This window comes from Plecotus auritus, assembly GCF_963455305.1.
Source record: "Plecotus auritus genome assembly, chromosome: 9".
In the NCBI taxonomy this organism is placed as follows: Eukaryota; Metazoa; Chordata; class Mammalia; order Chiroptera; family Vespertilionidae; genus Plecotus; species Plecotus auritus.
The window spans coordinates 108,963,501-109,071,585 of record NC_137783.1 but is presented as its reverse complement, the minus strand read 5'-3'; the positions used below and the strand labels follow the sequence as shown (position 1 = coordinate 109,071,585).

The 108,085-nt window shown below is 46.9% G+C and overlaps 2 protein-coding genes across 2 annotated transcripts; one reads left to right on the top strand and one right to left on the bottom strand.

The window, feature by feature from the left end:
* Positions 1-1,574: 1,574 nt before the first annotated feature.
* SERPINH1 (serpin family H member 1) lies at positions 1,575-11,129 on the top strand. Its single transcript, XM_080641254.1, has 5 exons — positions 1,575-1,731; positions 5,468-6,132; positions 7,296-7,394; positions 7,503-7,735; positions 10,122-11,129. Exons 2-5 carry the CDS (start codon positions 5,511-5,513, stop codon positions 10,422-10,424), a joined length of 1,257 nt encoding a protein of 418 aa, XP_080497380.1. The 5' UTR covers positions 1,575-1,731; positions 5,468-5,510; the 3' UTR covers positions 10,425-11,129.
* A 6,377-nt stretch (positions 11,130-17,506) lies between these two features.
* Positions 17,507-102,138, bottom strand: MAP6 (microtubule associated protein 6). The gene is made up of 4 exons (XM_080641115.1): positions 100,489-102,138; positions 39,561-39,774; positions 36,790-36,992; positions 17,507-18,786 (listed from the first exon to the last, which is right to left on the bottom strand). Exons 1-4 carry the CDS (start codon positions 101,403-101,405, stop codon positions 17,643-17,645), a joined length of 2,478 nt encoding a protein of 825 aa, XP_080497241.1. The 5' UTR covers positions 101,406-102,138; the 3' UTR covers positions 17,507-17,642.
* Between the last annotated feature and the right edge of the window lie 5,947 nt (positions 102,139-108,085).

Sequence of the window (108,085 nt, the reverse complement as noted above, 5' to 3'; positions counted from 1 at the left end):
AAGGGCCCTCCCCACCACTGCTGCCAGGGGCCCGGAAGATTTATCACCCCATTGCTGGGGCTCATTTGCTCCCTAAGATCCAGGAATACACCTGGAAGAAAGATGTTCAGCACAGTTTGTTGACTGACTGAATGAGTGAGTGAATGAAGTGTTCCTTCAGCTCCATACTGTGCCCATCTGTTACCTATCATTTCACTATTGAAGAAGATTGGGGCCTGGCTGGCATGGCTCAGAGGCTGAGTGTTGACCTATGAACCAGGAGGCCACAGTTCCATTCACAGTCAGAGCATATGCCTGGGTCTCGGGCTCAATCCCCAGTGTGAGGTGTGCGGGAGGCAACCAATCAATGATTCTCTCTCATCATTGAAGTTTCTATCTCTCTCTCCCTCTCCCTTCCTATTTGAAATCAATAAAAATATATTAAAAAAAAAAGATTGGGGAGGAGTAAGAGTTTCCTAAATAATCTTCTGTCTTCCTCAGTTCCCTACTAGCATTCACAACCCCGACTCAGGATGTACTTCCTCAAGGGCAGGGACTTTGTCCTGTCTTCAGCACCTAGAACAAAACTGAGTCCCCCAGCTCAGCTCAGATATCAAGGGGTTATCAGCTGTGGGAGGGTGAGGTGGGAGTAGTTGATAGTGAGACCTGGGCCAGTGGGAGGGGACCAGACAGGAGGGGGGGCAGGGGTGACCAAGGAGAGAGAAAAATAGGGACAATACTTTCAACAATAAAGATCAATTAAAAAAAACAACAACAAAACAAAAAAACCCAGACAGGGAAGAAAGCCTAGACTGGTCTGTGCCCATAATGACAGCACCACATTTCACAGCCAAAGGAACTAAGGCTCAGCAAAGGAGAGTAACTTGGGGGTCACACAGCACATTACTTAGTGTGCACCCCTCCAGGCCCCACAGGACCACCTGATGTTCCCGCGTATCTGTGCCTCTATCACTTTCAACACTTTCCGGGTGAGTGAGGGTCAGGTACTGGGTCTGGTTCGGGTCCCTCTCCTCCTCAGGTGGGTAACGGAAGTTAAACTGAGTTGGGGAGAAACTGCGGATGGAGAAGGGAGCTGCCTCCCAACCTCTGACCACCTCCCTGAGACAAAGGAGAGGGGCCCTGACGCGGAGAGGGCGTGTAGGGGAACCAAACGTTTCAACTCCACAACAGGGTGGGGTCTGGGGAGTGGATCCCCTCCCGGAAAAGCCCATGCAGGGAAAGGGGTGCTGGAAGGAATGTGAGATCGGGGAGGTGGGGGGTGCGGAGAGCCTGGGGATGGGCAGGGGGCTGGACCCAGGAGCCCCGTGTCCCCTCCAGCTCAGCCGTCCGAACTCCACCCACCCCAAACTCCGGGACCACAAGGATCGGAGTCTCCCGAGTCGGAGGACTCCTGCCTCTGCAGGTCGCGTAGGTCCAGGCGCCGACCCCGCGGCGGGGTCTCCCCCGCGCCCCACCCGACGACGGAGGCAGTAGGACCCAGGGGCTGGGAGAGCGCCCGCAGAGAGAGGGGCGGGAGCAGGGCGGTTTGGGGGAGGTCTTTGGCTTTTTTTGGCGGAGCCCGGGTGCCCTCCGGAAGCTTTTCTAACTTTCCAGAAGTTTCTCGGGACGGGGCGGGAGGAGGGGACACCATATATAGATCCGGGGATAGGTGGAGCATCGGAGAGTGGTCTGTCCGTCCGCCCGTGGCTCCAGTGCCTGAGCTCTGTCCCCGCGCCAGCCCGGCCGGCCCAGGTGAGGGGCGGGAGCTGCCCGGGCTTGGGGGTGGGGGTGGGGGGTTGCTCAAGGGAGTGAGAGGGGCGGTCGGCTCCCGGGAGGGGTTGGAGGCCAGCCCAGAGCCTGCAAACCGGAGTCCCTGCACTTTGGGGGCAGCTGGAGGGTTCGAATTGAGAACCCGGGGCTAGGTGGCCCTGGCGGGACAGCCTGAGGGCAGAGACCAGAGCCGGTTGGGGATCCAGAAAAAGTGCAGGCTTCCCCAAAAGTGTGGTGCAGGGGTGTGATGACCGAGAGGACACAGTGGGGCTGGGGCCGGGGATGCTGAGACTGGACCCTCTGTAGGGACCAGGAATGAGATGGGTCCTGGGGCTCCTTCCAGGGACAGGGTGACCCGGCCAGCCCTGCAAGTCGGGAGCTGAGGGGAAGCTGACTAGAAGGCGTTGAGTCACCCTGGCCGCTGCCACCTGGTTCCCGGAGTAACTGCAGGGTTAAGGCTACTTCAGAGGCCGGCTTCCCTGCCCCCAACTTAGGGCATTCCTGAGGCTGCTGGAGTGGGGGAAGAAGAATGAAACCGCTTCCAGCCCGGCCCTAGGGCCTGGCCCCTCCTCTTCCCTGGCTTCCGCCTGGTCCCTTCGGGCTGCTGGGCCCGGATGGAGGCCAGGGGAAATTAGGGGGCTTTGGTTCCCTGGAAGTCTGGATGGGACCACACCCTTCGGCCCATCCCCCCTTCCTGAGGCCTCCTGGTCTCGTCCTTTTGTCTCTGTTCACAAGGATTCCCAGCAGGTTTTTTTTACTGGCTGTGTAATGGGACACCACATCCAGTCCTCTGAAGGGGCTCTGTGGGTGCTTCTGGGGTTCGCGGGGAGCCCTGTGCTAGAGGCCTGACCCCTCAGTTTCTCCCATGGTACAGTGAGGTGGGTGATCTCCAGGTCCCCATAGATCTGGGACTGGTTAGGCCTTCTTCCCTGCTACAGGCAGGGCAGGGCAGGGCAGGGCAGGGTAGGCTGAAGATGGGGTCCTTTTTTGGGGGCTGGGCCTTCCAGGCCCTTCCTTACCACCACCCCAGCTCTACCCTATCCCATCCTCCTCACTCCTCTGTTTTCTTTCAGAATGAAAAAGGCAGGCATTGACCTCCCCCAGAGGCAGTTTCAAGGTACTTTAGACCCCCTCAAGTGTTTGAGACCCTCTCTGGTGGCCCTGCTGGCAGCTGCTCCCCTTCCCTCTTTCGTACAAAAACACGGAATACAGTCTCAACTCAGTCCTGCTTGCTGTGGCGTCTGATGGTGTATTTTTCTTTGTGGGCCTAACTGGCCTAAGGGCTGGAATTTCTCTGTGGAAACATGGGCTGGGCTGTGGGAGGTCGGCTTGCTTGCAGTAACTTGCCTTCCTCCGTTCCTGCTCCTGGGTTAACAGGCAGTCCTTCTCCACTGCCACGCATCTCCCTGCAGAGGCCCATGTGTGCCCTGGAAGCAAGGCAAAGAGGCTCCATGGCTCCCCATGGGACCTGAACATGGGCCTGCTTCCCAGCTTGGAAGCCCCCCTCTAGTGGTTGGAGATAATTCCGTTTCCAGACTGCCACGTCACTGCCCACTGCCGCAGCAGGAGGAGAAGCAGGAGCGCAGCTGTGTGGCTGCTTGAGGAATCCCAAACTAGTGATTTGGTGCTTTCTTGAAAAGCCCCACCCAGCCCTTTGAGGTTCCCTTGGCTGGGAGTGGGGGCTGTCAAGATGGTGACTGCTGCCACGTGGCAGGGCTGTGTGCTGGTCTTCTTGACTGTCTCCCAAGAAGATGCTGGTGGCTTCTAGGGGTCTGAGCTCTGTCATCAGCTGTCTGGACTAGAGGGGGCCTTTGAAGAGGGTGACCATGTGCCTGTTGTCTTGGCATAATAATTGGTAGTGCCTCATTCTACTCTTTTGAGTGGCTTTGTTTGTACGATAATTATATGGTCACTGCCTTTGAGGCTCCAGGCCTGGTGAGGGAAGGAGGTAGGGCTGGGAAGAAGGTGGCCAGGCCCTGAGATATGTCCTCCCCAAGCTGTACTTTAGGATGAGTCCCTCTCTTACCTCCAAAATCTGTACTCTAGGGCAGTGGTCGGCAAACTGCGGCTCGCAAGCCACATGCGGCTCTTTGGCCCCTTGAGTTTTTAGCAAAGGCCAGCTTAGGAGTACCCTAATTAAGTTAATAACAATGTACCTACCCATATAGTATAAGTTTAAAAAATTTGACTCTCAAAAGAAATTTCAATCGTTGTACTGTTGATATTTGGCTCTGTTGACTAATGAGTTTGCCGACCACTGCTCTAGGGTATAGATCTCTCTTGTACCTTCCCCCAGGCATTGTGGATCTCCAGGCCTTCCCCTCTCTCCCCATGGACCCTTTCCTTCTCCTCTGCCCTGCACCTTTAAGGAAGGAGCAGCCCAGTGTTGGGGGTGGGCTGCTTGGGTTCACTGGGTGGCTGAAGCATTAGAGTCTTCCCACAAACCCAGTGCTCCCACAAGCAAGCCCAAGTCCTGAGGGTCTTCCACCAGGACTCTGACTTTTTGCTCCTCCTTGAGGAGGACCATGAGATGGCATCGGTCAGAGCAGTGGGATCCAGGGTCCCTTCCGACCCTTTCCTTTGCCCTGTCACTCTTCTGTCCTGCTGCATGAAAATAGAGGCAGAAATTACCTGAAGGAGGGGGACTGTAGAAATGTTCTATGTAGAGAAACTGTTCTGATTGGAGACCCCAGAGAGTGGAGTGAAGTTTATCTTAGGGGACCTAAGGGCATCCCTGAACCCACAAAGCAGATGGCTGTCCTCAGCTTCCTGGGAGGCTGAACACACATCTGGCCAGTCTGTGGGGGAAGGCGGAAGAGGGGGTGTCACTGCCCCATTGAACTGTAACTTACCCCCTCCCCCAGTATCCTTCCTCTCAGGAAACCTATTCTCCCACCCAACCTAGCTCTTGTCCTGGGGATTTCCCATCACTCCAGAGGCCGTGGACAAATGGGCAGGCCTTGGGCATGAAGACGGAGATCCTTACAACTTGGAAAGTAGAGACTGAGGCTCAGAGAGGGGTGGCACACACCTGTGTGTACACATACACACTCTGAAAGTCACCCTGGGGCTGAGCGGAGCATCTGGGCTTTCCCATTTAATAAGTGAGCCAGCCAATGACTCATTAACATCCAGGACGGAATGAAAGGCCTGGGGAGAGGAACGGGCCTACGATTCGGTCCTTTATGGCTTCCTTTGCCAAGCTACCTAGGCTTCATGCAGACCCTTAGCCCATCTTCCACTTTTTTCCACTGGAAAAGGACCTCATGTTTGTATAAGATGAGAACTAACCTTTATACAAACTGGCCAAGTGGCCCTGTTTCTGTTCTTTCAGCAACAACTGAGGCCTTTTGTGTGCTAGGCACTGGGGATCTTGAGGGAAGCCAGACTGGCTAGGGTTCCTATCCTCCTGGAGGTCACAGACTAGTTAGGGATGGAAATAATACCTAATAATCACATCAGCCTAAGTGTTGTAAGTTCAGTGCAAGAAATCACTAGGGTGGATGTGATGACTTCCCAGCAACCCTGCTTTGGATGAGAAGCCAAACCAGGCCTCTGTGAGATGGGCAGACTAAGGCCCCCCAATCTGGGAAATCCTGAGTTAGGTCTGAACTCTATTTTCTTAATCCTATCTCCAGGGAGCTTGGTGGCAGCCAGAGGCAAGGGACGGTTGTTGGGGAGGGCTGCCTAGGGCTTCAGGGCCACATTCTCTCTGCAGCCCTCACAGGTCCTCCGTGGCGCACACAACCCACCTCCCAGCCATGCGCTCCCTCCTGCTCACCAGCACCTTCTGCCTCCTGGCCATGGCCCTGGCTGCCGAGGTGAAGAAACCCGTGGCCGCAGCAGCCCCTGGCACTGCTGAGAAACTGAGTCCCAAGGCAACCACACTCGCAGAGCGCAGCGCCGGCCTGGCCTTCAGCCTCTACCAGGCCATGGCCAAGGACCAGGCGGTGGAGAACATCCTGTTGTCGCCCGTGGTGGTGGCCTCCTCGCTGGGGCTTGTGTCCCTGGGCGGCAAGGCAGCCACTGCGTCGCAGGCCAAGGCGGTGCTGAGCGCGGAGCAGCTCCGAGACGAGGAGGTGCACGCGGGCCTGGGTGAGCTGCTGCGCTCGCTCAGCAACAGCACCGCGCGCAATGTGACCTGGAAGCTGGGCAGCCGCCTGTACGGGCCCAGCTCGGTGAGCTTCGCCGAGGACTTCGTGCGCAGCAGCAAGCTGCACTACAACTGCGAGCACTCCAAGATCAACTTCCGCGACAAGCGCAGCGCCCTGCAGTCCATCAACGAGTGGGCCTCACAGACCACCGATGGCAAGCTGCCCGAAGTCACGAAGGAGGTGGAGCGCACAGATGGCGCGCTGCTGGTCAACGCCATGTTCTTCAAGCGTGAGTCCGGCGGGGCGGGGCGGGGCGGGGCCTCCTGTCCCCAGAGCCCCTAGCAAGTTGATCCATATTCCTGTGCCCAGTACCGCCCTGCTTGTCATTAAATCCTCATAACAACCACAGAGGCAGGCACTGTTATTAAACCTTTCACACACAAGACATTAGGTCCAGAGAGGTGTAGTGCTGTGTCTAAAGGAATGGGACAGATGCAAGCCCAGCGGAGGGACTCCAGAGGAGGCACTCCCACTGTGTTTCAGTCACTACAAAGTGCTATGCTTGTCTTGGAATCAAAACAGTTCAATAATCACTTGTGTCTCAGTAGCGAACTGGAGAAAGGCCCCACACCTGTGATCATGCCTGATCCTCAAAACAACTCTGGGGGCAGGCGGTGTTCCCTCCATTGCACAGGTGAGGAAACTGAGGCTCAGCTAGGACTTAGGCCCAGGTATATCTGTGTTGAGGTGAAAATTTGATTTGGGGTTAATGCTTATTTTTGAGTACCTATGTGGACACCATTGTTCCTCTCATGGTGTGCTGTGAGGATGAGGTACCCTTCTTTTTACAAATAAGGGGCCCTAGGTAGGAGGGGTGAAAGGCCTCATAGCCAGTCAGCGGCTGTGTCTGGATTTGAACACAGGTCAGGTTATGAGGTAGGGCAGGCTCAGGCCACTGTCACACATGCATGGTTTTCTGGGTCATGTTTCTGGCCACATAGATAGACTTGCAGACAAGACTTAAGGGTAGTCTTGGGACACTCCCTGCCCAGGGCACACCCCCCTCAGTTACTAGGTGGGGTGAGAAGTCCAGCTCAGCACATGTTGCCCAAATGTCTGACAGGGGCACCAAGGCAGAGGCCACACATGGCAGTGGCTGAGTGTCCTTCCGAAGGAAGTCCCTGCCCTATGGAAACAGCCAGGCCCTGACTGTAGAGAGCCAAAGCAGGAAACCTGTCCTGGGGCCAGGACCCCTGCCCCCCAAAGCAGGACACATGTGCTCTGTGGGCCCGGTGCTTGAGGGTGGGGAGGGGAAGGTGGGCTGCAGCTGAGACTCGGAGATTGGAACAAAGGCCTGTGGTAGAGATAAATCCAGGGTGTGTGGTTGGAGAGGGCTGTGTCCTGAGGGAGGTGACATCTATTTCTGACCTTGTATCCCACTCCCTACTGCAGCACACTGGGATGAGAGATTCCACCACAAGATGGTGGATAACCGAGGCTTCATGGTGACCCGTTCCTATACTGTGGGTGTCACGATGATGCACCGGACAGGTAGGTGCCTTGCAGAGCAGGGGGCCAAGGTGGGGATCCCAGGGTACTTGGGGCCTGGCCCACCACTGCCCCACAGTGTGCTCAGTGCCCCCTCTGCTCTTTTCCCAGGTCTCTACAACTACTATGACGATGAGAAGGAGAAGCTGCAAATTGTGGAGATGCCCCTGGCCCACAAGCTCTCCAGCCTCATCATCCTTATGCCCCACCATGTGGAGCCCCTGGAGCGCCTTGAAAAGATGCTGACCAAAGAGCAGCTGAAGACCTGGATGGGGAAGATGCAGAAGAAGGCTGTTGCCATCTCCCTGCCCAAGGGTGTAGTGGAAGTGACCCACGACCTTCAGGTAAGGGGTGGCCCAACTCAGGGCCCCTGGGCTTATAGGAGGCGGGTACTTGGGGCATCCATCACCAGCTCAGCAAGTCTGTCCTGAGCCTCTCTGGGTGTCTAGGCAGTATAGAGCTCTGTTTTCAGGGTAACTGGTGGAGGAGGCATAGGCCCTGCTCTTGGGAAGATGATGATAACATCAGTACCTAAATATAATTGAGCACTTGCTGTGTGCCAGGCACTCGTCTAAGCACTTTACATGTATTAAACTCTTGATCCTCAGAACAACTTTATTAGGTAGGACTATCAACCTTATTTTACAGATGAGGAAACTAAGGCTCAGAAAGATTGGATAATTTAAAGTCACACAACCAATATCTCAGACATTTGGCACTAAGCCATGCCCTTAATCTTGTGATGCCTCTGAAGGTCTGAATGCCCCAGTTGTAGACTGTTCAAGCTAGAGGATCGTCCACTATGCAGTAATAAGACTAATCATGGCTTTCAGCTACGGGTCGTTTGGGATGACTGGAAACATAACTCATCTGCTCAACATGATTACCCCCTCATGACCAGTGGCTTGAGAGACTAAGGTCATCCTGGCTAATAAGTGGTGGAGCTGCAATTAGTCCTGCAGGTGAAAGCTTAGCGTGGCCTTTTTTAAAAATATATTTTATTGATTTTTTTTACAGAGAGGAAGGGAGAGGGATAGAGAGTTAGAACATTGAAGAGAGAGAAACATCAATCAGCTGCCTCCTGCACGCCCCCTACTGGGGATGTGCCCACAACCAAGGTACATGCCCTTGACAGGAATCGAACCTGGGACCCCTCAGTCCGCAGGCCGACGCTCTATCCACTGAGCCAAACCGGTTAGGGCTAGAGTGGCCTTTTTGTCAATAAGGAGAGAGGTGTGTTTTTTACCTACTCCAAAGGGAAAACTTTCAGCTCATTCTTGCCTTGGATGCCAAACATGGTTTCTTGACAGGCCTCTTACCCAGAGAACTGATTCAGTCTTGCTGCTAAGAGAGCATGGTGAGAGAAAGCTTGAGGTGAAATGGGAGTGAAGTTCCAAACCAGAGACTAGTGGAGCTCAGGTGGTCTGTCCAGTAGATAGCACTCAGGGTTCTGGTGAGGAGCTATCACCCCTCTGCAGTGGCTGTTACCTGACACCATTCTCCCTTTCTCTCTGCTGTGTCTTCCTGGAACCCATCAGTCCATGGGGTAGATTCAGTTGGGAAATTCGAAGTGAGTGACTTGCTAAGGTCATCAGGACTGAAATAGCTGGGCCTAGAATGCCTGTCCCAGGACCAATTTGTCCATGCTGGGGAGGGAGACGATCCTGCCGAAGCCTGGGCCCTGGAGGCTGCTGTTCACTCAGCCCACAGTCCTTTACTGCTCCTCTTCTGCTCTGAGAACCAGGGAGAGCCTTGGACATGGGCCCTGCCTTGGGGGAGGTCTGAGCCAGGAAGGAGACAGAGGGAGGGCAGGGGGACTGAGGCCAGGAAGGCATGGCTCCAGTCCTGTGGGAGAGGGAAGTTTCCCAGATGATGTGGTATCTAAAGAGCCCTACAGGGAGAGAGGGTGGCCATCGAGATGCCTTCGAGGATGCTGGTTGCTCAGTGGGGCTGTGGAATGGAGAACAGGGTGGGGTGTGCTTAATGGCTGAGGCTGTGGTGTAAGAGCTTGTACTTGGCTTCCCAGGGCTGTGCAGAGCCATGGACAGGGTGTATGTGTGTATGTGCTTGAACTTTTTACTATGGAAATGTATAGAGATATTTTTAAAGTAGATTTATGTAATGAACCTTCATGTATCTATCACCTAGCTTCAACCGTCATCCACTCATGACCAATAAGGATTCATCTATACATACCCATTCCTCCCCATCACATTATTTTGAAGCAAATCCCAGACATCATTTCACTCTGAAAAGGTCTTAAACCCCAGTGTGACTTGGTCATAGCTGTCCTTAGATCAGCCTTTCCTGAACTTGAGTGTGCCGAGAATTACCTGAAGAGTTTGTTTAGAAAGGTTCTGGCTCTGCCCCCAGAGACGCTGATTCCAGGGTCCTGGGCTGGGGTCAGGGAGTGTGCATTTCATATGAGCTCTCCAGTGGTGCTGATGCTGGCTCTTAACCACCCGCACTTGGAGAAGCACTGCTCAAGATTGCTCGGCAGGGCCAGGGATGCATCCTGCCTTTCCCCCACGAGACTTAGTTTCCTCATCTGTGAAGTGGAGATTACAAGCTCTTACAGGCTTGTCATGAGAGCTGAAGTGCCCATGCCATGCCTGGCACACAAGGTGGCCATGGAAGGTGAGAGAAGGTGGGTGGTATGGGTGGAGGGTGAAGGTCTGGAAGCCTTGTCCACGGTGGCTTCACCTGGTACCCACCCACCTGGTTCCACAGAAACACCTGGCTGGCCTGGGTCTGACTGAGGCCATCGACAAGAACAAGGCAGATCTGTCACGCATGTCGGGCAAGAAGGACCTGTACCTGGCCAGTGTGTTCCATGCCACCGCCTTCGAGTGGGACACAGAGGGCAACCCCTTTGACCAGGACATCTATGGGCGTGAGGAGCTGCGCAGCCCCAAGCTCTTCTACGCCGACCACCCCTTCATCTTCCTGGTTCGAGATTCCCAGACCGGCTCCCTATTGTTCATTGGGCGCCTGGTTCGGCCCAAGGGTGACAAGATGCGAGATGAGTTGTAAGGCCCTAGGGCGTGGGCATGGGATGGCAGGAGGCAACTGAAGGCTCCTGAGACACATGGGTGCTATGGGGTGGGGAGAGCTGAGGTACTGACCTTGGATATTCCATGGGGTGGGAGGGTGGGGGAGGGGGGGAACAGCAGGCTTCCTGTGCGTCAGAGCAGACCTTCCAGCCACCATTCACTCTGCTCGGACATAGGCTCCCAGATAATCATGATGCTGAGCCCAGCCCCACATCCTGTGGGACCTGAGCAGTAGTCATGCCCCGCCCTCAGAGTCCTCAATCAGTGTTCATATTTATAGCCAGCGCTTTCTCATCTGAGAGGCGGAGCTAGGGCTTCGGCTGAGCTCTCCTGGAATGGGGACCCTCCTCTCCTAATACCACCACCACCATCTCAGCTCCATCCCCAATCTCCTCCCATCTCCCCTCAACAATAAAAACTAGGTGCTGCAGCCCCTGGGATAGGCATCCCCACAGTAGCCCTGGCCCCAGTGAGGGGATCAGGAAATAGCTCCTGTGGGGGCTCCTGGGTAGACTCTGGTCAGGTATTATGGGGGTGAACTTTTTTTCCCTTTAATAGATTTTCAAAGATGGGGAGGGAAGGGAGAAAATGCGCCTTTGTTGCTATCAAACCAAGAACTTATTTGTACAATTTTTTTTCAATAAAACTTTTCCAATAAAATTTTGTTGGAGCATGAAGATGGTTGGATCAAAGATGCCCATGTCATTCTTCCTCGGGGACAAGAGCTCCTTCTGTTCAGCCAGGTTTGCTACTAACAGCCCATGCCAGGCTGTGAAATGCTGGCAGCTAACCACAGATGACACGGTGTGGGAGGCCGATGACACTGCGGCAGGCCTGCTACATGCTGACTCGGGAGATTGCTTCTCAGCTCGGGGGTGGGGGGGGGGGGAGTGGGGGGGTGGGGGGAGGGCGGCCCTGGAGAGGTGGCTGCAGGGCCAGAGTGATGGCACTGCATCTGGAGCCCAGGACATCCCAGTCCTGTTGTAGGGGCCCCAGGCTTTGGCCCCTAACCTCTCACTTCAAGCTTACCTCCTTCACAAGCATCCGGGGCCAGTGGATACAGGCTCAGGCTGCCTGACTGGGCAGGAAGGAGCTTGTGGGATCCTTGCTCTGTGTTTGCGTTTGTAGCAGAAGAGGGACCTGCCATTGTCCTCACTTTGGTTCCTTCTCATGGTCCTCAGGACTCCTGACACCACGGCTCAGGGAGGGAGAGGGGGAGTGGGATATACAGGATAGAAAACCCATGGCAGAGGAGGCAGGGAGCAGAGGAAACTGGATTTGAGCCCCACCCCTGCGTCTTGCTGGCTATGTGACCTTGGACAAGTTACTCCCTTTGGGCACATCTCTGTCTTCTCTCTCTCAACAACTCTGCCCTGGGGGTTGTTGGTCTAGGGAGGATCCTGCCTACTGGGAAGTCCTGTTGGAGTCCTCTAAGATCTGAATGTGGTGCAGAAAGGCCAGCTGACTTACTCCCATTACTACTACAATGTAATTTAACACAGCTGTTCAGAGCTCCAGATCTGTCCTATGCTGTGGACCCAATAAATTAGATCTCTGCCCTCAAGGGGCTTCACCTAGAGGTAGATACTTAAACAATAACAAGTGTGCTTGGTACTCACTGTGTTCCAGTCCCTGGATCAGTCTGCTTCCAGACATGCCACATGTATTCCCCTGCCTCAGGGCCTTCCCACTAGCTGTTCTGCATGGCAAGTGGTTCTTCTATGTCTTTGCAGGGCTGCTTTTATTGATTTCAGAGAGGAAGGGAGAGGAAGAGAGAGATAGAAACATCAGTGATCAGAGAGAATCATTAATTGGCTGCCTCCTGCATGCTCCCTACTGGGGATTGAGTCTGAAACGTGGGCATGTGCCCTAACTGGGAATCGAACCATGACCTCCTGGTTCATAGGTCGGCGCTCAACTACTGAGCCACACTGGCCAGGCTTAGGGCTGCTTTTTCCAGAACTCAGCTTGAATGTCATCTGCTCAATGAGTCCTTCCCTGACCACACAATATAAACAGCTCCTCCCCCACCTTAGTTTTTCTACTGTTTTCTCATTTTACTGACTCCTTAGTGCTATGAAGTTATCCACCTATTTACACATTCACTGTCTCCACTACTATGAGAATAGGGTTCATCTCTTGTTCGTCACTGTATGTCCTACACCTAGAGTCAGCATACACTACACATAAGGCACTCAACACATATTTGCTGAGTAAATGAAAAGGCTGTGGTAGAAGGTCACCAGGGCTGTGGGAATCCAGAGGTGGAAGTCATGACTGCCATGGGGAGAATACGGAGGTTCCCAGGGGAAGTGACATGTGGGCTGTCCTGAAGGATGAGTAGGTATTTCTTGATCAGAATAATGATTTTAATAATAGCAGCTGGTACTACTTTTCTGTTTTGCTTCTATGTGCCAAACACCTTGTCGGTTAATATGTTTATTACCCAAGCCTCCTAACAGCTTGGCTACATAGAGATTATCCCCATTTTACAGTAAGATAACTGAGGCTGAGAAGGTTAAATGACCTGCCTGAGGGCCTGCGAATTGCTCTTAGTTGGATAATTGTTCTTCCACACAACACAGGAAGGGCAGGAGAGGAACTGGCCAGGTACTAATAATAAAGGTGCATAACCTGCTTACACTCTGTATTTGTCGTCCCACTTTCTCCCCACAATAGCTCAGGTAAGTGGGAAGACATCCTACCCATACAGGTGCAGCTCAGAGATGGGCCCCAAAGTTCAGCCTGCAACAACTCCCCCACCAGGTGTAAGTGGGCCTTGAGAAGCCAGGCCTGGATGTGGGGGCTGCCCATATGACACAAAGGGGGACCGAGACCACCTGGGGCACAGGAAAGGTGGTGAGAGGTCTGTGCTCCCACCGCGCAGGGATGAGTGGAGTTGTTGGTGTGGAGGGTGGCACAGGGCAGGGGTGGAAGTGGATGAGTCAAGGTCCGGCTGTTGGTCGGCCAGCGGCAACTCTGGGTAGCTGTTAAGGGAGAGAATCTGAGAATAGGAGTAAAGTTGTGCCCTTTCCCAGGACCAGCCATCAGGGGCTCCCGCGAGGCCTCAGCCCAGCCCCTGCGGGCGCGGGAGAGGGGGTCTCCAAGGCCGGCCTCCAGAGCGGGTGGGTAGAAGGCAGCGACCAGGTCCAAGTCCGCTGGCCGCAAGGCTTCGGTCGCTCACCCCAGCACATCCATCCCACAGCCCAATCCCTGCCCCCGGGCCCCGCGGGGCCAGGCTGCACCAGAAGAGAACCCCAGAGCCCAGGCCCGCAGTTGGGGATCCGGCAGGGGGTGAGCCTGCGGGCGTGGCCGTGTGCGAGTGCGCGGACCGCCGCGGGCTGGGCTGTGGGCGGCAGGGACTAGCCTGGCCGTAGGAGTCCGAGCCCAGAACCAGGCTCGGAGGCTCTTGTGCTCTTGTGTGGGCATCTTCAGGATCCGAGTCTCAGATCGGGGCTCAGACGCTGAACCACTCGGATTAGGCCCTGGACCAGGAGCAGGACCTCCCCTTGCAGAGATTCCCTCTCCCCCCCCCCCCCCGCCCCCTCTCAGCCTCCTTTCCCCTCCCCCAGGCGGGTGACGTAGGTGTAGGCTGAGTCGCTGTCGGCCTGTATCTGGGTTCCCCAAACCTCCCAGGGGAGGGACGGGAAGAAGGAGGGCTGGAGATGATGGATGCTAGAAGGGGCTGGGAAATGGCTGCAGGGAAGAACCAGGCCTGAATGAAGTCTGCATCTGGGCAGGGTGAGGAGAATCTAGTTCATTTCCGCCTTTCCCTGCCCCAGTCCAGGACCGAAGCTTGGCCATTGCCTCCCTCACTGGGCCTTCTTCCTAGGCAGTAGGAAGCTGGCTGAGATGCTGACGTGGCGGCTGCCTGCACGAGGTAGGGCCTCCTCTAATCGTCAGCACCAGGACCCTTTGACAAATGAAGTCATTGAGGTGACTTGCTGGGCTGGAACCCAGGTCAGCCCTCTCCCAAGTGGAAGCTGCCATGTTTGACAGCCACCGGGTCCTCATCTGCACGCTCAGCTTGTGTCATAGAGCATCACTCTCCTTATGGAATCCCTGCTGGCCCCACAGGCCCCTGGTTTCTCCTTATAGTTTAGGGCCAGCCCTTCTCAGTTCCTTTGTGCACTTCTTTTCCTACCTCTTACAAGTCTCCAGAGCTTTGAGCTGGGCCCACTTGTCTTTCCATTCAGATACTGTCCCTGGGGGAGCTCAATGTGTGCCCTCCCCAACATGGGGCTTCAGTGAAGAACCCCCCCCTCCCCTCCCGCGCCCCCCTCCCCCCATAAACACAAAGGCAGCTCTCTTCAGAGCTGGAAACCTAGCAGGCGATGGCCTGGATATCTGCCCCAGGATGTTACACATTTCAGAGATGGCACCATCATCTGCCTGGCCCGTGGGAATGTGCATGTAATGGGACCAGGTGTGTGGGTCAGAGGGAGAACTGAAAGGAGGGAGGTGTCCATACACAAGACTTCTTTAGCCTCAGTGTGGCCCTTTCTTGTCTGCAGGGCCCTATTGCAACTCACAGGGCAGCAAGCTCTGTGTTGGGCCAGGAAGAATCCTGTGTGTGTGTGTGTGTGTGTGTGTGTGTGTGTGTGTGTGCGCGCGCGCGCGCGCGCGCGCGTGTTTTATAGAGGTCGCTTCTGGGGCAGAAATCCCTGGTTCTGTTGGGAGAGGGGTGAGGAGACAGACCTGGGGTCAGTTGCTCAGAAAAATTTGGACATCATCAATGCTTCCTGTAGTGATTCTCTATAAGAATCAAGATGAGCTCCTTTAAAAGGAGCCCTTTAACAAAGACCTTTAAAAGGGGTTAGTATCCATAAGGGTCATAAAAATCTTCAAGAGGGATTAGTGTTCCTTGGGAGCCAGCTTTGGTGAGGGCAAAAGGTGGAGCTCCCCTACACCCTCAGGTCCCTGAGTGTTTGGGGTTTTAAAAGGGAAGCTATTATGGCCCAGACACTGGAATCCTCACAGGATCCATCTCTAATCAAGGCAGAACTTCAGCCCCTAGGCAGCCCCTAGTCTTCTTCCCTGGCCCACCAGCAACACACTCATAGCTCACAAGACTGACCTCCTCACTCCCTTCCTGAGGTCCTAGGATTCAGAAAACTGGTCACCTGTGCCTGGTCCAAGTTTTCTGCCCAGAGAGCTGCTACATCCCTTGGTCAAACCCCCATGCAAATCAGGTTCCTTTCATTCAAGGACCTCTAGAGGGGCTTACTCTGGTTCTCTAGCCACACATGTGATGCCCCTTTCCATCCCCTACTCGGGCTGTCTGAACTCCATGGCCACTTTCTCTGAGAAACTTTCCTGGCTTCCCATCCTGGTATCTTCTCAAACCAAGCCTTTAGTTGTCCCATGCCATCACACAACCTTTACCTGTCATAATACTGGGACTTCTTTACCACAGTGACTTCAATGGTCAGCACTGAGCAAGACAAAGTGGTTGCTAAGGAAAAGTCTGCTGTGTGAATGAATGGGGACTTGCGGTACTGTTTTAGAAGCTCCGGCTGAGCTGTCCTGGATACTGAGAATCAGCAGATGTCCTGGGACCCTTCTGATCAGAGGCCAGGTTTTCTCAAGAAGCATGACATTTGGATGAGCTTTAGGACTGAGCCTTTGGCAAACAACTGTTACCCAGAATGACATTGAGCCAGCGGGGTCCCTGCTTCTGTTTTCTCTACAGGCTTCAGCTCTGACCCACCCAAGGGCTCAGCCTGCTCTGATTTGGTACTGGTTTCTAGGCTTTCATGGGACCTGACCTGGAAAATAATAGAAAATATACATTATGTATTGGTCTTTGTTCCCGGTTCCCGGCATAGAACTCCTAAAACACTTAAAATTTCTTGGGTGATGCTTTTGTTTTAATGAGGTGATGCTTGGTGGGCTCCTGAATAGCTTCAGGATGGGTGCTGGTCAGCAGAAAGATGAAGCCACAAGTAGAAGCTCGGAACTTTCAGCTTCACCCCATCTTCTGAGAAGAGGGTGAGTTAATGATTGATCATGCCTACATGATGAAACCTTCACAAAATCCCAAAAGTATGGGGGTTGGAGAGTTTCTGGGTTGCTGGAGCTATTGAGAGGGTGACTGGCCTGGAGAGGGCACGGAAGCACTATGCCCCTTCCTCCGTATCTGGGTATTCATCTGTAGCCTCTATTCTTTTATGGTAAACCAGTAATGTGTTTCCAACTTCTGTGAGCACAGAAGCTCCACACCCCTTCCTTCCATCTGGATGTTCATCTGCATCCTTTATCCTTTTGTGACAACTCAGTAATGTGTTTCCGACTTCTGTGAGTCATTCTAGCAAATGATTGAGACTAAGTTGGGGTTGTGAGAACCCCAATCATACCCAGTCAGAAGTACAAGTGACAAACAACCTGGGACTCGAAGTTTGCATCTGAATTGTGTATGTGTTGTGCGGGGGTGGGGAGCAGTATTATGAGATGCCCTTACCCTGTGGGAGGTGACTGTCTCCAGGTAAATAGTTGAGTTAACTTGTGAGGCATCCAGCTCCCACACATCAGGTGTCAGAAGTGAAGAGCAGGAGTGTGAGAGAAAAGTGTCCTATCCTCCATCTCCCTCCCACTCCCATCTCATGCTGACAACTCAAAGGAACTGGGAATTGCTCAGATTCCTCTTGCCTGGATGGGTAATGCAGAGTCCCGCATGCCCACTTTCAAATGACAGCCATGGCTGGTGTGATCAGTGGTTAGAACGCTGGCCTGTGCAGTGTAGGGGCACGAGTTGATTCTTGGTCAAGAGCATGTATCCAGGTTGTAGGTTTGATACCTGGTCTTGGTCAGGACAGGTGCGGGAGGCAACCAATCAATGTGTCCCTCATATCGATATTTCTCTCTCTCTTTCTCTGTCTTCCACTCTCTAAAAATCAATGGGGAAAATTATCTTGGGTGAAGATTAACAACAACAACAAAATGTGCATGATGCGCGTGTGCACGCGCGCGCGCACACACACATACACACACACACACACACACACACACGCACGCACGCACACACACACACACTCAAATGGAATCAGAGAAAGACACGGCTAAGCCAGAGGGATTTGTTTTATTAGATTCCAGCAAGACTATACAATACTGTTTCATGCAGATTAAATGTGAGACTTTGCTACCCTGGGGAGGGAGCACTTTCACTGCCACCTCCTTCCTTGGTGTCAAGGGGTGAGTGTCAAGGGGAACTCTCAATATATTCTGCATGGGGGACAGTTGGGATCGTGACTGGGGGTGGAGGTGAGACAGTGGACAGCTGCGGGCCCCTTGGACCTTGAGTCTTCACAGGTTCAGGGACCACAGGACCTTGGTTCTTGGCTGGTGGTGGCACTAGAGGATCTTGGTCTTTCAGAGGCACCGAGATGATAGGAACTGGATTCTTCACAGGCTCAAGGACCACAGGACCTTGATTCTTTGGAGGCTCGGGGATCACAGTGCCGCGATCCTTGACTCGTTCTGGGACCATAGAACCTTGATTCTTTACAACTGCAGAATCATGACCCTTCAGAAGCTCTGGGACCACGCCACCCTGCCCCTTGACTGGCTCTGGAACCACTAAACCTTGGTTCTTTGCAGGCTCAGAGAGCATAGGACCTTCTTTCTTTACAGGTGCTATGAGCATGGCACTTCGATCCTTTAGATGCTCTGGGACCATAGGACCCTGATCCTTGACAGTTGCTGGAACCACAGGACCTGGATCCTTTGGAGTCTCTAGTACCATGGAACCTTGATCCTTAACTCTTGCTGGAACCGTTTGATTATTTAGAGGCACTGGGAACAAGGAACCTTGGTCCTTGACTGGTGCTGAGATCCCAGAACCTGCATTCTTTAAAGGCCCAGGGACCGTGTGATCTTGATCCTTAACTGCTGTGGGGACCATGGAACCTTTATCCTTCAGAGGCCCTGGGACCATAGGAGCTTGATCCTTCAGAGGCTTTGGGATGGCAGGAGCTTGATCCTTCAGAGGCCCTGGGACCATAGGAGCTTGATCCTTCAGAGGCTTTGGGATGGCAGGAGCTTGATCCTTCAGCGGCCCTGGGACCCCAGGAGCTTGATCCTTCAGCGGCCCTGGGACCCCAGGAGCTTGATCCTTCAGAGGCCTTGGGACCGCAGGAACTTGATCCTTCAGCGGCCCTGGGACCCCAGGAGCTTGATCCTTCAGAGACTTTGGAACAGCAGGGCCTTGATCCTTCCGAGGCTCTTGGATCATAGGGCCTTGATCTTTCACAGGCCCCAGGCCCACGGGACCTTGATCCTTGTCTGGCTCTGTGGCTACAGGACCTCGATTCTTATGTGAGTCACTGGTGGGATGGGCCTGGCTCCTGCAGAGAAGAGAGAGGTGGTCACTGTGAGGGCCAGAGCTCAGGCCAGGGATGGGTCAGAGCACAGATGGCCTGTGAGGCCTGGGCAGGGCAGCTCTTGCTGGAGAGCCAGGAGGAGAATCTGGTTTCCATGTTCTTAGTATAGAATGTGGGGGTCAGGTGAGGGGCAGGTTCAGGAACCAGTCATTCAGTGTTTGCCAATTGATTATAACCTGCACGTGGCACAGAGGATGGCACCCAGTGAAAACGGCAGTGCTCTAATGGGACTCAGGGTCCTCCAGTGGGCAGCCCAGCAGCCCGTCCACCTCACACTCTTCCTTCCTCCAGGATAGCTGGGCCCATCCTGGGAGCCCCTCTTAGCTGTCTACTCAGACAACCCTATAGGCCAGAGTGCTCTTTCCTTGTCCTCATGGCCTTCTTCTTCCTGAGCCCCTTGTTAAGGGCTAACTGTGGGGAGGGGCAAGGGGCCTATGGCATGCCAGAAAGAGATGCCAGAAAGAGGGCAGTGGGAATGTCCCTCTTCCTCCATCCCTTGCAAACAGAAAAGTATTTTTATCACTGACATTTTTTAGAACAGCCAGCACATGGTGATGATAATAAGCAGACCAGCTTTTCATTGGGTTTATTACTGCTTTTAAATTCTCTATGGACAATGTACCCCATTGTTGCCTGTGCCACTGCTATTGCTGCACCTTTGCTAGATGACGGGCTGGGACTCCCCATTCAGGCAGTGAAGAGGACCCACTCCCCTCGCTGCATCTCACTTCCAGCTCCTTCTACTCTCCCTGGGCCCTTGTCCACTTTTACTCCAAGGCTCTAGGACTGACTTCCCTGTAGCCAAGAATCCAAGCCTCACCAGAATCCTCACAGGCTGTTTCATCTACCTCACTGCAGATGAAGCTCTCCCATCCCTTGACCCACCCACCTGGTGGAGAGCAGGTGATATCACTGACACCAAGGGCAAACATTGCCCCACTCAGACATGCCAGTCTGGTTTAGAATGCACACTCCTTCCTTGCAGGCCAGGCTGAAAGTCACCACTCAGGAGCAGCCACTACCCAGTGTCACAAGCCCTTGCTCATTCCACCTACAGTTCATTCCACTTTCTAAATCACTGCTCTCCATAGCGCATTGCAGCAACCCAGCAACCCTGTGAAGTGTGCAGGGGGGGAGGTTTATCACCCTTACCTGTCAGAGGGAGAAACTGAGGTCCAGAGAGGGCAAGTGATACGGAAAGTTCTAGGATCTGCATGACCCCTAGTCTGCCTTCTGGAACCTATAGTGCCTGGCACTTAGTAGGTGCTCGTTATATTTTGTGGCCACTGAAGTCTTTAAGGTTAAAACCACTTCAGCATTTTAATAGTTCCTATTGGCTTTTAGGACTATGTCTTACTTGCTTATTAAAGCTGGTCCAATAAGACCTCTACTTGGTAACACTTTCTTAGCTCACTACGGTTTCATCTCTCTGGACCTTAAGTGTGTCATCTATTTCATTGGACATAATGACATTTATGTAGAAATTTATAATGATTAGAGATCATGTACCATGACATTACTATATAATATTACAATTACTCTTCTATTTACTTAGAAGTAAAATTACACATGGTTGGATGTTTAAAATTCGGACATGTTATCCTGACTCAGAAGCTTTTTACTGGTTAGAATCTTGAGCTTCCAGGAGACTGACATCTCTCAGCAGCAGAGTAACCCGGTAGCACAGGCAGCCTATCCATCTAGTCCCTCTTGATGTCTCTAAGCATCAAAGTGGATAGAGAGAAGCCAGGGTGGCTCCCTGGCTCAGCACGACGCTGAGCACAGCTGCTCTGGCCAGATGGACACAGCTGGCCACCATCAGTGAGACCTTAGTGTTTGTGGAGAGAGCCAGCAAGGCCACCAGAGGCATACAGAATCCAAGAGTGGTATTGCAATACTTCTAGTGCTTGGTGGATGGCCAGAGAGGAAAAGTAAAAACCTAATTCAGAATCGAATCAAGCAGGAAATTGATTAGATGGACCCTATCAGGTAATGAATGACCTGGGTGGGATCATCCTGAAGAGTGATCAAGCTGAGACAGGAGACAAAAAAGGTGACCAGGGCTTGACTTGAACTCAGGGGCTTGGGTTGCAAAACCTATTCCATTGGCAGGGCATGGACTCAGCATCCCCTGAAGCCATGGAGATGAAAACGAGGGCCAGCTCCACAGTGGAGTCACCAAATACATGTCCCTGAGTGCAGCAGTGGCTCTCATGTCACACCCAGATTGTATTTAGTGAGTACTCTGAGCTAGTTGTAAACTAACTCAAAATTTTCTGGGATATATAACCTTACATTGCTTTGCTTAGTAAACTTGTTTCTTCAGCGAGTGTTTCTGGTCATGGGAAGGTTTAGAATTAATATTAGAAATGATAAATTAAATGAAATCTATAGTTTTACCTTTTTTTTGGTACTATGTTTAGTAAGAATCAGTGTAGAGTTAGTTTGAAAGTATTTGTAATATTTAAAATAATTTGGCATATTAGAATATGTAACAGATTAACGTTGTGGTTCCAATATACTAGTAAAATGTGCAATGGAATAATTTAGACTTGTGATTTTAAATGGAAAGATATAAGGTAATCCTATAAATTCTGTAAACAATGATGAAACTTTTATGACAATCCAATAGTTTTCATATTTTAAGCTTAGTTTATTTTAAATTACTTATAATTTAATTTAAATTATTCAGGGCAATTAAGTTACAAAATCCCCCTTTAAATGTTTGGATTAAAATTTACTAGATTTTTAAATGTTACTTTGATCTATTAAGCATTCAGTTTTATTTTTATTATTACTATTTTGTAATTGATTTCAGAGAGGAAGGGAGAGAGGGATAGAAACATCAATGATGAGAGAGAATCATTAATTGGCTGCCTCCTGCACGCCCCCTACTGGGGGTTGAGCCTGCAACCTGGGTGTGTGCCATGACCAGGAATCAAACCGTGATCGCCTGGTTCATGGGTCGATGCTCAACCACTGAGCCACACCGACTGGGCAAGCATTCATTTTTAAAACCACAGCAGCCTCAGTTGGTTTTCCTATGAACAAAACCGCCCTCAAGGACAACATAAAACTCTCATTGACGCTGACTGGCCACTACTTGGTTCCACACGGCCTGTCAGTCTCCCAGCTGTTAAATGCCCCACCTCTCCCGGTAAGGCTGGCAGAAGCAGCACTCACAGTGCCCTCTGTGTGAAGGAGACAAGGCTACGCCCCGGGGGGAGGGAAGGACTGGGCACATGGATAGTCAGTGGAGATGGGCTGGATTCAGGCCCACGCAGCCCATAGGCCATTTGTCCTTGGGCATGGCCCACCCTGCACAACCAAATCTGGCATCCTGAGCCACATGCAAGTCTTCTCAAGGCAGCATATGACACAGGCCCCTTTTCCTCCCAGCCTGTGTACCCTCTCAGAGACTAAAATGACCTGCTGGGTTTGTCTCAGCTTCTGTGCTGCTTATTGCCTGAGAGGTCTTGGGCAATTACGCCATCACAATAGACCTCAGTTTCCCCGTCTGTAGAATGGGGATAACAGTACAAATGTCAAGGACTATTATCTGAAATCATAATTCTTGATTATTTGTAAAGTGCTTTGGGGCACCGCATGAATAAGTCCAGTACTATAATAACTAGTAACAGTTCACTAAATGCTCACACACTGGACCCTCATGGCAGCCCTGGAGGAAGACAGGGCAGGTGGTGGCCAGCCTTGCAGCCTTACCCTCCTTGCACTGTCCTCTGACCCCTGGGAGTGTATAAAACACTGCCTCCCAGTGTTTTCATTTCTTTGTGTCTGCTACCTGGATTGCTCTCTTTCATCAACTTTTCCCTGTCTGTCCTTGGTGGCTTGGCTCAGATTCCACTTCTTCACCAGCCCTCCTGGATGCATCTCTCCACACTGGTTTTGTCCATATCTCCCTTACAGCAGCACCGTTTTACAGTCTCTCCCCACATTCAGAGGGTCCCCCATTACATGTCAGGGCTCCCCCATTAGATCATGAGCTCCCTGAAGGCAGGGGCCATTCCCATGGCCTGCAGCCCCAAAGCCCAGCACAGTACCTAGAACAAAGGTCAAATGAAAAAAGTCACAAATTATTGTTGCTGAAACCTGGTTCATCAGCTACCCCATGGCCCCAGCCAGAAACCCAGAGTCACCCTGAAGACCTTCCTCCCCTCAAAACCTCCACCCAACTATCAAGAACCATCTGTTCCAGCTCCTAACATGGTATCTCTTGAACGGTCCCATTTCTTTCCCTCCCTCCCTTCCCCTCACCAACTGTGCCATTATTTCTGTGGACTTCCTAACTAGTATCCCCTGCTCCTCATCCAATTTATTTTTCATACAGAAATCAGAGTGATCTTGCAAAAAAGCATATCCCTTCCCTGCTTACAACCCTCCAGTGGCTTCTCCTTGCTCTCAGAATAAAGAGTAAAACCTGCTACATACCCGACCTGGCTGACCAGCCTGCTCCCCCTCCTTCCCAGCGCCTGGGCCCCAGCCTCGCAGGTCTTTGTTCTGTTGCTCAGTCTGCCCTGCTCCTTTCCATTTACGGCTTAGCACATGTTGTCTCCTCCTGGAACATTCTCTTGTTCCTTCATCAATTGGTTAACGCCTACTTATCCTCCATCTCTCAGCTCCCTAGAGCACTTTCCCAGGGAAGCCTTTCCTGACCCACAGATGTGACCAGGTCCCCTGCTACAGGCTCTCTAAGTCCCTTTCTTTCATACCCTTTATCACAGTGAATTACTTCATTCTTTTGCATTAATAAGTTTCCCCTGCCAGACTGAAACATTCAGAGGGCAGGACCATGTCACATATCTGCATATCACTGCTTTCTCTCCCTAAAACAGTACCTGGCTCCGGGAAGGCGCTGACTAAATAAATACCTGTTGAATGAATGAGTAAATGAGATTCTATTCTGTACCAGGCTCTGTTCTATTTGCAAAATGCAGTATTTCCAGGTTACACGAGACACCCTGAGTCGTAGAAACTTGATTTTCTGCCCTTCGTCTCGTTTCCATGGAGACATGGAATGGCTCCTGGGTACCCGCACACTGACTTTGAATCTGTGCTTTATCAGAGTCTGGAAGCTGGATCATCAAGCCCTGCCCAGATTATCTGCAGAAAGGGCTTCCTTTCCGCCCACTGATTCCTGCCCTTGCACACAATTCTAATCCCATAATCCACCATGTGGGGGTTCTTCTCCCCTGACGGATTCCTGATGGAGCATCAAAGCAGCCCAGAGCTGGGGCCGTGCTCCTGCCGTAGGGCCAGGTTCAGAAATCCGGGACCTGTGGACCCTGTCCTTGAATCCCTGCCTCCAGAGCCTGGAAGAAACTCACACTTCCTGAGCAATAACCACATGCCAGGTGCATCACTAGGTGTTTTCACATGGATCATGTCTTATCATGCAAAGGGCAGCCTGCTGGAGGAGCGAGCACACTGACTAGACTTCAGGCCAGAAGAGCTGGGTTTGAATTCTGACCCAGCTCCCTCATAGCCATGGGATGTTGTCATGGGCGTGCCAGACTCCAGGCCTCCGTTTCCTTAATCTATAAACTGGAGATCACAGTGCCCACCTTCTGGGGAGGATTTGATTGTATGAACGCTCATGGCATAACCCATGGAATACGGGTGATGTTTGGTAAATGTTAGTTCCTAAGAGGGTCTTAGTGGTCTGTGTTACTCTATAGATGGGAAACTGGGCCCAGAGGGCCAGCGACTCTCCCAAGGGCTGAGCCAGGACCCAGGCCACTTAGGACTGGGGGGACAGTAGACAGGGCAATTTCATGCTTTCTCTCTCCTCCCGTCTGCCACCCTGGGCCCTGTTCAGGCATCCACATTTCTCAGACACAGCCAAAGCTCCAAACGCAGTTATGGAAACCACAGAGACCCAAGGGGGAGTGCCTAGGAAACCATCTTCGAAAGGCTCGCTATTCTTATAAAGAATCTGCAGGAGACAAGGCATTCTCAAAGCAAGAGCTCTCGCTCCCGCCTGGCTCTCCCACAGGACTCTGCGGTGGCCTCTGTTGCAGCAATTATCATGGTGCTTGGCAACTACCTGCCCATCCCCCAGATCGTAGGCTAGCTTTTGTTCATCTTTGCATCACCATTATCTGGTACCTGGCAGACCTATGTGGGAGTACCGATGGCTGATGTGTAGCTTTTTCTCTGTATTCTATTTTATTTTTTTCTCTTTTATCCATTCACTAGACAAAGTCTGTGTTAGGTTGGGAGTGACTGAGACTGGGGCCCTCACCCAAGGGTCACCCTGTGTAGAGCAGGGAGACAGGCCTGTAAGCATACACCATGGGCACTATAAAGTGACCAGAGCGCCCGCACCACCGTCAGCCCAGCCTGTGTCTCTTCAACTAGAGGCCCACGGTCCCTCCAGGGTCTCGTCAAGGGCAAGGACGGCCCTGCTGGAGAAGCCCTCTCCGTGCTATGGAAGCACACTCCACAGAGCCAAGTCAGACACCATGGCCGGAAGGACAGACCGGAGGGTCCTCGGGTTTCCTGAACTTCTGCTGCTGTCTCCCTGCCTGCTGGCCCCAGTCACCACCACACTGCCCCAGGGCAGGGCACACACCCAGTGAGGCAGCCGCCTCCTGGTGGTCCAGTGGTTAGACCCTGAGCAGAAACTTGTATTTCCGTCAGCTCACGCCCCCTCCCATACCTGTGCTCTGGGTCCACCCTTCCCGAGAATGCCATGCTGCCTGCCCAGGACAGAATTTCAGATAGCTAGGTTAGAAGGGGGCAGCAATTGTGTCCTTATTCCTGGCTTCTCTGGGCACACACGCGCACAACAGCTCAGACATTTGGTCCAGAGCCCTTGCTGTCCCAACTGCTTCCCTCACAACACATCTCAGCTCCCAGTCCCTTGGAACTCAAAACGATAGTGCAGGCATGGTCTCTAAGCGGGACACACAGCCACTGCCCTGGGGTCTCTTTAGTTTGTTCTCAATGCAGTTGTCCAACCCACCCCTCCTCACTGACTGGAGTTTATTCCAGTGTCACTTCCTCAGTGAAATCACCCTACCCTCCACCCCTAGGGTTGGGTCCTCCTTGTCCTGTGTTCCCTCAGCGCATCCCCCATCCCCTCACCCCCTCACCCCCTCACAGCAGCCCTATCAGAGGAGTGGCCACTGTTTAGTAGCTGCCTCTCCAGATGGGGGCTCTTTGAGGGCAGAAACCACATCTGCTTTATCCTTCCCTGCATCCCTCACTTTTCTTCCCTCCCCCTTTTTCTTCCCTCTTCCCTTCCACAAACATTTAGGAAGTGCCTGCTTTGTGCCAGGCCATTGGATAGGAGTGGAGCGGTAGAGAGCGCTGGCCCGGGGCTGGCAAACCCTGAGGTTTCCATCCTAAAGGAGAAGCTGAAGAAAGAACTTGTGTGAGATCACATTCTAACCACCACATTTACGTGACACAAAAGATTTCCTAGTTTTAACTGCCTCGGTGCCCTTTTGTCCTCCCAAACTAAGTTCTTTGTGGTTTTCTGACAGGACTTCATATGCAATGTGCACCCTGGATTCTCACAGCAACCCTGCCAGCCAGGCAGACAGGGGTCGCCCGCACCCCCATTTATGGGTGGAAATGAGGCTCAGGAAGGGCAAGTAAGTTGCCTAAGGTCACATGCTGAGATTGTGGTCATGTCAAGTCCCTAAACGAGGATGACAGACTTCCAGTCAAGCTCTTTCCTCTCTGTAACAATATCCCTCATGGGTGTGACTTCAGCTACAGAGATTCCAAATTTGTCTGCAGATGTCTGAACTGGGTCTGACCTGAGAGCACCCTGGCTGGCTTTGCTTGGTGCAGGAGGTTGGCGCCACTGACCTCTGCAGGTCCCCAGCTCTGAGATCACAACTGCATCTCCTGAGAGAGTTGCCTCTCTGGGGGCCAGGCCCCCAACAACCAGTCCTCCTTTGCCTCTGCGCTTCCTGTATCCACTACCCAAGGATCCCCGTCCCCCCCGACCCCTGCCCTGTCCCAAGGGTTACCTCCTAGCGTTCAGCAGACCCTGGCAAAGAAGCTAGTCCCAGAAAGGAGCAGCATCTTGGGTTGAGAGTGCCATCTACACTCACACCTGTGAGCCCTACCTGTACGGCTGCCAACCCGCCTACCAGCCCAGGGCCTCACAGCACAGGAAGAGCAACTAGGACCACAGCTAGGAAAAATGCTGCCACCACAAGGCTTAATTTTGGACAGGGGGTTGGTGGATTGGGGTGAGGTAACTGTGCTGATCCAACTCAGCATCTATGACCTTCCTCTGACTCATTTTTCTTTTTTTATGCTTTTTAAAAATTCTTTATTGATTAAGGATTACATATGTCTCCTTTTCTGACTCATTTTTCATAGACAAGAGTAGTTAGAGTCATCAAAAGTTTTGGAGCAAAGGGACAGGATGAAGAGACTGCTACTCCAGGAGGATGCCCATCTTCTTTATAACAGGGATCCCATGGATGGCCCCAAGTACTGGACCACGAATGGGTTTTAGTCACACAAACTTGGCTTCAAAGCCTGGCTCACCACTTACAAGTTGTGTGACTTTGTCATTTACTCCCTGAGTCCTTGATTTCTTTATCTATAAATGGGGATGATACCTACAGATTCTCTAGCCGTAAGGTGAGGATTAAATGAGAACAAGTGTGTAAAGGCCAAATAAATGTTTGTTCTCTCCCCCATAAGCTCTGCCAACCTGCCTTTTAAAAAAGTGGAACCAGAGACCTGGTCAGATTCCTGGTTTAGATTTTCCTCCCCCAGCCCAGGCTCCCTGCAGGCAGGCGGGCGTTCTGCCCAAGCACAGAGAAATGGCCTCACCAAGTGGCTCGATGTCTATGTTTTCTGCTCTCTGCTGCTGTTGCTTTAGTCCTTTTTGCTGTTAAATAACTTTTCTAGATATAACCTCCTAAGAAGAACTGAATAAATTCCCACTTGTATAATAAATATTTTAGGAAGCATCTTTGGTTGTTTTAACACCAAGAAGGCAAAGTCAAGGGCATAGTTGACTGTCTCAATGAGCTGCCAAGAATCTGATAATCCTGCTAATGACCCTTTTTTAAATGCAAAGTGCTGGACTAAGGCAACCAGACAGTAATGGCTCAGTTCATGTCTAGCTCTGTGCTCCTGGGAACTTGCAAATCAATTTCTGTCCTTTCCTCCCACCTCACCTAAAGCAAAGGATGGGATCTTGAGCAATTAATCAAAATTGGCTTCATGTGTCCAGAGGGGATCAATGAAAATGAACGTGTAATTGCAGAAATGGAATCTGTACCGGGTGATTTATAGGCTGTGCTCAGAGACGAGGGGCCAGGGGAAGGGCTGGGGAGGAGACAGGGCAGCAAGAGCCACATTAGATGGGTTTTCTCTCAGGCTGCTGTGTGGCAGAAGGAGTGGATTCATCAGATGTCACTCCAGCTACCACACCATTGGGCCCAAGGATGTTAAGTAACTGGGAAGTGGTGGTCAGCAAAACGACCCTTACGTGAACTATTGCCACTTTCCAGTCTACAGAGGACTTTCACAGGCATTCTCACTGGGCCATCTTACCAGTCCTGTGAATCAGAAACAGGTATCCACTTGTCCTCCCAAACTCAGGAACCAAACAGGTTCAGATACTGCTGCATCCCTTGCTGACCAAATGCATACTTTTTGAATTGGAGAAACAAATAGATTTAGATAGTGATGAATACTTGTATTACTATTATCTCTTTGAGGCTCAAAGACATGAAGCCAAGGTCACACAGCTAGTAAATAGTAGAGCTTAGATTTAGAACCAGGCCTGTTGGTTCTAACTCCCAGCCCTTCTTCCTAAGACATGCCCCTGAGGGACGCCTCTCTGGAGTTAGGAGCTCTGCACTGGGCAGGGGGTGGGATTAGTCACCCTTTTAAGATTACCGCATAACCAAGAGTCCATGGTTTTTTGAAGTCAGGACTGTTTAGAAAAAGTGGCTCCATAAAGTACAGAAGCAGGCTGGGCATTATAAAACCAGCTGTTGACTGCTCTGTGCTTTGCTATTGCTGTGACCTCTCTTGAAACCACCTCTTTGATATGAGCAGGGCTAGTTTTTAGGCAAAATAAAGCCTTATGGAGGCACTGTAGTGAATATGGAGGCAGATGGTGAATGTCATCATTCATTCCCTCACTCATTATTCATTCAACGAACACTTTAGAAGACATTCTCTGTGGTAGGCATTGGGCCAGAGCCTACGGCTACAAAGGTGAACTGAAGGATCTGGTCCTTGCCTGGGGGGAGCACAGTCAGTGGGACACACACACACACACACACACACACACGAGCAGATGACACAGTTCATGTGGTAAGTTCCATGATGAAGACACACAGGGAGCATCTTACCCAGCCTGGGAGGTGCAGGAAAGGCCTCCTGGAGCTGTCCCCTGAGCGGAGTCTTGAAGGATGAGTTAGCCGGGTGGAGAAGCAGAAGGGCAATCTGAGCAGGTGGGGCGGCGTGGGGAAGGCATGGAGGTGAGAAGCAGCATGGTGCACTGAGGGACAGGAAGCTCCGCAGGCCGTCGGGAGCCCCCGGATGGTGGAAAGCAGGGTGTGATATGGTCAGATTTGCATGTTCTAAAGACCCCTCTGGCAGCTTACACCAGTGGCAGTGGCAGTCATTTACTTCTCTCAGCATCTGAAGTTCCCTTGGCCCCAGAAAAGATGTCTGGGTTGAGATAGTTAAAATACAATGCCAAGTTCACAAGTGATGGAGGGCCACTTATATGAGGACAAGGGCCAGAGTGTTAAACTCAGTTCCACTGTTTGAAATAAAATGCACAAAATGGTGCTGTCTGATCCAATGCCTCAAGTAATGGACACCAGTTTCATCTCAGTATCTCCAGTACCAAAGATATTTCTTATGAATGAAATTCATTCAATCATTCTGTATTCAATAACCATGCATGTTAGTCACCCAGTCAATTTAGTACTTGAAGGAGAAAACCGGTATATTTGGCTGAGACAAGTGGTCAGTTCAGTCAGGATGTCTGAGCCAGTTGTGTGTGAACCCCTGGTCAAATTCTATTTTCCCTGGTTTACATCTGGGTCCCAAGATTGAAAGAAGGTCTAGGTAAGATGTCTGGAGGGCCTGTACACCTTGACCAGACTATGCCAGCATGAGTCCAACTAGTCTGCAACCTGATTCACTGCAGACTGAGCTTCCCTTTGCTGTCTGCTACCTGGCAAACACTTGCTCCACAACGTCAGGAAGGGTCCATAGAATGGCACAGGAGGACATAGTTTGTAAGCAATCAATGAATCTAAATTGTCAGGATCTTAGTGTTTAGGTCTGTGGACTCAAGATGATTCAACAGCTAGAATTCCTAATCTGATTGTTTGCCCAACTGCATGTTTTGTCAGAGAGTACTCATAGTTAATAGTGAACACAGACCTGGCGAGTATTGTAAAGGGAAGGGGAGGGGTCTGAAACGACCTATATTTAATGTCCACTCTGGGTTCCCTATAGCCATTGTGCCATTTCATCCTCATTCCTCTGCTCTGAGGTGGGTATTAGTGTCCCCGTATTGAGGATGTAGGCTCAAAGAGGCTAAGGAGGCAAGGTTGAAGACTTGGCACTGATTTCCAGCCTTGAAACTTATAATTAAGTGCATTGCCAATGTTAACCAGCAGTCACATGATAAATAATAAAATCCAGGCAGGTGTGCCTTGGAGATAATGCTTTTACGCCAGACCACCACAATAAAGTGAGCATTGTAATAAAGTGAGTCTCAATCTTTTTGCTGGTGGAAGGTCTTGCTTTCAATTCATCAAAAAATGCAGTATTTGTGAAGTGCGATGAAGTGAAGCGCAATAAAATGGGGCATGTCCGTATATAATGATGTTAACTCTGGTATTACAGGTATTCTGGGATGGAGGGATCTCCACATCAAGTGGCAGTGGGATGGAGGAGGACTGGACTAGGTGCCTGGTTCTGCAAGAGTGGAGCCTAGGAGGGGTTGGCCCCATTCAGTTGCAACAGCTGCCCAAGCCCGGCTGGTCTCAGGCTGGTCTAGGGTAGGGCCTTGCCTTAACTGTAGACGGTCCACAGTCTACATCCTGAAAGAAATGTTTTTATATCTGTGGTCTTAAAAATGTACTGCTTTAAGATATTTTAGCAGTGCCCTAACCGGTTTGGCTCAGTGGATAGAGCGTCGGCCTGCGGACTGAAGGGTCCCAGGTTCGATTCCAGTCAAGGGCATGTACCTTGGTTGCGGGCACATCCCCAGTAGGGGGTATGCAGGAGGCAGCTGATCGATGTTTCTCTCTCATCGATGTTTCTAACTATCTATCCCACTCCCTTCCTCTCTGTAAAAAAATCAATAAAATATATATATTAAAAAAAAAGATATTTTAGCAGTAAAAGGAACTTGAAACCAGGAAGACATGCAAAGGCGGTGGTGGTGGTAGGGGGTGGTTTCCCAGGCTTTGTGAAATGGGACTTGACACTCCCCAAAATCTATGAGAAGATCATAAATTTTTAACCCAAGTGAAAACAAACAAACAAACAAAAAACACCAAGGGAAGAAATTCACTAAGAACATACAATCACTAAGGAAGAATTAAAAAACACATAACTAGTCCTATATAATAAAGAGCTAATATGCAAATGGTCATCACACCCTCACGCCGTTAAGGCTCAGACACTCAACTCTGGGGAGAGAGGATGGGGATCAGCCAGGCTGCAGCCCGGGAGAGGGACAAGCCACCCGTCCTGCAGTCCCAGGCACCAGTGGCTGCACCTGCATCCCAGGAGAGGGACAAGCCGCCTGCCCCACGGGCCCGGGCGCCAGAGCCTGCCTCTGCAGCTCGGGCAAAGCTGCCTGCCCACAGTCACCTGCGGCTGCGGCCGGCTTGAGTGAATCCAGCCCGGGTCCTGGGTACCTGCAGCCGGCAAGAGGGAGGGAAGCCTGGGTCCCGGCTGCGGGGCGAGGCAGAGGCGGTTAGGGGCGATCAGGCCAGCAGGGGAGCAGTTAGGGGTGATTAGGCCAGTAGGGGAGCAGATAGGGGCAATCAGGTAGGCAGAGGTGGTTAGGGACAATCAGGCAGGCAGGCAGAGGGGTTCGGGGCGATCAGGCAGACAGGCAAGTGAGCAGTTAGGAGCCAGCGGTCCCGGATTACGAGAGGCAGTTGGACATCCCCTGGGGGGTCCTGGGTTGGAGAGGGTGCAGGTCGGGCTGAGGGACCCTGCCCCCTCCACCGGTGCACGATTTTGTGCACTGGGCCGCTAGTTTAGTAATAATGAACTATTTTAAAAGTAGACGCTGATTTTAATTCTGTTTGCTGGTTTAGGGAGGTGGTGTTAGTAATAAGTATGGATCCACCTCCTGGGCTTCGGGCAGCATCAGCGAGCATGGTGAGGAGTGCAGGCTGAGGCTCTGGGCGAGCTCTGCCCGCTGGGCTGCACAGGGAGAGGTAGCCGGGCTCCCCACCCTCCTGCTTTCTCTATTGTCAATTCCTGTCCTCTTTCTGGTTCTGAGTGTGTCTCACCTTCTCTTGGGCTATTCTCTGTGTTTTTCCTCTCTCTCTGCTTCTATTTCTACCTCACTCTTTCTCTCTTGTCTTTCTTTCCACCTCTCTCAATTCCTGCTTTTGATCAAAACAATCCTTAACTGGTTAAAAGAGAGCTGAGTAATATACTGTAATATGCTTTTATGTATGGTTTATAGATTGAACAGTATTTTCTGTTTTCTGCCTCATACAAAGGCAGGCAGGTGGGTATAATTTTTTCTGTTAATCCAGAAAACAAATACACAGTGGTATTCATATGTATGACCCTTGATTGATTCCTACCAAACCTTCTCGCCCAAACCTAGAAATTGGGGACCAACAATAGGCTAAAAAACCCAACCTAGAGCTCCTAGCCTACAGCAAGAGAGGACCTATGCTTGTTGCCCGATATGTGGGTGAGGGTGAGAAGCATGATGGCAGGGAGCATGCAAGGGTGTGGGGCGCAATCTGGGTGTATGAAATGGAGATCCCAGTTAGCAACTGCCCGCTCACATGGTACCAGGCCTTCCCATGTCAACCTCTACCACTGTCCAGCCTTTGCCTTGACCCTCCCTGAGTGAACTGCTCCCCCAGGAACTGAGCTCACTTGGTGCTGAACCCTCCACACCTTTGCTGTGCACTCCCTCTGTCTGGCATGTCTTGGCCACCTGTCCAGCCACTGAGGTCTTCCCTGATCCACAGAACCAGCTAGAACAAATTCCTCCTGCTGCCCCACTGTGGTCAGAGGTGGGGGCTCAGTCATCCTGGTTCCCTAGTGCCCAACACAGTGCCTAGCACGGAATAGGTATTCAATCAACGTATGTTGGAAAAGGGAAGTGGGGTTCCACATAGAATCTTTTGTCTCCCATTTTAGCAAAAGGAAATCAAAGTGGGCAAACTTGGCCCTAGCTCTGAGGTTCCCTCCCAGATCTGCTCTCCTGCCTGCAGGCCTGCCCCTGCACACCGGCACCCTACCCAGTCTCCAAGGCTCCCTCCCCCATGAGGCCTTCTGACTCCTACTCCTGTCCCTTACCTGAGTTTCCAGCTACCTGCTTTGTTGTTACCTTATGTGGGCCTCTGTTATGGCTGTTTCCACACCCTCATGTTAGGCACACACAAGACTGTCACCCCACACAGTGAGCCAGCCCCCGAGGGTGACACTTCCACAATGACCAGCTTAAATGAGTAAGGGAAGGCATCTCTGCCAATCCTTGGGAGAAGAAAAAGCTCGAACTGACCGTCCTGCTGGTCGACAGGAAGCGGGGAGAGAGTTGGGCCCAGCCTCGCAGCGGGGAGATGAGGTAATGAACGCAGGCGGTCACTCACCCCCAGCAACACGGGATCAGGGATCAAAACGTTACACTACCTTGTTGGCCAGTGGGTCTCCCGGTCCATCTTCGCCTTTCCCAACACTTAGCTCTGACTGCTCGCAATTAGTATCTGAGAGGCAATCTAAAAGAGTCAAGCTGCATTATGGAGAACCCCAGAAAAATGCAGGGCACAGCTCCTCTCGTGGAGAGTGGCTCAAATGGCAAAGCTTGGTCCTTCACCTACTCAGCTGGGCCTTACCAAGGAAATAAGATCAAGAAAGTGGCATTCGACTTTAGCATTTATTTAAAATTGGAAAAACTTTGTTTGTTTGTTTGTTTTTCTGAGCAGGCACAGACCACAAGCACGTCACAATCAATTGGCTATACATGAATAGTTTTGTCATTTTCGTACTAACAGCAGGAATGAAATAGCACCAAGAGAGGTGTGCGCTACACATTACATAGACAATCTGTGGTACGCAACAAAACCCAGGCCACAAAATCGGAATTAGACACTCCTGTCTGCCTCCGAGAGGCAAAAGTATAGTGTACCAAACGGGCACGCCAGCCGGGACCACAGAGCTGCCGGAGCCAATGCCCAGCTTCAGGGACGGTTTTTACAGGCAAGCAAAGCAGACAGTGGCAAAGCTTCAGTCCTCGCTCTCTTGCCAGGGGAGTTGAGGAAACCATAGGGAAATGTACAAAACTGGGAGGAACAGGCATTGGGAGCTTGGTCACCTTCAGAAAGGCAAAGACAAAACACTGCTTGTGGAACCGAAAACAGTTTCCATCAGTACGTCTGGGGTACAGAACAAGACGGCTGAGTTTTATTGGTAAGCAGTAGAAATCAAAGCTTCTTGCCAGTGAAAGGACATATTCAAGAGTCAAAGTGAACTTCAAACAGGTGTTAAAAAGCTGGGGATACTGAAGGGTGGAAAAGACATTATACAGGTCATCTCAAGCCTCGACTCAGGTGCAGCAAGGTAGGGAACTTAGTCCCTGGGGCTGCCAGGTGGGTGGCGAACTCTACAAGTTGGGCAACACACACTTGAACCAGACACAGGGATCAAGTCACATGTATCCTATTTGTGCTACTGTACAGACAGATTTATTTATACGACTCACCATGTCTAGGACAGTGTCTGGCACACAGGCACTCAGTAAGTGAATACTGAGTGAACGGTTTCCTGTGCATTGTAAAGTTTGATTTACTTGATCTGCAAAAAATATGTGACTATGCTACGGAGAAATCCAAATTGTGGCTAACATCAACATGTCTGACCAATCTTGAGAGAATGAAAATATATTGGCCAATTATCTGGATAAAGTTAAGATCATGTTGATAGAGATCTCTGGTTCAGGTTAAGATTAGCTAGCAAATAGCTGGGATCAGTGCTGAGATCGACTCTGGTCATTTCCAGGTAGGCATCAAAATCTGTGATTCAGAAACACGAAATGCACTCGCATCTTCTACCCTTTCACTACCTCTCCTTCCTCACAGTTCCATACCCTGAGGTAGAAAGGAAGACGGCAGAGGGCCTGGCCAAGGGCTTCAGTGTTCATAGTCCTGTTCTCTTAGGAAATGTGGCCGGCATGGCACATGTTCAACGAATCCACAAAGCACTTCTCCATCAGCTCCAAGGTGACCAACAAAATTGTGTCAAACCCAGATTTGGTGGCTTAAATGGTCAGAACAGGAGACAGCACTCGGAGGCCCTGCTTCCTCCAGACCGGAAGGACTAAGGAACGTCTGAGGTAAGGAACTATGAGAACTTCACTCCTCACTACTTTCCTTACAAAAGAAAAGTAGGCCTGAGTAGAGGCTTGGCGTCATACAACAGCCCAGCAGTTTTCCAAATGCTGTCGACAGTGAGCACTTTAAGGACACGAGAAATAAAGCATACTAAGCAATACACACGTCATAGGTTTGTTTGCAAATGTAATTTTCCTGGCAGGTTTTTTGGGGTGTTTTCACAACAGCTCTCTGACTAACGCCTATGACACAACTCTAGCACAGCTAAGATGGCCCTGGCCACCACTGGAGGCTTTGGCCACACAGACACACAACACACAGTTCATTGAGAGCTGCTTTTATTCATTAATGAGGTTAAAAATGCTTGCTAATCACCTAGCAGGGAACTCCCCTAGTCTTTGCTAAGTCACAGACATTTCCCCTAACCCGAGGCTCAGCGCCCTCCGTCCTCTCTGAGGAGCAGCGCGAGAACAGTCAGGAAGGGAGAGTAAACATTGCCATGCCTGTCACTACGTCCACTCCCTGCCTGCATTTCTCAGAAGCAGGAGAGTCACGTTCTAAACACTATCCCTACACCTTGAACTTTCTTCCTCCGTCACCTGTAACCAGCTGTCCTGCAAAATCGGCAGCACCGGGCAGGCAGCCTGCGGTGGCTGAGACACCTAACCTTTACCCTGCCCTAGTTTTAGTCACCAGTGGGAGTGGACAATGTAAAGCCTACTGATAAGAAACTAAATGGAGCCACACATTTCTAATAGAAGATTCTATGAGAAAATGACTTAAATTTAGCAGACACAACTAAATGTATTGACATTAAGGCCAAGGTTTTCTTGTGTTTTTTTGTATTTTTTTTTTTAAATATTTTCACAAATGTTGTCCATTGCTGAAGTCCAGGTTAAGCTTCCATAGCAGATGACAACTCTCAGAATTTGGAAAAGAACACATTTACCTGAAGGTCCAAATTGATCACTGACTGACCTGGGGAGGAATAGGAGGAGGACACCCCCACAGACATTTCTAAGCACGACCAGGAGATTCCCTTCGCAGCGGCTAGGAATTGCCTCTGTGCGCTAAGCCCTGCCTGCCTTCCTCACCAGCACGGGGTCTCACCTGCCGTGGGAGGCACAGCCAGTGAGCCACACGGCCTGGGGCTCCAGGGCCCCGGGCATGGCCCCTGGGCCACGCCGTGGAGAGGCACGCCATGGGTCTTTGAAACAAACAGGATTCCTCCACTAAAAGAAACCAAACCAAAGGGCTCCTGGAACGCTCAGGACCAAGACAGATGAGAAGCCTCTAATCAATTTTGTGGCCTTTTTTTGTTGGTTGGTTTTTTAAAAAAGAGAAAGAGAGAGAGAGAGGGGGGGGGGGGAGAATAAAAGGAAAGTGCAGTGAAATTTACTCTTTCGCCTCAGCCAGTTTATTGTTCATCTCTTTACTTTGCTCCTTGTCGTCGGGTTGGGCTTGGGGGGCGCTGGGGCCCTCCGCGCTCTTTTTCTTGAAGGCCCGGCCCGACACCACCTGCTTGTCTTTGGACTTCCTCGGGGCCTTGTGGCTCGCTGAGGTCTTTTTTGGTTTGGAACTCTGAACACTAGGTTTTTCCACCTGCACGGAGAGACAGACAGACGGAAAACACGGAAATACAAAAGGAGAGAGAGTGGGAGAGAAAATTTAGAGAGAAGACACAATTAACGAAAGGATAATGGGAATGCCGACATTTGACCCTGAGGGAGCAGAGTATAAAGTGTTCTTAGTGACGTCAGGCCACGTGGCTTCTAGAACCCTCTGCACTCCCTGGTCAACACTCTCACTGGTCACATGGGGCCCTGGACGTCTCACCCCGGACACCCAGGCAGTGGACTGTGCTACTATTTGCACTATCCGCTTCCCCTCCCTGTCCAAGTCAGGCAGGCATATGATTTGCTCTTGTCAGTGAAATGTGAGCAGAAGTGACTGGGTCACCTCCAGGCCCACTCAGTCAGACTGTGCTTCCCAGCGCTCTTCCTCCCACCACAGAGAGGCCACGCCTTCACCCCGAGTTTCTGGCTGCAGAGGTAACAAGGAGAGCTGCACCAACCCACGGTGGGTGTGTATTATAAGAAACTAGAGGCCTGGTGCATGAATTCATGTATGGGTGGGGTCCCTCAGCCTGGCAATCAGGGCCGATTGGGATGGCTGGGGCGGGGAGGGGGAAGGGAGGGAGGGACTGCAAGAGGTTGGCTGGCCGGTGGGGAGGGATCAAGGGAGGTTGGCTGGCTGCCAGAGGTTGGCTGTGGGAGTGCACTGACCACCAGGGGGCAGCTCCTGCATTGAGCATCTGACCCCTGGTGGTCAGTGCACACCACAGTGACCTGTCGACCAGTCATTCAGTCGTTCGGTCGCTTAAGCTTTTATATAGATAGAGAGACATCTGTTGATGTAAAACACAGAGATTGTGGGATGGTTTGTTAACATAAGCCCACCTTTCCTCTGTTTCTGTCTCTGAGATGGTGTGCACAGATGGAGAAATGCCCTCACTGAGATGCTTCGGGCCAGGCACCTTGTCTCAGTGAGGCCTTCACAATTGCCCAGCATCCGCTCCTCCTCTCAGGCTGGCTCCTCAGCCCGTACTTCCCAGAGCAGCTGTTCAAGCCCACTCCCTCTCCCCAAGCTCCCTCTCCCCAAGCTCCCTCTCCCCAAGCTCCCTCTCCCCAAGCTCCCTCCTCTAGCTCTGCCCCTTTGTTCCTAGGAGATGGCCTTGCCTTCTCTTTCTCAAGAACTCTGGGGTCACTAGGTGTGATCCCTCAGTATGCCACCTCCCATCCATCTCTAGATTTATTTTCTCCAATCTTTCCTCCTTCTTCCCTTTGAACCTTCTTTTGTCCAAAGCCAACCCCATGTCCTGGGTCCTACCTCATCTGTGAAAGGTGGACAGAGATGACATTGGGCTCCTGGGCTGGGTCACTCAATCACTAAGTCCCAGAGGTTTCCCGTCACCCCAGACCTGTTCCTAAGGTAACCAATCGGCCTGGTTTGCCGGGGACTGAGAGCTTTCAAGAAACATGAAACTCTCAGTGCTACAACTACAGGAGTCCAGGCAAACGGGGTCGGTTAGTTATCTTACCTGCATTGGCCAAATAGGAAACCACTGAGTGCCAGACTTTAGGGCAAAAGCAGAGAAAAGGCTGTCTAGGGTCTCAGACTTTTTCTACTACTGCAGATAGGAGAGCTGATATTTTCACGATTCCATGTGACCTGACCTCAGAGAACAAGCTCTGGCATATATGAGTCCTGTGTCAGCAGCGGAATCTCCAACATGAATGCTGGGATGCAAACAAGGCAAAATGGTGTCATTAGAGGAAAATCCCTGGATTCACGTAAGTTACTTAGAAATGCAATTCATTCACAAATTGCTCATTATAATAACAAATTAATCAAAACACATCTTGCAGCTGACATGACAGGTGTGTTGTGATGACTAAGGACTCCTGGTGGATGGTGTTTATCGAGTGAAAGGGTAAGAAAACGCAGGTGAAAAAAAAGAAAGGCAGGTGACTTTCAGGGACTGGGAGGTGAGGAAGTGTCTGGAGCTGAGGATGAGGCAAGGGTGAGTGGGAAGGAAGCCAGGAAAGGATGCCCCAATACTGGGCCAGCACTGCAGGGGCAAAAGCAGAGTTATTTTATGACAAGGGGATTTAGGGCTCAGAGGAGATTTTCTGTCACTTTTTTTTTTTCTGGGTTTCTCAAAATCAAAAGCTAGTTTTCTGCACATCTGCCAGTCTTTACACTGTTTTTTTATTTTAGATAATGTTCCTTTTACACATTCCTTTTGAATTTATCAAAGGTTCTTATTAATAAGCCCCCTCTATCTCAGTGAGCTGCATAAGGGAGCTGCATTTAAATATATATATATTATTTCAGAGAGAAAGGGAAAGGGAAAGAGAGACAGAAACATCAATTATGAGAGAGAATCATCGATCGGCTGCCTCCTGCATGCCCCATTGAGGATCACGCCCACAATCTGGACATGGGCCCTGACTGGGAATCAAACTATGACCTCTTGGTTGATAGGTCCACGCTCAACCACTGAGCCACCCCGGCCGGCCGGCTCATGGGAGGATTTGGAGTAGCCCCGCTCCCATGCTCTCTCCATCCCAGGCTGTGCTGATGGGCTCCCCACCAGACCCGCCTCACCTTTGGGCATTCCTTGAAAGGTTCGCTGTAGAGGCTGCGTATTCTTCTGCGCTCAATGAACTTATTGTCAGCTGGTGTTGGCTTGTTGGCTTCCCCTTTGAACTGGGCGCTGTAGCTGGTCTCATGAGCCATCTTATCATCTGGGGGCTTGTACTGGAGCTTCGCCTTTATTGGTTTCACAGGCTTGATGTCCGTCCATGCTCTGAATTCATTCCTGGGAACCAAAGAAAGCACAAGCACTATGAATCATCATCTGCCTGGAAGCAGCGCCCTCACACGGGGCTGCAGACTCAGCCAGCTCACCATGAGTCCTGTGGTACTGACTGGACAGTGGCTGAAGAGGTAACTCCACTCTGTCCTCACAGGCAAGTGCAAAGTTTCCTCCGCCAAGCTAATGCGGGTTTTGGCAATAGCAATAGTGCCTGGGAGGAGGGCTCAGGCTCCCAGCTCCCACTGAGTGATCAGGCACGGGCAATTCTAACCTCTGGGCCTTATTTTCCCAATATTCACGATGAGGCTGAAAAAACTCAGTCCATTCCGTCATTCATGGATTCAACATACACAGGTGGGGCAAAAGTGGGTGTACAGCTGTTCGTACGGAAAATAATACAATCATTAATAAATACACACATATGCTCTGTTTCGTGTACTCACAGCTGTACACCTACTTTTGCCCCACCCTTTATAACTGAATGTCTGCTATGCGTGATGTTTAAGAATTACAAAAGTTAAATGCAGTAATAGATTCGCAGTGTTAAACCATGTGCCTGGTAATTGTAGTCAATTGACAAATGCCAGTTCCCTTCCCCACGTTGTCATGACGAAGACCCTTTGCTATGCAGAATCCTTAAGGATAATTCCCTCCTTTGATAGCAGAGGGCTTGCTTCTTATAGTGCTAGAACTTAAACAGTCTGAATCACTTTAGATGGCAGTCCTTATGAAAAGTGTAAATGCTCACTTTTAAATAGCATGTGATATGGATATCACAACTGGGACATGTGTTGGGATATGTACATGTAGGGAGTCTTCGTGTGCTTGGCTGTGAATGGCTATTGGTCCTCACCCTAAATAACCCCATCTGCTGCTTTTTTGGAGTCAAGTGTGTCAGGCATTTTGTTCACAGCAGTCTCTCTTGTGGTTTCTCATGAGCTGATTCTGATCTGTTACAGGACTGGAGATGAGATGGTCAACACTTTTTAAAACACAATAAAACAGGCCTGGCCAGTGTGGCCCAGTTGGTTGGAGCGATGTCCTGTAAACCAGAGGTCTCAGGTTCGGTTCCCGGTCAGGTCACATAGCTAGGTTGTGGGTCTGATCAGTGGCCAGGGCACGTACGGGAGGCAACTCTCACATATCTTTCTCCCCCCCTCTCTCTCTCCCTCCCTCCCTCCCTTCCCCTGCCTCTCTTCCTAAAAATCAATGAACATGTCATCCTCGGGTGAGGATTTTAAACAAAACAACACATGGCAAATATAAACAGATGTAGCTGTGGCTGAAATGAAGGCCACAGGGTCCATCCTGTTTGTTGGTGCGTGGGATTCAGTGCATAGGCTCTGTGCCCCCAAGGTCTCATCGGGTCTGTTCTCACGTGGGGCCATGAGAAGCTGTGTTGTGGGAAAGGACGAGTTAGTGTATGAACATCTGTGGGGTTGGTTCTTCCAGTGCCTTCTTTCATCCCTGGTGACAATGCCCTCCTTCAGGGCCCAGAGATGAGTGCCATGAACAGGAGGCCATGGGAATGGCAAACAGAGCTTAGACTGTGGTGGAGACACATGGGTTCTAGTCCTAGCACTGCCTTTAACCAGGCCTCTCCCCTCGCTGAGCCTTAGTTTCCTCATTTGTTAAATAAAAGAATTACACCGGACAATGTCCTTCTAGCTCTGAGGCTCCCTGAGTCAGTGAAGCTGGTTTGGTAACTCTGAGCCACTTTTTGGTCATTTGACCTCCTTAGGGAAACTGGTTCATCTCTGATTAGAGAGCACGGTTTCTTAAGAGATGTTTCCCAAGCTTCAGACTTGCCTTCCCAGTACAGCTTGGACATCCACCAAGATGCTGTATCAACAGCTCAAACTCAGCATCCCTAGGACCTAATTGTGTTGTCCTCCCTGCCAAATCGTCCTCTCTCATGAACTCCCTCATTGCTCTGTTTCACCCCTTCATTCACAAAATGATTTACTGAGTGCTTCAGGTCTGTCTGGCAGGATGCTGAGCTCTTTGGAGTGGAAAATGAATAAGAGCAGACCCTGGGCTCAAGATGTGAGAGGCAGAGGGCTCTGATGTTACTCCAGGGCAATACAGTGAGAGCCACGAGGGGGAGGGAGTGAGAAGCACAGAGGAGGAGCTCCTACCCCAGAGTCAGGGGTAGGGCTGGGGTTCTGGAGTGGAGTCAGAAAGGCTGACAGGGAGTTGGCCAGGGGAGCAGGGAGTAGCAGGTTCCAGGCAGAGCGAGAACACCGAGAGGCTCATGGAGGCACAGCCCACTGCGAGAACCTGCAGGCAGTTTGGGTGGCTGGGCTGAAGCTTGTGGGGAAGGGCACAAGAAGCTGGACAGATCATGAAGTTGTGTAGCAGCCATGCTAGCGGGATGCTCTGGACTGTAACAAAGAGTTGCCAAATGATTCCAAGCCAAGGATGAGTGTGGCCAGATTGGTTTTGGGGAACAGAACTTTGCAGCAGTATGAATGGTGGACAGAGGGGGGTGGTGAGGCAGGAGGACAGGCTTGAGATTGTACAGGGAGTCAGAAGGAAAGTGGAGGCCTGAACCAGGACAGTGGCACCGGGGACATGGGCAGGACTTGAAAACGGCTGGCAGGGAGTTGGCCAGAGGAGGAGGAAGCGGGTTCCAGGCAGATGGCAGGGAGTTGGCCAGAGGAGGAGGAAGCGGGTTCCAGGCAGAGTGACAAGGAATCTGAGCATTTTGATCTTGTGGGTAGAGGTGCTACTGATTGCTGCTGTGATGGGGAAACTGGGAGGAGAAAGGAATTTAGGATGGAATTGAGACCCTTCTGATTGTTAATGGCACCCATTCACTCCGACATCCAAGTTACTCTTTGATCCTTCCTCTCTTCTCCTTCTTCCTTCTCCACTTTCCATGGGTTCAACCAGTTACTAAGACCTGACTTCTGAACCATTTTGGCTCTATACAGAGGCTTCGGCCTGGCCCTGGTGACCCCTAGGGCTCTGGCCACCATTACCTGCCCAAGGCCCCACACCTCCTTCCTCCCACTCCTCAGGACCAAAGCCCTGCTTCTTAGATGAGGCCCTAATACTTGGCCTAAAACTTGCAGTAGCCAAACCAGTAACAACCTGGCTCCCAAATGTATAATGGAGCAACGTGGATCCTCTGCTCCTATCCCAGCCTGCTTCCAGAATTAGGACTGACATGGGCATACGCTGGCCTTGAGCACTGTTTCTGGGCCATCTCTCCCAGGCCAGCCCTGCAGCTTTCTAGGTCTCTGCAGTGGCCTCCGTGCGCTGGCAAATGTCTCACTGTGAACATGTTCCATGGGGCATGTCCTCGCGGGAAAAGCTTGGTAACCCCTAATCCTGAACATCTTGGCACATCATCTTCCCATGAGACTATGCTAATAAGTCCCATAATAAGTTCACTTAATTATGACAAACTGTTAGGTTTAAACCCAAGTTCTGTTCCTTAGAATTGTCTCTGAACTCTTCACAACACCTTTCCCAGCCATAAGTAACTACTAGTCATATGTCATAAAAGCAGAATTAGCTACTATTCATTAATCACCTTTAATAAGTTGGTGGGTTGGGTTTTTTGTTTGTTTGTTTTTGCATATTCTCTTGGTGCTTGCAACAACTTAGAAAGAAGGTAGTATTATATCCCTTTTACAAGAGAGTAATGAGAGAGAGAGTGTGTGTGTGTGTGTGTAACCACGGCTCAGAGAGGGTAAGTGCCTTGCAGAAGGCCACAGAGCTGGAAAGCAGCAGAGTTGAAATCTGAGCCCAGGTCAGTAAGGCTCACAGCCTATGTCCTTCCCACTGCACTTGGGCAATGTGCTGGAGCTGCAGCCCGCTCCCTCTGCCCTCACTGAAGGTGCTTGGGCAGGGTCTGGCCTGCTGTCTGCAATGCCGTGGAGGGTTCATATGACACAGACTGGACTAGATGACATCTGAGCTCCTGCAGCTTTGAGAAGCTCCGCCCATAGCAGTGTAGGCCACACTCTGAGGCCAGTCACATCTGGTGCCTCTTGCCACAAGTTCACGGTCCCCTGTAGCCATGAACTTCCCTTTCCGTGACAAGATTTCAGCTTGATCAGTCATTTACTCTTTAACTCATTCATTAATTAGTTAATTAACTCATGCGGCATTTGCCAAATACCAGCCATTGGTGTGGCATGTGAGCCACAGGAAGGAGTAAGCCATGGTTGAGGTGTCTATCGTTTAGTGGGTCAGGATCTGTCCATGTGTGACCCTAGGCAAATAGGACAGAGTTCAGACTTTCAGAGGGAAAGAGAAGAGGGCCTTTAATTCTGGAGAGAGGAAGTGGGGAAGGGGGCACTGGAAAATGCAGATAGAGCAGTAGGTGAATGTAACCGACACTTGCCCAGCACCTACTTCAAGCTCATGGCAGCTCACGGCAGCTTTGGCTCCCGTAGCCATCACTATGGGTGCACACCATAGTGAAGCTCTGGGCACATTGGGAAAGCCCCCATCTGCAGGCTCTGCCCTGGTATCCCAGTGGTGCTCCACATGCCACAGCTTCTCCTGTGTCATGATGTGGGGGAGTCAGGGACAGGATGATCTCCAGCTGCATTGCCAAACGCCCACTGTCCCTTCCACAGTGGGTCCATGGGTGGAGCCCTGCCATGAGGCTTGACGCAGGATGTAGCTGTGCACAGCACACTCCCTGCAGGGGCAGAGGAGGGTTCTGTACTACAATGTCCCTCTGTGGGTGGGTGAACTGCACACAGAAGCCCCTCTATCAATATGTTCAAGTCTGGGGTTCAATGACCCCTCTGGTGGCTCACCTGTGCTGGAAAAATCTATAAGAGAAGCCTGGGCCAGTCTCCGGCCTCCTTCCCAAGGAGTGGCAGAGCCAGGCCCATCTCCTGGAGACCAGGTGGACAAGGTGCTCCTGGACTGCTCCCTTGAGACCTTTAAACAGCTGCACAGTCACGTTCAGAGCAGCTGCTTAGGCAGGATTTTAGGATCTTGCTGATCAGGCAAAGTCTTTAAAGGAGCCAACAAATACTCTGCCTTCATCTTCTCCTGCCCAGTCCCTCGGCCCCATCTCACCTGGGCCCTCAATACCCACCCCCCCACCCCCACCCCCCACCCCCGGGCCGTGGCATCGGGATCCTGGTCCCAAACTCCCTCACTGGTTCTTCTGCAGGAGAAACCTTCCCCCCGCTCTGCTGTGAGCACGCTGCTCCCGACTGAAGCACCTCAACAAATCCCAGTTCCCTACAGGACCAAGGCCAAACTGAGGTCCCTTTTAGCTCCCATCGGTGATGTGTGACTTGGCCCCAAATGACCTTTCCAGCCTATTTCTTTACCCTCCTTCGTCATTCATTCACGTCGGCATTCAGGGAGCATTTTCTGTGTGCCAGGCACCGCGCCAGGCTCTATAAGTGCATTATCTTATGTTGCCCTCACAACAACCCTGCACCGATTTTGCCAGTGATAACACCATGCTGCCCTTCCCCAAACACAGACTGCACTTTCCTGCTACTGAGTTTTTGCCCATGCTGTTCCCATTCCTGGCAAGCTCCTCCCTCCACACTCCCAGCTACTAAAATACTGCATGGCCATTCGTGCCAGGCTCACGTGCTCCCCCTTCTAGGGAGCCTTCCCCAGCCCCGCCGCTGAATCAAGCTTGTCCTCTGTTTTTGTCTCTGTAGCTCTGGCCGTGCTTTACCTCAGGCCACCTGTGTAGCTACCGTTCATCCCTTCCCGGCCGCAGTCACTGAGGGTCAGGACTGCCCTTCTGTGTCTGCGTAATCCTCACCAGGCCTAGGATGGGAATTCAGAATGCAGCCTCCCCTCACCCGTGTGAATAGCTAAGCAGGAAGTTCCTGGGCTGCCCCAGCCAGGGAGGGGCATAAAGGTTGCTACACAAGCATCTCATGGCATCTGACATCTCTGTTTGTAGTGAACCCCTTTCACGTCCCGCGTGGTTCAGGGTTCAGGTTCAGGGTTCAGGCTCTGGAGGAGGCCGCACACAAATGAAAGAGACTGGAAAATATTAATTTGGAAATATTGAGCCCAACTCAAGGGGAAGGACTCCGCTTTGCTCCGGACTAGCGATCCCTTTTATTAAGACCATGGGATCCACCCATAGCTCTAGGCAGGCAATTCCAGTAATAGCCAATCAGCAAGGATTCACATAAAATTAAAAGGTGGAGGTTGCTTTAGCTATCATTGTCTCAACTAGACAGTGGCTGGTTGGCTCTGACCTTTCAGAGCTTCAAGGTTGACCAGCCTTCCGGGTTTCTTGTCCACACCTCTCTGCTAGTGAAGGCAATGGGTGGCTTCCAACATCTGTTACTTTCTACACTAAGTGTTCACATTCTCCTCCCTTAGGTGGAACTTAATGCCCCTCCCCTTGGATGTGATTGGACTCGCTTCCAACAAACAACATGGTGGAAGTGATGGCATGCAACTTCCCAGACGGGACCAGAAAAGGCCTTGCAGCCTCCTCCTTGCTCTCTCTTGGGTCCCTCACTGTGGGGACAGTAAGCTTCCATGCTCACTGCTCACTGAAGCAGCGTCCATGGAGCGGTCCTTATGGCAAGGAACAGAGTGGGCCATCTTCAAAGTGGATCCTCAGCCCCAGACAAGCGCTCAGATGACCTCATCTGAGCTAGAACCACCCAGCTAAGCCAGTCCTAGATTTCTGACCTTCAGAAACAGCATGAAATAATAAATGTTCATTGGCTTAAGCTGCTGAGTTTTGGAATAATTTCTTACACAGCAATAGATCCTAACACAGACCCCAATCAGAAATTATTTTTTCCCACAAAAAAAAAGGGTTTAAAACACCCAGGCTTCATGTCAGCGAGGCAGAAGCGCTGGAGTGAGCAGAGCACAGGAAGTTCAAGTTCCCAGCAGAGCTGTGGCATCAAGTTAACAGAGCGGGTCATGCTCTGGTCATCAGAAACTGAGGGTGAACATTTTGCAGCCTTCACTGGAAGGTAGAAAAGCCGACTATGCAGCAAAGCTGGTAAAAATGCACCTGCCTTGAGGCCAGGTCATAAGCAGAAACGAGGAGAGACAGGCCCTCATCGGGGAAAAGGAAGTCTCAGTGCACGCAGCACACACGGTTCGGGCAAGTGCAGGCGGAGGTTAACAAGCGAGAAGAGGCACAGAGCCAGAGCCAGAAGAGAGACGGTCATTCACCGGCAAGAGCACAGGCTGTGGAATGAGAGAAACCTGAGCTGGATCCCGGCTCGAACCCTTGGGACACTCCCTACCTGTTCTGAACTCAGTGAGCTCATGTGGAAAAGACTGACACAGGCCTCCGAAGAAGACTGGATGTCTCTATCAGAATTACAAAGTCCACCATGGATAACTGTATAATGACGTATTTGGTTTTCCTTACAGAGTTGTATGTTCAAGAGCGATTATTGAATATCTTCTACGTTCCAGCCACAGGGGTTAAAAATGCAGCATGAACAGGCAGGTGCAGCTCCTGCCACCGCTGACCTTGTAATTAGGTGGGGCCATCTAAGCAATTACACAGACAATCAAATTACCTGTCCAGCCACTGTCATCTTTATGACCACCGCAGTCAACAGTCTGTGTCCAGAGTGGACAAAATGTGGGCATCAGCTTTTAATGCCAGGTTTATTTCTGAATGTAATTCACATTAGACTTGAACAAAATAGCATTCAATGAATGCTGATTAATCGAATCTCCAATACTGAGTGTCCACCATAAACAGATGTTCGCTTCTTAAGGCCTCATCCCATTAAAGCACATTTCCTCACAGTGATTCAAGGGGGGATATTGAAAGAGCAATTATAAAGGGAGAGACTGAGACAGGCAAGAGCCGGTGATTGATGAAGCCGGTCTCAGGAGGGGGAGGTGGGGAGGCATCAGGAGAGGCTTTGGCCTTGGGAAGAAAGGGTGGTAAGGAAGAGAATAGAGGCTGGTCTCTCATTCTAATTTTAAAAACCCTGCCATTTACAAGAAACAATGAAATAGAATTATACAAGAAAGAATTTTACTGCTGAGAAGAATATATACACGTGTTCACTGAATATATGCACCTAACCTCTTAACAAAAATGGAAATGTAGAATAATGGATTATTGCCAGCTATAATCATATGTAAATTCCATTTCTCTGCCTATAAGCCCCAGATTTATTTCTTATGTATCTTAGTCCTTGGGAAATAAAATTCTTTCCCCATCCTCTTTACAACAACATTTTCAATATTCCTTAACTGCTTTATGAAGGAAGAAAAAACTGTGCCTTAGGATTTTAATGGCCTAAAATCTTCCTACAGATTTTCGTAGGCAATTTATGTTGTCATGGAAACATATTCAGTCTCTGTTCAAAAATCGTGCCTACATTTGATATAGCCAAGTATCCCCCAAGAAGGGAAGTGGGCTCCTTCACGGAGGCAGTCGCTGAAGGCTGGCAGTTGCTGGGCTGTTGTCAGGAGTTGGTTAAAGGAAGTGGGGTCTGTAGGTTTAAAAGGAAAGAACATCCCTGAGCCTAGAGGATCGCCTGGGGTTGAGTGTAAGTTGCTTCCTCCTGGCAGCGATGACTGGATCCAGAGAGGAGCTTTAAGATCTGATCTGTTCATGTGTGTATATGCTCGAACGCATCTTTCAGCTTCTTTTGTGTGACAGGGAGAAAAGGGAATCTTACAGAGGATGCTAACCATGCAGGATAGCTCTTCTTATCCATTAATACCCCATAAACACATGCACACCAATAAAATCATGGTTGATGATTTTGTAAAATAAGAGAAGCACACATTTGGGCAAAAACTATCTGTATGTAAAGGAAAGTTTGAAGCTAATCTAATGTGACTAGAGAATGAGTGTGAAAGAACCCTCCCCTTTCCTTACATGGGAAGATTGATGTGGGTAACAGTCGGCAGTGACAGCTGTCAGGACGCGGTCCCTTTATTAGGAAAACAGCTCCTTCTGCAGATAATGGCTGGCGAAGTCCTACATAGGCTGCATGTGGCTCTCAGGCCCCTGTGCACCTGAGAAACAGCGTCTCATGAGAAAGCCCATGTGCACAATATGGATAGAATTATGAGGACAATTAGTTAAAAATGGAATCTGCTCAAACTAGGAGTCAATTTGATTCTACATAAATTAATTTAGGTTGCAGTGTTTACTAGACACTATGCTTGGAACTGCATGGAAGAAAAAGGGTGCAAAATAAGAAACCTACAGCTGGCAGAGGGAGAGGGTCAGAGTGGGGGAGCGTGGTGATGAAAGTAAGTCCATATATAAATATGCCTCAAGTAGAAACAAATAAGAGCTAGACAATAGGTTATAAGAAAATTATATTCACAGTCTTTTCCTTTTGCCTCATCCCCGTGTCCCCATTATTATCTTGGTTGATTAGCCACAGGAATGCCTTTTCTCATGCTGGAGTGGTTGTGCCGCAAGACCACAGAGTGATCTGGTCGAGGTTGAGGGAAGGCTGCACTCTTGTGGTTTGTTGGGTCCCCAAGGATCTGTGCCCATTACTTGCAGAAAGATGGTTCCTAAGACAGGAAATGGGAACGCTGAGAGTGAGCTCTGAAAGGTCGGAGGAAGCGCTACCTCCTTCCGGGGGTAAACTTGGAATTCTGGAAGTACATTCCTATGAGATGATCTGTACATAGTGCCAAGGACACTGTACGATACATCTAGTGAAGGGCTCAATAAGTTGGTTTCCGCACTCCGTGTTCTGTGCACAGGAAGTACTGTGCACTATAAATATCCTTTTAACAAATAAAGCTGGTGCTGCAAAAACCATCTTGAGACCCATGCTAAGTTACTCTTTTAAATGACGCTCAATTATAAGGGAATAGTAGGAACAACTTGTCCTAAATTTGACAATATAGATGAAATGGACAAATTCTTAGAAAGATGGAAATTACAAAACTGACTCAGAAGAAATAGAAGTCTGAATGAATGTATATCAAGAAAAGAAATTGAATGAGTAATTTAAAATCTTTGCATACAGTAGTGTGTTGGAATTGGTTTATACTGGCTCACAGAGCTGATAGTTAAATTTTCAGTAGCTTGAAATCAGCCATGTGAAAGTATTCATATCAGGAAAGTGGACTACAGATTAGGGCCCTCCTTTTTCCAGAGAGCCAGTTGTTAGACATTTACCATCATACCACTGCTCACATATATGGTTGACTTATTTTTAACAAAGGTGCTAAGTTAATTAATTCAATGGGGATAAGGATCATTGTTTCAACAAATGGTGCTGGGGAAACTGGATATCCATAGGAAAGGAAAATGAATCTCAACCATGAGCTTATAACATACACATAAAAATTACAGTCATATGCCACTTAACAGGATATATTCTGAGAAATGCATCATTAGGCAATTTCATCATTCTCCAAACATCATAGAATGTACTTACTCAAACCTAGATGATATAGCTACTATATGATTACATGTGCTATACTTTTATAGACTGGCAGCATAGTAAGTTTGTTTACACCAGCATCATCACAAACTCATGAGTAATGCATTGTGCTACAACAATACCACAGCTACAACATTACTACAGCTACAATGTTACTTGGCGATAGGAATCTTTCAGCTTCCCTATAATCTTATGGGACCACCATTACATATGCCATCCATTGTTGATGAATCGTCATTATGCAGCGCGTGACAGTAATTAGACATAGACTATAGACCTAAATATAAACCCTGAAGCCAGACAACTTCCAAAAAAAGACATAAAAGAAAATCTTTGTGACCCTGGAGTAGGCAAAGATTTGTTAGATATGACACAAAAACCAAAAACAGTGAAAAAAAAATTCAAGTTCATCAATATTAAACATTTTTACTCTTCAAAATATACCATTAAGACAGTGGTCAGCAAACTCATTAGTCAACAGAGCCAAATATCAACAGTACAACAATTGAAATTTCTTTTGAGAGCCTAATTTTTTAAACTTAAACTTCTTCTAATGCCACTTCTTCAAAATAGACTCGCCCAGGCTGACATATTTTGTGGAAGAGCCACACTCAAGGGGCCAAAGAGCCGCATGTGGCTCGTGAGCCGCGGTTTGCTGAGCATTGCATTAAGACAAGGGAAAGACAACCCATAATCTGACAGAAAATATTTGCAAAGCATATCTATATATATTAAAAGGCTAATATGCTAAGTGTCCAACCACCTGACTGTTCGCTATGAAGTGCACTGACCAGCAGGGGGCAGACACTCAACGCAGGAGCTGCCATGATGTGCACTGGCCATTTACAGAGAAAAGGCACCAAGGACCTGGCTCCCACAAAGCAACACTCAGCTTCCCCCAAGTGGGATACAGGTCCCGCCTCCACCCCAGAGTGACAGTCCACCAAATCACAGTGATGCTGCCAAGACCCCATGGTGCAAAATGTGGCCCATAGCCCAGCACAGCCCAGAAATGGTCGCTGTGGGTGCTGGGTAATGACATCACGTAGCCCCGCCCGGCTTCCTCTCCCTAGCAACTAGCTTCCTTGGAGTTTCTTCAGTCCAGGAACATGACTTGCTTTATAGCCAGTTGGAAACATTTTACACTGTAACCAAATATCTGTGAAGCATTTTGCCATGCCTCATCTCATTTGATCCTCACAGAAATCCTGGAGTGGGTAGATAGGAGACTCGGTGGAATCCTGTTTTCTTTTCATTAGCCAGAAAACAGAGATTTAGAAAGCTTAGAAACTTGACCCAATTGGAAAGAAGTAAGAAATGGTGGACCTTGAAAATGACTTCAGGTTTTCTCACCACACAGAATATAGTCAAACACTGCTGCAGTTAAATATTTTACCCTTTGTTCTCCCTGCATGATCTACAATAATAATCTGCTTTGTGTTAATATTTACTGTTGTGTTGTTGACAATTACCTGAAAGAGAAGTTGGGGTGCTTCACTGAGCTGGAAAAAGTTTAGCTACATCAGAAAGCAGGTCTAATTAAGCAAGTTTATTCTCTATATCTATAAAAGGCTAAGCTGACTTGCGCATGTGCGATACATATAAAGCTCTCGCTGGCGCCAATTACACGCATGTGTTTCGATCTGTCATTGTCGATCATGAATTTGGTTGACACTTCTATTATAGAGAAAGGGTGAATAGCAATATTAAAATATTTCTTCTAATTTCCTTTCAATGTACACGAATTTGTGCACCAGGCCACTATTATCTTATAAAGAATTTGTATCAGAATATACAAAGATCTCTTAAAACCCAATGAAGTTAAAAAAAACACACTAATTTTAAAATAGGAAAAATATTAATAGACACTTCACTAAAGAATACATACAAATGGCAAATCCTATATAGGTGGCCCTAACTGGTTTGGCTCAGTGGATAGAGTGTCAGCCTGCAGACTGAAGGGTCCCAGGTTCGATTCCAGTCAAGGGCATGTACCTTGGTTGTGGGCACATACCCAGTAGGGAGTGTGCAGGAGGCAGCTCAATAGATGTTTCTCTCTCATCGATGTTTCTAACTCTCTATCCCTCCCCTTCTCCCTTCCTCTCTGTAAAAAATCAATAAAATATATTTTTTTAAAAAAAGCCTAGGTGGCGTTTCATGATGCCCTCATATAACATCATCATAAGATGGCCGCCACAAGATGGCTGGCAGGAGAGGGCAGTTGTGGGCAATCAGGCTGGCAGGGGAGGGCAGTTGGGGGCAACCAGGCCAGCAGGGGAGGACAGTTGGGGGAAACTGGGCCTGCAGGGTAAGGCAGTTGGAGGGGACCAGGCCTGCAAGGGAGGGAAGTTGGGGGCGACCAGGCCAGAAGGGGAGGGCAGTTGGGGGCGATCATGCTGGCAGGGGAGCAGTTAGGAGCCAGCAGTCCCAGATTGTGAGAGGGATGTCCAACTGCCGGTTTAGGCCCTGTGGGATCGGGCCTAAACCAGCAGTCGGATATCCCCTGGAGGGTCACAGATTGGAAAGGGTGCAGGCCAGGCTGAGGGACACCCCCACCCCATGCACAAATTTTGTGCACTGAGCCTTTAGTAAGCACATAAAGATGGTCATTAAAAAAGTACAAATTATAACCACAGTGAGATACAACCATATACTCTCACTAAAATGACCAAAATAAAGAATACTGGCAACACTAACTGCTGGCAAGAATGTGGAACTGGATCTCTCAAACATTGCTGATGGGAATGGTACAGTTACTTTGGAAAAAAACAAACACGTTTTAAAGTTAACCTTTTACACTTATGATATGACCCAGCAATTTTACTCTGAAGTATCAAAGAGAAATAGAAACATAGACCTACAACTTGTATACAAATTGATAGGCAAAAAGCTGAAAATAACCCAAATGTTCATTAATAATAGGTGAATAAGCAAAATGGGTTAATCCACACAATAAAACAGTGTTCAGCAGTGAAAGGAAATGAACTGGATAAATCCCAAAAATATCATGCTATATGAGAGAGAAGCCCAACAGAAAACACTGCCTGTTATATTATTCCATTTACATGAAATTTCCAGAAAAGACGCTGCAGAAACAGAAAGAAGGTCTGTGGTTGCCCAGGCCTGGGGTGGGAGGGGGCACTGGCTGTAAGTGAGCGTGTAAATGGCAGTATTCTAAAACCCTCTTTCAGGGATGGTCGCACCACTGAATACATTTACTAAATCTCATCAAACTGTGCATTTAAAAGGGGTGGAATTTGTGTTAGGTAAATGATAACCTGATGAAGCTGTTTAAAAGTCCAGCTGGGACGTCCTCTTCCCTGACATCCCTCCCCTTGCAGGGAGGTGACCCCTGCCTGCCTGGTGCCCAGGGACTTCCCTGTAGCAGCTTGTCTGTTGGTCATTTGTTTTCTAGTCCATCTATGAGGCTTGGGAAGGCAGAGGTGGCTTCCGAGCCATCTTTATGTCCCTGGTGCCTGGTTTGGAGGCTGGATCAGTTCAGCGTGACCTCAGTGTTGCTGAACAAGTAAACACTCTTGACTTCACTCTTTTAATTATAAAAGTAATACAGAGCAATTACAGTCAGTTTTCCGTTTCTCTTTTCCTATTAATTTGTAATCTATACGTGTTAGAGAGAAAAATAAAAGATAATAATTATTTGCAAGTATGTTTCCCAGTTGTCTTTTGCCTTATATATGGATATATATATCCATATATATCCATATATATATTTAGAGAGAGATAAGATATGGATATATGCATAGCCATATCTATATACTAGTATCCATGTAAAAGCTTTAAATTTACATATGGCCTAACCTGTTAATCTTTTCTTTGATCCTGTTTACTCTTTTTTTTAAAAAAAAAATATATTTTATTGATTTTACAGAGAGAGGAAGGGAGAGAGATAGTTAGAACCATCAATGAGAGAGAAACATCAATCAGCTGCCTCCTGCACACCCCCTACTAGGGATGTGCCCACAACTGAGGTACATGCCCTTGACCGGAATCGAACCTGGGACCTTTCAGTCCGCAGGCCGACGCTCTGTCCACTGAACCAAACCGGTTAGAGCGATCCTGTTTACTCTTGAGGTTATGTTTTAAAAGTCTTCCTTTTTGCCACCATCATATAAATATCTACCTGTAATTTTTTCTTTGCACATTTATGTATTTATTTATTACATTTAAATCTTTAAGCCATTGGGAATATATTGCTACTAGAGGCCTGGTACATGAAAATTCATGCACTGGAGATGGTGGGGGGGGGGGTCCCTAAGCCCGGCCTGCCCCCTCTCACAGTCTGGGAGCCCTCAGGGGTAGGAGCCAACCCAGCGATCAGGGGACGGCGATGTCCCCATCACACTTCTGCTGCTGCCACTTCCAGCAGCACAAGCCTCGGGCAGCCCTGGTTACCTGAGCCTTGGGCGGCCCTGGGCGGCTGGGTAGCCACCATCTGAGGTTTGCCTGCACCTCAGGCATCGTCTGGGCAGCCGCCATCCGAGGCTTGCCTGTGCCTCGGGCTGGCTCTGGGTGGCTGCGGGTCTGGGGGTCTGTGGGACTCTGGAGGCAGGTACGCGGAGCGACCAGACCCGCCTGGGGGCGGGCCCGGCCGTGCCATGCACCTGCCGCCCCAGTGGGGCTGAGGGGACTGGGCGCTGCCATCTTCTGGCTGTGGGTGCTACCATCTTTGAGGGCATGGCAGTCAATTAGCATATTCCCTCCTTATTGGCTGTGGGTGCCCATCTTTGTGAAGGCGTGATGGTCAATTAACATATTCCCTCTTTATTAGATAGGATATCTGCCTACATAACTAATAACCATTTGCTTGGATTCTCTAGGCAAACAATGCATAGTAAAAGTGCTATTGTACTGATGAGGACAATATAATGTTCTGTAGTTGTAATAAAGTATCTGATTGTAAAAAAAAAGCAATATAGATGACCCATTTAAATTAAGCTTCATTTAAAGCAAATTGTCTTGGATAGTCTTTTTTTAAGTATACTTCATCAAAACCCTGTCCATTCAAAATAGGCAATATATATAATACCTATTATTTTATGGCAACAGGACATTGGAGAGTTTCCCAAATCTTAAACTGGCTTCTCTTCCAAAGGCTTATGACCACTATGTTTTCGCTGAACTTTTGAAAAATATCGGTATATGGTAATGTCAGCACACACCTAACATTGCCATGGCCTGGCTTGGCTGCAGATTTCAGTCTCCTAATGTTTCTGTTACTTTATTTTACAAATTAGTTCTTTGGTCAGAATATTGCTCACAACAACAGTTCTTTGTTGTTACTTCTTTTCTGTACTCTTCAGAAATCTATCAGCAAAACAAAATAATTCAGGGATTGCCTAACCTTTAAAAGGAATTCAAAAGTAATTAAACATTTTTGTGCTCATTTTGATTGTGCTTTACAAAACCACTTCTCCTTCCCTATGAAAATTATGAGACACCCCTGGAAAGATTTATAAAATGCCATAATTAACCTGGCATTAGTTATTTTAAAAACTATAAACACCTTACTCAACCAGCAATAAGGGATTGGCTAAATTGTGATACTTTTGTATACCTATATGATGTTATAATATTGGTCCTCAAAAACAATTTTCTTCAAAATAGGAAAGTAAATGAGAAAATGTAGATGTTATAGAAGGTGAAGAAAAACAGAACTCATAACTGTGTATGTATGTTCCCTTTTATATAAATACTAGAGGCCTGATGCACGAAGATTCGTGCAAGAATGGGCCTTCCTTCCCCTGGTTGCTGGCACCGCCTTCGCTCTGGCTGGAGCTGCCTTTCTGCTCAGGCCCAGAGCTGCCTTTCCGCTTTTCCACACTTCCCAGAGGCGCTGAGCGGCTGGAGTGGTGTGGAACACCTGTGTCATCACCATGGTGACGACGCAAGTGTTCCGCCCCCGGCCGCTCAGCACCTGTGTATGCAAATTAATCTGCCATCTTTGTTGGGTTAATTTGCATACTCACTCCTGATTGGCTGGTGGGCATCGTGAAGGTACGGTCGATTAGCATGTTACTCTTTTATTAGGTAGATTACATACATTCAGAAATAAATGCTGCAAGGAAAGGTTGCATGTTAAAGAACTTAGTTTTTAGGAAAAAAGAACTTAGTCTTTATTTCATTTTTCTTCTAAAATTTGTCTACCATAAATTTATATTAATATAAAATAATATCCATAAGGTGATTGGTAAAGATAATTCAGTGAGAAGATAGTTCCTAGAGATACAGAGACTTGAATTTTAGTCCTGCCTTGGTTACATACTAGCTATATGATCTTAACATCTCATAGCATTGGTTTCATCATTTGTAAATGAATCTTGTAGGATATGTATATATAATGTGTTTTATAAATATGATGGCATACTGGACGTTTGTTTGCAGATGAGTGGCCTATTTGGCAGATGATCTTTTTCATACATTTGGACAACTAAAGAAAAAGGCAAGTAAACAATATTGGTATTTGTAATGCATTAATGTGTGGAGTCCAGCAGTGTCTGTCAGTTCTAACTTTGCAAACTTGAAGTATCATTTGTTTCTAGGGTATGCCAAGGTCTTATAGAAAACTGAAGCTGAACAAAGAGAGAAAACATCCTGAAAAGGAATCTCCATATTGACTGTTCCCAGATATGCTGTAAAATTTTTATGAGCCTGTTTTGTGTGAAATGATGAGATTCAGGTAGATGGGAGTACTCATAAACAGAAGTTGTTGCACAGACACATGTATGTTTGAAAACAATATTATCTGTCATCGTGTTCACAGATAATATCACTCCAAATAGATGTATTTCCTCAGTGATTTGAAAAAGAAGGGCAAAGTGTAGGCCAATCAGTTATGACAGTCAATTCTAAACACTTTTGCACCTGTGATAGCATTTTTCTCCCCGTTTGCCAATGAAAATACTGGGGAGCGCAAAATCCTGTTTTTATCCTGTTTGTTTAATGCTTATCATTCTGCTTACTATCTTTTAGTGACTACTCTGTTTCCAGCTGTCTAAACATTCTTTTACATTCCTGTCAGAAATGTGACTTGAGCTCAGGTTCAAGAGTTGTTGTGTCCACTCCCTCATTGTTTATTACTTCCTCAGCACACTTTTAGTTAAGATTTGAAATGGTTTAATCAGCTAGCATTTTTATATTTCAAGTCTAAATCCTATGAGGAGTACATCTCATTAAATAGTGAGAACATCTCCTGATACCCTAAATTCTGTTATTACTTAATCTTATGATACAGTGATTTTGAAAGGTAGACATTTAACTGACATTTTCATCCTTTGAGGAACCTTTGTGTAGACTCAATTTTAAGAGCTATCATTTATTTTCTGGATATCTGTGTTAATATTCTCATTTGAGAATACAGCATCAAAATTTCCTATGGAGTATGATTACAATCATACTTTTGCGTAGAGTATAAAAGAATTCCTTTCTATACCTGTAATTTAAGTATCAAATAAGGGATCTCATGTAACCAGTGTCTAGCTGATGACTATCTTGACAGCCTCTTTGTGAAAAATTTAGTGAAAAATATCTGACCAAGCTTACCATGAATTACCATTACTATCTTACTTGTGGTCACATTAAGTTTAGTTTTGAAGAAGTACTTACTGAATCTGAAAAATGATCTGTGGAATTTCCCAAAAGTTTTACTGTCAGACTTTTAAAAAAAATCAGAATTTAAAAGAATCCCTGTTATATTGTAAACTTAGGGAAATGAGGCCACTTAAGTAACTAAGGAGGTCTTACTATCTAGACTCAAATTCTCCTTGTGGATGTTATGTGTTTACTAGAGGCTCGATGCACGAAGATTCATACAAGAATGGGCCTTCCTTCCCCTGGCTGCCGGCACCACCTTCTCTCCGGCCGGAGCCGCCTTTCCACCTTCCCATGCTGCCTAGAGGCCCAGAGTGGCTGGGGTGTTGCGGAATGCCTGCGTCATCACCATGGCGACGATGCAAGTGCCCCACTCCCGGCCTCTCGGCGCCTGCATATGCAAATTAACCTTCCATCTTTGTTGGGTTAATTTGCATACTCACTCCTGATTGGCTGGTGGGCGTTGTGAAGGTAGAGTCAATTTGCATCTTTCTCTTCTATTAATGTAGATGTTCATGTAGCCTGCCTGAGTGGGGAAAGGATCCACTGTTAGCAGATGTGGGGAAGGTGCCGCCCGGGTCAGCAGAGCAGGGCCCTGCCTATCTTCTAGGCACGCAGTGCCTGGTGCATCAGCAGTGCTCAGTGCATATTTGTTGAATACATGAATTCGTGAATGAAGCCTTTAACACTGCTATTCTTTGATCTAGCAGTTCTATTTCTAAGAACCTGTCATGAATAACTGGGGGAAAAGCATCTTTGTTCATGTATGATAGACTCTGGATGATCATCATGTGTGAAAGCTGCAAATCCTTTCCTGGCTTGGAAAGAGGAATGCATCCTAAGCCTGACAGCGCAGACCATGACTAAATCTCAGAAATGATGAAACAATATTGACCATAAATAATAAATAAATGGCATTTTGGGTGCCATTTAATGTCATGTTTGTTTCTTGTTGCTAATGATTCACTGGAAATGGTACTCATTCAATTCAGCCTTTGGCTGTCTGCACTCTGTCCCACCTGAGGTCACAGGAGCGCAAGGGCTCAGCAGGGAAAGTCGGCCTGGCAGGAAAGGGGGGCAGTCTGGTGAGGGAAACTATGGACTACATTTGCCCAAGCACAGGCAGTAAAGGGGGGCAGTCTGGTGAGGGAAACTATGGACTACATTTGCCCAAGCACAGGCAGGAAAGGGGGGCAGTCTGGTGAGGGAAACTATGGACTACATTTGCCCAAGCACAGGCAGGAAAGGGGGGCAGTCTGGTGAGGGAAACTATGGACTACATTTGCCCAGGCACAGAGAACCTTTCATGGCTTCAGCACCTTCCTTTCTTTTTACAGTGTCACTTTACTTCCAACAAGTCTCAGCAACCTGCTAGCTCTAAGGAAGTGGTGGGCATGCTCAGAGGCTTCAGAGTCTGAGAAAATGTGAGAATGTTTTTCAGTCCATGAGTATGAGGGGTCTCCTCCAAAGTGGGCTCTAGAATTTCTTCATGCAGCGCAAAACTCAGTCTTGTCAGTCACTGGCTTGGGCCAACAACCAGGGGAGTGATGTGATGATGCGGCCTGGAAGGGACTGTGGTCGGGTGTCTTGGGCCACTTGGGCACAATGAAAGGTGGGGATAGGGAGAGACTGGAAGTTGAAGACGCACATGTGTTTTGTTTAATAATGACTTGAATTAAAGCTCAGTGTCAACTCTTCTAACAAATTATTTATTCATTTACCAAGTGCCTAGAGCAGTTATAAGATGGTTACCTGCCGGAAACCGATCATTGTCTCACTAATTAGAAAGGTGTGGACAAGGAACCTGGAAGGCTGGTCAACCTTGAAGCTCTGAAAGGTCAGAGCCAACCACTCCCTATCTAATTGAGACAATGGTAGCTGAAGCAACTTCCCCACCAAATAATCATGTAAATCCTTACTGATAAGATAATCTGCCTATTACTGTAATTACCTGCCTAAGGGCAATGGGTGTATCCCAAACCTGAATAAAAGGGATAGCAAGGCCAAAGCAAGGTGTAGTCCTCCCACTAGAGGTGGGCTCCCGCCTGGCCCCCATTTCCCAAATCAATACTTTTCTAGTCTCTTTTCATTTGTGTTCAGCCTTCTCCAGAACCCGAACCCTGAACCGGAACCCTGAACCACGCGGGACGTGAAAGGGGTTCCCACAGTTAACCTTTACCGAGGGCCTACAATCTGTCAGGGGCTTTGTACTTGTTATTTCATTTAATCCTCAGAACCACCTTTTGAGATGGACACAATTACTTTCCATTGTATGGATGAGGAAAGTAAGCTCAAAGAGGTGACGTTGCTGCCTAAGTCCTCAGAGAGACCATGAGCCAGACACAGTGTTAGCACCTCACCGTCTACTGAGGGGTAGAGGGGAAAAATAAAGAGTTGAGTCATGTGGTATAAAAGATGCTATGAGAGAGAGAAACATGAGGCTGAAAAGGCCCCTCCGCAGGGCCTGTAATCGCTCTTAGGGGGTGATGGATGGAGTCTTATTATTATAGGTGACAAGAAAAAGCATCACAAGTTGGAAACAGGCCTACCATCCTATTACTCATCTTTTCTCTTTTCGGAACGAAACTAGACTATGCAAAACCGGAGAAGAAATGACTGAAAGCAGAAGTAAAACCATGCTGAGTTTCGCTGCATAAGATTAAAAATTCGTCTTCACGCTTGTAATCATTTAACACCGAAGCTCCTGCGTGTGATTTCCCAACAATGGGATTAGCCCCATTTTTCTGCCTTGGGAAACTCTGGGGCCATTAGGGGACTCCCAGGGATCCCGGGGGAGAGATGGCAGGCAATCCAGCAGCAGATGGCCCCACACAGGCCCACCCCTTAATCAGGTTGCTGTGAGGGGCAGCAAAAAAGATAAATGAATTGGTGTTGGGGGCAGGGGGCGCCAGGGCACCAAGGGTGCTGGTTGTAGGACAGCCAGTATCAAAGGGGGTCGGGGATTGACACCCCTAAATAGACACCATTCTGCACATGTAGTTAGGCTCATAGGTATGTGCCCTGTGTGTGTGTGTGTGTGTCTGTATGTGTGCGCTCTGGCCAAGCAGTAAGAGGAGGGAGTGCGGTAATGTAAATAAGGGGTACTTCTCAGTAAGAAATTGATTTGCTTTGAGGTTAATCACAATAATGGTAATGATAATGAAAGCAGCTTACATCACAGAGAACCTTCTCTGTGCTAGGAACTGCATGAAGTACATTTTATGTACCATCTCATTTAATCCCCACAGAAACGTTGAGACAGGCACTATTGTTATCATCCTCATTTCACAGGTGGGAAACTGAGGGTGGTTACTAGTAAGTGTGACCTTGGACAGCAATAAGTAGAGATGCTTAGATGAATCAAGAATAATACAATAATAGTCAGGTCCCAGGACTGAATGGAAAATTCAGCTGAGGCACTGAGATACCATATTCCAGAGTAAGACATGTAATCACAATGCAGGATTTTCAAGGAAAGGCTGGGAGTAAAGGAGGGAGAGGATATAGGTGAGAACTCTCTGTTCTGTGCTTTGCCTTCCACTGAAACAAAGAGAGAGGCTCAAGGGCACCTGGATCTAGGGGTGGTAGATACTGGGGGATTTGGTGGACCGACAGTGACTCCCCTGAGAAATCGAAAGGGTCAGAGACAGCTGGCTAGTCTGTCCAGGAGCAGAGAGAAGGAGAAATGGCTGTGTTGGGGTGACTTGTGCTGTCTGGTGGTTAAGTCAAAGAATGCATGGTGCAGTTTCCATGACCAGATGGGCAAGAGGGCCACTTCCAGGAGCAAACAGATCTCAGCAGAAAGAAGCTGGAGGGACTATAGGATGTACAGGGTGGAGGGAAGGAGTATGGGTCCAGGAAGAGGGAGTCACCTTTAGCAAGGTACCTGCAGGGAGAGATCGCAGTGATGAGTACGGGCCTCCAGAGAACCCAGCAAAGCACCCACAAGACAGAGTCCAGAGAACACCTGGACACCTCTGGAGCAGACCAGAGTGGCAGAAGGGAGAAAGTATGGACTTTAAGTAGACTGACATCTTGACTATAATATGGGACTAGATATTTTAATGATTGGAGAACTTTTACTATTGAAATTTGCTGAACAAGTTATAGAACTTGCACCAAATTTCATGTAAGGGTGGGGGACGAATTTGCCCCACTGAATAAACTTAAAAGGATTGTGGAAAGCAAAAATAAAGTCACCTTACAATTATGTCCTGAGTTGAATTTGTTCAATGTAAACGTTACATTTACAACTAGTGAAAACACTGTATACCAGAAGCTCAAATAATTGATTTACATACTTCATCTATTTTAATTTCAAACCCACCCTTTGAAATAGAAGTTATTATACCTATTTTACAGATTAGTACATGGAGGTTCCCAGAATGGGAGCTTTCTTTGGCATCTTGAAATCACAAGTACATTTCTTCTGAATTAATTCTCACACATTCAATAAAGATTCCACTACAAAGACTAAAAGGCTTTGTTCTAAATACTAAGTGACACAAAAATGTACTTTTAAAATTTTGAGACCAAAGGGATTGTAAAGAAAATAGTTTATTTCACAGCTGCCATCATTTGACTATTTGTCAAAGGATTGATATAAATTGCTGTCATCATCCTATCTAATAAAAGAGTAATATGCAAATTGACCATCACTCCAAGACACAAAATGGCTGCCCCCATGTGGTCAAAGATGGCTGTCCCCATGTGGACACAAGATGGCCGCCACAAGATGGTCGGCAGGGAAGGGCAGTCGTGGGCAATCAGGCCAGCAGGGGAGGGCAGTTGGGAGGGACCAGGCCTGCAGGAGAGGGCAACTGGGGGGGAACCAGGCCTGCAGACGAGGACAGTTGGGGGGGACCAGGCCTGCAGGGGAGGGCAGTCGGGGGGGAAACCAGGCCTGCAGAGGAGGGCAGTTAGGGGTTACCGGGCTGGCAGGGGAGGGCAGTTAGGGGTGACCAGGCCAGCAGGGCAGGGAAGTTAGGGGTGACCAGGTCGGCAGGGGAGGGCAGTTAGGTGTTGATCAGGCTGGCAGGGGAGTGGTTAGGGGGCGATCAGGCTGGCAGGCAGAAGCGGTTAGGGGCAATCAGGCCGGCAGGCAGGTGAGCGGTTGGGAGCCAGCAGTCCTGGATTGTGAGAGGGCAGTCGGACATCCCTTGAGGGGTCCCAGATTGGAGAGGGTGCAGGCTGGCTGATGGACACACACCCCCACCCCCGTGCACAAATTTTGTGCACCAGGCCTCTAGTAACCAAATAAAATGATCAAAGAGGCTAGATGTAGATCTGAATTAAAGTTTCTAAAAGAAGGCTGGAGACACACTGGGCATGGGATGGTGGGTTACATGGAGGGAACTCCTATAGGAAGTGAGAGAATAAGGGGAGGAATGCTGGATGAGGCTGAGCGGGGTGGATGGGAGAAGAGAAAATAAGTCGGCGTGGCTCAGTGGTTGAGCATTGACTTATGAACCAGGAGATCAGGGTTTGATTCCAGGTTAGGGCACATACCTGGGTTGTGGGCTCGATCCCTAGTGGGGGATATGCAGGAGGCAGCTGATCAGTGATTTTCTCTCATCATTGATGTTTCTATCTCTCTCTCCCTCTCCCTTCCTCTCTGGAATCAATAAAAATATATTTTAAAAAAAGAAAATACCTCAGTGAGTGTAAACCTTGTTGATACAAGAGCGCAAGTTCCAATTCTTGCCAGGGGTCCTCAAACTTTTTAAACAGGGGGCCAGTTCACTGTTCCTCAGACCGTTGGAGGGCCAGACTATAGTTTAAAAAAAACAACTATGAATAAATTCCTATGCGCACTGCGGGCCCGGGACGAGTCGGCTGCTAAGCAGGACATGCAGCCTCACCCGGCGGGCCAGATAAATGTCCTCGGCGGGCCGCATGTGGCCCGCGGGCCGTAGTTTGAGGACCCCTGTATTGATTTCAATCTCTCCTACTGATACTGATACATTTTAAATATCCACAGCAATGAGATACCTAGAGCAAGGAAAAGACCAGGTTCTGCCTTAAGGAAGAAAGCTTGACAGACACACTGCTGGACTTCAAGTCTGTGTCTCTGTGAGTCCATGTGCATGTGCTGTTGTAATTATAGTCACTACTGCTCTCATCACCACCATCATCATCACTGTCGTAGTTCATAACTGATCTTTCTGTCTCAGTCCTCTCCCTGAAATCTGCCTGCCAGAGCTGGAGAACCAGCAGGTGACTTGGGCTTAAACCCATCCAACCTTCCGGGGTAAATCTCCTGCTTTTGTCTGGCTCCAGTACCATAGTAATACTGGCCTTACAGAATGAGCTGTGAAGTGTTCTCTTCTATTTTTAGGAAGAGTTTGTGAAAAAAAAAAATAAGAGTATTAATTCTCCTTCAAATGTTTGGTAGAATGTACCAGCTTATTTGTTTTTGTAACCCATTGTACCTAGTGCATAGTTGACGTTGACAAAGGATATTGAGTTGGAATAAATCTGTTTCTATAGTTTTGTATTTTATCTGATATAATTTATTATGAATATTTTACTCAAATATTTAAAAGAGTCTACTTGATATATAATAGAATAGTACAAAAGTCTGGACTGGAGGCCAAATTTCAGACTATTTATAGTTGAATTTTATAGTTGTGACCTACTAATCAGTCCTAAAAATAAATTCCTTCAAATCCCTCTGGGTGCCCAGTGAAATTCACTCAACCAAGTCCTGCACTGAGTTCCAGCTTCCTATTGTATCCCTCGTAAACTCAGTATTCATTAAAGGAGTTCATAACCACATTTTAAATACAAAATACTTAACTTAGAAAGGCTTCAAAAAAGGTAGTGAGTGAGTTTAAATGTTTCATTAATAACAAGGATCTATTGCCTTTTAAGAATAATTGTTCTCAAACTCTGAGTGTCCAACATTACTAGAGAGTTCCACTCTTCCCACCCCTGGGATGAAGCTTGGAATCTGCATTGTAACATGTTCCTTGGTTGATTCTAAGGAACACACTTTGAGAAAGACCACTTTAGCCGAAACCGGTTTGGCTCAGTGGATAGAGCGTCGGCCTGCAGACTGAAAGGTCCCGGGTTCGATTCCGGTCAAGGGCATGTACCTTGGTTGCGGGCACATCCCCAGTAGGAGGTGTGCAGGAGGCAGCTGATCGATGTTTCTCTCTCATCGATGTTTCTAACTCTCTATCCCTCTCCCTTCCTCTCAGTAAAATATCAATAAAAATATATTTAAAAAAAAAAAAAAGAGAGAAAGACCACTTTAAAGCTTTGGACGAAAGGTGATGAATAGATGAAACAGGTTCTGTAAAGGGCCTGGCCCAGTACCTGGCTCCAGGTGGCATGTGTTGGGTGCCATTTTGACGAGTTTAAGTACAACCTGAATTACCTTGAAGAAGGTTGCATCTGAGTAAAATTTAACCATTGGTGGGATTGTAGGCCATATCTCTTCCACAATCCCCACTCATTCTCAGTAATAACAAAGCATGGCATATCAGAAAGAGCTAGGGTTTGGAATCCCAAATATACCATTTATCAGCTCTATAACTGCAAAAAAGCCACCGGCCTTTCTAAACCTTAGTTTCCTTATCTGTAAAATATGAGGCAATGTGAGGATTTAATGAAATGCAGTGGAAGTATGTTTCTTAATGGACTTTTGCCCTTTGCCGCACCCCCTTCCCACGCTTCCTCCTTCAGATGGGATTATTTAACGGAGGGTCAGAATCATAGCACAGAAGCACTTTCACAACTATGATGACAGACAGCTGTCAGGTGGCTGGCTTAGCTAACAAAACTCAAATATGAACGGGGGAAAAAGAGGCAGATTCACAGGCTGGTGACCAGAAGGTCACAGCGCTAGAAGATCACATCTAGATCCAGCTTCTTTCATTGCGTGCTTCTGAACACAAACCTCAGCGTGAGCCAAGTGAAATTCAACCAAAGGAGAACATGCTTTTTCCCTCAGGTGCTTTGATATATTTAGGAGGAGACAGGAAGGACTATCAAGGTCAGGTCTAAAAGGGGATCAATGAAAAGTGATTATTTCTGCTATCCCAGGAGAAAGGCACTGGGTATCCAATTATGATACTTACAGGGAATAATACAATTCCACCCAGCAAATGCCACCTGCAAAGGCATTTCTGGTATATTTTGCTGCAAGGGACACCAAGTGTATGAATGAGTAAATTTCTATCCATGATGAAATTACCTCTTTGGGCACCATCTAGACATCTTTTACTTTAAACTCATTAATTTTATCAACAGATAGTTTAAAATGCTTAAGAGAGTCTCTTGTGATTCTTTTTATATCCATTTCCTACTAGGGCTTTGGGTTCAAATGGTTCGTTCTGTGACTTTGGGGGCAAGTTAGTTTACCTCGCTTATTTAATTCTTACTTCAACGCTATTAACTCTATTCTATTTCCAGAAAAAAAGAGGTGTAGGAGGTGCCTTACCCAAAGTCGCTTAGATAGTGTGTGGTAGACCTACTGGTAAACCCCGGCAGGCTCTCTCCATGTTCTCATCTATCCCAACTCGGGGACTTGCCCAAGGACACCAAGTTAGGTGGCAAGAGCTCTCTTTCAGATGATCTTCTGGGTCTTTTCATGTCCAACCATTTGAAACTGTAATCTGCCAGAGGGAAGATTCAATGTGTAATTCTTGTGGGAAAGTGTGTAAAGAAATGCCTCTCAAAAACAGATAGTCATGCCCTGGCTGGTGTGGCTCAGTTGGTTGGACATCATCTATGCACTGAAAGGTTGCTGCTTAGATTCCTGATCAGGGCACATGCCCGAGTTGTGGGCTTGATTCCCAGTAGGGGGCATGCAGGAGGCAGTCATTTTATGTTTCACTCTCACGTTGATGTTTCTCTCTCTCTCTCCCTCCCCCTCTCCCTTCCTGCCTCTAAGAATCAAATTTTAAAAATCTTAAAAACAAACAGTCACAAGTGAAGCAGGCTCCATGAACTTTATATGCTCCCCCAATTCTTAGATGTAAGTAAATATATCTTTGTCTCTTCTTCCTTTCTCACAGACTACATATCCTCAGTTACCATCATTTCTGCTTTTTAACATGTACTGTTTTCTATCTGTCTACCACTCAAAGAAGGTATAAGGACCTCAGGGGTATACATAAAAAATTTTCAGATAAAGAGCATTCATGACTCTTCTGGACTAGGAAAGAATGGAAAGAGAGTGTGAGGAAGAAACTAAAACCAACCTAGAGAGTTAAGATTGGGGAAATGTCATGGAAGTTAGAGTCCTCTCTCCATCCCTCCAGCCAGCAGGCCAGACAGCAATTCCTAGAGCCCTGAACTTTAGAGCCGGTAGACATTCCAGAGGTCATTTAAAGCAGTACGTTAATTTTACAGGTTGGGGAGATGAAGTGGAGAGAGGAAAAGTAACTGCATTAAGTCACTCAGCAAACTCGTGGCCAAGCTGGAACCACACTCAAGCCTCTCATGTCCTAGTCCAGTTTTTCCCCACCAGAACAGACTGATTATTTTAAAGTTGCTAATATATATTGTCATTAAAAACAACAATATATAATATCTGCACACAACCTAACAGTTTGCAAAGTGCCATTACATAACTATTTCATTTCGGTTACCATTTACAGGCATTTGAAATTGTTCCTCCATGTTCTACACGTTTCCTGGTGTTTGCTCATCAAGCCCCATTGCATAGGACTTGTGAAAACAAATGATCTTTCCAACAGGTCCAGCTGCCTGTTGTCTTTTAAGTTAATATTCATATAACTTGAAATTAAATCTCCCTCCTCTAGCCGATACTCTGAGCAAAACATATGATTTTCCATTAGTGTTTGTTGAGTGATTGCTGGGTGGTGCTCAATAATTTTCTCATTCATTTATTCAACATATATTAACCTAGGTGCTGTGGATAGGAGATTGGGATACAATAGAGGACAGAACAAAGTCCTTGCTGTCCTGGAGAGCAGCGACTCACATTCCAGTGAGGGAGAGGGACAATAAACCAATGAGCAGTTCTATATTGTCAGGTGGTGTAAGTTCTAACAAGACTAATAGGCTGACAGAGTCCCAGGTGCTGTGCCTGAGTGTATACATATATGTGCTGTGTTACCTAGGGTCAAGGGCAGCCTCTCTGGTGAAGTGACATGTGAGCAGAGACCTGAAGGAAGTGAGCTTTGTGGACATCTGGGGGAAGAGTGCTCCAGGCAGAATGCTAAGACCCTGAGGCCAGAAGTGTGTGTGAGGAACTGAGGCCAGTGTGAGGGGATGAGGGGGAGGAGTGGAGATAAGATCAGAGAAGGAAGGCAGATGGGGTAGGGCCTTGCACATCAGAGTGAGGGATTTGATTTGATTCTGCGCGAGAATGGGAGCCACTGGAGGATTTGAGCACTCCCCATCTAGCGCTGAGCCGCATATTTTGCCTTTTGTTTCAGGAAGTTAAGAACAGGCACTGCTTGAGTAAAGAGGAGGCAGGGCGACCGGATAGGAGGCTACGTCAGTAATCCAGATGAGAGATGACAGTGGAGTGGGCCATAGTAGCTGTGTCCTATCACCAGGCCAAACAGAAGAGACTCTGAGTAAAGATATTTGCTGAGCCCTGTCTGGTGTGTCTCAGTTGGTTGAGCATCGTCCAGTGCACCAAAAGATTCCCTGACTGGGAATCAGGGCACATGCCAGGGTTGCGGGTTCTATCCCTGGTCAGGTCAGGGTGCATGTGGGAGGCAGTTGATCATTGTTTCTCTCTCACATCGATGTTCCCCTCTCTCTCCCTCTCCCTTCCTCTATCTTTTCCTCTCCCTCTCCCTCTCTCTCTAAAAATCAATGAAAACATTTTTTTTTTAAAGAAAAGCTATTTGCTGAATGAATAATATTACACAGGAAGTCTGTAAAAAGTCCTAAGGACAAATAAATGACAGGATTTACTCTACCTTCTGAGAGAGGGGACAGAAATGTAGAAGAGGACATGAGTTGACTTTCGATGATTAAGAAATCACCAAAGATGGGAGGCAGAGGGCTTTTCATGGCCAAAATGGAGAAGGCAAATTCCATGAAGACCCCCAACGTGTGGCTGTGGTCAGGGTCCTGGAGGGTAAGGAACAAGCGGGTACATAACAGTCAGGGAATCCCAATGGAGGGGAGCCAGGACTGCATGCTGAGGAGCCCTGACTACATGTCTCCACTCCTCCTGCCAAGAGCCAGGCCAGGTAGGCTGATCAGGACACCGTTTCTGCCTCAGGGGCTTCCGACCTGGCTTCAGTAGAAGGGACATTGAGGTGCTGGAGCTGGGGACCAACGACTGGGACCCTGTTCCCTTGTCAGGCATGTGTCCTTTCCAGCTTTATAAAGCCCTGGGCAGGGAAGCCGTGGGCGTGTGAAGCTGGTCATGGCTGCTGCTGCTCTTCTGTCCTAGAACCTTCAGAACGCCGTCGCTCACTCAGAAATGGGCTCTTCAGACCACAGGGAAGACTTGGACTCTTCAGAGGAACATGTATTGATTAAGAGATATGCTGGCACTTCAAAATTCTCCCTTTTCTTTTTTTTCTTTTTTAAATATATATATTTTATTGATTTTTACAGAGAGGAAGGGAGAGGGATAGAGAGTTAGAAACATCAATGAGAGAGGAACATCGATCAGCTGCCTCCTGCACACCTCCTACTGGGGATGTGTCTGCAACCAAGGTACATGCCCTTGACCGGAATCAAACCTGGGACCCTTCAGTCTGCAGGCCAATGCTCTATCCACTGAGCCAAACCAGTTAGGGCACCCTTTTCTTTTAATGAGGGTTTCGGGGCTATTACAACTCTATTTGTCATTTGTCATCTTGTAGCTATAAAGAGATGCCCTTTTATTATTCTTTCACTGAGCTTTCTCACACCAAATTACTAATGAGGTAATTACCAACATAATAATTACTGCATAATTACCAGGCAAGTGGGAAAGAAAACGTGGAGCAAAATAAGCAGCAGGAGTGGGGTTATGTCAGAGATCTGATAAGAATGATCTCTATGAAGGGGAGTAAACGGAATGTTTTTCAGTTCCTAAAATGAGAGATACATCAGCAGGGTTTTATAAAAGTAATCCGCTGGAACCAGGCTTTTAACCTCGCCCTGGGGATCCAGCACCTTCTTTGAGGCCGTTGGGAGGGAGAGCAGGGGCTTCTGCACTGGAACAAAGCCTGCCTGAAACATCATCCACCCTCCCTCCCGGGAAACCTTGGCAAGGGGCGGAATACACTGAGCCTCACTTTATTAAAGTAAAATGGGGGAAATGTACCTTATAGGTCCTCTGTGAGGATTAAAACCGTCAACGCCAAGGCCGAAGAGTGGTGCCTCCAATGAGTTACTCCCCTTGACCCCTTCAATCCCCACCGGGTGGGAAATCGCCCGTATGCCAAAAACCAAATTAGGCAAGGCCAGAGGACTTAGCAATTATTCAATAATTCTTTCCCATATGTTTTCCCTTGAAAGTGCCAAAATGACTTTCAGTTAGTCTGTCAGTTCCTATTTTTAAAATATGTGAGGTAAAAATAGGAACCCATGGGGATAAACATGGGGTTTGCAATCACACAGCTGCGTTGGAGGCCCAGCTGAAGCTGAGTGGAGCCTGTTGGCGGAATGAGGACGAGGCCCCTGGGCGCGTTCCTTCCAGAGGCTGTGGGACATCTGTAACTTTAGCCTCGGACAGCCAGAGCAGCGGGAGGCAGGGCTTCGGGTGGCTCTCTCCACTGTCTGTGTATTTGATACCTAGCTCGGCTTAAAGTTACCTGCGGCAGGCAACCCAAACGTAACTCCCGTGGAAGGAGCGGACATGGACTGGTGTAAGAGCCTGAAGCATGGTGAAGGCCACGCTTTAATAAGCACAGAAAGATCTCTTTACACATGGGGAGTATTTTACCCTTTAGGCAGCCGTGGGCAAACTACGGCCCGCGGGCCGGATCTGGCTGTTCTATCCGGTTCTCTTGCTCTCCCCTCCACTCCTTTACTTTGAATTTATATTAGTTCACACAAACACTCCATCCATGCTTTTGTTCCGGCCCTCCGGTCCAGTTTAAGAACCCATTGTGGCCCTCGAATCAAAAAGTTTGCCCACCCCTGCTTTAGAGTCTGACTCTGCCCAGTATTGATTTCTCTCGGCTGCTCTCCAGCTGTCGTGGGAGTGAGGGGCTTGTTAACATGCAGACTCTTGGGCCCCAGCCTCAGATTCTGGGTCCCAGAACTGCATTTTAAACCAACACTCTTGCGGTTCTGATGCAGGTCCATGAATTGTGTACTAGGGGACAAACACGGAGGGATTTACTTGATCTGCACAACAACTTGGGGATATAAACAGAATAAATATTGCTCTGCGGTTTCAGTCATTGGCCCAAGGTGGGCAACCTGCCAGCTAGCGGTGGAAGGAAGCTGGGACTCCCTCTCCATACCCCACCCCGCTGAAAAGCCGTTCCTTCCATTAAGTCTTTGTCAGAACAAGGATTGAAATGATCTCTTCCTCTTGGAACCCAAAGTGTGCTTCTTTGTTTGTCCCTTGCTGCTTTCCACCTTCTGCATGGCTAGATTAAGTGCCTGCCTCACCTCTGCATTAATAAGCATCTTTTTATTCTGGTGTTTTGGCATCTGTGGCCTCACTGGCGCTGGGGAAGCTGACTCCACCCTGACCCCAGGGCTAGCCATTCCTAAAGACAGTAAGCGTTTCTTTCACATGCCAACCAACCAACCCAAAGACCATACACCACCTCCTCTATGGGCTCTCTCTCCTCTTGCCCTAATCATCCCAGCGCCAGGCCTCAGACAACTGCAGACAGCCCCTAGGCCCCAGAGCCCACTGAGTGTATTCAAACCAGCCAATCCTTAAACTGCTTAGCCTGCCTCACCCATTTCTTCCTGGAAAATCCACAATAAAGGCTTTTCCCCCACGTTTTCTGTCACTCCTTCTGACCAATCCTGTGCTTCCCCAGGTGGCCCTGCTTGGCATGGGGTGACCTGTCCCTTCCTCTTGAGAATAAGTGTCTTTTCAGTGGCAGGGGACCTGACCTGTTGGCTTCCCATACCGGATAATAACAAAGCCTTCATGCAAAGCAGTCTCTGATACTACACCAGCAACAAACTGAAGACAAGCCCGTCCTCTCTCTGAACAGTTATGAGATGAACTCAGGGTCTTGTTTACTTGCGGGTGTTCAATAATATTTGTTGAATTTAAAGTTAGTCAATAAACTTAAATAAAGCCTTCTATCAATAATTTTGTTCACTTTTGGGGGAGGGGGGTAGAATTTTGAGTCAATTTTTAAGCTGCTCCCAAGCTTACATTGTTTTTCTCAAGCAAAAGTGTAAACGTGGATGGTGGACCACATGAGTGGTTGGGTTATCACAGGCTCCCTTCAACCAGGCAAGGAAAGTATTTACTGCTGCTAAGTGGGAAACGACACAGTTCCTCCTTTCTAGTTTGCCATAAAAACAGACAGTATTGACTCATAAACAAACATTTAAAAGGACAGAAATATTTAAAAGGGCAGAAACACATCCAATAAAATAAACTCAGCTATTTGTAGTGTCTTGAATGGGATAACTTTAAAGTATTTTTAAATGATGAGATGTGAAATATGTGAGCAAGCAAAACAGAAGGATGGAGCTGCTGGTTGCTTGGTGAGAGAGAAGAGAGCACTGGACCAGGAGTCCAAAAATATTTAGATTCGAGTCCCTGCTCTGAAGCCCACCTCTGTGTGCCACTCACTGGGCAAATCACAAATGCAGCTGTCAGCCTCAGCTGCCAGCCTCAGCTGTCACATCTGTAGAATGGGAGGTCAAGACAGATTACTTCTAAAATTCCCTCTGGTCACCAAACTGCCACTGGATTTAAGGCTTTGAAATGGGAAAAGAAAGGAAGGAAGGAAGGAAAGAAGGAAGGAAGGGAGGAAGGGAGGGAGGGAGGGAGGGAAGGGAAGGGAGGGAGGGAGGGAGGAGGAAGGAAGGAAGGAAGGAAGGAAGGAAGGAAGGAAGGAAGGAAGGAAGGAAGGAAGGGGAAGGGAAGGAAAGAAAGAAAGAGAGAGAGAGGAAGGAAAGAAGGAAGGGAGGGAGGGAAGAAATGACATTCATTACGATGTTTTGCATTAATAGTAGTGAAAAATTGGAAGCAAGTAAAATGTCCAATAATAAGAGAATGGTTAAATAAAATGTTCTACACCCATGTGATGGAACAGTATGCAATAATTTAATGGATATAAATAAGGGGTTTGTAATGCCTTGAGAAAAATTAAAATATACTACGGTGGCCCTTATTAAGCCCTTATTTGTTGCAGCTCCCTCCCACATCCCAGCTAGCCCTGTTACAGCTCAAGATCATAGAGAACTGGATGAACTGATCAGAAAAAGAACTGGAGTAAACAGTGACTCCACCTGAGAAACACCGATTGAAATGGCATCTTGGTCTCCCCAGCAGGTTTGCACATTTTGGCTGGTGATACTCACTTTCCCCTCAAACACGACTGGTCACTTAAGGATGCAGCACCTGCCATTGGGGCATAAGTGCTCTGGGGGCAACAGGAACAATTAAGGCCTCTGGTTGCACCAGTAAAAAGGAGAAATGATCCAGATATATTCTTCTTACCCCATTATGTCACATTCTAGGTTCAACAGCACTTCAAATCCCAATGCTCTTTTCAGAAATATCTAAGCAAAACCATCCCTCGTTCTTTTCTCCCTGTTGGAAACGTTTTTTCTTTATGTACTGGCCTTACCAACGTTGCTTAAATACACGAGAAATACCAATTTGAAAGCTGGTGAAACGACTGAAATGGGCACTACTGGCTGAGATGGCACACTAGCGTTTACTCAGGAATATCCGTTTTGGATCAATCTGTCTCGTTGGCCTCAGTTACTCATTTTTAAAAAATATATTTTTATTTATTTCAGAGAGGAAGGGAGAGGGAGAGAGAGATAGAAACATTGATGATGAGAATCATTTATCAGCTGCCTCTTCCATGCCCCACACTGGGGATTGAGCCTGCAGCCCGGGCATGTGCCCTGACCCAGAATCAAACCATGACCTCCTGTTCATAGGTCAATGCTCAATCACTGAGCTACACCAGCCAGACTCAGTTAATCATTTTCAATCAGGCAGATTCGGGATGCAAATGCAGGGGGCATGTCACACAAAATCCTGTGCTTTTTTTCTCATAGCTAAATGCCTTACTCAAAAGAACTTTGTAGGAAGTGGAATGAATACAGTACTGGAAATGCATGATGTTGGCCTTATAACAATATGTATAGAGAAAAAGATGAACTAACACCAAAATTAAAGCATCTGCTTATGTGTGGTGGTATTTGAGGTGACTAAAATTTTCATTATCTACTTTTTTACTAAATTGTACTTTAAAAAACACACACACTGAATTTCCTTTAAAGGAGGGAGGGACAGAGGGAAGGGGGCAGAGAGGGAAAAAGACAGAAATGCTACAGTACTGTTCAAATGGCCTCAAGTGGTCCTTCTGGGCACAGCTGTGCGAGTCACAGTGTTTTCTGGAGGTTTCCTCTGAGTGCCTGGACGCTAGGCTGGCTGTGCTCATGCCCATCCTTGCTCTTACAGCTGACTGCCTCCCACTCAATTAAACACACACCAGTCTGTCACTTTTGGTTCCACTTGATTTCCACTCTCCCTTCTGGCTGGTAGCCATTGAGTCCTCTTGGCAACCTCCATACTGGTTCCCATGGATACCCTCGACTCCCAGACAGGCGGCCACTCCGAGCAGATGGTCACCAGCACTGGTCGGGGAACAGGCTGAGGGGACCTCTGAGTTACCCATCATCCTGCATCCTTCTGTTCACCCCTTCCCCAACACCTCACACAAACCCACACACACCCTTTCCTAGATCCTGCTTGGTTCTGCCCTTGACAAGGGACTCACAGCCTTTCAAATATCACAAATACTACAACAATGGCTTACCTTTATTGAGCACCTCTTGTAGACAATGACTTGTGAAGCGCTTTGCACACAAAGGGAAAGAAATAATTTACCAGGCCAGTTTAAGGAGTTCAGTTTTTCTGACCCAACTCAAACATGACTGCTTAGGCCACATTTTTTGGGGATTCGTGTGGACAATTGGTATGCATATGAATAACCTCAGAAGCACCTTGAAAATTCAGGTTCCTGGGTTTGACTTTGGAAATTCAGATTCAGAAAGTCTGGGGAAGAACCCAGGAGTCTGGATGGGGCCCAGAAATCTGCATGTAAGTAAGCACTCAATGTGCTTCCAAGGCAGGTGGTCTAGACCGCTTGAGAGAAAACCTTCCCTAGCTCAGGTATTCTCAGACTTTACAGCGCTCATGGGTCTTGTTAAGATGCAGCCAGACTTAGTATGCCCAGGCTAGTACCTGCGCTTCTGCACTTCTGATTAGCTCCCAGGTGAGGCTGATGCTGTAGGTCTGTGGACCACACACTTTGAGTAACAAGAACCATAGTCAGCCTCCGAAAGGTTGGTTCATTCAGCACATAACTGCCAAAATCCCAGTTAGGTAAGCAAAAGGGCTTAGCAATTATTCAATAGTTTGGTTCAGAGAGAGCACAGAACAGTGACTCAACTTCCTGCCAGTGCACTCCATAAGCCGAACTGTATCCAACACATCCACTGTGCCAACAGTGCCCACATTTCTGGTCATATCCCTGCCATTCCCCGGCAGGAAGTCTATACCCAGGCCTCTTATACTATCCCTGTTTCCTGTGCCTGGTTTCTCACACCTCAAGCCTGTGTACATGCTGTTTGGGGCATCTGGAATGCATGACCCTTACCTCGCGACCTCCATTTCCTGGAACCTCGCTGACTACACCGCAGCATCATGGCACGCCCTGTCTATACACTGTCCATACATCACCAACAACCAGTCAGAAGAAATAACCAAAAAAATCTCATTCATAACAGCAACAAAATCTAGAAAACATCTGGGGGCAGTGGGGATGGGGGTGGGAGAAAAAGGACCTTTTTGAAAGATATAAATGAAGACCTGAGTAATGGAATGACATATCTTGTTTATACAATGAAAGATTCAATATTATAAAGATATTAATTTTCTGATTAATCCATTACTTTAACCCAAGCCGAATCAAAATCTCAATAATGATTTTGAAAATTCAGCCCAAACTAAATATGGAAGGGTAAATGTCTAAGAAAGACCAAGACAATTCTAAAAAAAGAACAGCCAAAGAGGAGGCCTGCCCTGTTAAAAATCAAAACCCATTACAAGCTATAGCAATTAGGTATCCCTGGTGTTTGTTAGGAATAGACAGCAGGTCAATGCAACAACATAGAGAGCCCAGAAACAGATCCACACAAAAGAGGGAACCTGCATAAGGTAGAGGGAGCTTTTTAAATCAGGGGACAAGCCGAAACCGGTTTGGCTCAGTGGATAGAGCGTCGGCCTGCGGACTGAAGGGTCCCGGGTTCGGTTCCGGTCAGGGGCATGTACGTGGGTTGCAGGCACATCCCCAGTGGGAGGTGTGCAGGAGGCAGCTGATCGATGTTTCTCTCTCATCGATGTTTCTAGCTTTCTATCCCTCTCCCTTCCTCTCTGTAAAATATCAATAAAATATAATTAAAAAAAAAAAATCAGGGGACAAGAACGACCTATCAAACAAATGGATACAGGACCATTGGCTTTCTACATAGAACATGAAAACACATCCCTATTTTACACTATGCATAAAAATGAATTCCTGATGTATTACAAGCCTAAATGTGAAAAATAAACCTTATAACCATCAGAAGAATATATAAAAGAAAGTGTCTACCACGTTGGGATAGTAAAGTATTTCTTAAATTGGGAATAAAAAATCATAAGCCACAAAAGCAAGGACTAAACACACTGAATATACTAAAATAAAAAAATGTCTGTGTGACAAAAGACACTATAAACAAAGGTAAAAGACAAGCCACACGACGAAAAGATTTGTCATCAGAATCAATGTAGCTCAATAAAAAAGGTATCACCCTAATACAAGCATGTCAAACTCAAAGGCTAACACGGGCCAAATAAACGAGGCATGTGGCCTGCGGGCTGGAGTTTGACATGCTTGCTCTAATAGGACAATAGGCATAGCATCCGAATATACAATCCACAGAAGAGGAATGCAAAATGTCAATAAACACATGAAAACCTTAATTTCACTGAAAACCGGGGAAATAGGAATTTAAAAATATATCATTTCCATACTATGAAACGTAAAAAATTGTAATTTTAAGAAAAAAGTATACTTTTATACACTACTAGTTCAAGTATAAATGAGTCAGTCATTAAAAAGAAAAATTTTCCAATATCCAGTGAAATGTGAATAACTCAAGATCCAACAATCTCACTCTTAACTCTTGAACCTATTTATTTATAGGACATGTATAAGGATATTCACTGTTGCATTAACTGTGATAGTTAAAAATCAGGAAACCCTAAATATAAGTAGAGAAGATAATTATGTGACATATTCATATACTGGCAGATTATACAGTAAATAAAAAGAAGGCACTGTATATGAATGGGGGTTTATGTATGTATGCCTGTTTGCATGCAGTTTATGTATGCAGTTGGTTAGAGTGTCATCCCATATACCAAAATGGTTGCAGGTTTGCTACTCAGTTGGGGTGCCTATGGGAGGCAACTGATTGATGTTTCTCTGTCACATCAGTGTTTCTCTCTCTCTCTGTCTCTCTCTCTCTCTGTCTCTCTCTCTCTCTCTCTCTCTATCTCTATCTCTATCTCTATCTCTATCTCCCCCCACCTTCCTCTTCCTCTCAAATCAATAAACATATCCTTGGGTGAGGGTAAGAAATAAAAAAGATATATAATGTCAAGTGACAAAAAGTCACAGAATGATACATAGTGTTGGACATCGTGTAAGTAATCACATACACACATACAGCAATGCCTTATGTGGTTCATGGATAAAGAGGTATGCACACCAAAATCATGACAGTGGTAACCTCCTGTGAGACGGAGGGAGGAGAAGATTGGGTCTGGGGCAGGTGGGCAAAAGGAACTTTACTGTGGGACAGGGGAAATGTTTTACCACCAAAAAAAAAAAAGACCAAAAGTTAATGTAATAAAATTTTAAATTAAGAATATGGATGTTATGCTATTCTTTGTAGTATATTTTTTAAAGCTCTAAAAAAATGGCAATGCTTTGAAGATTTTTCAGACAAGGTGCCACCAGATATTTAGACAAGAATGGAGGCAGTATCAAGTGAATAAAACAGACTCCTTGGCCACGAACTCCCTCTTCAATGCTCACGCTCCCTCTTCTGCCTACCCTGTGTTACCTGCAGCAACCTGAAACACACACGACCTTCGGCATCATGCACTGGGGTCTTTAAGGGGATCCCGGAGTGTGGCTGAGTGAGAGGGGCCTAGGCCGAAGCCCTTGTGATAAGTGAGGAAAATGAAGCCAAAAGGAGAGGTGTGTCCAGGGTCACGCAGGAGATGGAGCAGATATCACAGCTCATCTCTGTCCTTCAGGTCTTGGCTCAAATGCCAGTGGTTTGTTTGTTTGTTTATATAGAAATTATTCTTACTTAACAAATGATTTCTAACAAAATTTCAAGGCTACATATTTTTTTCTGGGTTGTTTTTCACAAGTGTCAGTTACTTAGGAATTTTCCTTTGAGCTCTGCATCAAGCTGGGAAGGATGCATAGCATCTAAATGTTCACATTCTGCATTTGGTTGGAATTAGTTCCAGAAAAATCATTCTCTTCTAGGTAGGCAGGAATTGAATAAATGAAAGCACATGTGTTCTTTCCTTTTTCCAGTATTAGTAGTTTTTATTAAGCTTTTTAGGGTCTATGTTTTCCTAATTATATATTGACCATCCTCTTTAACATGTTACTTCATCATCCTAATGATACCATTTAATCGTCAGGCCACAAGGTTGGGTATAGGATATGCCAACGGATGATCGTATTACACATATAGGATAGGAGGCTTGTTTTTGTTCTTTTTAAAATCCTCACCTGAGGATATGCTTCTATTGATTTTAGAGAAAGAGAGAAACACAATGTGAGAGAGCACATCGGTTGCATCCCGTATTGCATTTGATCAGGGATCGAACTTGCAACCTAGGTATGTGCCCTGACCAGGAATCAAACCCGAAACCTTTTGGTGTAGGGGATGACACTCCAATCAACTGAGCTACCCGCCAGGGCAGGGTTGCAGACTCTTCACTTTTACTATGATTATTTTTCCTTTGGGGAAGCATTTTTCAAGTTCCAAAGCAGATCCGGTAACCATGGTGTCACCTCTGTTTCTCTCACGAGCTCCTGGTCAGACATATGTGCTAGGTGCCCCAAAGCAGGAAACAGTAAAATATTTCCACGATGCTGATGGGTGTGAATTAGCTGAAAACATTACTTATCTGGGTAAGTTGATATTTTTTGTGTTTGTAGTGAACAGAAAATGTGTGGCTAGATTCTTCCGCCATTACTGCCTGAGAGAATGGGAGTCAGGGCAGTTCTTTCCCAAAGTCTGTGTGTATACCCTTAAGACTATAGCATTTTTCCCTTTGTGGTCTGTCCCACCTCCCTCAAATCTCCTTGTGTTCCACAACTAAATACATATTCTTTCAAGCCAAACACAAAATAAATTACTTTACTATAGTATAGAGTATTTACTCTATATATAGAGTATTTAAGGTATAAATTATGTTTTTTAAAAATCTATGTATGTGGTCTCCCCGTATAACATACAGCTTACTTATTAGATTCCTAACTAGCTATAGCTCTAGGTCTCACTAAGCTTTTGCAATCTGAAGTCTTTAGTGCTGATTCTTGGGTTTTTCACTCCCTTTGTCTTTTTTCTGGTTTCAGGTTCACTCTTTAATTCCATCTTACCGTATTTTTCCGTGTATAAGATGCACCCCCCGCCCACCACCACCACTTTTCCAAACCAAAATTAAGAAATCAATATTTTAAACATTTTGCTATTTTTTTTCTTAAGGCCTTCTTCTTTTTTGGTATCTTAAGGAGTTTTTCTTCCTGTTTTCTCCACTGTCTGATCCAGGGGTCCTCAAACTACAGCCCGCGGGCCACATGCGGCCCACCGAGGACATTTATCCGGCCCGCCGGGTGCCGCTGCCTGTCCTGCTTAGCAGCTGACTCTTCCCGGGCCCGCAGTGCGCATAGGAATTTGTTCATAGTTTTTTTTTTTTAAACTATAGTCCGGCCCTCCAACGGTCTGAGGGACAGTGAACTGGCCCCCTGTTTAAAAAGTTTGAGGACCCCTGTCAGTGGAAGGAGATCCAAATTGTCTATCTGCAGCTCTAGTTCCATGCTCTTTTGCACAGCTGATTACATTCAGTTTGAATTTTGCAGAGTAAGACAATCACTTACCGGTATTTGTCTTTTTATTTTTTGACATCCTTATGGGCTCAGAATGCTCTGGTCCCTGTTGCATCTGCACACTCTCCACCTCCACATCCAATTACAGCATCAGCAGATGTCAGTAACAATAAAGCTCGTGATTGGAGGAAGCCAGCTCCCTTCTCTGCTGACTTCTGTGTATAAGATGCCCCTCGATTTTTAGTCTAACAATTTTAGAAAAACATAGCATCTTATATACGGAAAAATACGGTAATTCCTCCTACTCACTGAATCTCTTTTAGTGGTTTTCTCAGTGGCTTGCCATTTTGTTTTCTCTTCACCTGTTGTCAGTCTACAGCCTCTTGGATCATTTAGCTCATTTTGTATTTTCCTAAAATAGCTCCACTAATCTTTGTTGGTCTCTCATTTCTCTACTACATTTTCTTTGTTGTAAATGCCCTTCTTCTCCCTCGCCACCATAGTCCCTCTTGGCCTTTATTTGATTCTCTACATCGATGTCAAATGCCACTTCTTCAGAGGACAGCTCCAACTCCTGGTCTAGGTTAGGCTTGTTGCCTCCCATTAAAGCTCTGTTAGCACCTTGTCTTCCCTGCCTGAAAATCATCACAGCTGTGTTCAATAACGAGCCATGGGCATGCATGTAACACCACATCTATCATTGCACTGCTCACTCCACAATGAACTTGGGCTTGTTCATAGCTGTAATCCAAAAACTTAGTTCAGTGGTCGGCAAACTGTGGCTCGCGAGCCACATGCGGCTCTTTGGCCCCTTGAGTGTGGCTCTTACACAAAATACCACGTGCGGGCGTGCACGTACAGTGCGATTGAAATTTCGTGGTCCATGCGCAGAAGTCGGTTTTCGGCTCTCAAAAGAAATTTCAATCGTGGTACTGTTGATATTTGGCTCTGTTGACTAATGAGTTTGCCGACCACTGACTTAGTTCACAGCCTGTTCTGGGTGACTGCTCCCCTGGTACCTAAACTGGTATGCATTTGGATTCCACGCTTATTTATTAGTATTAATATTTATAATTACAACTGCAAGGGCATTAATGTCTACAAAACATTTTCACATCCACACAACCTATGATATATATAATATTTCCCCATTTTCTGGAGGAATTTGAGGCTCAGAGACTTGAAATAACTTTACCAAGGTTATATAAATAGAAAGGCTGGGATTTGAACTGAGGTTTATCTGATGCCAAGATGTTTGGTTGACCCACTGCATCATGGCTACCAGATCAGTACCCGTGATTACTAATTTCTCTTAGGTTCTTCACTTTTTCTTCAGAAACCTTCCCTCTTCTACCACCCCCAACCCTGAAGACCTTTCTTGGTTAAAAGCATACACGCTTCTGCTGCTGCATCATCTTCTCCCGCTTCCTCCTCTTTTTCCTCCATCATCATCATCATCATTGCCATCATCTTCATCATCACATTTATCCTTATTATTGAAGTAGGAATGGACACAGAGTAAATAAGGATGTCCCACACATGGACTTTACAGTCATATCCCCAGAGCTTAACTCAGTGTCTTATTCATAGGAAGTACTCAACAAATACAGGGTTTCCCCCCCAAAGAAATCACAGTATATACACTTTAACAGCTGATAGTTCAATTTTGAAAATGAAATGTATTTTAATAAACACTGCCTTTATAATTATTCATAGTGTGTGTAGACATTTTGGGGGACACCCTATAAAGATTGAATTGAATGAATGAACTGAATTGAATTAAATTGAATTTGTTCATTCACAAAGTAATACTCTGTACTAAAATCCTTTCATTTAGATAGATATTAAAGAAGCCCTTATAAAGTATCTCCTTCTCACAAATGTGGTTTGGATGAGGACTATTATAATGTGCTAAAGCGCTCCCCCAGAGAATGGTGTTAGATTCTCAGCAGCTAGAAACACCAAGTCTCTCTCCCATTCACAGCCAGCCTTTGGCAGACTCTGGAGAATGCTGGGTCAGGGCTTGTTTGAGGAGTTGTAACAACCCTCTCCTTGCAGAGCTCTCTTCCGTGCTTTCCTTAGGTGCTGACTCGTAGACAAGTGAAGTGGGGCTGCATGCACCTTTTTTTTTTTAAATATATTTTATTGATTTTTACAGAAAGGAAGGGAGAGGGATAGAGAGTTAGAAACATCAATGAGAGAAAAACATCGACCTGCTGCCTCCTGCACACCCCCTCCTGGGGATGTGCCCGCAACCAAGGTACATGCCCTTGACTGGAATCGAACCTGGGACCCTTCAGTCCACAGGCCGATCCTCTATCCACTGAGCCAAACTGGTTAGGGCTGCATGCACCTTTTAATACCACTTATTCCTTGTCTTTTTTTTTTTTTTTTTTTAAGCCTTATTCCAGCTCCCGGGGAAACCCCACACAAAATGGTCATAGCAGCCAGAGAAAAACATTATTTCACAATGACGACTCCTGTACCTTGGATTCTTGGTTGTTATGAGAGATGGGTTGGTTACCCATTATATATGAAGACAAAGAAACTCTCACACATATATCAGTGTACTGCTGTTTTCAGTTGTCAGGAAACAAGAGGGTGACTATGTCACTTGGGAAGAATAAATGATGCACTAAATAAGGCACGGTCAAACCAAGTATTTTCAGGCACTCTGTTCAAGAGGTTGTTTGCTACTTAAATACAGAGTCTGAAACTTGGTATCAAAGTATTCTGTCCTCAATAACACAGATCAGAGATTGGCAAACTATGATCTATGAGTCAAATCTGTCCCTCTACCTGTTTTTGTTCAGCCATGAGCTGAGAAGGGTTTTGCAGGTAAATATTTGCAATCAATATGATGAAAGGGAATGCTAACTTTTAATGCCATTTCAGCAAATATTATTCCCCTAAAAATCTGTTCTTCTCATTAGTAGACCTATATTACAAAAGATTTGCATTCAATTATTATTATTATACAGTATTTTTTTAAAATATATTTTATTGGGGAGAAACCAAGATGGCGGCATAGGTAAACACCTAAACTGCTGCCTCTCACAACAATTTCAAAACTACAACTAAAAGACAGAACGGACACCATCCAGAACCACAGGAAAGCAGGCTGAGTGAAAATTCTACAACTAGAAGGAAGGAGAAAAGCTCACAGAGAATTGGAGGTACGGCAAAGGGGCTTTGCGCGCGCAGAGAGGAAGGGCAGCTGAGAGCCTGGCTGACTTCCTCTGGCGGAAGGGGGAAGGAAGCCTCCGACCGCACTGAACCCCAGTTCTGACTGCACTGAACCCCAGTTCCGGGCGAACCCCTGGGGACCCACGCTCTTGTGGGGGGAGTCTGGACTCTCGGGCGGAGACGCGGGAGCCGGGGAAGGCGGAGGACTGAAAGTGCACACTTGCGCGCGTGCCGGTGTGCACAAAGGCTGTGGGGGTTGCCACAGGCTTTCCCTAGTGGAGGGGAGTCAGAGGAGTCTGACTGCACTGAGCCCCAGTTCTGACTGCAGTGAACCCCAGTTCCAGGCGAGCCCCTGGGGACCCACGCTCTTGTGGGGGGAATCTGGACTCTCGGGCGGAGACTCGGGAGCCAGGGAAGGCGGAGGACTGAAAGCGCGCCCGCGCCGGTGCGCACAAGGGCTGCGGAGGTTGCCGCGGGCTTTCCCTGGTGGAGGGGAGTCAGAGGCTCCTGACGGCACTGTGCCCCAGTTCTGACTGCAGTGAACCCCGGTTCCAGGCGAGCCCCTGGGGACCCACGCTCTTGTGGGGGGAGTCTGGACTCTCAGGCGGAGACTCGAGCTGGGGAAGGCGGAGGACTGAAAGCGCACGTGCGCGGAGGGGCGGGGCTGACAGGAAGCCAAGACTGAGGCTCCACCCCATCCAAGCTGAGCACAGAGGCTATTGCAATTTGGCAAATCTAATCCTATAGGGCTGTCTCCAGCACCGGGCTTCTCCCAGCATAGACACAGCTGATCCTTACAGCCAACTGACCCGGAGGTCAATTCTTCCCAGTGATACCAACAACAATAAAGACTTAATTACAACAAGGCTGTACACACAGTCCACAAAGGGGTGCACCAAGAGTGTCCACCTCAGGTTAACTGGGGAAGCAGACCCACTGGGCCATATTGGAAACCTAGCACAAATATCTACCTTACCAACTCAGGGAATCAATGAAAATGCGGGGTCAAAGAATCAGATCACAAACGAAAGAAATGGAGGAAAACAAACGACTGGATATAGAATTTAAAACCACCGTTATAAGACTTTTTAAGAATATCCTAGAAAAGGCCGATAAATATAACGAGACCCTCGAAGATATGAAAAAGGACCAACTAGAAATTAAACATACACTGACTGAAATAAAAAATATTATACAGAGACCCAGAAACAGAATAGAGGAACACAAGAATCAAGTCAAAGAATTGAAATACAAAGAAGCAAAAAACACTCAACCGAAAAAGCAAAAAGCAAAAAAAAAAATCCAAAAAGTTGAAGATAATGTAAGAAGACTCTGGGACAACTTCAAGCGTACCAACATCAGAATTATGGGGGTGCCAGAAGAAGAGAGAGAGCAAGATACTGAAAACCTATTTGAAGAAATAATGACAGAAAACTTCCCACACCTGGTGAAAGAAATAGACTTACAAGTCCAGGAAGCCCACAGAACCCCAAACAAAAGGAATCCAAAGAGGACCACACCAAGACACATCATAATTAAAATGCCAAGAGCAAAAGACAAAGAGAGAATATTAAAAGCAGCAAGAGAAAAACAGTTAATTACCTACAAGGGAGCACCCATACGACTGTCAGCTGACTTCTCAACAGAAACTATGGAGGCCAGACGGGAGTAGCAAGAAATTTTCAATGTGATGAATAGCAAGAACCTACAACCAAGATTACTCTACCCAGCAAAGCTATCATTCAGAATTGAAGGGCAGATAAAGAGCTTCACAGATAAGAAAAAGCTGAAGGAGTTCATCACCACCAAACCAGTATTATATGAAATGCTGAAAGGTATTCTTAAAGAAGAGGAAGAAGAAAAAAGTAAAGAGAAAAATTATGAACAACAAATACATATCTATCAACAAGTGAACCTAAAAATCAAGTGAATTAAAAACCTGAGGAGCAGAATAATCTGGTGAATATAATAGAATCAGGGGCATAGAAAGGGAGTGGACTGATAATTCTCAGGAGGAAAGGGGTATGGGGGGTTCATGAAGAGAATGGACAAAAATCATACACCTATGGATGAGGACAGTGGGGGGGAGGTAAGGGCAGAAGGTGGGGTGGGAAAGGGGTGGAGGGGAGCTATGGGGGGAAAAGGAGAAATAATTGTAATAATCTGAATAAAGATTTATTTAAAAAAAAATTAAAAAAATAAAATATATTTTATTGATTTTTTACAGAGAGGAAGGAAGAGGGATAGAGAGTTAGAAACATCGATGAGAGAGAAACATCGATCAGCTGCCTCTTGCACACCCCCTACTGGGGATGTGCCCACAACCAAGTTACGTGCCCTTGACCGGAATCGAACCTGGGACCTTTCAGTCCACAGGCTGACGCTCTATCCACTGAGCCAAACTGGTTTTGGCTATTATACAGTATTTTTAATTTCATCAATAAAACTTTTAGGAAATTTGTTCTCTTTTATATAATACTAGAGTACCGATGCATGAAGATTCATGCAAGACTGGGCCTTCCTTCCCCTGGCTGCTGGCACCACCTTTGCTCTGCCTGGAGCCGCCTTTCTGCCTTTCCGCCTTTCCACACTGCCCAGAGGCCCGGAGCAGCTAGGGCAGTGTGGAACACCTGCATTGTTGCCATGGCAATGATGCAAGTGTCCCACCCCTGGTTGCTCGGTGCCTGTGTATGCAAATTAACCTTCCAGCTTTGTTGGGTTAATTTGCATACACACTCCTGATTGGCTTGTGGGCATCACAAAGGTACGGTCAATTTGCATCTTTCTCTTTATTAGTGTAGATTTAAGATTTGGCAAAGCCTAAAATATGTACGATCTGTCCCTTTACAGAGGGTTTGCTGATCACTGATTTAGGCCTTTCCACACCGTGTCCTGCCATGTTACTCTTCACACATGGAACACTTGTCATATCTGAGTATCTGTGGCTGCCCCACAGCTCTCCATGCACCAGCTGTCCCTTGGGCCTGGAATATGCCACTCCCTGCCTCCCTGATTGCTTTGCCTACTGAAATCAGACTGATTTTCCAAGGCCTAGCTCAGATGCTACTCTCCTGTCTGAAGTCTTCCCTGATCCTCCAAGTCAAACTAAAAATACTCATAGAAAACCTTTTATCTGAACATTTCATGGCTCTCTTCCCAGAAATTCAGAACATGTACACACAGAAGTGCAAAATTACCTCTTTATGTTAGCCAAGCAGTACTAAAACCCACTGGGGGTAATGACAAGGAGGATAGTTGCTATCTATTGAATGCTTATAGGTACTAGGCACTATCATAAGTACTGTACATACATCATTCATTCATTTGTTCAATTAATATCTATTAATACCATGCACTAAGCCTGGTGCTGGGGGTGCAATGGCAAATAAGACAGGTAAGAGAGTCACAGACTTAATGGAATGTTTAGTCTTTCAACAACTTTGCAAGGTAGGAATTATTAGTTCCATTTTACCAATGAGGAAACAAAATCAGAGAAGACAGGTTAAGTAATTTGCCCAAAGATATATAGTAATAAGTGGTGAGCAGGATTTGAATGCAAAGCTAGATGTCTGAGAGAAGCTGAAATTACTAGTAAGGATTGTTCTCTTAAATGGCCTTCTTTGGTTTTATACCATTTGTAAAGACCTCAAGGAAGGAATATAGAGTTCCTAATTTTTGCCTTCCCAGTGGAAATAACTCCATGCTTTTGACCCAATGCACAGGTACACCTCCTTCAGGAATGGTCCCTGATTTAGACTGAGTCAAAATCCCCTTTCCTCTACATCCCCTCAATACCCCATGCATCTTTCTGTTATTATACTTACTACCACTTCTATAATTTTTAAAACATTTTTCTCTCACTAGAGCAGGAGCTCTTTTAGGACAAGTACCATGTGTAATTCACTTCTGTGTTCCGGGTCCTAGCATAGTGCCTAATACAGATGTGAAAAACATCCACTGTACGAACAAATGAAAGACTTCGTTGGTAGCCTACTCTTATGATAATGAAAATAGCCGGTATTTACTGTGATTGGGTATGCACTGTGTAAAAGCACTATCCTCCCCATCTTCATCATGACTCTGTGAAGTCACTACTGTGTAATTATCTCAAGGTCACACAGATTTTAAGTTATAGAGAGATGATCCAAACCATTTTAATGTGCCTAAATGGCACAGAGTAAGGACTCAGCAAATAAAAATAAGGTTGAAACTTAATTATGTCTCTTCACAGGACACCTCCCAGGACTTATACAACCATCTTTTCCATGAATCTTCCAACACTTCACCAACCCTTGTTGTGGCCCTAGAGAGCTCTGGCCCCTGATTTTAACCCTTACCAGGCCCTGCCTGGTATTTAGGTGCTTGCATCCATGTTACCTCCCTCATAAGATGGCAGCTCCTGTGAGCAGAATCATGTGCTCTGCGCCCTGACTCCTTACAGCTCATAGCTCCAGCCGCTGCATGCTCTTAAGATGCTGCATTGAACTTGGAATAAAAATAATATTAAGCCCACTGCATTATTATTATGATATTATAATCCAATAAAACCAACCTAATTCCATGTTTTTATAGTATAAGCTTCTTTCACAATGGACTAAAAGCCCCAAAGGATAGGAAGGATTTAGAAAGAAGATGAGAGGAGGAGAGGAGGAGAGAAAAATGTGAGCAAAATCCAGCAGTAGTTACATGTGGGGCCTGTCAAGGCCCAGTTCAGGCTGTCATTTGGCTGTATCACCTGCTGAGGCCCCACTGATTTCAATGTGAAACCAGAACTGAGAATCCGTAGCAAAGAGCATCAGGTATGAGTGAGGAACAGTGGGCAAAATGCTGGGAGCACCAGAGAGGTTAGTTCCTGAAAACCTGGAGGCACCATGCCTGGGTCTTGCATTGGAGAGGAAGGGGATCCATGGAGAATTCAGAATAAGGAGGAGGGAGACCACCTACCCCTCTCCACTGCAGAAACAGGCTGGTGAAGGAGAATGGCCTGGGCTTAGGAGAGTTGGAATCACAAAGACAACATGAAGGGTGGGGTGGGGAGACACACAGTAGCCCTCCCAGGAATGACATGTCGAACTGAGGGACAGGGAAGGGGTCCATGTGGGCAACACAAGTAAGACACAGCTGTAGGCTGAATGAGGAGAACCAGGTTTCTGAGCCAGCTCAGCCACTGGCTGGTTGTGTGACCTCAGTCCCCAGACCTCCGTGACTTAACTTTAAAGAGACAGCTGTTTGCTTTAAAAGGCCATTATGAAGGCTAAATGGGGGGAAAAATATGTTAAAGCAACTGGCACAGAGTAAGGACTCAGCAAATAAAAATAAGGTTGAAACTTAATTATGTCTCTCTTCTCTCTCACATTCTGCCCTTTTGCATTCTGCTATTGTCTATCTTTACTGAGTACAGTTTAATAGAGAACAAATATTAGGGGCTAAAAAGATTGTAAAAATGCACTCTAGGATATGCCACAATGTGGACCTACTTTTTGAAGTCACTGTACGAAACAGACAGTGACCACAGGGAACAGCACAGTGGAGGAGACAGTGATTCAGGAAGGCACTTAAGGTGGGTTTTGTGGCTAAGAGCCTGGGCAAAATTTTCCCACAATTAATGGCTACACCAGCTTGGTCCTGCAAAACACTCTTCATTCAGTTGGAAAACAAATACACGATGACAATGAACTATGCTAGGAGAGAACAGACAGGAGTACACGTGGGGTAGTTCCTGCAGGTATGCACAAGGCCAGAGGCAGGGAGGTGGGAAGTGGGACAATAGTGAGGCCTATGCTCTTGCTCTCAGATAGAGATGACACACAGACACCAAAGGTCCATCCTTGATTCTTCTTCTGCCCATTCCTGATATGTTGGCACTTGCTGGGCTCTGGCCTTCTCTTCTTCTCACCCTTTTTATTCTCCAGTCACTCTGATGCCTATGGGTTTGATCCTCACTGACAGCTCAATATCCATATATAGCTATCTGTTCTGCTCTTTCTCCTGAGCTATCAAACCTATATCTCCATTCACTTCATTTTTTTTAAATTTTCTGTTGAAGTATAACATACATAGAATAACATCCACAAATCTTAATTTAACAATTAACCACCCAGATCAAGATATAGAACATTTCCAACATCTCAGAAGGTTCCCTCATGCTCCTTCTCAGCCAATTACCCACCCACCCTGGAGACCACCACTCTTTTGATTTCCATCATCATCACTTACTTTTGCCTATTTTTGAAATTCACATAAATGGAATCATTAAGTAAGCTGTAACGGGTTTTTTTCATCACCACGGACATCTATCCATATTATTGATATTGCAGTAATTTTATTTTTTTCTTAAAATTTTTTATTGAGAATCAAGATGGCAGCATAGGTAAACACCTAAACTGCTGTCTCGCACAACAATATCAAAACTACAACCAGAAGACAAAACGGACACCATCCAGAATCACAGGAAAGCTGGCTTAGTGGAAATTCTACAACTAGAAGAAAAGAGGAAAGCACATTGAGACTCAGAGGAGCTGCAAAAGGCTGAGGTATGGAGACTTGCATGTGGAGAGAATGGGCGGCTGAGTGCACGGCTGGCTTTCTAAAGCGGGAGGGAGAAGGAAGCTCCTGACTGCACTGAACTCCAGTCCCGGGTGAGACGCTGGGAAACCAGACTCATTCGGGGGGAATCTGGACTGTCAGGAAAAGAGAAAGCACACTGAGACTCGGGAGCTGCGGAAGGCAGAGGTCCGGAGGCACACAAGCGCAGAGAGGACTGACTGCTGAATGCACAGGAGGCTGAGTGTGCGGCTGGCTTTCTAAAGCAGGAGGGAGACAGAAGCTCCAGACTGTGCTGAACTCCAGTTCTGGGAAAGTTTCTGGGAACCCCGACTCATTCAGGGGGAAACTGGACTGTCTGGCAGCAGGTGAAACTCAAGGGCGGCTTTCTCTCAGAGATGCTTGTAGCGATTACTGAGGGACACTGAGACCCAGGGGCCTCATAGGGCAGGGCTGATGGGAAACCAAGGCTGTCTGCTCCACACTGAAACTCGGCCCCATCCAAGTTGAGCACAGAGGCTTTTGCAATTTTGCAAGTCTTGTCTCATAAGAGTATCTCCAGCGCAGAAGTTTTCCCAGCATAGACACAGCTGATCCTCACAGCCAATTGGCCTGGAGGTCAATTCCTCCCAGTGATACCAACAACAATCAAGACTTAACTACAACAAGGCTGAGCACACAGTCCACAAAGGGGTGCACCAAGAGTGTCCACCTCAGGTAACTGGGGAGGCTGAGCCACTGTGCCCTAGAGGACACCTACCACACAAAGCTACTCTACCAACTCAGGGAAACAACAAAAATGTGGAGACAAAGAAACAGATCACAAATGAAAGAAATGGAGGAAAACAAGTGACTGGATATAGAGTTCAAAACCAAGGTTATAAGGTTTTTCAAGAATTTCCCAGAAAAGGCCGATAAATTTAGCGAGACCCCCGAGGATATGAAAAAGGACCAACTAGAAATTAAGCATACACTAACAGAAATAAAAAATATTATACAGAGACCTAACAGCAGACTAGAGGATCGCAAGAATCAAGTCAAAGAGTTGAAATACAAAGAAGCAAAAAACACTCAGCTGGAAAAGCAAAAAGAAAAAAGAATCCAAAAATATGAAGATAGTGTAAGGAGCCTCTGGGACAACTTCAAGCATACCAACATCCAAATTATGGGGGTGCCAGAAGAAGAGAGAGAGCAAGATACTGAAAACCTATTTGAAGAAATAATGACTGAAAACTTCCCCCACCTGGTGAAAGAAATGGACTTACAAGTCCAGGAAGTGCAGAGAACCCCAAACAAAAGGAATCCAAAGAGGACCACACCAAGACACATCATAATTAAAATGCCAAGAGCAAAAGACAAAGAGAGAATCTTAAAAGCAGCAAGAGAAAAACAGTTAGTTCCCTACAAGGGAGCACCCATACGATTGTCAGCTGATTTCTCAACAGAAACTATGCAGGCCAGACGGGAGTGGCAAGAAATATTCAAAGTGATGAATAGCAAGAACCTACAACCAAGATTACTATACCCAGCAAAGCTATCATTCAGAATTGAAGGGCAGATAAAGAGCTTCACAGATAAGAAAAAGCTAAAGGAGTTCATCACCACCAAACCAGTATTATATGAAATGCTGAAAGGTATTCTTTAAGAAGAGGAAGAAGAAGAAAAGGGTAAAGATAAAAATGATGGACAACAAATACACATCTATCAACAAGTGAATCTAAAAATTAAGTGAATAAAAAATCTGATGAACAGAATAAACTGGTGAATATAATAGAATCAGGGCATAGAAAGGGAGTGGACTGACAATTCTCAGGGGGAAAGGGGTGTGGGAGGTGCGGGAAGAGACTGGACAAAAAGCGTACACCTATGGATGAGGACAGTGTGGGGGAGGTAAGGGCAGAGGGTGGGGTGGGAACTGGATGGAGGGGATCTATGGGGGGGGAAAGAGGAACAATTGTAATAATCTGAACAATAAAGATTTATTAAATTTAAAAAATAAAAATAAAAACAAAAACTAAAAAATTTTTATTGATTTCAGAGAGGAAGAGAGAGGGAGAGAGAGAAGCATCAATGATGAGAGAGAATCATTGATCAGCTGCCTCCTGCACGCCCCACACTGGGGATCAAGCCCACAACCCAGGCATGTGCCCTGACTGGGAATCAAACCGTGACCTCCTGATTCATAGGTTGATGCTTAACCACTGAGCCATGCCGGCCGGGCAGTAATTTCCTTTTTTATTGCTCTGTAACAGTGGTTCTCAACCTGACACAATTTTGCTACAGACACCCCCAGGGTCTGGCTTTTGGCATTGTCTGGAAAAATTTATTTACTTTTGTCTGGAAATATTTTTGATTGTTACATCTCAGGGTGGGTGTGGCTGAGAATGCTACTGGCATGGCATGGATAGAGGCCGGGGTGCTGCCAAACACCTCACAATGCACAGGACAGCTCCTCAAGGCAATGGTGCAAAATGTCAATAGTGCCAAGATTGAGAAACCTTGTATATTACTTTCCTATAGTTGCTGTAACAAATTACCACAAACTAAATGGCTTAAAACAACATACATGTATTATCTTAAGTGTCTTTCAGTTCTGTAGTTAAGGCGTCTGAAATGGGTCTCACTGGCTAAAATCAAAGTTCAACAGAAGCAAGATGTTCCTTTTGAAGGCTCTAGGGGAGAATTCATTTCCTTGTCTTTTCCAGCTTCTTGGAGGCTTCTGGCAGTCCTTGGCTCATGTGCCCTTTTTGTCATCAAAGCTAATAATAGCTGGCCAAGCCTTTATCACACTGCATCACTGTGGCATTAACACTTTCACCTATAAAGATCTCTGTGATTATAGTGGACTCATGTGGATAATCTGGGATACTCACTCCAACTCAAGATCCTTAACTTAATGGATATATGCAAAGTCCCTTTTGCTTTATAATACAGTATATTCACAGGGTCCAGGAATTAGGATGTGGATGGGGGAGGGGAACATTAGTCTACCTACCACACCCTGCTATGTGATATTCCACTGTATGAAAATACTGCAATTCATCTATGCTATTGTTGATGGACATTTGGTTTGGTTTTACTTTTTAGCTTTTACTCATAAAGCTGCTATATACATTCTTGTACAAGTCTTCTGCATTTTTTTCTGTTAGGTATATGGTATATACTCAAGGGTGCAATTTCTGGGTCATAGGGTAAAACATATGTTTAACTTGGGTAGATAAAACTAAAGAGTTTTACAAAGTGATTGTAACCATTTGCACCCTTACCAGCAGGGTGGGTTTCTATTTTCACTTTCCACTGAACATCTTCGTGAATTTAAGAGACACCTTAAATTCAACTTCTCCAAAACTGTGCTATCTAGCTCAGTGAATGATTGTTTCTCCTAATATCCAAAGCATGCAATCTGGGAAGCATCTTAGAGTCTTCCCTTTCTGCCCACTTTCAATTAGCCACTGCATTGTTTTATTCTGTACCATCCGTGCTTGTTTCCATTCTTTCCTTGCTGGAGGTCTTCATCATCTCAGTCCCTCCTGGATGCCATGCTCCCAGTCTAATCCCCTCCAGTCCAACCTTCTCACTGCTGTTGCAGTCACCTTTTCTAAAATCCAAAACTTAATCCACTTCTTCCCTTTGCTCATATGATAAAGGAGCTGGTCCCTGCCTACTTATCCCATCTACCTCTAACCATTCTATTCTCACTCAACGAGACCTCTAAGTTTTACCTGCACAGAACTGCTTACAATTTACTCAGATTGATCCTTTCCTCATTTTTTTGCCCACTCATCTTTGATGATTCAGACTACTATTCCCTTCTCTACTGAACCCTCTTCCTGATAACCCTTAAATCAAGTAGATTTAAACCTTCTCACTTCTGTTCACCATACCCTGAACAAACTTTTTATTGGAGTACCTATTACTTTTCACTGGTCTCTGCCTAATAAACATAAGCCTTCAAGAGCAATGACTGCTTTGTCATACTAGGAATTAGCCTGATATATAAGTAGACACTAATCAATGTTTATTGGAATGAAACTTAGTTGAGACAATACATGCTAATATGACATGGAGGAAGGGCTGTGCAGGGAAGTAATAGTATTTTGCAGGGCTACTATAGAGATTGCAGGAGAAAATGCATCTAAGGTTTCCAGCAGCCTGCCAGGCACATAGTAGGTACTCAATTAGCTACTATTATTACTTCTAGTGGTGAAAACTAGCATCTTTAGTGAACATCAAGAGGATTTTTAGCTTGCTGGTCAAGGCCAATCTTACAATTTTCTCCATTTAGTAGACAATTATAAGCACATCTGTCTACATTTATACAACTGGCATAGTTTGTCAAGCCAGAGGTGCACTAATTATGGAGAGGGCTCTTTAATCTTAGTGAACATTTCTTAGATTATTTTAGTTTTGTGTCTGGAACACTGAGTGATTCTTAGTGATTGTTGATTTAGAACTACCATTGGCTTGGCTCTTTTTTTAAGTTCATATATGCATTAGATTCCAATTTTTCCTAAGAGAGCAACCAAGAGTTGATTGTGTGTATCTTATCTCCACTCTTTTTTGTGTGTTAGTCTCAGGCAGCATTATATCTCAGAGAGTTAACTGCACAAGGTCAACCAATGATCTAGCCAGACGCTTTGCACTCGGTAATTCCTCAGTAAAAACATCTCACTTTACAAAGTGTTTCCCCATCCTATATTTCTAGTGCCCAACTGGCACCATGCATACTTATTACAATATTATTGACTGTACTCCCTATGCTGTACTTTACATCCCCATAACAATTTTGTAACTACAATCTGTGCTTCTCAATCCCTTCACCTTTTCACCCAGTCTCCCAACCCCCCTCCCTCTATGCAAACATTTAAAATAAAAAATAGCAAACCAAATTCAGCATCATAAAATAGATTTTTAAATCTAAGCAAGGTTTATTTTAGAAATGCAAAGATGACTCAATATCAGAAAAATCTATTAACAGATTAAAAAGAAAAATCATATGATCATCTCAGTGATGCAGAGAAAGCATTTAATAAAATTCAATGCCATCACATTTTTAGAAACCCCTAGTAAATAAGGATAAAGGGTAGTTTCTTAACCTGGTATGAAGCTATCTCATAAAACCTCAGAGTTAACCTCATACTTAATGATAAATGATAAAACTTGAGAAGCATTCCCATGCCCCAAGACAAAAATGCTTTTTATCACCTACTATCAAAATTACACCAATGTCCTCACCAGTGCAGCAAAACACACACACACACACACCCCACAAATATAAATATTAGAAAGGAAGACAATGAATTGGTATTTGCTAAAAACATACATTATCTTCACAGACAACCAAAGAGAATCTACAGACAACCGAAGAGAATCTACAGACAAAACTAATTAAAGAGTGTGGTAAAATTGCTGAATACAAGATTAACATACAAAAATTAATACACATGAGCAATAACAAATTGAAAAATGTAAAAAAATATATACTCATTGCAGTGGAAAAAATAATTTAAATAGCATAGACAAAAACAGATGATCATTTGGCATTAGTTCAGGCTAATGGAATAGAACAGAGATCTTGGAAATATATGCAAACATATGTGACCCTTATTGTGAAAGAGAAGATATTAGTGGAGGTACCAGTGGGTGAAATTTGAACTTTTTAAAAGGGTGTTAGGGTATGGGAAAAGAAAAAATTAGCTTCATCACTTCATTCCATATATAAAGTTAAAATCCAGTTAGATTATTAAAGACTTAAATATAGTAACATAAAATTTAAACCCTATTGTGTCTGTGTATGAATTTTTTGAGAAACTTACAAAATGTAAGTGAAGGACATAAAAGGCTTAAGTAAATGGCAAGAATACCACGTTTGAATGTGGGAAAACTCAATGCCATAAAGTTAGCAAATCTTTCCAAGAAGTGTTTTTCCAAGTCTGAAGCTCACCTGCATCAAAATTACCTGGAGCACTTTTTAAAATGTAGATTCTTAGGCTCCATTTCAAATGGCTGAATCGACATGTCTGAAGATGAAGCCCTGGAGTCTGCATTTAGAAAGCTCTCCAAATGATTCTCTTGTGTACTAATGTTTCCGAACCTTTGCTGTAGGGAAGAAGGTCATAACCTGAATTGCCCAGGAGACTCACCTGGGACAGTTTTTTTGAAATTCAGATGCCCGAGCCACACCCCATAACGACTGAATCAGAATTTCTGGGAAGGATACCTGTGCGTCAGCGTTTTAAAAGTTCTGCAGTGATTCCAACGTGCAGCCCAGGTGGAGGACCACTGCCCTGGATGACAGTGCATCTAGAACAGCGGTGGGCAAACTTTTTGACTCGGGGGCCACAATGGGTTCTTAAACTGGACCGGAGGGCCGGAACAAAAGCATGGATGGAGTGTTTGTGTGAACTAATATAAATTCAAAGTAAAGGAGCGGAGGGGAGAGCAAGAGAACCGGATAGAACAGCCGGATCCGGCCCGCGGGCCGTAGTTTGCCCACGGCTGATCTAGAATCAGGTCTGTAAGGTTTGCTGCCCTTCCTCATTTGAACATTACTCCTAGTGGTAGCCTAGTAGGAACTGGACTTTATTTTGATTAAGGAAACACAATTTCCTTCCATAAGGGTTATGACATTCATTTGGTATCCCCAGCATCCTGTCTGATACATAGCAGGGGCTTGGTGGTCATTTTCTGAAATAAACTCAACTAAGTGAAACTGAATGAAATTAATCAATATGTAGTTGAATAGAATTTTCACCAAATGCCACTGGATTCAGCAAACCTATATGGCACCTAGCACAATGTTATGCTATGAGAGATATAGAGATGAACAAAATATACTTCTTCGCTTCAGTTGTTCATGAGCTGGTGGGGGAGGCAGAAACAGGCAAAAGTATTTTACAATTGAGCAGACAATGAGAAGTGTACAGAATATAAAAAAGGGAATAAAAAAATTTGGTTCTGAATGACAGAATCTGGAAGGCATCATTGAAGAGTGGCCTTGAAGTATACCCAGGAAGAAATTCGGAAAATGGGCAGTTGCACTATAGGCATAGGGAATTCTGCACAGCATAAACCTAGTCAGGCGGGCCTTTCTCTAACCTTCATGGAAGACTGTAGGGCAGATATTAAAGGCTTTCTTTCTTTCTGATTTCCTTGTGACTACTCTCATTTTTCAAGTATTTTGCCTCTGGTTTATTAAATCTACCTCCTGGTGCCTCAGCTGATTTCTTCCAGGAAAAGTTTTCATTAGCATTTCTATGGGGAGCACCTGCTACCCCATCTATCCCTATTAATTGAAGGCTAGGCAGGGCAATGGGCTGCTAAGAGGGGAATTTTAATCACCTCCTTCTGACTCATCTATTTTCTAATTTAGAATGCTAGGTCTAAAATCACAAGCGGCTGACCAATGAAATCCATCCTTAACATTAAAAATGATAAAATACATGCTTCTCAATTTTACATCTTTAACATTAAAAATGATAACAAATGAATGCTTCTCAATTTTATATCATCTATATAAAATGAATGTATTAAAAATCAATCTACTTCATGATTGTGAATAATTCTAAAGATACCTTAGATACCATTTGAATGCAAAAAAATATCAGGCTACTGTGGGTAGGTTATGAATTAGATGAACTGTTAAATAGGGAAGGTTTCTCAAAACCACAGCATCAAAGGACATTTGATATTATCTACTGAATGTAATTTGTAGGGTAAAACTAATTAATATGTATATGACTCTAGATGCTGAATGTATATTTTGTATTATATACCAATATATTAAGCTGATGGATTATGTGTTCTTTATTTAAGCAAACTGCTCCCATTGATGTCATGTGACAGATGTCCTTTGTAAAGCCCATGAGATAAGCTAGTCACCATGGTGTAAACCACCATGATTTATGTAGAGTGGCAGAAGAAAAGGGTTTGTAAATCAAATTACCATTGAAATGGAGCCCAACTGGGCTTCTAAGGCAAGGTAAGCCTCCTTTACAGCAGACACAGGACATATTTAAATTCAGCAGATATCGGAATCATACCAAAGAAAAGAATGTGAGACAATTGGGAAGGAAAATCAATGTTCCAGATAAGCCTACAATTTCCAGGCATTTTTTTCTTTATAGTATATTTAATTGATTATCTTATTTTTCATATCTGCTTTCACCCAAAGTGCATTTCCCTATTATTGGTTTATTTTTCTTCTGGAACAAAAAATAATATTAAATTTCACATCAAATTTGTCATGCAGTTAAGTTGTTCCTTAGAGAAACTGATGTCTCTTATCAACACTTATTCTGTTTCAAAACCATTCTGATTATCCAGCAAAATGGAAATGCTGCCCAGAATCATATGCATAATTAAATATTACAGAAGATCCAAATCAGAAAAAAAAATTTTGAGGTGCTCAGATTTTTTTTGATAGCCATCAAAAATAAGCATTCTCACCAGCTACGAGAGTATAGCCTTCTGCTATTCAATCCAATCACTTGCAGTATGTGTATAATTCTAACTGTAAATCATGACATGCTTATAGTACAGTTAAGGTGTTTTTTTTGGGGAAGAGGCTATACAGCACATAGGTACAAGCCAAAATATTTAGAGTGAGTTGTATCTGAAGGGTGGGTCATTCCCTGACTGGCCAGTCATCCATGGACAAAGCAAGCCCAGCCAACTTGGAAACACAAACTGAGTGGGATCACCCAAGGAGATTTAAGAATCTGGAATCTCTCTTGATTGGCACTGATTCTATGGAAGTGAGGAGAGGTAGTTCCCGCCTGGTGGGTGTGAAGGTTCCACCTGCCACAGGGTCATAGAATGGGAGTAGGAAGATAAAGAGGCCAGACCAGGAATCTGTGATCTTGGGCCAACGTTAGGGCTCTCAGGGAGTGAAGTAGGACCCTAGAAATAAGAAAGCCATGGCAGAATCACAAGCTACATCTTGGCTTTGTTTTTTATGCCCCTTTCTTTTCTTTTTGATGCTCTCTTGGTAGCAGCATAAAGATATTAAGAAAATTTTACCTTCTGGTGACTATGAATCAAGGAAAAGGATATGTGTCCTTGCATGACCCAGAGCTTTAGAGGGAAGCGGTATACTCCTTGGGGACCAGTGTGGTCAAGATAACAATAAACCCAGAGAATAATGTCAAGTAGGAGGTGGAATGCAGGAAGATGAAGTAGTGGCCAACAGATTAGCTGCCCCTTCTCATTGGAAAATGCTTTCCAGAGTTAAAACCTGGAGAGGGGTTGAATTTGTCTTAACAGAGAGGATGTTAACTATGCTATTCTTTCCTCAGCATGTGAAGAAGTGGTTGTTATGTTCACTGGAGAAAGACTGGTCTGACGTGAGGCTGCCCATAGGGTCTTGGCAAAAGACGCTAATTCTGCAGTCCTCCTGGCCACACCCTCTGGCCAGCAGGAGGCAACTGGCTATGGCATTGATGAAGGACCCCATAAGCCACATTTTGAATACCTTTCATTCAATTATCCATCATGCACATCTGCTTCCCCAGAGACCTCCTTGCCTGATGTTACATGTTTAGAGTCAACTGTGATCAGCTAGCTGGTTGATTCAGGTTGAAAAATAAGAGCAGGACTAAAAGCTAAGCATTCAAAAATACATATTGGATGCAGAAAGGATGACAAAGCAGGCTAGAAGGGCTGATACTACAGCAGAGGGAGAATTCTAGAGAGAGAGGTTATGCCCTTGCTTGAAAGCATTCATTTACAGGGCATTCAACTGTGTTAAAAAGGGCGTTCTTGGTGGTAAGAGAATGGGAAACATCTGAAGAACATAAAGAGACAGAAGAAAGGAGAGAAGGTTGGAAAGACATATCTACAAAGTGAAAATCAGAATAATGAAACATCATGTAGAAGGCTGGAATAGGACCAAAATGTACTAATCACTTACTATGTGCCAGGTACAGTTTTCCCCCTGAATCATCTCATTTAAGCCTCACAATGTCTAGCATAGTGCCTGGCATAGGGTAGGTGTTAAAAAATAAGTTGAATATTAAATTAATAAGTGAGCGAGTACTTCTCAACCTCTCAGTCACATCCGATAGGAGGCTGAGGCCCAGAAAGCTTAAGAAACTTGCCCAATGTATCACAGCCAGTAAGACACCTAAGGAGTCTGACTTCAAAGCCCAATAGTAGAAGGCGGAGGGTGAGCTCTAAGGATTGTTCAAGGAATCCAGAAAAGGGTGTGGTGCTTGGGTAGCTCCCAGGGACTGAGAGAGGGGAAGGAAGAATCAAAGGCCAAGCGAATTGGGCTAGGGAAGAGGATTACTGGTTACCGGGATAGAATTCTTCTTCTGGAAGAATGGGGTCCTGGGGGAAGGCATGAAGGCTGGTGGGTGGCGACTGAGCCAGCAAGGGGCAGCATCTAGACTAATGCAGTGGGTAAGCTGGGTGGGGCGGAATGGAAGCACAGCCTGTGAAAAAATTGCACAGGGTCTTTGTTGGGCAGGGAGGGGTCTGAGGAGAGCAGGATGGGGGAAAGGTGGCTGAAACGGTCAAGTGAAAAACCTGGGCAGGTTGGGGAAGAGCCCATAAGAAAGAGCCGGAAGAAATCAGCCAAGGGAGGGTGCCTGGGGAGGGTCTGGGGAGAGTGTGGTCTGGTTGGGAGGGGAGGCTGAATGTGAGGCCTGCGATGTGGAGAATGAGTCCTGGGTAGAGGGTTAGGGTGACCAGCCCCGTCGCATGAGCCATGTCCGGAATCTCACCTGTAGGAGCTGCCCACTGCACTCGCCACCTCCTCGCGGATCTGCCTATTGAGGGCGTCAGCTGCCGCACGCCCCTTGCCACCCTCGGGGCCCGCGACCTGAGCCTGGGCGGCGGCGGGCAGCGGCGTCTGCTCAGGCCCCAGCCCCTCGGCGCGACGCAGCATCCAGGCCGGCCCGGCCTTCTTGCGTGTGTAGCGCTCGTCCGAGCGCATCGCCTCTCCCGCCCCGACGACACCCGCTCCGCCAAGGGCCACCGCCCGCTCCGGGGCCTCAGCGGCGACCTGCACCGGCCAGCGCTCCTGGCTCGGAGGCCGGCGCTTGGGCGTCCCGAGAACAGGTGCTGACGCCTGGGAGGACGCGGGGATCTGCACGGGCTTGGGGATCCACGGGTGGTCCCCGCGGCGCGGCAGCGGCCAGGCGCGGAAGTCCTTCTGGTACTGCGTCTCGCGCTCGAAGGGCACGTCGGAGGGCTGGTACTCGCTGCGCGGCCGGCAGCTCGGCTCGGGCCGCTGCACCTTCCAGGCGCGATAGTCCTGCCGCATCACCGAGTCCGCGGGGCCCGCGCCGGAGGTGGAGCCGGAGCCCGAGCTCGGGCCGGGGCCCACTCTGCTCCGGCCTGAGGGGGCCGCCGGCTCGCGCTCGCCACTGGGCCCCGGCGCCGGTCCTGTTGCCCGGGCAACTGCATCCAGCTCGCCCTGGGCCGGCTGAGTCTCTATGGCGACCGCCGGCGCCGAGGGGGGCGCGTGTGCCGGCTGCACCGGCTGCTGCTGCTGCGGCGGCGGCTGTGGAGGGGCTCCCGGGTGGTCGGTGGCCTCCGAGTACTTGGTGAAAACCAGCGGCACGGCGATGTCCGCCTTGTCCAGCTGGTTCCAGAAGCGGGCGATGCAGCAAGCCCGCGTGATGCACGGCCACGCCATGATGTTAGCTGCAGAGCTGGTCCTCCCTTCTTTTTGTGGTACTAAGGCGAGTCCCTAATCTTTCTCCAGTCCTTTGGCCCTCGACCAGCCAACCTGATCCCCACCGTTTTTTCCTGGGTGGACTGCGTGCCTCGCCCTCCTCCCTCAGAACGCACCCGGGAAGGTCGGGCGGCAACGCTATCACTGAGATAAAGTCCCTGGATTACCGGCTGCAAAGGCCTGCGGGAGCCGCCTGCAAAGGCCTCGGGAACGCTGCCTGCTGCAGGCACCGGAGGTGAGAGACGCGGAGTCCCGAGTCCCCGGCGAAAACGTCTGGACGCGCCCCTCCCTGAGGCTGCGGCGGCGCGCAAACCCCGGCCGAGCCAGGCGACGCGAGGCGAGGTGGCCACGGCCTTAAGCCATGGCGCAGAGGAAGGACCGGGCACTGTGGCCGCTGCGTCCGCGAATGAGTCTTTTATTCTCCTTCCCGCCGGCGTACCGTCGCCGCCGGCCACCTAGCAGGGCTCGGGGGCGATCACCTCCAGCGAGACTGGGCTTTGCTGACTCTGCCGCTGCTCCCAAAGATGCTGCTGCAGCTGCTGCCTTCGCCGTCTCTGCTGCAGGGAAGCGGCCCCACCCTTTTCAGCCGCTCAGCAGGAAAAAAAAAAAAAAAAATCTAGGAAAGATGCTTTGAGAAAGAGCGCTGCAGAAAAAAAAATCACCTGCTGTCGTCAGCGCGCGCTGCTGGGAGTTCGCCCTCTCTCTTTCCCCTCCTCCCTCCGACAACTCCTCCCTCCTCCGCTCCTAGGCAACAGCAGAATCAGGCCTAGGTGGGTTCAAGCCCCAGGCTCCTGACTACTTGCTGTCCGTAAGCTGGTTGCTTCTCTTTGGGGGGCCTCAGGCTCCTCAGTCATGGGGTAAGGGTTGGGAGGGGGCAGTGTTAAACTTTAAAAACATGGAGGAAACCCTAGTAGAATGTCTGTCCCAGGATAGACACTGTTTTTTTTTTGTTTTGTTTTAATTATTATTATTGACAAGAGGCCTGATGCATGAAATCGTGCACTGGTGGAGGTTTCCCTCAGCCCAGCCTGTATCCTCTCCAATCTGGGACCCCCACAGGATCAGGCCTAAACCTGCAGTTGGACATCCCTCTCATAATCCAGGACTCCTGGCTCCCAACTGCTCGCCTGCCTGCCAGCCTGATCACCCCCAACTTCCCTCCCCTGCCAGCCCAGTCACCCCTAACTGCCCTACCCTGCAGGCCTGGTCCCCCCTCCCCCAACTGCCCTCCCCTGTAGGCCCAGTCGCCCCTAACTGTTCTCCCCTGTAGGCCCAGTCATCCCCAACTGCCCTCTCCTGCCGGCCCAGTTGCCCCTAACTTCCCTCCCCTGCAGGCCCGGTTGCCCCCAATTGCCCTCTCCTGCAGGTGGTCGCCCCCAACTGCCCTCCACTGCAGGCCTGGTCCCCCCTAGCTGCCCTCCCCTGCCAGCCATCTTTGACCACATGGGGGCGGCCATCTTGTGCAATGGCGTGAGGGTCAATTTGCATTTTACCTCTTTGTTATATAGGATTATTATATAGGATTTGAGTTGGAGAGAAACATGGATTTGTTGCTCCACTTAGTTATGCATTCATTGGTTCATTCTTGTATGTGCTCTGACTTGGACAGAACTGGCAACCTTGGTGTATTGGGAGGACACTCTAACCAACTGAGCTACCCTGCCAGGGCCAGGATAGATACTTTTAAAAAAAAGGAGCTACTGTTATTGGCCAAAGTCACCAGGCTGAATTTGAACCTATTTTGGCTGCTTCCTGATCCAAGCACTTACCAGTCTTATGCACAGGCCTGGCTCAAATGTGTGGGGACGGGGACCACCAGGCTGGCGGTACCCTGTCTCTTCCTTTCTTTGGGGGAAGGGCTATCTTAGAGACTCCCAAGAACTACCCTGTCCCTGTTCAGTCAGCCCAGGAGGAGGCAGTGAAAAGAAGATTCTAAGTGGTGAAGCTGGGGTGGAGGGGAAGCAAAGGGGCAATGTCCTAGGAAAGGGGCAGGACTGACACGTAAGGGATTTCCGGCATGTTCCTTACCCTGACTTTTGAACTTGCTCTTCCTGGGTGGTAGAGTAGATATGGGGGTCAGACAGACCTGGTTTAGCTCTGACACTTAACTACCTGTGTCATTGGGCAGGTTGGGTCATCCCTGGACCTCAGTCACCTCGTTTTTGAAGTAGAGGAAATAAGAGTTGCCTCAAAGTGCTTTGTGAAGATGGGTAAGGACTCGGAGCAAAAGCTTTGAGTCAAATTTGCAGCCTAGCTTTTGCATTTCTTAGCTGCAACCTCCTGACCTTTAGTTTCCTCTGTGAATGGGGGTACTAATTATGAACTTGCAAGATTGTTCTAAGAATGAAAATAAGAGCCCTGGTCAGTGGGGCTCAGTTGGTTGAGTGTCATCCCATGTGCCAGGAGGTTGCTGGTTCAATTCCTGGTCGGGGCACATGCCCGTTTTGTAGGCTCTGTTCCTGGTGGGGGCATGCCAATCGATGTTTTTCTCTCATGTTGACTGTCACTCCCTTTCCCTTCCTCTCTCTAAAATCAATAAAAACATATATCACAACTACACTATTCTCAACAATAAATATTTTAAAAAGCACAAAGTAAGAAAATGAGATAATGCACTAAAAGCGCTGACCACAACATCTGGCATCTAGCAATGGCTCAATAAACGATAGCTATTAGTATTCAAAGAACCCACCCAGAAACCCATAGGCGGAGCTTCCCAAGCAGGCCAGCCATCTGGACACCTGCTCTAGGAAGACCTCTTGTTCTTCCAAGTCCCTTTCGGTCTCTTCTTGATGTCTCTCCACTTGTGTCTCCTACACTGTCTTCTACTCCCTACACCTAGATTCATTCACTAGCCTTCAGCTCTGTTTCTCTCCAATATAGGCAGAGTTTTCAGCATCATCTAAGCCAGGGACATTGGTGTTTCCAGGCAAGAAAGTAATTTATATGTTTAGATTGGGAACTGATTTGCAAAGCACAGCTGTTTTGTTTTTTTAAACCTTGAAATCAAACAGAATGAGAAGACAATTCTGATTAGTCAATTATCTGCTAGACTTCCTGCTACTTGGGTCTTTGCCTCTTGATAATTTGATCTGAGTTCCACAAATAAAATGATGCCTGCACTGTTTTCCAGTCGTTAGGAAACACATTTCTATGGACAATATAATCTGGTCTGACACTTCTTACCCCCAATTCTACATAACTCTCCTGATGCCTGCTCTGTGCCTTGGGCATTGTGGAACATAGAAGGAGCCTAGCTCGGGGGTGGGTGGGGCTCAATTAGATGTTTTATGGGAGAACTGGGAGAATGGCACATAATTAGAAAACAGCATGGTCAGCATAAGAGAGGTTCATCACAAGATGCTGAATTAATGACTAATGAGAGATGAGTAGGAGCTCTTCCATCAGAAATGTAAGAGTGTTTCAGTAGATTTTGGAGTCAGACAGACCTGGTTTGGCTCTGACACTATCTGTGTCACTTCTTTTCTGAAAGATGGACGTAGGTTAGAGCTGAATTGCCCTTTGCCACCATACAGTGACAAGCTTGAAGAGAGAAGCTTCAAGCTAAGGATTGTGATGGGACAAAGAATCTGGAGCGTTAGTGACATTGTGGGGCTGCTGCACCAATCTAACTCTGGACATTTTTGTTTATTTCTAATTTAATTCTTTTTCTTTGTTTATTTTTATAATTCTTCTTATGAGAGAAAGGAAACCCATTTCTGTTTAGGACACTTTCATAATGCTCGTAGCAGAATGCAAACCCTCATTAATATTGATAAGGATGTAATATTTTTCATATAAATAGCCAATTCTTTAAGTGTGGTTATTTAGCTAGTCTATTCTTTCCTCACTGATTGATAATGCCTCCTCTAGTATATAACAAGTTTTCATATTTATGTGGATCTGTTTCTAAATTTTTTTTTGTAAGAGAACATTTATTTGGTAAATCATAGAAGTAGAAAAAGTAATTCCTAGAAGAAATGGGCTTAGGAAACAAGTTATAGAGGTAAAGGAAGGGCCCTTGGAGCTTGGGAGTGAGGAAGCTAGTGGTAAGAGGCCTGGGGCAGGGAGGGAGAGGGAGAAGGAGAGGGAAAGGCACAGACATGCTCCCGAGAGAGGGCACTTGGTCCTCCACCCTAGGGTTTTAAGGGTGGAGATTTTAGGGGAGGTTCCAGGAGAAGATCTCAATGGGATATTCAGCAGCTTTCCAGGTGTGTCCTTTCAGGGTTGTGGTCTCTACTGATTGATTGGCCAGCACCAGGGCAGGGGGTCATTCAATGTAGCTGGTCCTGAGGTCAACCATGGGGTCACTGACTTGGTTTTGCTGCTTTTCTGGACCTGGAGCTGAAATACAACTGAGGCATAGATGTTATCTCTAGGTATTTGTAAATTTTATATTCAGTTTTATTGGTTATTTACTTACCCCTGAGCCTGTCTTATAGACTAAAATTATTGTAGAACTTAATATTTAATAGGGTAAAACACTCCTCCATCTCTTCTTTTTTTAAAAATATATTTTTAGCGGGAAGAGACTGGACAAAAATTGTACACCTATGGATGAGGACAGTGGGGGGTGGGTAAGGGCAGAGGGTGGGGTGGGAACCGGGTGGAGGGGAGCTATGGGGGGAAAGGAGGAACAATTGTAATAATCTGAACAATAAAGATTTATTAAATTAAATAATAAAATATGCAAACTTAAAAAATAAAATAGAAAAAAAAAATTTTTTTTATTGATTTCAGAGAAGAAGGGAGAGGGAGAGAGAGATAGAAACATCAATGATGAGAGAGAATCACTGATTGGCTGCCTCCTGCATGCTCCCTACTGGGGATCGAGCCCGCAATCCCGGCATGTGCCCTTGACCAGAATCATACCTGGGACCCTTCCACTGAGGGGTCTATCCACTGAGCCAAACCAGCTAGGATCCTCCTTCCCTTCTTATCCTTATTCTTCTAAGTTGTCATTCATTTGTGTTCACAAATATTTTTTGAGCACCTACTAGGTGCCAGGCACTGTTCCAGACTGGGATATGGGATTAAACAAAATAGACAAACATCTTTGTTCTCATAGCGCTTATACTGCATTGGAAGTCTTGCCCTTAATCCTTCCATACTAATCTTAGGATCAGCTTGTCAAATTATTTGAAAACAAAACATTTTATAAAATGTTTTATGGAACCGCATTGAATTTATTAAATATTTAAGAAGAATTTCCATTCTGTGATTTTGAGACTTTCTACTCATAAAGATGGCAAAGCTTTCTGTTTATTCAGTTCTTTGTGTTCTTGTGTAATGGTTTTTGTTGTAATTGGAAATGGCATTTTCTTTTTTTTTTTTTTTTTAATCCTCACCTGAGGATATGTTTTTATTAATCTCAGAGAGAGAGGAAGGGAGAGAGAGAGGGAGAAAGAGAGAGAGAGAAATTTTGATGTGAAAGAGAAACATTGATCGGCTGCGTCCTATACACACCTGCCCTGGGGATAGAACCTGTAACCTTTTGGTGTACAGGACGATACCCCAACAAACTGAACCACCCGGCCAAGGTTTAAATTATATCTTTTATTGTGATTACAAACAATAGGATTGTTGAATTTTTGCATATATTGATCTCTGTTCAGTAACCATACTAAACTCTCTAATTAGATTTAATTGTTTAGCCCTAGCCAGTTTGGCTCCATGGATAGAGCGTCGGCCTGAGGGCTCAAGGGTCCAGGTTCGATTCCGGTCAAGGGCATGTACCTTGATTGCAGGCACATACCCAGTAGGGAGTGTGCAGGAGGCAGCTGATTGATGTTTCTCTCTCATTGATGTTTCTAACTCTCTATCCCTCTCCCTTCCTCTCTGTAAAAAATCAATAAAATATATTTTTTTAAAAAATAGTTCAGATGATCTTGAATTTGTTCACAAAAATGACAGTGTAGCCTTTTCATTTTTATTTATACCTCTTATTTCTTTCTCTTATCCAATTGCTCCTAATGTACCTCTAAAATTATAGTCCTCAACTTTAATGGGAATGTTTCCAGTATCTCACCATTAAACATGACGTTGTTTTTGGCATAAAATATTTTGTAATTATTCATTTACTCCAATTTTACTAAGAATTTTTTACAATGAAGAATATGTGGTGAACCCAGCCTGTGTGGCTCAGTGTTTGAGCATCGGCCATGAACCAGGAGGTCATGATTTGATTCCTGGTCAGGGCACATGCCTGGGTTGCAGGCTCAGTTCCCAGTAGGGGACATGCATGTGGGACGCAGCTGATCAATGTCTCTCCCTTATCGATATTTCTCTTTTATTGATGTTCCTCTTTTATCGATGTGTCTATATCTCTGTCCCTCTCCCTCTCTCTAAAATAATTTTTTTAAAAAAATTTTTAAGAATATATGGTGAGCCCTGGCCGGTTTGGCTCAGTGGATAGAGCGTTGGCCTGCAGACTCAAGGGTCCCGGGTTCGATTCCAGTCAAGGGCATGTACCTTGGTTACAGGCACATCCCCAGTGGGGGGTGTGCAGGAGGCAGCTGATCGATGTTTCTCTCTCATCAATGTTTCTAACTCTCTATCCCTCTTCCTTCTTCTCTGTTAAAAAAAATCAATAAAATATATTTAAAAAAAAAAAAAAAGAATATATGGTGAGTCCAGGCCCA

Excerpts from the sequence above, each read along its gene's own strand:
- MAP6 (XM_080641115.1), bottom strand. The coding sequence starts at position 101,405 with ATGGCGTGGCCGTGCATCACGCGGGCTTGCTGCATCGCCCGCTTCTGG. Across the intron at positions 39,775-100,488 it reads GCAGTGGGCAGCTCCTACAG|GAATGAATTCAGAGCATGGA; the intron begins GTGAGATTCCGG and ends TTTGGTTCCCAG. Across the intron at positions 36,993-39,560 it reads CTTTCAAGGAATGCCCAAAG|GTGGAAAAACCTAGTGTTCA; the intron begins GTGAGGCGGGTC and ends CTCTCCGTGCAG.
- SERPINH1 (XM_080641254.1), top strand. The coding sequence starts at position 5,511 with ATGCGCTCCCTCCTGCTCACCAGCACCTTCTGCCTCCTGGCCATGGCC. Across the intron at positions 6,133-7,295 it reads CAACGCCATGTTCTTCAAGC|CACACTGGGATGAGAGATTC; the intron begins GTGAGTCCGGCG and ends TCCCTACTGCAG. Across the intron at positions 7,395-7,502 it reads CACGATGATGCACCGGACAG|GTCTCTACAACTACTATGAC; the intron begins GTAGGTGCCTTG and ends CTCTTTTCCCAG.